At 39.8% G+C, this 144,179-nt stretch overlaps 2 protein-coding genes, 1 long non-coding RNA gene and 2 pseudogenes across 4 annotated transcripts; 4 read left to right on the forward strand and 1 right to left on the reverse strand.

Moving 5' to 3' along the window:
• Positions 1-23,138: 23,138 nt before the first annotated feature.
• Positions 23,139-36,579, reverse strand: LOC122043933 (annotated as a pseudogene).
• A 5,046-nt stretch (positions 36,580-41,625) lies between these two features.
• On the forward strand, positions 41,626-42,668 carry LOC122042078. Its single transcript, XR_006129148.1, has 3 exons — positions 41,626-42,133; positions 42,261-42,396; positions 42,494-42,668. It is a non-coding gene; the product is annotated as an uncharacterized LOC122042078 (long non-coding RNA).
• Positions 42,669-46,058: 3,390 nt separating this feature from the next.
• Positions 46,059-58,664, forward strand: LOC122042076 (receptor-like serine/threonine-protein kinase SD1-7). 2 transcript variants are annotated; one of them, XM_042602013.1, is made up of 10 exons: positions 46,059-46,174; positions 53,022-53,237; positions 53,319-53,447; positions 55,612-56,782; positions 56,863-57,024; positions 57,171-57,289; positions 57,370-57,580; positions 57,681-57,921; positions 58,047-58,197; positions 58,284-58,664. In XM_042602013.1, the coding sequence occupies exons 4-10, from the start codon at positions 56,749-56,751 to the stop codon at positions 58,557-58,559; spliced, it is 1,194 nt and encodes a 397-aa protein (XP_042457947.1). In that variant the 5' UTR covers positions 46,059-46,174; positions 53,022-53,237; positions 53,319-53,447; positions 55,612-56,748; the 3' UTR covers positions 58,560-58,664. The 2 variants fall into 2 exon arrangements, with proteins under 2 accessions (XP_042457947.1, XP_042457948.1); XM_042602014.1 differs by having other exon boundaries at positions 53,328-53,447.
• On the forward strand, positions 55,638-56,615 carry LOC122043934 (S-locus-specific glycoprotein S13-like). The gene has a single exon (XM_042604492.1). The coding sequence runs from the start codon at positions 55,638-55,640 to the stop codon at positions 56,613-56,615; it is 978 nt and encodes a 325-aa protein (XP_042460426.1).
• A 39,718-nt stretch (positions 58,665-98,382) lies between the features above and the next one.
• LOC122042072 overlaps positions 98,383-144,179 on the forward strand; it is a 52,184-nt pseudogene continuing 6,387 nt past the window's right edge.

The following is a 144,179-nucleotide window of genomic DNA, read 5'->3' on the forward strand; positions in this document are numbered from 1 at the left end:
GTTGGGTTTCTGTCACCATCATGAGAGAAAAGGAAAGGCTTCTTCCCACGCCGCCGTCATCGCCTTCTCCTTCCTCACCGGCCAGCCACCACTCCCTCTATCTCTCTCTCTCACACACAACATGCTCTGCTTTATGGGGTCTCACCACCGCTAACAGAAGCAAGAGGGGGCTTCTTCTGTGTTTTGGTTCACCGCCACTACCAGGGAGAGGAGGCTACTTCCTCCACCTCCGGCGCCGGTCATATCCGACGCCGGCGGCTCTCTCTCTTTCCCTCTCCCTCCTTCCTTTTCCATGCTGGCAACCTCACGCACACCTCCATTTTGCTAGCCCCCTTCCTTCCTCTGGTCTTCTCGACACGGACGCCACTGGCCAGCCACGCTACTAGCCAATCTCAACTTTATCCAGCGCTCGAGGTGCTGCCTTCCCATTCTGGGTCGTCGATTTTTTGCCACAGCCGATTGCCGTCATCGTACGGTATCTTGCTGTCGATCTCGCTCCCTGCAGTTTATTATGTTCCGGCCTGCGAGTCGCGACTGTATTTCGGACTGTGTTCTTTGTATCTAGCCTTCATGTTGTTGTCCTATCTTGGCCTGTGTGCATGTGTCCTATCTCGACCTGTGTGCTGATGTCTTATCCCGACGTACATGTCGATGTCTTATCCCGACCTACGTGCCAAGGTCGCATTTGGTTTCGTGTCGCCGCTTTCGGCTTTGTGACGCGTCCGGCTCCGCTTCATTAGATCCAGCTCTTCATCCGGCTTATCTATCTATGCTTCCAGGTCACAACAACTCGAGCAGCGTCCCATCCTAGGGCACCCCCTAAGCCAGGCCTCGGGGTACCAGGGACCGGGGCAACCTGGTCGCTGGCTGCAGGTAGTGTTGACTAGAGCACTTTTGACGACTCGGTCAACAAAGAAGTCATCTCAGCATACCCTCCCCCCTCTGGGACGTCATGATTCGGCCAACATTCTATCCATCTCACCCGGCGGGCCATCTGACTCAGATTCCGGACAGGATTAGTTACAATCTGGCAAATCGCCAGAACAACAATAAAAGATTCCACCAACGCTCCCCGTCACCCAATTGCCGCCCCTATCAAGGGTCGAACGGATCACCCAGAAGAGACTGACGAGAGATCGAGTGACGCCAAAGACCACCCCCACCGCCGGTAGACTGAGCGCAACCTCCTACCCGGGTTAAGCCAAAGCTCCTGACCCAGCAGGAGGAGAATCACAATAGTGTTGCCCGGGGCGATATTGGCATGATTGTCGAGGGGTCCAACTGATGAAGACTCCAACTGAGCAAGAAAGTCACACGCTCGCCACTTGAAGATTCATTCGGTTGATTGATGTACAAAGCATGTGGTCGGCCTTGAAATCAACTTCGGGCCTAGAGACCTAGAGGGGGTGGAAGTCTCCCATGATGATGCTTTAATAATTATGGTTGTTATAGCTAATTATAACATTTATCGTACTTTCATTGACACATGCAGTTCAGTCAATATCATCTTTAAAAAAGTATTTGAGCAGCTGTAAATAGATCCGAGCAAGCTTCAACCCATGACGATGATGTGCGTAGATTATATATATTATTTTATATTATTTAACACACATCTTTCTGTATTCATTGCCTGTGATTTATGCTTTTGCACCCTTTATTATCATATTTCAGCATAATTACTACTTTATATCCAGAAATATTCTCGGTGTCTATTTTTATTTTTCAAGAACATTTTGGAGCGGTAAAGGATTCAGGATAACCAGAAGGAAACAACATGGAGAAAACTTTGAACTAGCCATATCTTCCCCCATAGTTAGGGATGCGAAGGAGTGGAGTGCCCAAGTCAAGGAGTGCCAGCAACAACCATTTTAGAAGTAAATTGGACCTAGCCATGCCATAAGGCACGACCAAGAGAAGCTCCAGGAGTTGGCCATGCCAAATGGCACTGCCAAGGAACAAGAAAGGATACGGGTCATGCCAAATGGCATGGCCAGGAAGTAGACCCAGCATAAGTGAAGAACTGGCCGTGCCAAAAAGCACGACCAAGTGTCTACCCGTGCTGACCTCCAGAGAAGAAATGTACTAAGCCATGCCTTCATGGTCATGCTTCCAAAAGTTGGAAAACTACAGGTTTGAAGAATAGGTCATGCCAAAAAGCACGGCCAAGAAGGAGAAACAAAGTAGCCTCTGCTCTAGCCGTGCCTCAAGGCACGACCTAGGAACCGGATAGATCTTTGGTCGTGCCAAATGGCAAAGCCAAGTTAATTTGTCCAGAGCCAATTTGGCTCTGGCCATGCCAAATGGCACGACCAGACGCCCAAGGGGTGGCTTGGCCGTGTCTCTAAACAAAGCCACCCCGTGCCTCATCTCTATAAGAGGGGCACTTCATCCCCTTGTTGAAGAGAGAGAATCCAAGGAGAGAAGGGACCATTTAGGTCAAATCCTTGCACTCGGAGGCGTCATCTGGGCGATCTGAGGTCGTCCTGCTACTCCATCCTCATCGATACTCCAAGATCGGCATCCAAGGGCTTCACTCGACATCAAGGATAAGTTTTTCCTTCTCTTCCTTAGGGTTCTTGAAATTCTTATGTATTTGAGTCCTTAGATTATAGATTTTCCAATTATGGAGTAGATTTCTATTATTCTAGGACATAGGAAGTAATTTTAATGTGTGGATGTCGTAAATTCTATTAAATTGCCAATTTCCTTATTTGATGATGCTTGTTTGACACTTGTTCTGTTTGATGAAATGCTAGTACGTAGGCTTCTCTTATGATTATGGATTTATCTATCTAGATTGCATTTCTGTATGCATAGATCTCATTTCTGAGTTAGATACATTGGTGTGTGTCTAAATCTGGGACTAGAAATGAACTTGAATTTTCATTAGGTAGATGCATAAATTGTTGTCCCTTTTGAGTGTACGCTCCGATATAGCTCAGCATGACCTTAGGATACTTGTTTAACATTGAGTATCTAAGGTAACTATCCTTCTATATGGAGTATAACCTCCTAATGGAGAACAATTCTATATATAGATAAGCCTATCACTTGTTCTGTTTGATGAAATGCTAGCAAGTAGGCTTCTCTTATGATTATGGATTTATCTATCTAGATTGCATTTCTATATGTATAGTGTTAGGATCGATGTACTCGTGGCTAGAGAGGGGGGGTGTGAATAGCCGACCCCAAATCTTCGTTTCTTTCTACAAGTTGACGTTAGCGCAGCAGAAAATAAAACAAAGAAACAAAGACAAGAAGATCAAACCTCAACACGCAGCGATGTAACGAGGTTCGGAGATAAACTCTTACTCCTCGACGTGTCCGTAAGGTGGACGAAGCCTACCAATCCGTCGGTGGATGAGTCCCCGGAGAACCGGCTAATAAATACTCCTTGTGGGTGGAGAAACCTCGCCACAATAGCTTGCAACAGCAATATGGAAATACAAAGAAGAGCAAGAACAAAATACACAATGAATGTACAAATACTCGCTTGCCTTCTCGTCGACTAAAGTCCCGGATGAAGCACCAACTTCACGGACGAATGCCAACAAGCAACTCAGTCGAAGAAGCTCACACGAAGCTTCGGAGCTCAGCAAAGCTCAAGAGCACAGTTCAGAGCAGGAAGAAAAAGGAAGAAGTATCGCTGTAGAAACCCTCGATCCTTTTATAACCTCTGATATCCTGAGCCAACCTGCGAACCTGCAAGCAAAAAGGCCATAACACAGACGCCCGAAATAGCCTAGCCGTTGAGTCACAACGGCTAGGCTCGACCGATCAGCTGATCCTTCCCGAGCCTGTTGACTCCTTCGGATCGGTCTCCAGCCTGACGGTCCCCGGACCGATCAGCTGTTCCTTCCCGAGCTGTTGCCTCCTCTCGATCGACCTTCCGATCGGTCTCCGGATCGATCGATAACACTGAAGCTCATCAGGTTACCGATCGGCCACCGCATCGATCACTCAGATCGGATAGGTCACGACGATCCGTGTTTAGAGCTCCAGCCCTAAACCCTAAATGGTCCTGAGAACGAGCTACCGAGCCCTCTCTTGACCTAGTCCGGAGAACGAGCTACCGAGCCCTCTCCGACTTCGTCCGGTCCAGAGAACGAGCTACCGAGCCCTCTCTGACCACAGTCCGGAGAACGAGCTACCAAACCCTCTCCGACTTTTCGTGCCATCTCCGTGCCAAGTCTCCATACTTGGACTTTTCCCGTGCCAAGCTCCCTGCTTAGACTTTTCACCAGATGTCTGGTCAACCTTGACCCATCTGGATTTCCCTTGCCTGGTTTCACTCACCAGGACTTTCCAACTGCCTGGCTTCACTCACCAGGACTTTCACAACTGCCTGGCTTCACTCACCAGGACTTTCCCCAACTGCCTGGCTTCACTCACCAGGACTTTCACTTTCACCTAGCTTCACTCACTAGGATTTTCACCTGGCTTCACTCACCAGAATTTCTCGACTGCCTGGCTTCACTCACCAGGACTTTCCGAACTGCCTGTCTTCACTCACCAGGACTTTCCGAACTACCTGGTTTCACTCACCAGGACTTTTCGAACTGCCTGGCTTCACTCACCAGGACTTTCCGATCTGCCTAGTTTCACTCACTAGGACTTTCCGAACTGCCTGGTTTCACTCACCAGGACTTTCTGAACTGCCTGGTTTCACTCACCAGGACTTTCTGAACTGCCTAACATTCCAGTTAGGACTTCCCAGTCAAGTATCCGGTCAACCTTGACCTACTTGACTCTTCTTCATCCAACCTGATCAGACCCTGATCAGTATCTCTCCGCATGGACAACTGCACCTGCATTGTCCATGTCTACATGTCTTTTTGTATTGTCAAACATCGAAACCATGACCAAGGTTTACGCTTGGTCAACTAGGTCAACCTTGACCTACTGGAAATTGCACCAACAATCTCCACCTTTTTGATGTTTGACAATACCTTTAAGTTAGGCTAATCTAATAGCCTCAACTTTTTTCATGCCACTAGGTAATGAAACATAAGTTACAACCTTACATTCTCCTTCTAAGAAGGCAACCTCCTTCTTAGATAATGAAGGCCTAACTTAAACCCTTCATTCTCCCCCTATTGGCACACATCAACAAACTCTACCCCTGAAGAGCAAGTTATCGTTGTTCACAACTTCACTCGTTGTGATCAACAAACTCTCCCACTAACTCCAATGTTCTTCCTCGAACATTCTCTAGACATTCTCCATTCTCCCCCTTTTTGACACACTTCAAAAGGAGTAAATCAAGGTCAAGAGTTTCTTCCTAATGAAAGTCTCATACCTTTCATTGAAACCCTTAATTTCCCCCTTGATACTAAATTCAACAATCAACTTAGTGATAATCTCATATCACTTAAGTCTTTTAGGAGTAACCTAAAAGTCAACTCCCCTTGACTAATAGGTAAAATTTCCCCTAAAGGTCAACTCCCCCTTGACTAATAGGTAAAACTCCCCCTAAAAGTCAACTCCCCCTTGATCATTGCACCAACAATGTCTTGGAGAGTGTCAACCCTTTAGAAATCCAAAACACCAACTTCATTGCTGAAATTTCAGAAATTTCAGACAGCACAGTCGAAACTGGCACGCCCTGATCGGTCACAGTGACCGATCCAGGCTCCCCTGGACCGATCAGAAACCCTTCTGATCGGTCCACAAACCTGATAAAGGTCTGATAAGTTCTGATTTCTCTCCACGAAATTCAGAAACCTCTAGAAAATTACAGAAAATTTCAAAAATTGTGAAATTTTGAGGATACATTCCTCATAATATATACTATCATGGAAAAATAGTTTTCTATGAAAATATCTTCCATTTTTCAATCTTGATACAAAGTTCAAAAGACTTTGAAATATCTCAAAGTTAAGTCATCTTTGTATCAACTTGTTCAATGATGAAGGCTATTACTAGAAAAGTTTCATCAAGGTTTTTCAAATCAATTTTGAAATGATTTTAAACCCTTTAATTTAGGACCACAATCTTAGGGCTAAATATACATAACTTGTACACAAGCTTTCCCTATGATCCCCAATTTAGAATTAGGCTCATCTAGGTACAAGAACTATGCACATTGATCCTAACTCATCATCCTAATATCTCACACACATCTAAGGTGTATCAAACACATTCAAGTCAATTTTGATGTGAGATATGGGTTTAGGTCATCTTAGGCTAGGTTCTCATGCATTTTCTAAAACAACAACTTGATCTCCATATCAAATTGTGTTGTTTATCCTTAAATCAAATTAATTGATTTTAAATGCAAAAGATGATGACATGGCATATAATGATATCATAAGTAAAAACATGTGTCAATGTCATGATGTCATGTCATAAAGTATGAAACTTAAATAAGGCATGACCTTTCACTAACCTAAGCATTATCATGACATTTTAAATGATCATAAAATAAATATGATGTCATGACATGGCATATGGCAAACAATATATGGCAAATAACATGTAAAGGTATAGGAAATACCTAATTCTAGCCTTAGTTGTCATTTTTGATAATTTTGATCATTTTGCCATAGGTTCTATATTTCTAAGAGTAATAGACCTAAAATCATATACCAAGGATGTTTAGATCACTATGTGCCAATTAAACTGACCTAAGAGAACTCCTCAAATGTAGTTGGCACATTCTAATCACCTTAGGAATAATTCTTAATTTCAATTTTAAGGCTTGATCACACCTTGAAAATTCCTAAAATGCCACCTTTTGCCATGATTAGGTTAACTACCTATTCAAGTAAGGTTGGCACACCCTAACTCATCTAGCGTGATGAAATCACGCTCCTAGGAACCCAATACCTATTGGAGCTCATTGGGTTCACTAAGTATTCACTAGGGATGACTTCCCTAGCAACCCTTCTAATGACCCTCCTAGGCTTTGAAGCCTTGGTCATTTGGGACTCATCACGATCAACTCTAGGGGTGACTCCCCTTGTGACCTTGGTGATGGTCTTCCTAGCCCTAGATTTTGTTCCATAATCGAATGGAACCTTTCTTGTCCTTGGACTTGGGTTTTTGACCCTTAGACCCTAGAGTTGACTTCTCTAAATTTTTAAGGGTCTTTTCTAAAGTGTCAAGTCTTGACCTCAAGACTTGATTCTCCTTTTCTAATACCTCAAGTTTTAATTTGTCATTGTTCTTTGAGGTACTCCTAGGCATATGTCTAGTAGTTTTGGGATTCCTATCTAGGTTTCCCTTAACCTTAGATGAGTTAATCCTATGGTTGACATTTCTAGAGTTGTCCTTATTCAAGCTAACATGTTTAGCACCTAAGCACATATATTGATTCCTATAATTAACATGCTTATCATTCTTGACAATAGCAATAAGGCTACTAGCATGCATCCTACTAGAATTGCAAGAATGTGCCTTAGAAATTACCTTAGGGTTTGCCCTAGCTCCCCCTATACATGTGCTCGATCTCTTGTCCTTGTGAGGTTGCCTCCCCCTCGGACATTGGCTCCTATAGTGTCCCCTTCGCTTGCATTGGAAGCACACCACGTGCTCCTTGCCCTTGCGTGTTGGGACTCCGGCTTCCTTGACCTTTGGCGCCGGTTGAGTCTTTCTAACCCTCTTTGGACATTTACTCTTGTAATGTCCATATTCCCTACACTCAAAGCACATTATGTGTAATTTGCTAGAAACTAAATGGCTTGAGTTACCTAGAGTTGAGGATGGATAAACGCTCTCTCCTTCATCCCTTCCGGAGGTAGAAGCTTCTTCTTCTTGCTCCGAACTTGAAGAAGAACTCTTCTCCTCTTCTTCTTTAGATGTTGAGTGGCCCTCAACTTCTAAATCCATTCCTCCATGAAGTGAGCTACTTGGCTCACTTGACTCCTCTTCATGACTTGAAGTGGAGTTCTCCTCATGGAACTTTACCAAGTTGCTCCACAACTCCTTGGCATCATTATATCCACCTATCCTACACAAAACATCATTAGGTAAAGAAAATTCAAAAATTATTAATACCTCATCGTTGACTAGGGATTGGTGGATTTGATCCTTCGTCCACTTTTTCTTCTCGATAGGTTTTCCTTCTTCATCCATTGGAGGAGCGAAACCTACTTGGACACAACTCCAATTCTCAAGATTAGTCATAAGAAAATATTTCATTCTTACCTTCCAAAACGCGAAGTCGTCGCGATCGTAGAAGGGCGGGATCGTGACGTCTTCTCCAAACCGATCCATTCTCTAGCTTGTGCTCCCCCGGGTGTTGATCCAACGAAGAGCGACCTTGCTCTGATACCACTTGTTAGGATCGATGTACTCGTGGCTAGAGAGGGGGGGTGTGAATAGCCGACCCCAAATCTTCGTTTCTTTCTACAAGTTGACGTTAGCGCAGCGGAAAATAAAACAAAGAAACAAAGACAAGAAGATCAAACCTCAACACGCAGCGATGTAACGAGGTTCAGAGATAAACTCCTACTCCTCGACGTGTCCGTAAGGTGGACGAAGCCTACCAATCCGTCGGTGGATGAGTCCCCGGAGAACCGGCTAATAAATACTCCTTGTGGGTGGAGAAACCTCGCCACAATAGCTTGCAACAGCAATATGGAAATACAAAGAAGAGCAAGAACAAAATAGACAATGAATGTACAAATACTCGCTTGCCTTCTTGTCGACTGAAGTCCCGGATGAAGCACCAACTTCACGGACGAATGCCAACAAGCAACTCAGTCGAAGAAGCTCACACGAAGCTTCGGAGCTCAGCAAAGCTCAAGAGCATAGCTTTCAGAAGAACAGCAGCTCAGTTCAGAGCAGGAAGAAAAAGGAAGAAGTATCGCTGTAGAAACCCTCGATCCTTTTATAACCTCTGATATCCTGAGCCAACCTGCGAACCTGCAAGCAAAAAGGCCAGAACACAGACGCCCGAAATAGCCTAGCCGTTGAGTCACAACGGCTAGGCCTGGACCGATCAGGCTCCACCCTGATCGGTCCAGAGCCTATCTGATCGGTCATGGGGATCGATCAGACCCTAGCCTGATCGGTCCCCAGACTGATCAGCTGTTCCTTCCCGAGCCTGTTGCCTCCCTCTGATCGACCTTTTGATCGGTCTCCAGACCGATCAGATAACACACAGAATCTCACTGTGTGGTTACTGATCGGTCACCAGACCGATCACTCATATCGCTGGATAGGTCACCAGACCGATCCAGGTTTAGAGCTCCAGCCCTAAACCCTAAATGGTCCTGAGAACGAGCTACCAAGCCCTCTCTTGACCTAGTCCGGAGAACGAGCTACCGAGCCCTCTCCGACTTTTCGTGCCATCTCCGTGCCAAGTCTCCATACTTGGACTTTTCCCGTGCCAAGCTCCCTGCTTAGACTTTTCACCAGATGTCTGGTCAACCTTGACCCATCTGGATTTTCCTTGCCTGGTTTCACTCACCAGGACTTTCCAACTGCCTGGCTTCACTCACCAGGACTTTCACAACTGCCTGGCTTCACTCACCAGGACTTTCCCCAACTGTCTGGCTTCACTCACCAGGACTTTCACTTTCACCTAGCTTCACTCACTAGGATTTTCACCTGACTTCACTCACCAGGACTTTCCGAACTGCCTGGCTTCACTCACCAGGACTTTCCGAACTGCTTGGCTTCACTCACCAGGACTTTCCGAACTGCCTGGTTTCACTCACCAGGACTTTCCGAACTGTCTTACATTCCAGTTAGGACTTCCCAGTCAAGTATCCGGTCAACCTTGACCTACTTGACTCTTCTTCATCCAACCTGATCAGACCCTGATCAGTATCTCTCCGCATGGACAACTGCACCTGCATTGTCCATGTCTACATGTCTTTCTGTATTGTCAAATATCGAAACCATGACCAAGGTTTACGCTTGGTCAACTAGGTCAACCTTGACCTACTGGAAATTGCACCAACATATAGATCTCATTTCTGAGTTAGATACATTGGTGTGTGTCTAAATCTGGGACTGGATATAAACTTGAATTTTCATTGGGTAGATGCATAAATTGTTATCCCTTTTGAGTGTACGCTCCGATATATCTCGGCATGGCCTTAGGATACTTGTTTAACGTTGAGTATCTAAGGTAACTATCCTACTATATGGAGCTTAACCTCCTATGAGACAACAATTTTATGTACGGATAAGTCTATTACTTAACCTAATGGACTTCCCTAATCATATGCTACACAAGTGACCTACGTAATCTAGAGGTATACACCCGGGGAGGCCTTGTGATAGGAGGTACTCTACTGAAAATCTGGACTCTCTAGGTTACTTCTTCAGTTGATGGTATACTTGGTTACTGGCAGGGAAAGTACTCCGATTCACCGTTGTGGGGTGGTATTTGGTAGTAGTAGTTTAGACTGTACTACAAATAGACAAGTGGAGAATTAGGAAAAGGTATATTCATAGCACAACATTCACCATTACAATGAACCTCTCGACCTAGAACATCTTCTGAACTAAGGACTTCCTCAGTTATCTTTTTCTTTTTACTTTTATTTTCATATCTTAGTTGAAAATCCAAAATAAATAATTATCGATGTTGTCTAGCTAAATTCAACATGGAAAACCAATTACTATTTAATCCTCAGTCCTGGTGGGATTGACTTAGAAATTTTATTACTTGACGATGACCGTGTGCTTGCGGTGGTAACACACATCAGGTGACTCTTTTGTATGGATTTACGGGCAATGAGGTCCAGTCGATCAACCAAATAAAGTTGGCATATCCCTAGGGGATGAGCCCCTAATGAGGATGCACCGATCGAATTTCAAAGTCGTAGACACACCCTCGGCCTACAATGTCATTTTGAGTCGGCCGACCCTAAATGAATTTAGGGTAGTTGTCTTAACCTTCTGTCAGAAAATAAAATTCCCTATGGATGATCGGATGGGGGAAGTCAAGGGGGGGGTCTGCTAGTAGCACGCAAGTGCTACATAAAAATCATCAAGATCGAGGCCAACTTCACCCAAAAGATACAACGGATAGAAGTCCACACTATCCGAGAGGCACCACCCACCCTGGTCTATGAAGAGAAAGAGGAGGTTCAGATTCGACCAGGCTAGTCGAAAACCACTACCCAAGTAGCGGCCGACCTACCTCTAGAGCTTAAAGAAGGGCTTGTTGCATGTTTAACATGTAACAATGTTGTTTTTACTTGAGAGCCCAAAGAGATCACGAGCGTCTCTCCCACAGTCATGGAGCACGTACTCCATGTCTTCCCTGAAGCCCAGCCAGTCAAACAGAGAAAAAGAGACTTTAGGGCAGATCAGAATAAAATCATTCGAGCAGAAGTGTGTTGGAGCAATCCCAATGGTCCATGCAACCATGTGTTTTGATGTTTAGGCAAAGGATTTAAGTTAGTTTCACCCTTGTATGTGTATGTGAGTGTACAGGTTTGTAGGATACACATATGACTCAGCTTGATGGCTTCAGGTCCGGTGAAGGATGGAGCATCCGAGGGACCGTGGACAAGGCAGCAAGGATAAGGACCGAGGGAAGCAACTTCGAGACATACACGAAGGATGACATTGGGGACGAGTCATGGGCTTGAATGCATCCGAGAGACGAGAGTCAAAGGAAGTAGGCTTGAAGGCAAGAGGTCATGGCTGCAATGAAGAGTCAAGTGAGTCATAAGGGTGAGGGTCCGAGTGCTGAGAGATTGTACTCGGGTACTAGTCAACTGATGGAAATAGCAGCCTACTGGTACAGTAGACTGGTCAGTCGACTGGGAGAGAACAGAATGCTTCTATTCACTCGACTAGTGTGGAGCAGTTAACTAGTACTTTAACCAGTCGACTGGTATCGAGTCGTTGGATTGTAACGGTCGAATCTCCACAGAGGGCAGTTGATTGTCACTTTCACCAGTCGACTGATAGGAGGGATTTTCCAATTCGTGGCCTATATAACTAAGCCGTGGGAGCTTGGTTAAGATTGAGGAAATAGAGGTGGTTAACGCCTATTAGTAGTCTACCTATACCCTAGCATCTCAAGTGTTCTTGTGAGAGTTGTGGTAAGATTTCATCACCCACAAGGAGCTACGTGAGCTAGCCGGAGTTTGTCGGCGAGTTATCCACTGATTGGGAGCTGCTTGCTCCTACTCCACAGCGTGTCCTTGAGGTGGACGAACCCTTGATTCTTCGGTGGATCAGTCCCCGACAATCTCCGGCTAGAGCTTTCTCCTTCTCGGTGGAGCAAACCTCTCATAAAGGATCTCTTCCACTTTACAAGATGAAGTTTAGGTTTTGGGAGGAAGAGAGTAGACTTGGAAGCTTTGGGCAAAGACTAGAAGTTATTCAACAAGGATGAGTAACCTCCTTCATGCCCCAAAGCTTCCTATAAATAAGAGGAGAGAGTTGATCATTAATAGTCGCCATTTTACATGTCACTAGGCGCTTCAAATTAATAAAGATAGGGAACCAAAGTACTCAAGAAAAGAGATGTAGTAACGAGTCCCAAGTCGTATTTTTCCAAGGGTAACTAGTGAATGCGTGTGAATTCTAATATTGATTCAAATTGAATTTCCATCAACAAGGTAAATTAAGCTCTTCCATTTGATTCACATTGCAAATTGAATTCTTCTACAATCAAAAAAATAAGATCAAAGAAGGTTCATTCTCATCTAAACATGATGCACTCTCTTTTCATCAAATAAGTATCAATTAAATTTGGATTCTAATACACCATTAAATAAAACAACTCAATTTCCATATTTTCTATTCTCAATCACAGTAACAAGAAAAGTAAAAGGTTCGAACAAACTTGTAGATACCTAAATATCATCCAATTCACAATTTCAATATAATTCAACAATTAAACTCAAAAGCTCATTCTCAACAACAATGAACAGAGGTAAACAATTAAAATATCAAATTAAGCATCCAACATTTAAACAAGATCATAGTCATAAAGATTCATTGTATAGAGCACGGAATTGCTAACTAAATAACAAAAATCTACAAACTAACAGTAAACAGTATTGCAAACTCAAAACAGAACATAGATCAATTACAAAGGTTCAACAAGGTCGGGGTTGCAAGCAAGAAATCAAAATTGGAATTACAATAACTCAAACAAAAATTAAATTGCAATGTAAGGATTCAGATCTGAGCAAGTTTAATGAAAAAGAAAACTAAATTGTAAGAAAAGTAAATCGTTCACAACTCAAATCCATGCTTCAGCTTCTTCACTCTGCCAGAAAGCAGAGTCACCTCTGAGAACACCCTTCGGGCAATCACTGGTGAAGATCCAAGCTCCCAGCTAGTGCAGCCTTTCGATCACAGCTTCTGGGAACGCCCTTCAAGCTCACGGACTGGCTGACACTCTCATTGCACGAAGAACAATAGCTCAATTCTAAAAATTTGCATCACTCGATCGATTGATCAGTTCAAGTCGAGTACAGCAGATGAAATGGAAGTTGTAATGGAATCGGAAGCTTCTGGGAACGTCCTTCGAGCTCCGTTGGCTGATGGAGATCTCAGATCTTGGGGAACGCCCTTTGTCTGGATTGCGGACGAAAATCAGAAATCAAACTCACGTACTTAGGAACGCCCTCTGCCGTTCTCTGATCTCGGACGACGAACGCCAACAACTTAGGAATCACCGGCGATGAAGAAAACTTACTCACGGATTTGGAAACGCAACGAGAGCTGCAGGAACGAAGATGAACAATGGATTTGTCATGAGAAACTTCGAGCTCGAAGGGCACTGTAGCTTCTCGAGCCCTTTTAAATCAACCTCAAATCTGATTAACGACTGAGAATGCTCTGATCTCATCTAACGGTTCAAACTTCTCAAATCAGGATCAAAAGCTCTAGATCTTGATCGATCGCTATGATGTAGTTCCTCTTAACTTGGATGGACCAGATCCTCGACGGATGGCTCAGATCTCTCTAATATTTAATGAACGGTCCAAATCACTCCAAGGTTTGATCAACTTGTTTAGCCCTAGATTTGAGCCCAAATGTGGTATGAATTGATCAGGTCCATGACCCTTTTGATGCCTAAAAAAAAAATATATCAACTATTAGCATTAAATACCATGATTAAAGGCTAGTTTGCAATTAAGTCCAAGATCAAATGTAATTTGTGAAATGTAAAGTAAATATGAGTTTATGCTATGAAAAGATCATTAAAAATATGCATTATGAATCAAGATAATGTAGCAAAATCATGGTTATCAATCATCATATCAACTTAACCCCGACATCAGTCGACTGGTCCATGCACCAATTAACTGATGTAGACGTTAGACACAACCAATGGCTCTCTGCAGAAGTCATCTTCTGATATTCCAGTCGACTGGTCATGGGACCAGTCGACTGGTCCCCTTAGCCGACGAGCACAGAAGCATTCTGTGCTTTCTGTGAAATTGGATCAGTCGACTGGTCCTATGACCAGTCGACTGGTCCATTACATTCTCACACACTGATCCTTTCCGGAGTCATCTTTGAAGTCCTCTTCCTCGGCCTTTGTCCCTCAGATGCACCCGAGCCCGCAGCTCCTCTCCATTCCATCCTTCACGTTGCCTTAACGTCCACTTCCCTCGGCTTCACTCCATTGCTCCTCGTCCGACGGTCCCTCGGATGTCTTCCACACCATCCTTCACCGACTCAAGGATTTGAGCCCTTGGATGAGCTTTCCAATCTTGGCCACACCAAGTTCCTCATGTGTTTCACCAAGTCCTGCAAGACTCAAACACATATCAAACACATATGAAAGCCTAACTTAAACTCTTTGACACACACATCAAAACTATGATCATATCGATCAAACTTGGGTCAATTGCACCAACAATCTCCTCCTTTTTGATGTGTGACTATATGTTTAAGTTAGACATAAATAATAACTTTGAAAATTACAAGCAATATGTAAACATGAGGCATAAAACCAAACTCCCCCTAAACGTATGCTCTCTTCCTTAATTTTCAAGTTTTGCACACAAGTATGGTAATAAAGGTTTCTAACTCTTTGACACCATCAAAAAGATTGTACCAGACAATCATACACTATATGACATCAAGTGTGATCAAATTTTGACCAAAAATTTGATTTCAGAAAACAACAGTATGCTGGAAAGCTGGTACCAATCGACTGGTACATTTTGAAACCGAATTTTCAACCTTTTGCAATCAACTTCAGAAATGTATAAAAAATTCTAGAAAATTCAAAAAATCATGAAACTTTGACAACATATTTCTTGAAATGTCTTTTAACTAGGAAAAATATTCATAAAAAGTCAAAGTATTTTTGAAATTTTGACCAAATCTCAAAAATCACAAAACATGCAATTTATGTATCAATTTTAACCCCAGTTTTACAATCATATGTTTCAAAATAACTATTCACTGTAAATAAAACATAGAGTTGTTTTCAAAATATTTGAAATGTCCAACTCTTATCTATGGGCAAGATGCTCATTAATTAAACATTTGCTTTCCCCATAATTGGTCTATGATTACTCAAAAATTTGATATATTTCATAACTTATCAAAATGTCATAAGCATAAGTGAATTATAAGTATCATCCTATCATCTCACATTTATTTTTGGAAAATAATGCAAGTCATTGTGAGATGAGATAAAAGCAACCTCGACTTAGCCCTCTTGATCATGAATCTCTTTCAAGGCTAAGTGCTCCCCCTTAAGGTCTCAAGTCAACCAAAAAAATTGGAATTTATTACTATCATGGTTGACTTGATCCAAAATCCTCTAACCCTTGAGGATTAATTTTGATACCCAATAGAAGTTCTTCTTAATTGGGTTTACCAAATACTCCTTACGAATCCATTTCCTATCTATAATCTTTGTCTTGGGTTGCCCCCTAGCAATTAGACAATGATAGACTTTTTCATTGTTGGATTCCTTATACCCTAAACTCTTTTTGTGAAACTTCCCCTTTGGCTCCCAATTATCATGTTTAGGGTTTTGGAGCCAATTTCAAATTTTCTAAGAGCTTCGCTAAGGTATTCTACCTCTTCCCTTAGTTTCCTATTTTCCTCTTCTAGACATGAAACATTTGAACTTGAAGAAAAAGAAACATGCATATCATCTTCCATAATAGGCATGGATTCTAATTTTTCTTTAAGCATGCAAATATCATTTTTCAAATATTTGTTCTTTCTTTTTGCCTTAAACAAATCATCATTTGTACTTGAAATAATTTTAATTAAAACATGGGGAGAAAGATTATGTACCTCACTTACCGAGAAGTCCAAATCCGATGTTTGACCTCCCCCTTCACTTGAGCTCCCTTCTTCATCTTCACTTAAGATCCTTCCATCTTCTTGTTCGGATGAGGTGGAGGCTACATCATCAATTCCTATTAGAGCAAAATGGGGCACATGATGCTTTTCTTCCTCTGATGATGATGGATCATCCCATGTTGCTTTTAGATTGTGAGTCTTCTTCCCCTTTTCTTTTGTCTTCTTCTCCTCCTTCTTCTTTCCTTCCTTCTTCTTCTTCAAGAGGACAATCATCTTTTATGTGTCCTCTTTGGCAATTATAGCAAATGATCTTCCTTATCCTACTTTTGCTTCTTGAACTTTTCCTAGCATGGGATTTGTTAGATGAAAATTTTTTAAATGCTCTTCTCATTTTTCTTACCATATACACCTCTTGGTCGTTATCCATTGAGGCACTTGATTCTTCGGAGTCGGAGGATGGTGGGGATGAAGACTTCTTTTTCTTACCCTTTCCCTTGTTTGCCACAAGGGCTACTCCTCTTGATCTATGGACTTCTCCATCTAGCTCTTCAACTCTAGTTTCGTGGAGCTCCATTGTTGACAAGAATTCATCTAAAGAAGATTTCTCTAGATCTTTTGAAATGTAGAATGAATCTACAATTGAGCTCCATGTTGAGGTTCTTGGGAAAGCATTGATGACTTTCATTATGATATCTTAGTTTGTAAGTGTCTCACCTATACTTGTTAGTCCATTTAAAATTTTCTTAATTCTAGAATGTAAAATTGATACCTTTTCTCCTTTTTCAAGCTTGATATTTGTGAGTTGAGTTCGAAGGAGGTCTCTTCTTGCTAATTTCGCTTCCGATGTCCCTTCATGAAGCTCCACTAGCTTTTTCCCACAAGTCTTTGGCGCTTGTGTAGTTTCCAATCCTAGTCACCTCTTGTTGAGGAAGAACACTTAGGAGGTGATGTATTGCTCTTGAGTTTGCTACATGCTCTTCCCTTTGCTTCTTGCTCCACCTTACTTTTTTCAATTAACTTATTGTCTTAGTCCCTAAGCATCTCAAAACAATTTTATATAATTAGCATTATATTGAAATCGGTTTCGAAGAATACCTCCATCTTCTTCTTCCACCAAGAGAAGTCTCCTTCAATTTTGGGTGGATGAATGCTTGAGCCGGCAATTTTGATAAGTGCTCTTCTCGGCGATTAGTCCATTGAAGGGAGTCCTCTCTTTGATACCAGTTGAAGGGATCGGTGACTAGCTAAAAGGGGGGTTAGATAGCTAGGTCACCCCCAATTCCCTTTCTTCTCTACACGGTTAGTTTGCACAAGTAAAAATGAAACTAAAACAACGAAAGATCACAAACGCTAACACGATTCCTTTACGTGCTTCGGAGATTGCTTGCTTTTACTCCACGGCGTATCCTTGAGGTGGATGAACCCTTGATCCTTCTGTGGATCAGTGTCTGGCAATCTCCGGCTAGAGCTTTCTCCTTCTCGGTGGAGCAAACCTCTCACAAAGGATCTCTTCCACTTTACAAAATGAAGTTTAGGTTTTGGGAGGAAGAGAGTAAACTTAGAAGCTTTGGGCAAAGACTAGGGTTATTCGACAAGGATGAGTAACATCCTTCATACCCCAAAGCTTCCTATAAATAAGATGAGAGAGTTGATCATCATATCAACTCAACCCCGACATCAGTCGACTGGTCCATGCACCATTCAACTGATGTAGCCGTTAGACACAGCCAACGACTCTCTGCTGAAGCCATCTTCTGCCAAAAACCATATACCAGTCAACTGGTCATGGGACCAGTCGACTGGTCCCCTTAGCCGATGAGCACAGAAGCATTCTGTGCTTTCCGTGAAATTGGATCAGTCGACTGGTCCTATGACCAGTCGACTGGTCCATTATATTCTCACACACTCATCCTTTCCGGAGTCACCTTTGAAGTCCTCTTCCTTGGCCTTTGCCCCTCAGATGCACCCAAGCCCGCACCTCCTCTCCGTGTCATCCTTCACGTTGTCTTGAAGTCCACTTCCCTCGGCTCCACTCCATTGCTCCTCGTCCGACGGTCCCTCGGATGTCTTCCACACCATCCTTCACCGACTCAAGGATCTAAGCCCTTGGATGAGCTTTCCAATCTTGGTCGCACCAAGTTCCTCATGTGTTTCACCAAGTCTTGCAAGACTCAAACATATATTAAACACATATGAAAGTCTAACTTAAACTCTTTGACACACACATCAAAACCATGATCATACCGATCAAACTTGGGTCGATTGCACCAATAGTAGTGACTTATTTCAGATAGAAAGTGTGAGATAAGGAAGCGCAAACAAGCCTGAAGTTGATCTTTGAATAAGGCAACGTAGCCCAGGAATGAGGATGTATAGGTTTTTAGGGATCTCTAGGGCTAGACAGACCATCTCAACGTCGTAGCTATCGAAATCAAAGCGAGTGGATGTATATACCAAGGGGTAAAAATTTCTTGGGCCATGGATGAACAACGGAGAGATGTAGATGGATCAGAAGAAACACTTACTAGGAAGATCATGGGAATGGGAGTGTACTCAATAGAAATTGCCAGAGGAGAAAACTGAAGAGGGCAAGGCATGAATGAATTAGTTCTTGAGACGTTTAGGGCTTTTAACATGAGCCATGAGAGTTCTTTAAAGCCCGACTATCCGATCAAAACAAGCTTGATTGGTTACAACCATTAGATTGAAGAGGATGAATTGCCACTAGTCCGTACAAAATGGTTTGCATCAGCTATCACATCAGAGAATGAGGAGTTGGTGGAGCACGTGGTGCTTGACCATGAAACAACATTTATGATGGACAAGATTGTAGGATTGTAAACGTGCTAGAGAGGGGGGGTGAATAGCACGCGTTGCTTTTTCATTCATTTTGGAAAACTCAAAGTAAATGCAGCGGAATAAAGAATGATGAAAACAAGCAACGTAACAAGCTTTCTTTTACTTGGTTCAGAGCATGTGGTGACTCCTACTCCAAGGTCCGCGATCGTTGATCGCTTTCGGTGGGCAATCACTAATAGCTCGAATAACTATTACAAGTTTGAAGTACAACATCAGTATTATAAAGTTACTGACAATACAAAGATGAAGAAACATGATCGTCGATTGTCGGGACAGCTGAGCATTGTCGAGTCATTTCGGAGTAGCGCGCAGCTTAGAAGATCGTTCTGAATTTTATTGCCAGTATCGTTAAAGCAACTGGTCAAGCCTCCTTTTATAGCCAACCTAGACCTAACCCAGATCCACTGATCTCAGGATCAGGTTTGACTCATCACTGATCCGTCGACTGATCCCCTGGTTCGGCCGACCAATCCCACCTAGATCAGTCCCACTTCCCGTCCAGATTCTGCCGCTCGGATAAGCCTTCGTTCGATCGACCGATCCCACCATTCGGTCGACTAATCAACCGATGATCTCTACCCCGATCAACCCGGCTTGATCTAGTTGTCGCTTATCTTTGGTTCGATTGACTGAACCCGAGGTTCGATTGACCGATCCCTTGGTCGAACCCGGTCCACCCGCTAGAACTCAGATTTTGCTGTTTAGAGGTTCAGTCGACTGAACCCGAGGTTTGGTCGACCAATCTCAGTCAAATCTAACTCTGCATAGAGTGTTAGTCTCCTGCAAAATAGAGTTAACACATAGCAGATAATATGTAAATCAATAACTTTGACAGCCTTCGGACTGTCCGGTTCTAACTTCATATTTCCTCCAGAAACCCTATATCGAACCGACGCCTACTGTTCTCTTACCGGGGAATGCGTCCTCACCTACTCCTCTCAGGAGAGATTACCTATTGCCAGATAGGTCCTTCAGACCGACTAGACTTTCTGCCTAGGATTACCACCCCCTAAGACCTAGGGTTACCACCCCCAAGAACCTAGGGTTACCTCTCCCTAGGATTTTCCACCTACCTAATCGCAACTAGGACTTTCCATTACCTAGAGTTACCGCCCCCTAGGACTTAAGGTTGCCACCCCCAAAGATTTTCTACCTGCCTAACCTCAGTTAGGACTTTCCATCACCTAGGGTTACCGCCCTGTAGGACCTAGAGTTACCACCCCCTAGGGCTTTCCACCTGCCTAGAATCCACTAGGACTTTTGCCTAAGACAACTTAGGACTTTCCTGCAAGCTCAATCAATCTTGTTAGATCACAAGACAATTTAACTTTGGACCCTTTGACATAATCAAAACTCAGGTTCAATCATCTGGTGCTTCCTACACCAACAAAGACAACAAATTATTTTGTTGATGCGCTCTCACGCATATCACCGGTGCCTTACCTTACATATCAAGCGCGTGACATGCGTTTTTTCGAGAAAGATAATGTTAACGGTAATAGTGAGGGGTGATGACTAGAGTTGACAGTCATTCGGATGATCAAATGGTAGTAGGACTCGGGTTTAGTCAATCAGTCATGAACCTTCTTTAACTAGACTTAAAGTGGAGGCTTGTGATATGACGTATTGTGAGTGACCCCAAAAGTAATGTGGGGTCGATAGTCAAGATGATATAACAATCAAAGTCAAGGTGAGGTGTCAGCCAAAGTCAAGATGAGGTGGTAGTCAAAATTAGGGTGTACATAGCTGGTCAGCCCTAAAGCCAGTCGGTGTTGGTTAGTCCTAAGAAAATTGTACCGGTTCCACTATACAAAATTTTTTTTGTACAAGTGTCGAACCTTTCCTTAAATAGCCTATTGTGTTCTTTAGAAGTTAAATTAGGAATTGCAGACGGAACATAACATCATTGATTCCAAATTTAACTTATCTGTTCTTAATGGTTTAGATTTGAATCGCAAGCGGAACTTAACACTATTGATTCAAATCCACCTATGTTATTAATTCTATCAAATATTAATTTCCAAAATTTGCTTCCAGGACTGCATGGCGAGACACATGGCTTTCTTGGATATGGGAGCAACCACCACCACCTAGACAAAGCCTTTTAAGGAAAGCTAATATTTAATTTCCTTAAATAACTCTAGGTTAACCAAAAAGAACAATCGAATCACAACTTCGAAAAAATAAAATAAAAGAAACACAACTTCGAAAAAAATCTGAAAACTCTAGAATCATATGCCTCTTATGTTTGGTATTTCTAAAAATAACTATACAAAGAAAACTAGTATGATGCGGAAAACAATTACTAGTTATATCTTTCTTTGTAAGCAAATAACGTCTTGATCTTCTACCGTATTCCTCTTCTAACCTCAGACGTTGTGTGGGCAACGATCTTCCGAGATGAGAACCACCAAGCACCTTCTTCTTCCTTCTAGGTTTCGGCCACCAAGAGCTCCTCCAAAGATGAAGAGGTTCGGCCACCACCAAGCTCCACGGGATGCTAGAAATATCACCTCCTTTTCTCTCCATCTTCTGCAAGCAAGATCCGGCCACCACAAGGACTCCAAGGATGAGATGGGGTTCGGCCATAAGATGGAGAAGAGAGAAAGGGGAGGGGCCGGCCACACCCAAGGAGAAAAAGAGAGGAGAAAAATAATAGAGTTGTTCTCCATGAAGGCACCTCTACCCCTTCTTTTATAATCCTTGGTCTTGGCAAATAAGGAAATTTTAATAAAAACTTCCTTAATTCTTTTGCCATGAAAAGAAAAATGTATTTAATTAAAAACAATTTTCTCTTCTCAATTTGTAATGGCCGGCCACTTTTAAAAAACAAAACAAGGAGAGTTTTAATTAACACAAGAATTAAAACTTCATAATTTGTTTCCGAAAATTTATAAAAAATTTCTCCAATAATTTTTCCTTCATGGTGGATTATAAAAAGGAAATTTTATAAATTAAAACTTTCTTTTAAACATGTGGATAAAAAGAAAGTTATCTCTAAAAATTAAAATCTCTTTCAATTTTCAAATAAGGAAAGATATCAAATCTTTTCTTAATCTTTTGTAGAAACTTATAAAAGAGAATATTTAATTTTTAAACTCTCTTTTAAATCATGAATATGGTTAAAAAAAGAAAGTTTCTTTAAAATTAAAATCCACCTTTCAATCTACAAATAAGGAAAGATTTCAAATCTTTTCTTAATCTTTTGTAGAACGTTATAAAAGGAAAGATTTAAATTTTAAACTCTCTTTTAAAACCATGGAATCCACATAAGAAAAAATTTATAAATAAAATATTTTTTAATATGATGTGGCCGACCACCTAAGCTTGGGCTCCAAGCAATTGGTCGGCCACCTTAAGGCTCAACCTTTAGGCTTGGTCGACCCTAAGCTTAAGCTTCAAGCTTGGCTCGGCCAGCCCCTATAGGTTGGGTAAGAAGGTGTGTATGTGGTGTGTATAAATCTCTATATACAAGAGGCTACAATAGGGACCGAGAGGAGGAATTGGTTTTGATCTCCCGATGAAATTAAGCTTCCTGTGTTCGCCCCGAACACACAACTTAATTCCATCAATAATAATTCATTCCACTAAAGAATTCACTACAACAAAAACCCTCATAGACATCGGTTTTCCACCGATGTCTATTATATTTTCGACCGATGTCTATAAAGGCGATATAAAAGGTCTGCCATTTTAGACATCGGGTTAAAACCGGTGTAGTATCACTTAACGACATCGGTTTTTGAATCAGTTATAAACCGATGTAGTATCACTTAACGACATTGTTTCATCAACGGTGAAAACCGATGTAATATAAATATACCTTGACAACTACTCATGTTGGTTGTTTTTTCCCTTGACATTTTAAATTTGCAGAGCTCAAACACCCATTCCTTATCAATTACACGTTACACTCAAAACTTATCTTGTACACAAAATCACCAAAGAAATTATAGCGACGGAACTGCAATAAGAAAAAAGATTGTTATTATACATGGCTCATAATAATTGTTAACCTCGGTTTGTCTCGACAAGGAAAGAATAACTACCACAAAAACACTATTAGTGAGCAACTTTCAATCAACTTTACATGTTGAAATATCTAAGAGCTTTACAAATTTTGATGGCCAGTTTATAAACCCAGCTTCTTGTTCAAAAGAGTAGGTCCAACAGCTGAACCACCAGGAACCTCAGTTCACAGGAGGGGAATTAGTATACCATATTTGGGATGATTTCTATATCCAGGCTAGAGAACCTCGATCATTTGCCACTTGAGGTCTGCCTCGGGTAGGCGTGGCTGGTCTGTTGGCATTAATTTCCTGAGGAGATAAACAATTTTGTTTCCAAGTCATAAAGAATGCAGATAAATGCAACAATAAAGTGCAAACATCAAAAGAGTTAATGCAGCAATACTTGCATCCATGTATCCTCAATATGACGTTCCGGTGATGTTTCAGGAGAATGGAAGGCAGGAGGTAAGGGATGAATTAGCTTTGGGACAACCACAAGATCTCGTCCCAAAACCAAAATTGCCCCCGTGTTATTTGTTGTTCCTGGATATATGGATTGAAAGAAAATTAGGAGAATTAATAGACAAACAATAGACTGAGCAAAGCTATGGATCCTCACCACAATAGTTAGTTGCAGAGAAAAGAGTGATTAAATGACCCTGAGCAAATCGTTCAAAACCATCCATGACACACTCATGTGCCCTTACTATCAACTGGAGGTCATTATTATTGCAGAACTCAATAACTAACTCGGTCAGGTTATCACATCAAAAGATCAAAAATTTGAAACCATTGTATAGGAATTGAGTAGAAAATTGTCCGAGCCAAACATATAATCACTCACCCCAAAAGTAACCAAGCCAGGCCCCCTGACATTTGGTCTTAACCCCTCAACACTGTCGTTCTCTGTTGGATCAGACCTGGATGAATAAGTGTAAAATACCGGAAATAGGCGAATTATGAATAAGGGAATTTTCCGAAATTTTTGGACATTTTTCGAGAATTTTACGGAGCTCGTATGGACGAGTTAACGGGGATGATAACGGGGCCGGAGAAAGCCTATTTAGGCTACCCATTTAAGCGAGGGAAAGTTTATTTCTTAAATTCCTTTTTCTTTTCTTTTTCTTTTTATTTTCTTTCCTCGCCGTTTCCCTCATTCCCTGCCGAAGCTTTTGCCCGAGTCTTCTTTCCCCGCGTGGTCGTGCCCTAACCGGCGTCACGGCGGTTTTTTCCCCCTTCGGTACAAAAGCCGAGCGATTTTCCTCCTTCTCTTCTCCTTCCCGAGCCGAGACCCCCCCCTTTTTACTTCCTCCTCGCCGAGCGACGGCGATTTCTTCCTCTGCCGAGGCTGTGTTATTGCCGTCCACTGCGGAACCACACCCGACGGCGCCGACACCCCAGGAGCTCTACTCTAGCGCCGGCCCACCGCCGGTGCCCTAGCCTCAGTCGCGACACCCATCTCTTCAGCGACATCCGAGCACAGCCGACCATCGCTGGAGATTTCTTGCTTACGTGCCCTAGTCTCCAGCCGATGATTTTCATCTTCTTCTTTTCTGCACCCGAGCCTTTGTCTTTGCACAAGAAACTGTGCCCTAGCCAAATTTCGGGGTAAGTGATATACCAAATTGTAGTTGGGTTTGATATCTATGTTTGATCTTGATCCTCTTCTTGGTTCTGTTTCTAGCCACGGTTGGGAGTTGTGAGGGAGAGGGAAACTGTGTTGTGAAGAATTCTGGCCAGCAACACTAATCCAGTAGGGAAGTCAGCGATATACAAGGGTAAGTGTATGGCAGAAGTGGTGGATTAAAAGATTAAATTGTTGTTTGCGTTTTAGGGTTAATTGTGTTGTTGATCAGCCATTTCCATCTTGTGCCAGCCTACCTAGTTGTCAACAGCAACACTCCCTGTGACTGTGGATTAAGAAACAACAGGCTGTGAGTTTGAGGTAAGAATTAGGATTTTTGGACTTCGTTGTAGAGGATTTCTAGTTGTGTTAGCATTATATGTTAATTTGGATTCATGTGTAGGTTTCAATTGAAACTGAATAGTGGAAGGGTTAAGGTTAAATAAAACTAACCCTAGTTAACTTGAGTTATATTTTTTATTAGGGTTTTACCCAAATTTTAGGGTTAGAGGTTGTATTTAGCTATTTATGTGAAATGTAGCTAAATAAAAAGATTTATTGTTTGACACAGGACTTTGACGCGAGACGAGTATCTCGGAATCAGACTTGGACCTTTCTATTATCGGAGGCGGGTACTTTTGACTTATTGTCTTTGATATGCTTAGTAATGAAAATAATATGTTGCATTAATTGTGTTTCCTATTTGTTTCGATTAATCACTGCCCAATACATGTTACCTGTTTGATTGATTGTTTGTTTGCATCTCGTATTGATCTTGTACATGATCTATCATGCTCATGGGTAGTGATATAACCATGTTTCACATGTTCAGGACCTAGGTTTGATACTTTATTGATCAGTATATCTTGATATGATTTATTCACTATGGTGCCCATTGTTGTATGCCCAGAGGTTGGTTTAGTATATTACCATGTTTAGTGACATGCACCATTTGTATGATCGCATGCTGTGCGATAGATTGCTTCATTATTGTCGAGCACTTTGCCAGTTTTCATCACTGTTCGGTGCTCCGTTGTGACGCTCATGGGTAGCGTGACACAGCGTGGTAGCACGTCAGTTTGACTCTTCCGGTGCTCTGTTGATCCGCTCAGGGGTAGTGTGACGCAGCGTGTAGCACGTTAGAGATTCCTCCCCGTCATAGTGTACCGGGAGATGAGAGCATTGCGCTCCCCCATTTATGATTTGGGGTAAGAAGGATAGTGTACTCCGACGTCCACTCAATCTCTCATCGAGTAGTGTTGCTGAGTGCGTCGTCATAACCCTACCCACTTGGTCCCACTTATGTTGTGAGTTGGTTTCCGGGGTGACCATGACATTGGCATCATATGCATGATGCATTTATTGTTTGTGATTGTGATTGTTGCATTTATATGCGATATTGTTTGGATACCTATGTTTGACATGCATGGGTCTTCTATACCTTTGGTCTGTTGTCCTTATACTCGTGTCTGGTTAGTCTGATTCTCTCTGTCTTCTTGGTTTGCATTTACCTTTATTTTTATTAGGAGGTATGCATGATTAGTGCTAGGTGTTATTTCTTTACTTTGCATATCAATTGTACTCTGAGTGTTGGACTCACCCGCCTCCATTGTTGTTATTTTCGGGTTGATGCTGTCGAGAGGAGTTCCAGTCGCTACCCACTGCACGTAGTGCTAGATCTCTGCAACCTCGATGGTTTATATATCGTTTAGTTTTGTTTTGCATTTATTGATTATGTGTGGACTTGGTTTGTTTGGATACTTGGTTGTTGTATGGATTTTGTGATGATGATGGATTTTTATTCGATGTGTTTTTTTACTACGTGCCTAGAGGTAAGAAAAATCGGTTTTGAGCTTTACGAGTGTAGTTGAGTAGGGTGGTTTTTGAGTCAGAGTATTACTACTTTGTTTGATTATATATAACTGCGTGGTGATGTTTTATTTTGTTGTTATTATTCCAGCCGCCTGTGGCTGAGGTATTTGTGAGATGTAGAAAAATTTCAGATTGTCCACCGTACAGGGGAGATGCTGCCGAAATTTTCTCGAACAGGGACTCCTTTGGGGCGTGACAATTTAGTGGCATCAGAGCACAGGTTTTACGATCTTTTGTTTCGTATTTTGGATTTTCGGGATTTATCTGATACCAATTTATTTAGTATCAGAGCGGTTTATGATACCTGCTTTTGGTGTTCTGTAGATTTATTGGATACCTGTTGTTGGTATTCTGGATATTTGGGTTAGCCAGGTTTGCGAGTCAAACTGGGCATTATCGGATTTTCGATATGGTTATGTTTCGGATTTCTGTTTCGGATTTATTTGGATTTCCGGCGATACGTACGTTCGGAATTTTGAGGTTAAATTGGGGACTGGACAGCGACGGAACATCTCCAGACGGCAATTAGGTATGTTGTTATTTTATGTTTGTTATATTGGTATTGATATTTGTAATTTAATTTAACAGATATGAGAAGATCTACTCGTATTGCTGTGAGACGTTGTGCTGGACGACCACGTGCGAGGACCACGGGATCTCTGGATATACCAGAGATGCCCATTGTTAGTGAGCCCCGTCGATCGATGGCGGACTCAGATCTGAGCATCGGGCTCTCAACCCGATAGCTCTGAGAGATACCTACTTTGGCCACACCGACGGTATCCACTCCTCACCGTATTTACTACCATCAGTGTACCCTTGGCGTGCATCGACATTTGCTCAGGCGACCTCGGCGTACTCGGCACCACCGCCACGGACCTCACGGTGTACCCGACACCAGTGCTTTGTGCCCCGTGCCTCTGATGGCAGTGCACCATATCCGGTACCATTACCTACCCTCCAACCGCCACCACTTTTGTTCCCCAGGCAGTACCACCGACGGCTTATGCTCTGGTATATACAGCAGACCGGGAGTTCCTCCTCCGGTTTATTCCGTGGTACCACCTAGTATCGGCTCGGTGTTTCCGATTCTGCAGTAGTCCCGACCACCGATATTGTCATTGCCGAGCTAGGATTCCGACCTGGTGAGTCGATGAAGACTCGTTTCACTCTTTTCCGCGGAGATCTCGATCAGTATGGCTCTGTCATGGATAGAGACTATGGAGCGACTTTCTTCTATATGGCTTGCTCAGAGTGGGAGAAAGCTGGCTGCTTACCATTTACGGGATGAAGCTAATGCATGTGGGTTACTCAGCATTGGTGAGCGCAACGTCACATGGACCAGGTTCGAGAGGCTTTTGAGAGCCATTTCTTTCCACCGTCCTATCGGATGGCTCACGAGTTTTATGAGTCCGAGAATAATCGCTCGATGACCGAGTATATCAATTCCTCCGGTTGGCTCGGTTTTGTCCGAGTTAGTTGCGGAGGACGTAACTCGCATGATGCAGTTTATACAGGATTGGATGGTTATCTGCATATACGACTTTTTTGGATTAGGGATTACATCTTACTCGATGCATTGAATCGAGCTTTGATGATAGAGTTAGCTCGGCAGACAGATATCCGGATAGGAAAAGAAAGCATGCGGGTCGACATCGAGGTGTCCAGTGAACACGCGGGACGATCGAGTAGTCGCGACGATCGGTCGAGTTCTTCCGGGTTTCTCGTAGGCCTCGAAGTCGGGACGATCTTCCTCGGGGCGTTCCGGTCTCCTCGGCGAGATCGGAAGCAGTCCACCGATGATATCTGAGTTTCGATGTGGTTCGAGACCACATCACTTGACACTCTGGAGCAGTCGGTTGCTTTATTGCAACCGCCTGGCACAGCCGAGATTGTCGGTGAAGGCTCGGCACACCGGCGAGGGGGCGAAGGGCAGTCTAGTTAGTTAGTGTCTCGACGAGGAGGGCGGAGGTTCACACCCTCACAGCGTCAGCGGCAGCAGCGGCATTTGGCATGCTTGGACGAGTACTCGGTGCTTCCATAGCACCCCGCAGTTCTATTCGGACCTTATTATCCGACTCGGGCGTGCAGACTCGGTCCCACCGATGTCGCCCCCATCCTCTCGGTCTTATCGCACATAGTCGCGGCGCCTCGATGGCGAGCTTACGCGATCGCGGCCGGCGTACCTCCTCCTCCTCCGCCGAGGCGGGCGAGTTCATGCGATTACCGGGGAGGATGCGCAATGGCCGACGGATCCGTTTTCCACAGTATGATTTCCATTTATGCATTTTCGCTGATATTTTGATTGATACTGGTAGTTCGCACTCTTTTATATCCGTACCTTTATGCGGGAGATTGGTAGATTACCCACTTGCAGACCCCAGCATTTGACTCGTCCGGTGATACTTTAGAAGTCACCGGAGATCGAGGTTGCCCGTTAGACTTTGGCAACATGATACTTACAGTAGATCTTCTAGTATTGGAGATGGTCGAGTTTGATGTCATACTTGGCATGGATTGGCGTCAGTTTATCATGCTACCGTTGATTGCCGACGAGGGTGGTCACCTTCCGACCTCGAACCAACCCTCATGGAGTTTCACCGTCAGAGGCGACGGTATCTCGATTATTTCGGCGATTCGCAGGTGACTTGTCTCACTACGTCATGGTTTCTGTTATCGTTGATCGATCGAGGACGGTAGTAGTTCGCAGACTCTCGAGGTTCTGTAGTCGGAGTACCGGATGTATTTCGGAGGAGCTGCGGTTTGCCTCCCGGAAGGCAAGTGGAGTTCGCTATTGAGCTGATGAACCGCGCTGACATCGAAAGCTCCGTATCGTATGGCACCAAAAGAGTTGAACGAGCTGAAGGTTCAACTCCAGGAGCTTTTAGACAGGGGATTTATTCGCCCTAGTGTTTCACCATGGGGTTCTCCAGTTCTGTTTGTCAAGAAAAAGGATGGTACTATGAGGTTGTGTATTGACTACAGGCAGCTGAATGCAGTGACCATCAGAAATAAATATCCATTACCACGGATCGAGGATTTGTTTGATCAGCTCAGAGGTACATCAGTGTATTCTAAGATTGATCTGCGATCCGGATATCATCAGTTGAGAGTCAGAGATTCTGATGTCCAGAAGACAGCTTTCCGTACCAGATACGGTCATTATGAGTTTTTGGTAATGCCATTTGGGCTTACCAATGCTCCAGCGGTGTTTATGGATTTGATGAACCGCATCTTTCTGGAGTATCTGGATCAGTTTGTTATCGTTTTCATTGATGACATATTGGTCTACTCTCGTTCCGAGGAGGAGCATGCACAGCATCTTCGCACAGTCTTGGAGATTCTTGACGACATCACCAGTCTGTGAAGTTGACAAGTGTGCATTCGCTATCCTCGGTTGGTTTTACGGGACACGTGGTTTCTATTTCAGTTGATCCTCGAAGATCGAGGCATCACCGGTTGGGAGCAGCCGAAGTCGATTCAGGAGATCCCAGTTTTTGGGATTGGCGGATATTACCGACGTTTTGTCGAGGGTTTTTCACGTATTACTATGCCGCTGCCTTACCGGAAAGGCGTGAAGTTCATGTGGTCAGGATTGCGAGACCAGCTTTCGGGAGCTGAGCGGAGATTAGTGTCGGCTCCGATTTTGGTTTTACCTACGGAGATGACGGTTTTGTACTCTACACCGAAGCGTTTGGGCGCTGTTTTGATGCAGCACGCCAGAGTAGTCTCTTATGCTTCTCGTCGGTGAAGGAGCATGAGAAGAACTACCGATTCATGACTTGGAGTTAGCCGCCATCATCTTTGCTCTGAAGCTTTGGCGTCATCATTTATATGGTATCACATTTGAGATTCTCACGATCATAAGAGTCTCAAATACATTTTCACTCCGAAGGAGCTTAATCTCCGACGGAGGAGATGGATGGAGTTCTGAAGGACTACGATTGTACCATTAGCTACCACGGGAAAAGCTAATGTGGTTGCCGATCTTTCGAGAAGTCGAGAGGACTTTAGCTTGCCACGGTTTGATTCTGGTTGATTGAGTTTTTGAGTTAGACACGGAGGCGAGGACCGAGCAAGGTATTCTTGTTACCATGGTTGCTCGATCGTCGATCGGACGAGGATCCGTGAGGCCCAGTGGTGATCGGCATTGCGTTCATTAGCGATCGGATAGCTTCCGGGCAGCGGACCGAGTTCACACGAGACGAGGAGGTGTTATATACTTAGGCGATTATGCGTACCTCGGTCTCATCCGGTCTTACAGGGAAGCTCATCACTCTCGATTTACGATCCATCCATCCAGCGGGACCCGTATGTATCGAGACTTGAGGCGTTCCCTCTTGGTGGAGCAGCATGAAGAAAGACATCAGCGGTTCGTAGCTAGATGTCTTGCATCGGGTGAAGGTGAACACGAGACTGCGGGACTACTTGTGATTCCTATTCCTGAGTGGAAGTGGGATCACATTACCATGGACTTTGTGGTAGGGTTGCTGAGGACACGACGAGGTCATGACGCGATTTGGGTAATCGTTGATCGATTAACCAAATCAGCGCACTTCTTAGCGATCCGGAGGACTGATTCCTTGAATCGATTGGCAGATCTGTATTACCAGGAGATCATCAGACTACATGGTGTTCCGTTGAGTATCATTTCGGATAGAGATCCACGATTTACGTCTCGGTTCTGGCAGAGTCTGTAGCAGGCCTTGGGTACACAACTCCGTTTCAGTACAGCTTTCCATCCACAAACAGATGGACAGTCAGAGCAGACCATTCAGACGTTAGAGGACCTGCTGAGATCATGTGTTATGGATTTCGGAGGCAGCTGGGAGGACCATCTGCCGTTGGTAGAGTTTGCCTACAACAATAGCTTTCATTCGGCTATCCAGATGGCTCCGTTTGAGGCGTTGTACGGTAGACCTTGTCGGACACCCGTCCTCTGGGATGAGGTTGGAGAGGCCCAGCTGTTGGGACCTCATAGAGTTCAGCAGGATGCAGAGTTGGTCCGTACTATCAGACGGAGGATGTCAGAGGCGCAAGACCGCCAGAAGAGTTACGCTGATCGGAGACGTAGACCACTAGAGTTCTCTGTGGGCGACCATGTATTTTTGCGAGTTTCACCCACGAAAGGGGTGAAGAGATTTGGCCTCAGAGGTAAGCTAGCTCCGCGGTACATTGGCCCTTTCGAGATATTGGAGAGGATCGGAGCAGTAGCTTACCGGCTGGCACTACCACCGTCCCTGTCAGGCGTGCACGATGTATTTCACGTATCGATGCTGAGGAGATACGTGCCCGACCCGACACATGTGCTGGCAGATATTCCAGTTCCAGTTCAGCCTGACATTACATATGAGGAGGTTCCGGTACGGATACTCGACCGGAAAGAGCGTCAGTTGCGGAACAAGACTATCCGGCTGGTTAAAGTCGGATGGCAGCATCATTCAGACGAGGAGGCTACTTGGGAGCTCGAGGACACTATCCGAGCTTGATATCCCCATCTTTTCACTTGAGTTATGTGATTTAGTTTACCGTTCAGCATTTATACTTTATATCTGTTGTTAGTACTTGCTGATGGTAGATAACGAAATTTGGGGACCAAATTTTTATTAGTGGGGGAGAATGTAAAATACCGGAAATAGGCGAATTATGAATAAGGGAATTTTTCGGAATTTTTGGACATTTTTCGAGAATTTTACGGAGCTCGTATGGACGAGTTAACGGGGATGATAACGGGGCCGGAGAAAGCCTATTTAGGCTACCCATTTAAGCGAGGGAAAGTTTATTTCTTAAATTCCTTTTTCTTTTCTTTTTCTTTTTATTTTCTTTCCTCGTCGTTTCCCTCATTCCCTGCCGAAGCTTTTGCCCGAGTCTTCTTTCCCCGCGTGGCCGTGCCCTAACCGGCGTCGAAGCAGTTTTTTCACCCTTCGGTACAAAAGCCGAGCGATTTTCCTCCTTCTCTTCTCCTTCCCGAGCCGAGACCCCCCCCCCCTTTTTACTTCCTCCTCGCCGAGCGACGGCGATTTCTTCCTCTGCCGAGGCTGTGTTGTTGCCGTCCACTGCGGAACCACACCCGACGGCGCCGACACCCCAGGGGCTCTACTCTAGCGCCGGCCCGCCGCCGGTGCCCTAGCCTCAGTCGCGACACCCATCTCTTCAGCGACATCCGAGCACAGCCGACCATCGCTGGAGATTTCTTGCTTACGTGCCCTAGTCTCCAGCCGATGATTTTCATCTTCTTCTTTTCTGCACCCGAGCCTTTGTCTTTGCACAAGAAACTGTGCCCTAGCCAAATTTCGGAGGTAAGTGATATACCAAATTGTAGTTGGGTTTGATATCTATGTTTGATCTTGATCCTCTTCTTGGTTCTGTTTCTAGCCATGGTTGGGAGTTGTGAGGGAGAGGGAAACTGTGTTGTGAAGAATTCTGGCTAGCAACACTGATCCAGTAGGGAAGTCAGCGATATACAAGGGTAAGTGTATGGCAGAAGTGGTGGATTAAAAGATTAAATTGTTGTTTGCGTTTTAGGGTTAATTGTGTTGTTGATCAGCCATTTCCATCTTGTGCCAGCCTACCTAGTTGTCAACAGCAACACTCCCTGTGACTGTGGATCAAGAAACAACAGGCTGTGAGTTTGAGGTAAGAATTAGGATTTTTGGACTTCGTTGTAGAGGATTTCTAGTTGTGTTAGCATTATATGTTAATTTGGATTCATGTGTAGGTTTCAATTGAAACTGAATAGTGGAAGGGTTAAGGTTAAATAAAACTAACCCTAGTTAACTTGAGTTATATTTTTGATTAGGGTTTTACCCAAATTTTAGGGTTAGAGGTTGTATTTAGCTATTTATGTGAAATGTAGCTAAATAAAAAGATTTATTGTTTGACACAGGACTTTGACGCGAGACGAGTATCTCGGATTCAGACTTGGACCTTTCTATTATCGGAGGCCGGTACTTTTGACTTATTGTCTTTGATATGCTTAGTAATGAAAATAATATGTTGCATTAATTGTGTTTCCTATTTGTTTCGGTTAATCACTGCCCAATACATGTTACCTGTTTGATTGATTGTTTGTTTGCATCTCGTATTGATCTTGTACCTGATCTATCATGCTCATGGGTAGTGATATAACCATGTTTCACATGTTCAGGACCTAGGTTTGATACTTTATTGATCAATATATCTTGATATGATTTATTCACTATGGTGCCCATTGTTGTATGCCCAGAGGTTGATTTAGTATATTACCATGTTTAGTGACATGCACCATTTGCATGATCGCATGCTGTGCGATAGATTGCTCCATTATTGTCGAGCACTTTGCCAGTTTTCATCACTGTTCGGTGCTCCGTTGTGACGCTCATGGGTAGTGTGACACAGCGTGGTAGCACGTCAGTTTGACTCTTCCGGTGCTCCGTTGATCCGCTCAGGGGTAGTGTGACGCAGCGTGTAGCACGTTAGAGATTCCTCCCCGTCATAGTGTACCGGGAGATGAGAGCATTGCGCTCCCCCATTTATGATTTGGGGTAAGAGTACGTATGTACTCCGACAGCATCCCGTCCACTCGATCACTCATCAGGAGTAGTGTTGCTGAGTGCACGGTCGTCACAGCCCTACCCACTTGGTCCCACTTATGTTGTGAGTTGGCTGACTGGCGTCAGGGGTGACCATGACATTGGCATCATATGCATGATGCATTTATTGTTTGTGATTGTGATTGTTGCATTTATATGCTGCATATTGTTTGGATACCTATGTTTGACATGCATACAGGTCTTCTATACCTTTCGGACTGTTTGTCCTTATACTCAGGTCCTGGTTAGTACAGATTCTCTCCTATCTTCTTCGGTTTGCATTTACCTTTATTTTTATCAGGAGACTGTACGCATGATTAGTGGTAGGTGTTATTTCTTTACTTTGCATATCAATTGTACCTGCTGAGTGTTGGACTCACCCCGCCTCCATTGTTGTTATTTTCAGGTTGATGCTGTCGGGAGGGAGTTCCAGTCACTAGTCCCCACAGCACGTAGTGCTAGATCTCTGCAGACCTCGATGGTTTATATATCGTTTAGTTTTGTTTTGCATTTATTGATTATGTGTGGACTTGGTTTGTTTGGATACTTGGTTGTTGTATGGATTTTTGTGATGATGATGGATTTTTATTCGATGTGTTTTTTTTACTACGGGCCTGCCGGGACGGCAGAAGAGGTTTTGAGCTTTACGAGTGTAGTTGAGTAGGGTGGTTTTTGAGTCAGAGTATTACTACTTTGTTTGATTATATATAACTGCGTGGTGATGTTTTATTTTGTTGTTATTATTCCAGCCGCCTGTGGCTGAGGTATTTGTGAGATGTAGAAAAGTTTCAGATTGTCCACCGTACAGGGGAGATGCTGCCGAAATTTTCTCGGACAGGGACTCCTCTGGGGCGTGACAATAAGAAACATGAAATAGTTATTCACAAAAATATGGTATTTCTTTTTAGTTATTTATTTGTATGACCATAGCAGATCCATAAGAACTATTGCGCCAGTTTCCATTGTGATAGGTCGTTGAACGTTTTCGATCTGCTCTACATGATTTATGGAATGACCAATACCACCATGCATGCAGATAACTTTCTTCTCCATTAAAGCAGCTAAAGGCAACCAATTAAACAATCTGTTAATACGGTGTCATGCCCAGATTCCGTCTTGTTCTCCCTGTTTCCAAACAATAAACAATAATATGGAACATATTTTTTTCTTGATAAACTAAATAATGACAGCAAATAGAAATTAGTGGTACCATTCTCTCGATGCACTCGATACGAAACCCAAATAAAGCATTAATGTCTGTTGCCTCATGGTTTCCATGAATTAAATGTATATTATGTGGATATTCAATCTGTAACATTGATTCAGAAAATTTTGAAAAGTTTAAAGATAAAACATATTTGTAAACATAAACTTGTACAAGAAGAGTGCAAAGTAATACCTTCAAGAATTCTTTGATCCTAAATATTTTCATAAAAATATTTGCTTGGATAAGACTGATCACATTGACAAGCTTGAGGGAAAAGTAATACCTTCAATGCAAGGAGAAGAGTAATAGTTTCCAGGCTATGTTGCCCACGATCAACGTAATCACCCAAAAAGAGATAATCAATATAAGTGGAAGTGGCAAAAACATAAGACAGTGTCACAAGCAGATAAAGGAAAATATGAACTAAAATTAACACTACAGATTTAAAAAAAGATGCACCCAAGTGTGTAGCCAAAACTGTATATCAGCATCTATTTTCATGCTGCAATATATGCAAATAGGACAAAGCAAACTTAAACCTAGGATCTGAATAACTGAAGTCATAAGAGTACAAGTGCAAACCAAAATAATACAGGTCAAAAAAAGCTGCACATTATCATCTGGGAAAAACTTGCAGTCAGTAACTGCTTTCACACTGCAACATAAGCAATAGATCAAAGCAAACTTAAGTCTAGCGTTTAAATATCTGGTGTTAAGAGCGTAAGGGAAGGATATAGATAAGAATTCTATGCTAACTGAAACATGAAGAAAACCTGGTGGAAATCATGGAGGAAACATGGTAGAAATCTAGTCATGCTTGATAATATTAGTGAAAGTTGAAAGTGCTTACGAAATGTCCCCTGCCGTTGAAGGAGCACCATACTCATCAAACAAGCGCATGAGATCCCCAAACTGACCATGTAAATCACCAAAGATTTTGACAGGAGCTTTAATTTGTAGAACAGTTGGCTCACTAGTGAATATTCTTTCAGCACTATCACAAAGCTCAGAGATCTCATTACAATCTAAGAAGAACTGCTTGCGTACAGGGGGTTTCCAACCACGTGGTTTCAGAAGATGAGCAACAACCTGTAAATTGAACACATTAGGCTATCATCAATAGAAGATTTACTTTACACGCATAATCAACAAGACATTATAGATATTAGATACATTGTTCTTGTTCTTGCTCTTGTATGAAGTATCTATTTGGTTAGCAATATGAACCATGTTCTAAAGTACTGATAAGTGCTGGTACTAGCAAATATTCTCTGCACTGCTTAACTTTGAGAATTCAAACCTAATCTATAATAGCTATGTCTGTATTAAACTGTGCATTAGCCTATGTGAAAGGTTTGATACTCCCTTTCCTGATAAGTAGTGGCTTGACAGTTCACAGACACCAGAATCAGTCATTATATACTTATTTAATATCATGAATCAAAAATGAAAGCATAAAACAGAAAACAATTATTTGTTATTTGTTATTGAACTGTCTAGTTAACTAGATATGCTTAGAAAGCTGCACTCTACCTTGTATTAGATAATCACTAAAAAAGTTGACAAGGAAAGTTACGTGAGAGGTGAAGGATTGAGCATCTGTAGCATATCTCGTACTGAATCAGAATTACAAAAAAATAATAAGAAGAAAGATCTTGGTGCCTTACAGCAACAAGGGAAGTTGAAAATTGATGGCAAAGCAATGGTATAGAATCCCTCACCTTTCAGCTTCTCAAAGAGCCATTTAGCCTTCTCCTCCACTGTGTTTGAAAAAGCGCTGATGAAGTCAAGATCAGATCATCATAAGACATCAATCGAGAAAAGATCGGATTAAAAAGGTAAACGCAGGCATGCATGCGATTTCTCCCTTGTATGAATCAGAAAAGGGCAAAACCAGACTGTAAAAGACTCAAGCATCACGGTTGTGTGGCGAACGTCAGAAATATGATCCACGAGATGACCTAAAAAAATCCCTTGGATTGGGATAGGGAACATCCTGGATCTCAACACGCACACTACTCTTCCTCTGCTCAAGATCGACATTTGGGTGAAAATGCTTTCTTTTACACCGCTTCTTCCATGAGATCAAAGAAACCGATAGGGCTCACAGAGAAAATCTGAGAAAATACAAAAAAAAGGAATGGTTCTGCTTACAGAAAGGTCATCGCTCATGGAGGAAATCTCTGCTTTTGGCTTAAAAATGACCGGAATGCGAAGAAGGCCTCCTCTTCTCGAGTTGGAGGAGATGCGGTGTGGTTGGACGGAGAAGCAAGGGCGTCGTGTCTTGATCCTGATCGAGAGAGGAAGGGGCGTCGATCTAGGAAGGGGAAGAGGGAGATGAGGCTGAGAGAGATGGTCGGACGACCAGCGGCTAGGAGGAAAGTCGTGGTGGTGTCGCGACGGTATACAGTGGACGGCGCGATATAGGTTTAGGTTTGCAGGGAAGAGTGAAGTGTTGCAAATTTTGGCTAAGTATTGGTGGGAAAATTAAATTATTTTATTTATCATAGACACCAGGTTTTAAAAACCATTGTTAAAATCGATATCTATTAACGAAAAAAAGGCGCTCATAGACATCGGCTAATAAACCGATGTCTATGAGCGAAAATCTGCGCTCATAGACACCGATTTTTGTAAAAACCGGTGTAAAATACTCAAAGACATCGGTTTTTGCTTAAAACTATTATTGTTCCACCGATGTCTATGAGGATTTTTATTGTAGTGATTATTATTGAATTACCGCACCAATCCCAAATTACATTTTGGCTCCTTCTTATTATGAGTGTGTTAGTCTCCCTGTGTTTAAGATAATGAATGCCCACTAATTAAATGAGTTACTGACAACTCACTTAATTAATATCTTAGTCCAAGAGTAGTACCACTCAACCTTATCGTCATGTTGGACAAAGTCCACTTGTAGGGTTTAACATGACAATCCTTATGAGCTTCTCTTGGGGTCATTCTCAACCTAGATTACTAGGACACAGTTTCCTTCTATAATCAACAACACACACTATAAGAAAATTATTTCCCAACTTATCGGGCTTATTGATTTATCGAGCTAAATCTCACCCATTGATAAATCAAAGAAATAAATATCAAATATATGTGCTTGTTATTATATTAGGATTAAGAACACACACTTCCATAATAACTGAGGTCTTTGTTCCTTTATAAAGTCAGTATAAAAAGAAACAGCTTCTAATGGTCCTACTCAATACACTCTAAGTGTACTAGTGTAATTATATAGTTAAGATAAACTAATACCTAATTACACTACGACCTTCCAATGGTTTGTTCCTTTCCATCTTGGTCGTGAACTACTGTTTATAATTTATAAGGTACTGATAACATGATCCTCTGTGTGTGACTCCACACACCATGTTATCTACAATATAAATTAATTGAACAACTACATTTATCATAAATGTAGACATTTGACCAATGTGATTCTTATTTCTAGATAAATGTTTATACCAAAAGCTAGGCTTTTAGTATACACTCTAACAGTCGGACCATTGGGGCTCAGCTCCCCAATTCTTGGGCACGGCTCCCAACATATAGCCAGTCGGCCCTAGAGTCGGTCGGACCTTCGGGGTTCATCTCCCCACTCTTCATGGGCAAGGCTCCCAGCATACAGTCGGTCAGCCCCAAAGTTGGTCGGACCTTCGGGACTCAGCTCTCCACTTTTCATAGGCAAGACTCCAAACATATAATCGGTCGGTCCCATAGCCAACCAGACCTTCTAGGCTCAGCTCCCCACGTCATAGACAAGGCTCTCAGCATATAGCCAGTCAGCCCAGAGCCAGTCGGACATACGGGGCTCAACTCCCCACTTCTCAGGGAGCAAGACTCCTAGTATACAATCGGTTTGCCTAGAGCTGGTCAAACTTATGGGTCTCAGCTCCTTACTCTTTATGGACAAGGCTCCCAGCATACAGTTAGTTAGCCCCAGGGCCAGTCGGATTCTCTTCAGGAGATAACAGTGTCAGAGAATTACAAGAACTTATCATAGGATAACAATTACTCACTAGTGAATATTCTGCTATCTTAACATATACACGCAACAAAACCTTCATCTGAGAGTGGTCGTGCATCCTCCTTTACCTAACATATTCTAACACTAGACATTTTTTGACGCATCATTATTGCAGAGGTTATGAGAGGTTGTATAAAAAAGGGGATCCTCTTCGTTGGCCAGATACGCTCACGCTCACACGCGCACATACGCACACACATCTATACTACTGTTCTACCATTCATCTTCTTCTCCATTTTGCTACAGTTCTGACTTAAGTATCTACGCAGAGACCCTCTCCCTGGTTCTCACTCTAACGTTCATGTTTGCTCTCTCTGTGGGGTGCGCAAAGAGGATTGCTTGACACCATCTTCTTCAAGTTCAGAATCTTTTCACAGTCAGCAACAGAGCTACCTACCTAGCGCACCATCTTCCCTAATTTCAAATAGGATTAAGCATTGTTCATCTTCTTCATTTTGATCGTCGAAAATCTGACTTAAGCGTCGAAGTGGAAGACTTGAGCCTCGGAGTGGAAGGTCGGGACACCCCTGGTCATCCCTCTAATGCTCTATTTCCCTTCTCCTGTCTTATAGTAGCCTTGCTAGCACTGTTGATCGAAGACTTTATTACATCTTTAGCTTTTTGCTCCAGATTTTTTCTTAGAGGTCCAATGATTCAGTCAAACAAGAAAACAACTCACTTCCTCTTCTGGTTCAGGACAACTTAATCAGAATTCTAGCCAAACTCACCGATAGTTAAGCTTTACCAATTTTGGACAAGATTACCCGAGTAATTTGAAAACGTCTGAATAATTTGGTAGTAAAGTTTTAAACATTGGTAAATCTCTAAGGGGCCGTTTAGTTAAATGATGGGAATGATTATGGGTATGAGTTTGATAATAGGGTGGAATGAGAATAGAAATGAAAATGAAACCCATCAAGTTATATGGATTTGGTTGATTTCCATAAATCTAGTAATCATTCCCAAAATGTCATTCTCAAACTCATAATCTAAACATTATTTTTTACTATCATTCTATTTCCTCATTTTTCAAATCCATTAATCAAACACCCTTAAATGTGATTAATTATATTGACGTGGATGTGTCGGAATGGTCATCGGGCATGACTAGAAAATAGAAATCACGTCGGCTGTGCCTGGCAGGTTCGAATCCTTCGTTCATGGTTTTTTTAATTTTTCGTTTATTTTTGTGTAACTGTATTTTTTTTCTTCAATAATTCAAGTATTTGGGTTTCGGTCCAACTTAGTCAACATGAATCATTCTGCCCTATAACCGACACCGGTAACATTTTTTTTCTTTTTGTGTGTAACTAGATTTATTTTAATAATTCATTTGGACCTTTGGTAGCCATCAGTTAAATTGTTCATTTTTTTTCCATTTGTTTTTGTGCAACTTGATGTTTTTTAAAATAATTCAACTATTCAAGCTTTTGATCCCATTAGTCTTCAAAGTGGATGGTCGCCCAAATATCGGTGCCGTTCACGCTTTTTTTTTTCCATTTGTTTTGTGCAATTGCATGTTTTTTTTTTAAATAATTAAAGTATTAGGGTCTTAGGTCTAGTATTAAAGTGGACTGTCCAATTCTACAATATATTCAAAAGTACAACAACTAACGTTCTAGATTTTGTCCATTTGAAAAAATTGGATGCCTTTTCTTGAATGAACAGCGGTACATATTTGGCAACTGATTACACAACAATTTCTAATTGAGGACATTTCAATATGCTAAAAAAATTAACTGATATTTGGTACATTTTCTATTTTTCTTCGACATTGTTTTCTTTCCAAATAACTGTTCATTATTTCCCAAAATATTACGTGATGCTTTCCTGGATCAATCGGTAGCAGGTCACGAATTAAGTCGGCTCATGCACACGGAGCGCACGGATTTTGTTGTGATTGGCTGGCGGGAGCTGCGCGCCACGTCTCTGGTCAACCGGGCGATATCCGACAGATTCGTATTTTCTAATTTCGCAAATAAATAAAAAAGACATAATATTAAGACTACGGGAATTTTTTAATTTGGTCCATGTTGATTTTTATAATTTTCACAGCAATATTAATGTATATGATTTTAGATTTACATATTTTGAAAATTTTGGGAAGTAGTGAATATTAGATAAATCTGGGAGCAAGATGAAATTTGTCTAAAAGACGTAGGAGGAATCCTGTTCCGAAAAAAGCCAGAAAGTAGCATTCATTAACTGCGCCTTCGCTCGCTACTCTCTCCGCGATCTCCCCTTTCGAACTGGTTTCCAATCCCGCCGCCAAGGGCGAGGCTTCGGAGCCTCTACGACGACATAGACGGCTCCCCCGGAGACGACTCCCGCTTCCGCCGCAGCGACGGCCGCAAATGGCACTGCACAAGGGCGCCATGGAGTACAACTACATCCAGAACAGGACAACATCGAAAAGAACAAGGCCTCAGCCCGGAAATCCAACCGAAGTGTTGCGGCGCCTCCGTCGAGGAAGCGCGCTAAGCAGGCGGAACGCTCGGCGGAGTCAATTGCCCTCGAGCGGCGGGTGAAGCGGGAGGAGGAGAGTGGGGAGGGGGAGGCCGGGACCACGAGAGTTCCTCCCAGTGGATTGATGACCATCGCGACAGAGCCTCCCGTTGGCGGCTGTCGTGACGAGGGCAGGGCGGCTCAGTAGATCGGAAGGTAGGGTTTGAGGAGGGCCGCTTGTTCACCAGGCGGTGTATTCGGTCCAAGATCGCGGAGCCGATTCCCGTTGCGGCAATAAAGGTTTGACCTTTTTGGTTAATCTCCCTTCTAATTTTGTAAGCCCATTCTCTACTATGTGTATTGTGTTCCTGGCGGGCTCTCACATTTTCCTGCTCTTCCTTTCTTCTTCGGTTTTGTTGGATTTTAGAAAATACCTGGTGTAAGGGGTTCGGTAATGGGAGGGAAGAGGGTCGCCACAGTTGTAAGGAGAAGAACGTTGTGAACATGGTCCGGTGTTTGAGCTGTAGGAAGAGGTTCTTTTGCTCTTGTTGCATAGAGAAAAGGTATTTTCCTCGTTTACTTGCTTGTGTGTATTCTTGAATTCTAGATTAGCTAATGTGCATCCAATGCCTTTCCATTTTGTTGTTTTCCTTTGTGTAGCAAAAGTTCTTCTTTGATAACATTTTATATGGGCATAGTAGTTCAATGAGCTTTAAATCTGAGGAAATATTGGTGGGAACACCCTTTCCTTTTTGTTTCCTAATCCAATTCAATATAAGAAAATGGAAGACTTCAGGATGATCTGGCACAACACTCTTCAGCTACAAGCAAAACGCATGCTATCCCTGCTTCTTATGTTGGGTACTTACAGGAGCTTTTGCTTTGACGTGGTTGAACGTGTTAAAGGCTTGTAATCCGTGTTGTTATTGACTCAAGGTTTTGGTCTGGATAGCGGTGAGAATCAAATAATTGGCTCGTCTTAGTGCACATGGCAATTGGGAGATTGTGCAGGAACTGAAAGGGAATACTTTGAACTTTCAAAAGATAATCATTAATCAATCACAACATTTTGAAAAAGCTTCTTTCCATTGAAACTACATCAGTCAATAGTAGAATAAGTGCATCTTACAATCCATTACCTATTGTGTGTTTTATAAATAAAAACAAATTCCCTAACTTAAATACATTTCTTATTGGCATAAAATCTTGTGAATTTTCAAAAGTTAACCGATCATAACATTTACAAAGGCAAAACCTTCTTTCATCGACTCTGCATCAGTCTATTGCAAAATGTAAGACAAGCTGTTAACTATTCTGTCTTTAGTAAACTAAAAGGTGTGAAAAAATTGCAATGTATTGGTGGTACCTGTAAACTGATAAAATAATAGATTCTAAGAGAATAGCAGAGCTGTTTGATCTTTATTCCAGAATGTTTATGGTACCAATGTTCTATTCTTTGCATATGTAGCATCTGTAATTGTATTGCCCCTTTCACCTACATGCTAATGACAAAAAAAAATATATTTCTCAAAATTTGGCTTTTACTTATCTGTAAAATGAGTTTCTTTCCTGTTGATTATTATTCAGAGGATCATAAGAAATCCTCATTTCTTTCCTGTTGATTATTATTCAGAGGATCATAAGAAATCCAAAGAGATTCGGTCACTGAGCTATAAAACTGATATCATTGTATACAAATTATGACTCTTTCTTAAAGGATTTTTGAAGTTGAGTATGCTTAGCAGGGGAGGATATTTGAAGTTGAGTATGCTTCGCAAGGGAGAATATACTATGTATAACCCAATACAGATATAATAAAATCACAAATTCACATATTAGCTTTTCAGAATTATGTTTAGAGTCAATATGGTATACTGATATCAAACATGCTTAGTTGACTAATTTCTTACAGCCTACTCATAGAGCACGAATTGAATCCACATTGGAGGCCATTATATTTGTATAGTGTACTTGATTACTTATTATTATTAAACTTTTGGTCATTAGTGGTAAGAATGAGAAGTTCTAATTCAAATGGATCATCACTATGGAGGCTTTCTTAGACGCACTTCATTTAAAATTTTCAGTGGAACTTCTTAGATCAACTTTGCTTTCTCGCAGGATGAGTCCAACTTAATGTTTGGTTTGCATTAATCTTGTGTCTTAATGAGGCTTGTTCTATAACTTAGTCTTGACTAGGTGTGATATTAGTGAATTACTTTGGTATATAGATAAGAGTTGTGTTGTGGGTTTGAGAAGCTTGCCTAAGAGATCCATTGTGGTTTAGCTAGATCATTGTTCTTCTTATTTTGATAAACAGGTAAGAGAATGCAGTCACTTTTTGTTCAAGTTCTATGCCTGTGAGTAGTCATACTGAAAGTAAAATAATTTGTCTGATAGTGTAAATATCGTGACAAGTCATATCCTTTGTATAGTCAATCAGCTTAGCTTGTTAAATTTAAGGTAAAGTTACCATAGATGTTAATATCATCCGGGAAAACTAATCATCCTGTTTAGTAAAAAAATAGTCATTAATATCCACTTGTTTCATGACCTCACTAAAAGGGAGAAAATTAATAATTTTTAAACTTATATTAAATTATTGTAAAATCTAAATTTTGTTTGTAATTTAAATTTATAAATCAATATAAAAAAAAGTAGAATTTGTAAATTTTATAAGAAGTTAACTCAAAAATAATATAGAAAAAAGTTCGAACGTGTACTATTTGAATTTATAAATTTGATCTTTTGAAACTTTGGGTTTGACTTGTCCTTCTCAAACATTGAAAGCTAGGCTCAACCTCAGTCTTCTCAACCACATTCTTCTCAACCACGTTGAAAGCTCCTTCCTCAACCATATTGAAAGTTATCTTGTTTCACGAAGTCCATATATATGCCTGATACCATGTCATCATAATTATTGTATTGCTTAATTAACCCATCACTAATGAGTCATTAAGGTCAGATATTGTCAGTCACTGTCTAATAAAACATTGAAAGCTAGGCTCAACCACATTCTTCTCAACCATGCACGTTGAAAGCTCCTTTCTCAACCATATTGAAAGTTATCTTGTTTAACGAAGTCCATATATATGCCTGATACCATGTCATCATTATTATTGTATTGCTTAATTAACTTATCACTAATGAGTCATTAAGGTCAGATATTGTCATTCACTGTCTAATAAAACATTGAAAGCTAGGCTCAAGCACGTTGAAAGCTCCTTTCTCAACCAGATTGAAAGTTATCTTGTTTCACGAAGTCCATATACATGCCTGATACCATGTCATCATAATTATTGCATTGCTTAATTAACTCATCACTAATGAGTCGTTAAGGTCAGATATTGTCATATACTGTCTAATAAATCTTTATTTAATCGTAAGCCCATCATTAATCATTAGCCAAATGAAAATTTAGAACTTCCTGGTGCTTGAAAAGACTGGACTGCTTTGTTTCCCACTTCTACCGATCTGATGATTGATTATTTCAAATTAATATTTTTTTAATCCAGGCATTCAATTATTCAAACCGATTAATACGGAAGGTGGTCGATTTGACCTCAGAAAAATTTTCTATCAACTATTTAGGTAAATCGGGAAGTAGTAATAGAGGTTCATCCAAACTGACAACATTATTAGGTTCACTTCTCACTAGAGGGAAAATATCTTGACTCGGGACCAAATTAACTTGTTAATTGTGTATCGAGTGGTACACCGAGATTAATTTGCTTGATAATCCTAGACTCAGATCTTGTTTCAATTAGTCATTTAAGATTTGATATATATCTCGGATCTTAGTTTCTAAAAATAAAAACAAAAGGAAAATATTGAACTTTAGATTTACTAAATAATAATAATAATAATAATAATAATAAACCAGGTCGAGCGTAACAGATGTTTTTTTTTATATTTTATCGTTTTCAATCATTCAACCAAACAACTTGATTTAAAGGAATTAAATTACTTAAACAGTAAGAGAAATAGTAGAAAATAATATAAAGTTTTGGAACATAAGCTATCACTTCCCATATAAAATAAATGAACTTAATTAACTGAAAGAGATGTACGGTGATTCCCTGTTGTTTCGTTTTATATTGTGTTGACAAATCGTGGAAGTAGCATGCCAATCTACAGCCCTTTGACGTATTCCAAATCAGTTGACTAGAGACTTCCGGCTGTATCATCATCATGTTAAATGTTATATCTTAGCTTGCAGCAACGCAAGCACAACGCAAATCCCCTAAAGTTCTATGGCGCGGGTGCAGCTCTTTCTCCTACAATTCCTGGAAATAGTGCTAGCAGAGACGTTCTTTCTACTTGGCCGATCCGCATCATCTGGTATGTTTAAGAAAGAAATCTTAGTCCAGAATTAAATTAAATTATAAAACCGTAGGATTTTTGTCCATGTTATTTTTTTATTTGGCATCGTCAAAGCCATAGGATCTATGGAAAGTTTACCATAAAGCAATACTCTAATATCCATTTCAAAACCAATCTAATGAATAAAAATTTCAGGCTTATTAGAAGACACATGACAACTGAACCGTAAATATTTTTTGCCCAATGAAATATGTGTACTTCATCGATTTGGAAACCTGATAGATCGTTCTGTTTAATAGGAGAAATTGTAGCACAATTTGATATAATGACGGGAAATAGCTCACTTGTCCGTGGGGCCGGCATTAGGGGGGCTGCTAAGGTAGCGGATCTACCTTGGAAATAGCTCACTTGTCCGTGGGGCCGGCACTAGGGGGCCGCTAAGGTAGTGGATCTACCTTGGAAATAGCTCACTTGTCAATAACCAGACATTGATCTCCACCAGGAGCGTGCTCCAACTCGGTTTCTTCAGTCCAGTTAATAATTTGGGACTGCATACATAGGAATTTGGTACTACAATCACCCTCCAAGAGAAAACAGAACTCAATTCTGCATGCTTGCAGCTTTTAGACTCAGGAAACCTGGTGCTGACTGCTAGCAACTCTAACATGTGGATATGTTCTCTAAAAATTTTGATGGTTCATTTCCTTCTATCGTATAGTAGATCGCATTTGCCTCTTTGATGGTTAATTATTACACTTCACGCGCTCTGAAGCAAAAGCGGCCGACGCGGGCATCCATGCCTAGCGGCACAGCCCATGTCAGGCTTCCACCTCCTTACCTATTTAAGCTCCTTATGCCAATTTTGAAGGGGGTCCGATCTGAAAACCATCTGAGGGTTTCCATGAGGCTTGGAGAGGAGATCCAGGGAAGAACCATGTCATCTGTGCGAAAGAGGAAGGACAAGAGCATCAAAGAAGTGGAATCTTCCAGCTTAAGTTTCTCTCTTTTTATCTATATTGCTGAAATTATAATCTGATTTTTGGATTATAATCATGGTTAGGGATTGTGACCCCATATTTATGGGTAAACTCTAGATTCTAGGATTAGGAGTAGTTTCTCACTATCTCTTTTTATCTAAATACGTTTGAATGTTCTTATTCCATAATATGTGTTTGTGTTCCAAATCTACTATGTTATCATGATATCGATGCCAAAAATACAATTGTTTCATACGAGAGATTCGGAGATGAACTGAAAGGAGAATCCTGCTAGGTCCAAAAGTAATTTAGATATCTCCATAATGACATAATATTGTCCACTTTGGGTCTAAGCCCTCGTGATTTTATTTTTGGACTCTATCCAAAAGACCTTATATCAATAGAGATATCTTTCTCTTATAAGTTTATGATTCTTTCCATGTGTTTTCAATGTGGGATTTTGTTTGCAAGCATTGCAATCCAACAATCTCCCCTTCAAACGAAGGATCATCCCCTCAAGTCTATCCACTTGATGTCATTTAATTCTTAACCCACCAGAACTTTCCTACCCCTTAGTCCAACTAACTTATTGGGACTTCCTTGCCCCTCGGTCCACCCAACATACTAAGACTTCCTTGCCCCTCAGTCCAACCGACTTACTAGGTTTTCCTTACTTAGCCACAACTAGGACTTCTCTGTCTGGTGTCTAGTCATCTTGATCCAGACATGGGAGCCTCCACTTCCTTCATTAGAGGTCAATATTCCACATATATGACGCTCTTGTGCACAAATGGCGGTTAGTCCTTTGGCAGTTCGAGCTCTGATACGAATTGTTAGGTCCAAAATGAATTTAGATATCTCCACAATAACATAATATTGTTCACTTTGGACCAAGTTCTCATGTTTTTATTTTTGGGCTCTACCCAAAAGGTTTCATATTAATGGAGATATCTTTCCCTTATAAGTTTATGATCCTTTCTATATGTTTTCAATGTGGAACTTTGTTTGAACCATTGCAACCGAATAAATCCGACCCTCCAACCTTTAGAAAATCGAGACGCAGGGAGTCGATTACGAAAGTATATCGGTAAGCCACGAGGAATCTTAGATTGTCATAGAACTTAATGGATTAGTCTTAATTCATTGTCACATAGTAATAGAATGACATTTAGAAGCCATGGGGTCTCGTGACAGGGCCTTGCTTAGGTTATGTTCCCTACTTGGTTCACTCCGAAAGTAGTCGATCATTGATATTAATACGTTCGTGTAATTCTAAAAGTTTACACTGTTTACATAAGATAGTCTACCTACACAAATGAACATTGAGGATAGAGATTCAAACTTAGATCAAGTGTTTACCCACATAGAAGTGAAACTGAAGTCCTAGAATCACTTTCTCTCTGTTGTTATTATTTTTCTACTGCGTTATTATTGATTGAGAGAGTCCTTTCTTGTTGGACCACTACTGCTTTATTATCTTACTGATCTAGCTGATATTCTCTCTCTTTTCTATTTCCATTTTAGCCGTTGTTATTTGAGTTGCGACACACTCATTTTCTGCTTTGGTCTAAACTATTAAATTTGTTTAGTAAGGTAGTATTCAATTATCGGTTCTTGTGGATTCGATCTTTATTACTTGATGACACAACTGTGCACTTACGGTTTGTCCACACCAGCTTCGTTTTCCACCAACAGACTAGCATTGAACTTTAGCCTTGCCAAGATCTCGGTCATATCCAAATACACCCGCTCCCGCTTGTAGTGGGACAATGTTTGCTAAGTCGGTAGATCATCTCGTTGGACAGTCAGCCAAGTATATAGGCGAGGGGGCTTGATGAATATAAAACGACTCTTCCACCCCTTGCGTGAGGATTGATATTTGCCAAGGAAATTACACCCAGGCTGAGCCGCAAAGTAAAAGACTTCGAGCTTTGTCTATCGAGGATAAAAGAGATAGTGAAATACAGTGGAGTCAAGCGAGACTTGGTAAAGTTGAAAGATGATGACTGCACTACATATCAAGCAGTAAGAGTTGGGGGTGAACGGGGACAAAGGGATTTGAAAATAGGTGAAAAGTTCTTGAAGGAACGGAGGAATGGGAAACCTTAAACCACTTGATAGTTGGCCTTGGAAATAGATGATGTAACATAGGGGCAGCTCATGTGGTCAGTACTCCGACATTGATTTTCTGATCTTATCATTAGATGGGATATCGTAGGATATCCGAAGTTGCGCTTCTATGCCTCATGTATATGTAATCCGCATCGGTCCAAAGGGTTGTTGGAATCCATAAGAGAAAATGGAAGAACACAAAGAGAAGCAGAAGGATTAAAAACGAAGATGAAAGGGGTGATGAGCTTACTATATCGTCGGAAGAGAGAAGACAGAGAAGAAGGCATGGGCTCAGAAAGATATGAATGAAGACATTGTCACTTTTCTATGACTTGATATACTTTGGCAGCAACACAGTAAAGTTACCACAATGGCCTCCTGTTGTGTACAATCCACAAGTATACAATTATCGTCAATTAATAAAAAGATACCGAATCCACATGAACTGTAAAGTCAAGTACTAATTGAGTAAGTAAAACAAATTATCTAGAGAATCGATGGTTGTTTGAGTCTGAGAGAGTTAGAAAGACGAAGATAGAGTTAAGAGAAGGTTGAGAGAAAGTCTATAGTAATCAAATGGTCAAGAGCAAGGAAATAGTTGAAGGAGAAATCTAGATTGGGAAAACGATCCTAGGATTTTGGTTTTACCATGATAATCGTTGACATCCTAATTATTATTTACTTTCCTATTTCTATGTATATTCACATGTAGGTGGACCTATCCAGGAATATCAATATAGACTTTCGGAATTATATCGATATGCCTACTCAAATATATGCATACTTTTGAGGCGACATTGCTAATTTGACCATTTTCTCATCAAGGTCCTTGTCATGTGAACCCCACAGTCCCTAGTTTCCCTCCTTTACTTTGTGACTCCAAATTCGGATAAACCCATTATGTTTTGTGATAGCCCCTGTTAGGTCATCATTCCCTTATGGCATAGCGATCTATTTTTAAGGCATCATTGCTAGTATGGCTGCTTTCCAAAAAGGGCTCTCCCATCACTGAATCCCCACGATCCCCTTGGTTATCTCCTTTACTTTGTGACACCGACTCTCTACGTCTTAGACATTTATAGATCAGATATTTAGGTTCATCTTTCTGTCCTTCTCCTCATCCCATGAGATTATGAATGTAAAGGTTATTGTCACAATAGTGTATGCATAATAAAGTCAGACCATGAAATAAACATGTCATTCAATAGAAAACTATACAAATACTTGCATTGAAATTAGAAGTCAACAATTAAATCAGGTTACTCCTTAATCCTAGAATCAAGAAGAACTACTCCATGGAGATGGAGTTACAATCCAAAGACATCAAAGACAATAATCTACAACTCAAAACTAGAAATAAAGAGAAGAGAAGGCTTAGCGGAATGGATGTTGGCCTTTGGAAGGAACTTTAAGCTTCAATTAGTGGACGGATCATCATGGTAGCTCTTGGACGACTACTCTAGGATTACCCTAGAATAGGAAAAGTTAGGAGACTTCTTGGGCCTTTTATAGCCTTTCCAACGTCAAAAAATGGTGGGAAAACACCTAACCATCAGTGTTGATTCATCGCAGCACGGCTATGTCTGACTAGTGCAGTGTCAAAAGGCACAACATGCTTACATCCTATTCTGCGACAAAAGGCATGGATGTACCTAAGAGGGATGACCGTGTCTGGAGAGTTGTTCTTCTCAACGGAGAAAGGCACGGCCATGCAGAGGTGTGGCCATGTCTTGCCGGCTGTTCTTTATGGTGGAGAAAGGCATGGTCATGCCTATGAGACACGACCGTGTCTGGCGACTACTCGTTGCAGCCGCTCATTCTGTAGTGAAAGGGACGATCGTGCCTAGAAGGCACCCCAAGTCAAATGCTCGAGACATCATTTCACTCCTTTCTTCGATTAATTTTAACCAAAGGAAAACGCCTGTGTCATGGAACACGGGCAAAGTGTGTTCCTTGCTTTAGCTTCTTGTTCCAAGGCCTAAATCTCCAATTTTTTTTTATTAGAAAATGTGTCCTATCAATAAAAACAAACAAAAAACCGTTCTGCAAACTAAAAAAGTAAAACAAACAAAAATGAAGAATGCAAAATATGTTCATGAAATGTTATAGAATGCATGCTAAATAATGCTAAAAACACATAAGAAACACATGCGTCACCTCACCGAGTCGATCCATCTCTCACACACGCAGTTGGGAGGTGCACCTTACCAACAACTAAAGCATTAAGACATTTAGTGATCACTTTTTTTTTTTTGGGAATAATTCAGGTGCCCGAATTTTGCCCGATTAATTTTAAGAACTGATTGTTCCCTAACTTTGCCCGAATTTTGAATAATATAAATGGGCACAATTAACTGAAAAGAGATTGACAGTGATTCCGTATTGTTTCGTTCCATTAGTTTTCTATTCAGTGTTGACAAATTGTTGAAGTAATGTGCCTTTCTGAAGACTCCAAATTAATTGCATACATTAATTCAGTCCTTTGCAGCCTTCCAAACAGAGACAAGTCCATTGACTAAAGACTTCTTTCTCTACCGTCAAATTCTAAAGCTGTTAAATGCTATAACTTACCTTGCAACAACTCTGTACAACGAATACAGCAGTAAGTTGCAGGTGCAATCAAAGCAAATCCTCAAGTTGCAGTAAGCAGCTGTAACTTTGTTCTACAGTTCTGAAAGTAGTGCTTGCAATAAAACCGTTCTGTCCTTGCTCAGTGCTCATCTTATATTTTTAAACTTATATTATATTATTGTAAAATCTAAATTTTATTTTTGCAATTTAAATTTATATATCAATATAAAAAGGTATGATTTTCCAAAAATAATATTAACTAAAAGAAAAAAGTTTAAACGTTCTCAAATGAAAACTATCTTGTTTGGCTGCAGCCATGTATATGCCTGACTCCATGTCATCATAATTATTACATTGCTTAATTAACTCACTACTAATAAGTCATTAGGTATCATTCTTGTTGCCACCATGAGATTTAGGGTTCGAATCTCGACATAACCAAGGTAAATATCTCTCTTATGTGTTAATTACTATTCCCAAGGCTAGTAGTCATCTGTGATTTACCTCCTCCGTGTTAGTCCCGAGACGGATTGGCGAAGGAGTTGGGGACGAACGTATTCATCTTTTACCACCATTAGGTATTGTCATTCTCGGACTAGTTAGTCTTATTTAGTTTTAAGTTCATCTTTAATCATTAGCCAAATGAAGATTTTAATCTTCTTAGACCTTGGAGGAGATTGAACTATTCTGCTGTCCACTTCTAGTATAACCCGTCTGATGATTGATGATCATAGATTATCCTGTTGGTTTTATTTCGAATAGTATAAAAATACATCAGCTTGATAATCCTAGTCTCAGGTCTTGTTTCAATTAATGATTTAAAATTTGATATATAAATACTGGACCTTAACTTCCATGAACAAAAAGACAATATTACCCCTTATCTTATTATAACAAAATTGGCATTCTCTAACCAATTGGACACTCGTGAGAATAATAATAATTATAGCATTGTAGCTGGCATATAACGTAGTAAATTCTTATATTTTATATTTTTCTTTTGTTTTCAATTATTCAAATAAATCTACCAAACAACTTTATTTAATGGAATTAAATTCCTTTTACAGTTAAAGAAATAGTAGGAAATAATATGAAGTTTTGGAACAAAAATGTTGTTTTTGCATATAAATGGACTTAATTAACTGAAAGAGATATGCGGTGATTCCGTGTTGCTGAGCTTTCGTTCTATTATTTTTCTATTCTAGCGTTGACAAATTGTCCCAATGCTCCGTGGCCGTCTTCCAAACAGTGACAAATCCACTGACTAGAGTCTCTTGCTCTATCATCATCTTCTGTGTTGCAAATGGTGGAATTAGTACTATGCCAATTTGCAGCCACACACTCCTTTGAAGTATTCCAAACAGAGACAAATCAGTTGACTAGGGACTTCCTGCTCTATCATCGTCTTCTAATTTCTAAAGGTGTTTTTTTTTTTTTTGTCTTCTAAAGGTGTTAAATGTTATAACATAGCTTGCAGCAATTCTGCGTAAAGAACAGAACAGTAATTGCAGGTACAGACAACGCAAATCCTTAAACTGCCATGGGGCGGATGCAGCTCTTTCTTCTACATATACAGTTCCTGGAAATATTACTAGTAGAGACATTCTTTCTACTTGGCCAATCCTCATCTGGTATGTTTTTGAAAGAAGAAGTTTTAGTCCAGAATTAAATTAAATTATAAAACCGCAGGATTTTTGTCCATTTTTTTATCTGTTTATTTATTTATTTGGCATCGTCAAAGCATCAGGCACTATGAATAAGTTTACCATAAAGCAATACTTTAATGTCCTTCATTTCACCTCGTGAATAAAGATTTTAAGCTTACGGAAGGCACATGACAACTGAAGCTTAGAGTTATTAGGGCATCTTCAATTATTGGAGTTCTAAATGATTTTTTTTTTTAAGATCTCAATATACCACATCAATAATATGAAAGTTTATTAAAATATTTTTAATCGTTAAAGTTCTAAATGAGTTTTTTTTATAATTCAATTCATAGCATGAGTTGTATACGTATCTTCATGCATATTACATCAAATTCAAGACAAAAGAGCATGTTTATGTTTTCACTAATGCTCTTAAAGTACAAACCTCAAACCTCACCTATATAATAGTTCAAGACTTTTTATTCAACCTTTTAAATTTTAAAAATTTCTCATAAATCTTGCATTAGAAATGCCCTTAATTGTGTCTTATTGTAGGAGTGATGACACTCCTAGAAGGGGAATAAATAGTTTCAAACTTTCATCATTCATTGATTGTCGTGCTTGCCTACAAAAGAGTTATACGTAGTAGAAAATACAAATCAAATACACAATAAAATAAGCACAAGAAATAAATTATTTTTATGTGGTTCGAAATCTTGGATATATTTATTTTACAGTGTAGTCCTAGCGATACTCTATTAACTTTCTCCTTGTCATCGAAGGCAAAGAAACATATGTCCTTCTACCAATAATACAAACAAAAATAAAGAGTAGATAGAAAGTATAAATAATACAAATAATGCAATGTTTTATGATAATGAATCTTTGTTTGGATCGTTGTTAGTTGCTTAAGATTTGTCTCATGGACATGGCAACACTTCCTCTTACAAGTTTTTAAGAATTAGCATTGAAATCCTCCACAAAACCCTTCCTTTATAGTTTTTAGGCTGGGATTGATTTTTGCCTAATAATTTATTGCTAGAATTCATCAGTCGATTGATTAGTTGAATTCGAATGTTATATTTGTAGAATAGTTCTTTTCAACTCAGCTTTGTGTTAATCAATAGACTATTATTGTATTAATCGAATTTCCAACTCAACCTAGAATCATTCTGTTCATTACAATAGTATCAACATTCAACTGTTATTACTCATCAATTCAATTGATCTAAGTTTCAAATAATATGTTTGCTATAACAGTACCATCAATTGAGTGTTTATATGTCGATTAATAAAACACATCAATCGACTTATAAAATTGTATCAGTCCTCAAATAATCAACAACAAACTTCTTTAAACCTCAAATTTGGGGTTTAAAGGTTAATTAGTGGATTGATACCTCTGTTTCAACTTTACCATAGTTAAATTCTTGTCTTGCCTAATATCAAGTTGATCCCAACTTTGCCTAATATTCAATCAATTCATTGTCGGGACTTCACTTATCTAACATTTAGTCGACCTTGTCCTGTCGGGACTTTGTTGTTGCCTAAAATCCAACCAACCTTTCTCGTCTTGTATATAACATCTAATCAACATTAACTTGTCATGACTTCTCTCATTGTAAAATGTTCAATCAACCATGATCCACTTAGACTTCATGTATCGTGTCAACTCACTTTCACTTCTCTTTTGTCAATTCCTTATTGAACTTTTGATTACCTAATATTCGATCAATCTTGATTTACTTGGATTTTCAACTCCCTATTAGACTTTTGATTATCAAGTGTTCAGTCAGCTGTGATCCATTTGAACTTCTCCATTGTCAAGTATCCAATCAACCTTAATCTAATTGACTTCACACACAACCAATAAAATCAATCTTAATCAACCTGATTCAAGATTGATTGCATCGATAAATATCTTCCTTTCAACAAACTCTCCTATTACTTGGCATATTGCTCTCGTCAAAAAATATATTAATTAAACATCGAAACTAAATTCAAACTAACTCGAAGTTGATAAATCGAGCTTGGTATCAATTTAGATCCGAAATATATTGCACCAACATCGTTAAAATAATATTTTTTGCCCAATGAAATAAGTGTACTTCATCGATTTGGAAACCTGATAGATCGTCCTGTTTAATAGGAGAACTTGTAGCACAATTTGATATAATGACGGGGAATAGCTCACTTATCAATAACCAAACATTGATCTCGGCGGGGAGCATGTTCCAACTCGGCTTCTTCAGTCCAGTTAATAATTCTGGGACTGCATACATAGGAATTTGGTACTACAATCACCCACCAAGAGAAAACAAAGTAGTATGGGTCGCCAATAGGGACAAGTCTGTCGACGCATCCATGGCATCGTTAAACCTGACTTCCGACGGAAATCTAATTTTATTTGAGGAAGGAACAGAGGTTTGGTCGACGGGAACATCTGCAGAACTCAATTCTGCACGCTTGCAGCTTTTAGACTCTGGAAACCTCGCGCTAACTGCAGGCAACTCTAACAGAACTGTATGGCAGAGCTTCGACCATGCGTGTGACACTATTCTCCCTGGCATGAAGCTAGGATTCGACTTCCGGACCAACACTCCGTGGCAGTTCGTGTCATGGATGAGTGCCACGGACCCTTCCCCGGGCAAGTACATCGTCAAGATGGAGACATATAAGGTTCCGGACTTTTTGATACTGAGTGTGAATGGATCTGCCAAACTCGGCCGCACTGGGCCATGGAATGGGCAATGGTTAGTCGACCTTCCAATGCTTAGGAACGTCCTAAACTTGATATACGTGTCCAACCAGAATGAGACCTACTACATCACTGAATATCAGATTCGATCTCCAGTGTTAGTGCGGATGCTACTGGACGCCAACGGAAAGAGATACCTTTTGATTTTTGACGGGCGAGAGTGGAATTCTTTCTTGTCACTTCCCAGAGACGACTGCGACAACTACAATAGTTGTGGCAACAACAGTGTTTGCACCAAGGGCTACTACTCGATCTCCTGTCGTTGCTTGGAAGGGTTTGTGGAAATCGGAAGTGTCGTCGGGTGCAAGAGGAAGGAACCCTTTTGTTGCTCATCGATCCAGTTTCGGAAGGAGCCGAGCGTGAAGGTGCCCGACACTGAGAACGCAACCTCATGAGGCAAGATTAGTCTGGAAGCGTGCAATAAATTGTGCTTGGATGATTGCTCCTGCGTCGCTTATGCGGTGATCAATGGGCCTTATGGCTGCATAACTTGGCGTGGTGACCTGTTGGATCTCAGAAGTTTTCCCGATGGAGGAGACGATTTGTACATTTCGGCTTCAAGGTAGTCGAGTTATGCATGCATGAAATTGGATAATCAGAGTACCATTTATTATATATTTTCATTCGTTTTCTTTCCTGTAGAATCATCAACGTCCAATCGGAAGGAGCTCATGTTGGCGATAGTAGTCATTCTGGTGTTGCTGGGAATTTTTTTGCTGTGTTTTGTAGGTGTACTCGTCCGAAGGTTGAGAAACAGAGCATCAACATGCAGATTGCAATTGCGGTTTCCAAACGTGGAGAAAGGTCTTGGACTATGTTTCATATACTGATACTGCTAGTTTTCAAAGTTACTTCCGATTTAAAAAGGATCGAGTCAAATTTATTTAGATTAATCACTCAATTCTCAACTTTCTAAAATATATATATTCATAGTGTGATCCTTGTGCCAGGTTCGATCAGCGCATTGGATGTACTTCCTTCATATGATTTGCATACTATAAAAATTGCAACAAATGATTTTTCCAAAGAAAACAAACTTGGGGAAGGGGGATTTGGTGCTGTTTACAAGGTAAGAAGACTTTCAGTATCAGAAAAATAAATATAGTCTTTCAAACCTGTAAAATTGAAGGAAATGATAAATTTTGTCAGGGTCAATTGGATGATGGACAGGAGATCGCTGTCAAAAAATTATCAAGATACTCCGCACAAGGTCCAAACGAGTTCCTGAATGAACTCTCCGTGATAGCCAAGTTACAACATACAAACTTGGTGCGTCTTCTAGGCTACTGCATTGAAGGAGATGAGCGAATTATGATACTTGAATACATGGAAAATAAGAGCCTTGATGCCTTTATTTATGGTCAGCATATTTTCTCACGTTTCTTAATTTTATTACCTTCACAAATGGTTAAAAACTAATCACAACACAATTATCTGAACCTGTAAATCTGTTTCTCTAGATAAAGCTAAAAGTTCATTATTAAATTGGCAAAGACGTTTCGATATTATAATTGGAATCGCTCGAGGACTTCTATACTTGCATCAAGACTCTAGATTAAAAGTCATTCATCGTGATCTTAAGCCAAGTAATATTCTCCTTGACAAGGATATGAATCCAAAGATTTCAGATTTTGGCATTGCAAGGATATTTAAAGGAGATAATGCTCTTGAAGATGCAACAACGAGACCAGTCGGAACCTTGTAAGTCTTTTAGATTGAGTTCATTTGATTTGATTAAATATATAAGGAAAGATTGGGTGAAAAAGTAACAAAGAAATATTAAGTTATCTCATTTTTTTCTCACCCTATCCTTTTATTTTTTGTAGTGGTTACATGGCACCTGAGTACTTATCACATGGAGTTTTTTCATTCAAGTCAGATGTGTTTAGCTTCGGTGTCATAGTACTCGAAATTATAAGTGGAAAGAAGAATAGAATATTCAGTCAAACTGACACAAATTTAAATTTTTTAGGATATGTAAGTATTAATTTCAATATAAATAGTCTTTCGTCTATACGTCATATTATCTAACATTTTAAAGTATGTTTCCTACAACATTGCAGGTGAATAAACTTTGGAAGGAAGGAAGATCTTTAGAGATTGTTGATGATACATTAAATCAATCATATCCAACCGAAGAAGTTCTACGTTGTATCCAAATGAGTCTTCTATGTGTACAAGATAATAGTAACAACAGGCCAACAATGATAAAAGTGATGGCGATGTTAACAAGTGAGGACCAACCCTTTAGTCCGGTTGTGCAATCTGCTATAACATCAACTAGCAGTGAAGGTGGTTCCACTACCAACGAAATGAGCTTCACACTTGTAGGTCGATGAAATATGTATTTAGTTCTTATCTTATCAATATTTGGCATCATCCAAGTCCTGGATCACTATGTAAAATTTACTATAAAGCAATACTGAAATGACTAAGTTGCTATATATACATAATGAGAGAAAAAAGTAACTATTAACATTTCACCTTGGACAAACCGTCATCAATACAGAAATAATATAAGATGATATTGAATTAAAATTACAGAATGAGAAAACATCAAAATTATAAAAGAAAAGATAACTGAAAATGCTGGCCAATCATTAATATTCAAGATATTCTCTGTGATCGTGATGATTTCTGTAGAAGTTGATTTTTATGAACTTTGATATGACAAAAGTATAATCAATAAGAATCAAAGGAACTCATTTCACCTCATCAGCCTGTCACACAGTGAGACTCATTTCTTCTATAGTTAAATCTCCTTCACTGATAGTTGAGGTTGATGTCATTACAGGTTGCTTTAGCTGGGTTAGAAGTTGATTCTCACTTGCCAACATTATCATCACCTCTACCATCGTTGGCATATCTTCAGTTGCCCTGCACACATAAAAGAGCTATTTGGATGCACTGTAGGATTCCTATTGTTGGGTATAAGCAATCTAAAGAATCACCAAGAATTTTCAAAGATCTACCTTCCTTCCAAAGTTTATATGCCTACAATCAAATAAAAACTAAAATTTGAGCTCTAAGAAATATCTGTATACATAAAGGTTTATATATTTTGAAACTATGCTTACATGTGCTAAAAGATTTAAATTTGTATTTGTTTGACTGAAGACTCTATTCCTCTTACCACTTAAAATTTCTAGTACTATTACACTGAAGTTAAAGACATCCGACTTAAATGAAAAGTATACATCTGCTAAGACTCAGGTGTCATATATCTACTGCAATTAAGAACTTAAATGTTTCACTATTTTAATTTATATAGTAGTAATAGTATGATCTTGATTTCAACTTACAATGTTCCAATTGTCATGTAGTTGCATTCTCAAGCATTTCATCCACTTCAACTATTCTTGCAATGTCGAAATCTGAATCTTTGGACGCATGTCCTTGTCGAGGAGGATATTGTTTGGCTTAAGGTTACCATGAATGACTCTTAAGATGGAGCCTTGATGCAAGTATAGAAGGCCTCTCGCAATCCCCATTATGATCCAATTTAGCAATTAGCTTTTGATTTTATCTGGATCAAGTTATGAATAGTTTTTCATAGCATTATCGAACAATATATAAGAATTAATATAAGCAAACCTACTAACCAAAAAGGAAAGCATCTAAGCTCTTATTTTCCATGTATTCCAAGATAATAAGCCGCCCATCTCTTTCAATGTAGGAGCCCAACAGACGAACAAGGTTTCTATGTTGTAACTTGGCAATAAGTGAGAGCTCATTATGGAACTCATTTGGGCCCTGTGACAAGTATGTGGCCATTTCTTGACGGAAATCTTTGATCCATCTTGCAATTGACCCTGATGAAACACGATATTATTTCTAACTTTATAGATTTGAAAGATCTTTGGTGATTCCAAAAGCTTTTACCTTGTAAACTACACCAAATCCACCTTCTCGAAGTTTGTTCTCGTTGGAAAAATCATTGGTCGCCAATTTTATTGTATGCAAATCATAGGAAGACTGCGACCCCAATGTTTTGGCCGAACCTGGAACAAAGATCGTAACAGTAATTAGTAGAAAACAATGAACAATCAAGAACAGAGCAAACAAATATAGTCACATGCGAAGCAGTGATGAAGGGAAGAACGAACTAGCTAATTCCTCGGTTATTATGTGAAGCTGAGTGTTCAGAGTCGATCATGATCAATCTTAGCTCTCATGCACCATCATAAGCACTATGATCAATCAAGAACAGAGCAAATAAAGATAGTCACATGCAAAGCAGTGAAGGGAAGAATGAACTAGCTAATTCCTCGGTTATTATGTGAAGCTGAGTGTTCAGAGTCGATCATGTTCAATCTTGGCTCTCATGCACCATCATAAGCACTATGATCAACACCTTTAAGGCCTCGGGGCATAGCCGAGTTGGTTATCATATGACAAGTTTGTAAAATTAAGCAATAGTTGAATCTCAACGAAGACAGAAAAATTACCCCCTCATTTGATAGTTAGTTTTGGTTTCTTGATTTACTTCCTCCCAATGGTATGGGACAATCATGGGGGGCCACCAGGGTGACGGATTTTACCTTTTGCATAAATGATCAACGCCTTTGAGTGGGAGAACAAACACCATTATCGACACTATTTTCTCGCAAACAAAAGATAGTCACACACAAAGGATATTCATTAACAAGACTGAAGAAACCAAGATGAAACACACCTCTCGATATCAAGGTCTAATCGCTCATAAGTGAGATGTTTGGTAGTGTTCTGGCCAAATACCATGGATGGTCAAGCCTCCAGTTAATGAATGGGTTGACGTGCTCTTCGGGGGTCTTCTACTAAGAGGATAAATGAATCTAAGGGACACTCGAAAAGAGGGTTAGACTAGCCCAGGTACGCATCCCGGGGCACTCTGACACTAAAGTTAGAATTTGAGTGAGGTGGTATGTCGAATAGAGAAGGAGAAGAAAGGTAAAACCTCATGGAGTTGAAGAGAAATTGGACCCCCTTTGTCATTGCCTTTGTGAGTGTCTATATAGTTGTCAGGAGAGCATCTTCATATAGAAAAAAACATCATCATAGTGTAGGATCGAAAAGCACTAGAGGGGGGTGAATAGCATGTGTTTCTTTTTCACAATTTTTTGGAAACTTGAGAAATAACAGCGGAAAAGGAAAATGAAATCAATATTAACACTGTTTCTTTTTTACTTGGTTCACAACTTATGCTGCTAGTCAAAGGTCTGCTATCGTTGATCGCTTTCGTTGGGCAATCCACTATCAATTCATCAAGTACAAGACATGGGGTGTTGCCACATGAGGTCTTGGGGTCGAAACTCGGCGTGACCGAGCATGACCTCCCCCATGTCTTGGTCATTTGCACTAATGGCTAGTAGCCACCCGTGATTTACCTCCTCCGTGTTGGCCTAGGGACGGGTTGGCGAGGGCGCCGGGGGCAAGCGAATCGCCTTTTGCCACATCAAGTACAAGAAATCCAATTCCAATAAGGAAATAGCACAAATTAAATATACAGACAACTTCAAGCAAAGTGTAGACTTAGACATTGTTGTTAGAGCTGTGTTACAGTGTCATAGTCAAATTCCAGTGCAGCACAAACAATGTTTGAACTTAGAAGATTATATTTTGAGCTCCTACTAGAAGGTGTCTTTTATAGCTCATTCCAAGCGTCTAGACTAGCTTCAGGCGCCTCCACTAAGGCCTATCCAATCCACCTTCATCGCTGAGTTATCCAACTTTCGACGTATGGACCACTCCCAAGCACCTGAATTGCTGACATGGCTGCACCAGAGCAAAGCAAATTGGATAGGCCTCAATCGAAGCGCCCGGTGGTAGTCCAAGCGCTCGAAAATGCCTATAAAAGGAGCTTCTAACAACAGCCATAAACATCAATTTTCTACTCTCTTCATTGATTGTCCAACTGCCTTGACTTCGTACAAACTACTATGCTACTATCATGCAACTACTCTACTTCATCCAACCGTTGCTGGCAGACCAACACTAACACACGAGCACTTCTACTTTGACATTATCGTGTTGGGCAACGATTTAATTTAAAATCATTTACTTTATCGCTAAGGAAATGTAGGGTTGTTACACTCTTATTCTTCTCTTTGTACTAGATTACTTTATCGAGAGTTTACTGGTAGAGAATATTAGTGGATTGTCTGTTGGTGCAACCTTAGGTCAAGGTTGACCTGGTTGACCTGACTCGAGTTGACCTGACTCGAGTTGTATTTTGATATTTGACTTAGGAAGATTGTCGGTGCAACCTTAGGTCAAGGTTGACCTAGTTGAGTTGCATGTTGATGTTTGACAAAAAGAGAGTTCTATTCTTGATGTTTGACAAGAATAGATGTTTGGGAGATGGTTGGTGCAACCGTAGGTCAAGGTTGACCTGGTTGACCTGATTCGGGAAAAAGTCCAAGTATGGAGACTTGGCAACGGAAAAGTCCAAGCAGGAAGCTTGGCACCGGAAAAGTCCAAGTATGGAGACTTGGCACTGGGAAAGTCCAAACAGGGAGTTTGGCACGGGAAAAGTCCTGGTGAGTGAAGCCAGGCAGTCGGGAAATCCTGGTGAGTGAAGCCAGGTGAAAATCCTAGTGAGTGAAGCTAGGTGAAAGTGAAAGTCCTGGTGAGTGAAGCCAGGCAGCGGGAAAAGTCCTGGTGAGTGAAGCCAGGCAGTGGTGGAAATCCTGGTGAGTGAAGCCAGGTGAAAACCCTAGTGAGTGAAGCTATGTAAAAGTCCTGGTGAGTGAAGCCAGGCAGTGAGAAAGTCCTAACTGGGATGTTAGGCAGTGTGGAAAGTCCTGGTGAGTGAAGCCGGGCAAGGGAAAGTCCAGCTGGATTAGGCAATTGGGAAGTCTGGTGAGTGAAGCCGGGCAAGGAAAATCCAGATGGATCAAGGGTGATCGGACATCTGGTGTTGAGAAGGTCAAGTAGGTCAAGGGTGACCGGATACTTGACACGGAGAGAAAAGTCTAAGTGGGTCAAAGGGATTGACCGGACACTTAGCGGGAATCCTAGCAGGTCAAGGGAGTGACCGGATGCTAGGCGTAATGTACCAACAGTCAAGATTGACCGGATGTTGGTTTGGACTTGGTTGGGCGAAAACCATGAGTGGATCGATCCGGAGATCGATCCGGATATCTTGAAATATTCTGATCGGTGCGGTGATCGATCGAACATCGAGTATATCAGTGTTAACCGATCGATCCGGTGACCGATCGTGAGTCGATCGTTGAGGCGCAGAGGGCTGATCGGTCCGGGACCGATCGGACTCCTGATCGGTCCCGGACCGATCAGAGGTTCGATCGGTCCATGGACCGATCGGGATGGAACAAGCGAAGTTCTTTCCGATCGGTCCGCATCGATCAGATGTTCTGATCGGTCCACGCATCGATCAGGTTCTAACTGCGACGCAGCGGCTAGTTTCTTCATTGTTTGTTTCTTCTTCGCGGTATAAAGGGGTCGAGGGCTGCACTCACTCCTTCCTTCTTCCTTCTCTTCTGCTGAAGATTTGTGGGCTGCGATAAGAGCTCTGTTGAGTTCCTTCCGAAAGCTTCGCGTGAGCTGCTGTTAGGGTTTTTGAAGCTGCTGCTTCATCCGGACTCCAGTCGACAAGAAAGCAAGTTTGGTAGAGTGCTTGTGTATTCTTACTGTATTTCTTGCTTATTCTTTGTTCTTGTACTCCTTATTGCTGTTGCAAAGATTGTGGTGAGGTTTCTCCACCCAGAAGGAGTATATTGTATTAGCCGGTTCTCCGGGGACTCATCCACCGACGGATTGACTGGACTCGTCCACCTTACGGACACGCCGAGGAGTAGGAGCCCTAATCTCCGAACCTCGTTACATCCTTGTGTTAAGGTTTGGTTTTCTTCTCCTTAGTTTCTTCCTTGTATTTCCGCTGCGACTAACCCTAACTGTAGGAAGAACGCGAGAATTTGGGGCGGCTATTCACACCCCCCTCTCTAGCCGAGTACGAAGGATCCTAACATTGTCATCGATAGGTCCAAGAGATTTGGATCTTAGAGTAAGAGTCGCTGAAAGTTCCAAACCAAGTAAAATGACCGTGTCATTGTTTTTGATTTTCCATCTCTATATTTATTGTTTTCTTCCGCTACACACTTGCACTAGTTTTTAAAGTTCAAAAAAGACAAGATTTTTTTAAATCACGTGATTCACCCTACCCCTCTCACATGCATATGATCCTACAACATCAAGCATAGTCTGAGTTAGAGTATCCTACTAAATCAAAGGTCCTTGTTCTAGAGTATTAAATTCCTATATTTAGTATGCCTTTAATATACCTAAATATCCTTTTGTAATTGTTAAGTGTAATTCTTTTGCACAAAATTAGTACCTAGCACACATACCAACTGTAAATATAATATCAGGTTGACTTGCAATTAAGTATAACAAGCTATTTATTTCACTCTTATAATATTTTAAGTCTATTTATTTTCCTTTTGAATCATTATCAATTTTTACATTTATTGTCATTGGAGTATTAATTTCTTTAGAATTTTTCATTTCAATTTTTTTAATTAATTACTTAGCATATTTGTTTTGAAAGTCATAATTATCTTCTTTAGTTTGTTTCATTTGTAAGCATAAGAAGAAGGTTAGTTCACCTATTAGACTCATTTTCCATTAATATAATAAATTCTTTTAGGAAATTTATGTTGGTTGACCCAAAGATTATATCATTTAAGATATCCTTTTCTAGGATTTTAACAAATAGAGATGAGTCAATTTGCCCTTGGTTAAACCCTATAGATATTAAGTATGTTGACAACTTTTAATACCAAACCCTAGGTAATTGTTTTAGTCCATATAAAGCTTTTTTAGTTTAAGGACATAGTTTGGGTGGTCAAGATTCTCAAATTCGGATATTTGGCTTAACCTCTTCTTTAATGAACCCATTAAGAAATACGGACTTTATATACATTTGATATAGTTTTATGTGCTGGATAGGCTAGAAGCATCCTAGCCCGTGAATAAGTTATGTCCATAATAACTTTTGTTAGTTTGTAATTCTGTGTTAGAAGCATCCAGCATCCTAGACATGTTATTGATACCGAAGTATACTTAACCTTCTGCAACTGTTATACTGAAACTGAAAGGTACTGTGAATTTTCAAATGATAACCAATCATCACAGTTTCCCAAACAAAAGCTTCTTTTCTAACATCAGCCAATGGCAGAATGTGTGGGTCTTAAATGCTTTACCTAATTTACCTAGCCTAAATGGTTTTTCCATTGGCAAACCGATGCTGTTATCCTGATTACTGCTTGTAGGCTAATATCTAAGCCTCTGGCAATTGGGAGATTGTGCAGGAACTGAAAGGGAATACTTTGAACTTTCAAAAGATAATCATTAATCAATCACAACAGTTTGAAAAAGCTTCTTTCCATTGATACTACATCAGTCAATAGTAGAATAAGTGCATCTTACAATCCATTACCTATTAACCTAAATACATTTCTCATTGGCATAAAACTTGTGAATTTTCAAAAGTTAACCAATAATAGCATTTACAAAGGCAAAACCTTCTTTCATTGACTCTGCATCAGTCTATAGCAAAATGCCTTACAAGCTGTTAACTATTCTGTCTTTAGTAAATTAAAAGGTGTGAAGAAATTACTTTGTATTGGCGGTACCTGTAAACAGATAAAATAATGGATTCTAAGAGAATAGCAGGGCTGTTTGATCTTTATTCCAATGCTTATGGTATCAATGTTCTATTCTTTGCATATGTAGCATTTGTAATTATATTGCCCCTTTCACCTAGATGCTAATGACAAATAAAATATATTTATCAAAATTTGGCTTTACTTATCTGTAAAATGACTTTCTTTCCTATTGATTATTATTCAAAGGATCATAAGAAATCAAAAGAGATTCTGTCACTGAACTATAAAACTGATATCATTGTATACAAACTATGACTCTTTCTTAAAGGATTTTTGAAGTTGAGTATGCTTAGCAGGGGAGGATATTTGAAGTTGAGTATGCTTAGTAAGGGAGAATATACTATGTATAACCCAATACAGATATAATAAAATCACAAATTCACATATTAGGTTTTCAGAATTATGTTTAGAGGCAATAAGGTTTACTGATATCAAACATGCTTAGTTGACTAATTTCTTACAGCCTACACATAGAGCACGAATTGAATCCACATTGGAGGCCATTATATTTGTATAGTGTACTTGATTACTTATTATTATTAAACTTTTGGTCATTAGTGGTGGGAATGAGAAGTTCTAATTCAAATGGATTATCACTATGGAGGCTTTCTTAGATGCACTTCATTTAAAATTTTCAGTGGAACTTCTTAGTTCAACTTTGCTTTCTCGCAGGATGAGTCCAACTTAATGTTTGGTTTGCATTAATCTTGTGTCTTAATGAGGCTTTTTCTATAACTTAGTCTTGACTAGGTGTGATATTAGTGAATTACTTTGGTCTTATAGATAAGAGTTTTGTTGTGGGTTTGAGAAGCTTGCCTAAGAGATCCATTGTGGTTTAGCTAGATCGTTGTTCTTCTTAGTTTGATAAACAAGTAAAGAGAATGTAGTCAATCTTTTGTTCAAGTTCTATGTCTGTGAGTAGTCATACTGAAAGTGAAATAATTTGTCTAATAGTGTAAATATAGTGACAAGTGATATCCTCTGTATAGTCGTCAGCTTAGCTTGTTAAATTTAAGGTAAAGTTACCAAAGATGTTAAAATCATTAAATGCTCCTTGAGCCTTTCCATTCTTATTGTATTCCCATCCAAGGAGTGTTTTCATCTTGATACTCTAATTATCATAGTTACTAGTGTTGAGCACCGGAACTTGCAAGGAACCATACCTCCATCCGCCATTTCTCTTATGTAGAAACTAACCGAGCTCTTTGATACCACTTTGTTGGAATGAAAAGCTTGTGGAAGAGGAAATTGCACTTGGATGGAAGAGGGAACAAGAGAACTTGAACTTGTATTGAAATCTTGGCTTGGTTATAAAATGAGAGTAGGGAACCAAACGTTCGTGAGCAAATTTGGTGTTCGACTGGTAAAAGCTTGTTTATATTAATTCAATATATACAAGATCAATTAAATAAAAAAACTTAAACAAGTCATTAAACTAGACAAGCAAGCTTGAAAACAGCTCGTTAATGTTTGTAAACAATGTTTGTAAACAATGTTCGTGAATATTCACGAACCATGTTCATGAATAAAACTTTTATCAACAAATAAGTAAACTCAATAGCTAATCAAATAAGTAAAAGTTTCAAACAATCAAACAAGCTTGACTTGAGAGCTCGATAACATCTAAACGAATCAAGCTTAAGCCAAACTTGAACCAAGCTCAAGCTCATAAAAAATAAACCAAGTCAAGCTTGAACAATCATTTCAATGACTTAGTTCATTTTTTGCTCAGCTTGGCTTGGTTAACTTATCAAATAAGTTTGAACACCCCAAAACTTGGTTCAGCTTAGCTTGTTTACAACCTTAAATGAGAGTTCACCCCTATTTATACTAGTTGCACCTCCTAACCAATGGTTAATATTCTGCCAACACATCTTCAATCTAATGGCTTAAATACTATCTAGAACTCTCTAAATTATTCTACTATAATCCACTAGTATAGATAATTTTCCATAACATTCTAGAATAAGCTACTCTAGTTATTCTATATCATTGGTTTATTTGTTTGCATTTTAGCCCAGTAGCCCAAAATCAAGTTTATTTTTCAACATCCTTGCTATGGTTTGGTATCTGTTTGGTGTTGTATGGTTCTGATGGGGTAGCAAGCTGTTTACTTTGAAAAGTGGTCTGTCCCTGTTTCCTCAACGATATTTGCATTGATGTAGATGACTACTGAAGCTGACATGTGTCCTGAAATTGTTTCTGAACATGTGTTTGCTGTTTAAGTTGAGTCTGGCCCTGTTGCTTGCAAGATTCAGTATTAATAAACTATTTGTTTTGATTAGTGGTCTTCCCCTGGTTCTTCAAAGTATCTTGTAAGGATGCAATTGGTGTAGTGGGATAAAGCTGACCTGTGTCCCGAATTTGCATCTGAAGTTGCAGATGCTGTTGTATCTGAAACTTGCACTGTAGCGTGCCAGTTTCAGAAATTGTTTGCAGTGAGAGCTTGGGGTTTTGACACAAGCTGGCATTCTGATTAGTCATAGTAAACCTATGCGAGTCTAGCTTTGCCATCTTGCCCATGTGTTGAGCTTTTAATTCCTCAATTGACAATTGCTTGGATTGCAGGCCTTGTAATGCAGTTTGCTTATTTTTCTCTGCAATGCCAATTGTATTATCAGCACCTGTGCTTACAGTCTTCCCTTTTTGTTTGGAACGTTGGTGGCCCCTCCCTGTCCGTGCCTCTTTCCAGAATTGTTCTTGATCAGGTGTGCTATTCCCATGAGCTGACATTATGATATCTGTTTGAAGTGCAGTGAGAGAGTTAATTTCCTGACCTTGAGTGTGTCTTACTTGTTGATTAACTGCATCCATCAGAGTTCTTGAAACACTCTTAGGAGCTTGCATATTGTTCAATTGCTGTGAGGGACAGTGCGTGCCCCTAAGTGCCCACATAAGGTACATGGTTTCAATGAATTCTCGAAGCTCAATTCAAGTTGTAGTTCTTGCTTGTTAGGAAAGATGGCTGGCACACTTGTTGGTAGGGCTTTGGTGATTTCCACTTCCACTAGGACTCGAGCATAACTAATACGTTCCTTATTTTCCGTGGCCCTGTCAGTGTATAAAGGATTTTCAATTCTGGATACCACTTTGCTCAAACTAGACACTATTCAACAATTCAATGGCAGTCCATAGATTTGTAGCCACAGGGGAATTTGACTTTGAGCCTTAGGCTGAAAGCTTCATGTGTCAATTGCCCTGGGGTCGAGATTCCTGTCCTGTCTCCTTCACAAATTGCTTCTCCGGATTGATTGTCTCCCTTGCCACTTGAGTGCACTTGTCCTATCAATTGTCGTGGCGTTGGTTGAGGGCAGCGGCCCTATATTTTCCGTGCTTCTAACTGGCCACAGTGAGAGTGGCTTCCACTGCCGCCGGTCATTGCCAGAGCTCCGTTGACCTGCCATCCTTTCATGTGACAAAAGATAAAATCGTTCGTCCCAGTGCTCCCACCGTACTCGACCCCAAGCCATTATGAAGGAGATAAATCACGACAGCCGAGAGGACAAGTGGTGGTGGGATGAATTACACAGGGTCCGGAGATTTATACTCCGACAGTCCTATGATTCAACCCAACGACTTCATGTGACAAGTATATCATCATTTATCATTTCGGATGACCCGTGAGGTCGACCTGCCATCCTCCAAGAGTTTAGGGATGAAGCTTAAACGGGTTACAGGCCTATTGTGGGTTCGGGCACATCAACACAGATCGGAAACGCATTGAATTCAAATTTCAACCACCTACTCCCCTCAATAGTTGTGCATCCACGTCTGCAAGCCCCTCTCTTCCGATTGGACCCTAAAGAGTCACACTGCCATGTCACGGTCTTCGTCTTCCCGTTCACAGCTCAGCTTGAGGCAACACTGTAAACTTTGAGTGGTTTCCGGCGCCGCCTGATCTCACCTCCGTTGTGCTCAGTCTCTGGATGGCTACACTTACAATGAAGTCTAGCGTCCATGCTTGCAATTTTATGGCTTCCAGTGAACGCACTATCCCCAACGAGCTTCCTCTGCTGCAATAGTGAAAACAGGGGAGCAACCGAGTAATTTTGACGAGTTAGAATTCTCTCAACCTACAACATGACACGGCTCCTCCCTCCGACCAGCTGCTGCAACCAATTGGTTGTCGAGAAAATAAATTGGACTATAAACAAGTAAATAAATTACTTGTATCATATTCACACTACAAAGACACTACAACACTTTTGAGGATCACTCACAATTTTAGAGAGAAAAAGAAAAGGAAGATGAAGAACAACTTTCAACTTGAAGACTCTATACTTTTATTTTTCATTGGATGATAAAACAAGAATGCAGGGGAAGTATTTATAGTACTCACCATATAAGATACATAATTGGTCAGTAAACTAAATTTTATCTACCAAGAAATTCTATCTCTATCCATTGGATGAGAAAAATACTCTCAACCATACATTTTAATTCTTATCAATTAAATTCTATCTATTGAATGAGAGAAATACTCTCAACCACACATTCTAATTTCTATCTGTTAAATCTTATCCATTGAATGAGAAAGAATACTCCCATCAATATTTTTATTTTTATCCGTTAACGAGTTGGTATTGATCTTCAACACTCCCCCTCAATACCAACCCTTTGTACTATGCTGAGTTGATAACGAAACATCTTAAATTTGTTGTCGTTTAATCCTTTTGTGAACACGTCCGCAACTTGATTATCTGTACTAATTTGTCTCATCTCAATTTCTCCTTGCAGAACTTTTTCTCTAATAAAATGATAATGAACTTCAACATGCTTGGTTCTTGCATGAAAGATTGGATTTTCTGCCAAACGAATTGCTGATTGATTGTCACAATATATTGGAACTGCATAATCTGCTGGTTGATGTAGATTATGTTAGAGTGTATACTAAAAGCCTAACTTTTGGTATAAACATTTATCTAGAAATAAGAATCACATTGGTCAAATGTCAACATTTGTGATAAATGTAGTTGTTCAATTAATTTATATTGTAGATAACATAGTGTGTGGTGTCACACACAGAGGATCATGTTATCAGTACCTTATAAATTATAAACAGTAGCTCACGACCAAGATGGAAAGGAACAAACCATTTGAAGGTCGTAGTGTAATTAGGTATTAGTTTATCTTAACTATATAATTACACTAGTACACTTAGAGTGTATTGAGTAGGACCATTAGAGGTCGTTTCTTTTATACTGACTTTATAAAGAAACAAAGACCTCAGTTATTATGGAAGTGTGTGCTCTTAATCCTAATATAATAACAAGCACATATATTTGATATTTATTTCTTTAATTTGTCAATGAGTGAGATTTAGTTCGATGAATCAATAAGCTCGATAAGTTGGAAATGATATCACTTATAGTGTGTGTTGTTTATCATAGAAGGAAACTGTGTCCTAGAGATACTAGGTTGAGAATGTCCTCAAGAGGAGCTCAAAAGGATTGTCATGTTAAACCCTGCAGGTGGACTTAGTCCGACATGACGATGAAGTTGAGTGGTACTACTCTTGGAGCTAGATATTAATTAAGTGAGTTGTCAGTAACTTACTTAATTAGTGGACATTTGTTATCTTAAACACAGGGAGACTAACACACTCATAATAAGAAGGAGCCCAAAAATGTAATTTGGGATCGGTGCGGTAGTTCAATAATAATTCTCTAGTGGAATGAATTATTATTGATAAAATTAAGTTGTGTGTTCGGGGCGAACACGGGATGCTTAATTTTATCGGGAGACCAAAACCAATTCCTCCTCTCAGTCCCTATCGTAGCCTCTTAATTATAGAGTACTATACCCACCTATACCCACCTTCTTACCCATCCTATAGGGGTTGGCTAAGCTAGCTTGGAGACCAAGCTAGGGCCGGCCATGTTTTTGTTCATGGGTGAATTCATGTGGCCGTCCCTATTAACTCAAAAGGAATTTTAAAAAAAAATTTTTATTTTTAAAATTTTTCTCATGTGGATAGCATGATTTAAAAGAGAGTTTAAAATTTAAATCTTTCCTTTTATAAGATTCTACAAAAGATTAAGAGAAGAGTTAAGTCTCTTTCCTTATTTGTAGATTAAAAGGTTGATTTTAATTTTGGTAAAAACTTTCCTTTTAATCATGTTCATGATTTAAAAGAGAGTTTAAAAATTAAATATCTCTTTTATAAAGCTTCTACAAGGATTAAGAAAAGATTAGATATCTTTCCTTATTTGTAGATTGGAAGAGATTTTAATTTTTAAAGATAACATTTTTTTTATCCACATGTTTAAAAGAAATATTTTAATTTATAAAATTTCCTTTTTATTGACCATCATGAAGGGAAAATTATTAGAGAAATTTTTTATAAAATTTCCGGAAACAAATTAGGAAAGTTTTAATTCTTGATTGAATTAAATTTCCCTTGCTTGGTTTAAAGTGGCCGGCCACATTGTTAATGAGAAAAAAATTATTTTTAATTAAATAAATTTTCCTTATCAATGGCAAAAGAATTAAGGAAATTTTTATTTAAATTTCCTTATTTGCTAAGGCCAAGGATTATAAAAGAGAGGGTAGAGGTGCCTTCATGGCTAACAACTCTATTATTTTTCCTCTCTTTTTTTCTTCCTTGGTGTAGCCGGCCATCCTCTCCTCCTTTCTTCTCTTTGATGGCCGAACCTCATCCTTCTTGTGGAGACTCATATGGTGGCCGGAACAAGTTTAGAGAAGAAGAAGAAGAAGGAGAGAAAGAAAGCTTTGCTTCTAGCATCCCTTGGAACATGGTGGTGGTGGCCAAACCTCTTCATCCTAGAAGAAGTTTGGATGGCCGAAACTTGCAAGGAAGAAGAAGGTGCTTGGTGGTTCTCATCTCGGAAGATCGTTGCCCACACAACGTCCGAGGTTAGAAGAGGAATACGGTAGAAGATCAAGAGGTTTTTCTAAAAGGTATAACTAGTAATTTTTCTTTCCGCATCATACTAGTTATTTTTAGAAATAATACTAAATACAAGAAGCATACGATTCTAGAGTTTCGAATTTGTTTTCGATATAGTGTTCTTTTGTTTTTCTTTTCCTTGTGATTTGATTGTTCTTTTCGGTTAACCTAAAGTTATTTTAGGAAATTAAATATTAACTTTCTATAAAAGGTTTTCTCTAGTCGGTGGTGGTTGCTCCCATATCCAAGAAGGACATGTGCCTCGCCACGTCAGTACTGGGAACCGATTATGGAAATTAATATTTAATGGAATTAATAACTTAAGGTGACTTGGGTCGAACGTGTTAAGTTCCGCAGGAGATCCAAGTCAAAACCTAAAAGAACAAATAGATTAAGTTTTGGATAAAACGTGTTAAGTTCCGCAGGCGATCCAAAATTTAATTTAAAAGAACACATGGTAGCTAGGAAAAGGTTCAGACCTTTGTACAAAATTTTTGTACAGTGGAACCTCTAGGCTTTCCGAGTAGCAACCAACAGATTATTCATTAGTTGTATTATCCATGTGCTCTCTTGAGCTGCCATTGATGCTGCTCGATACTCAGTTTCAGTAGTTGACAATGATACAGTTGGTTGTCTCTTGTTGCACCATGAGATTGTTCCAGAACCAAGCTTGAATACATAACCAGTTGTTGATCTTCTTGTGTCACAATCTCCTGCATAGTCAGCATCGCGATAGCCAACTAACTTGCAGTCTTCATTTCTTTTGTACAAAAGGCCATAATCAGTTGTGCTCTTTACATATCTTAATATTCATCGAGCTGCTTCCAAATGAGGCTTCTTTGGATTTTGCATCTACCGACTTATCACACTGACTGCATAAGAAATATCAGGTCGAGTTAAGGTTAAGTGGATGAGACTGCCTACCAATTATTGATACATAGTTGCATCTTCTAAACTTTTCCCTTCATGTGCACATATTCTGATATTTGGCTCCATGGGTGTCGAAATCGGCTTGCATTCGAGCATTACAAACTTTTTCAACAAGTCTTTGAAATATTTTTGTTGACAAAGAAATATTCCATTTTGTGTGCAATCAATCTCTAAACCAAGAAAGTGCTTAAGTTGCCCAAGTTCCTTCATTTGAAAGCGAACTGATAAATTCTCCTTTGTTTGAAGAATTTCTTCTTTGTCATCGTCTGTTATGACTAGGTCATCCACATATACTAACACGATAGCTAATTTTCCTTTATTTGTTTTGATAAATAAGCTGGAATCTGCAGATGTTACTAAATAACCACTTTGAGTTAGAAATTTAGCAATTTTATCATACCACGCCCTAGGTGCTTGTTTCAATCTGTAGAGTGCTTTTCGTAGCTTGCACACATATTCAGGATGATGTTGGTTCTGAAAACCTATTGGTTGGATCATATAAATTTCCCGATCCAATTCTCCATGAAGAAAAGCATTCTTCACATCCATCTGCCATAGATTCCAGTCTTTGTTGGCTGCAAGTGCAAGAAGGATTCGTACAGTTGTAAGTTTTGCCACTGGACTAAATGTTTCATCATAGTCTAGTCCATACTATTGAGAGAAACCACGAGCTACCAATCGTGCCTTGTACCTCTCGATTGACCCATCTGGACAACGCTTTATTTTGAAAACCCACTGGCAAGAAATGGGTTTCACATCTCTTGGTTTTGGTATGAGATCCCAAGTTTGATTTTGCTGCAGTGCATCAATCTCTTCTTTCATAGGTATCACCCACTCATGACTTTGCGACGCTTCTTCAAATGTCTCAGGCTTTGTTGCTTCTTCAACTATGGCTGCATTGGCATATTTTGGATTTGGCCTTCGTGTTCTGTTTGACCTTCGGAGTTGAGATTGTGGAGTTGATTCTTCCATTTCACTAGGTCTCTCTTCTTCATTTGGTTGTTGATATATGCCGGTTTGCCAAGGACTCTGAGCCACTCCTTGTTCAATATCATTGTCATTTGGATCTCTTGATTCATCTGAACTTGGTTGAAGTTGAACAATATACTCTCCCATCTTTTGTTGCAATTTGTCTTCGAGGTCTTTAGAATCTGACAACACCTCCTTAACGGGATTCCACCAAGAAGATGCTTCATCAAACACTACATTTCGTGAAGTGTAACATCTTCCACTTGTTGGATCGCAACATTTCCACCCCTTTCTTTGGCTATCATATCCCACAAAGATACATCTAATAGCTTTCTTATCGAACTTGGTTCATAAGTGATCAGAAACAAATACATAACATACGCAACCAAATACTCGAAGGTAGCTAACTGTAGGTTTTATGTTCCATAATTTCTCAAAAGGTGAAATGAATTCTAACCTTGGTTGAGGAAGTTTGTTAATGACAAAAGATGCAGTCCTCATTGCTTCAGCCCAAAATCGTCCAGGTACATTCTTGTCGTGCAACATACTCCGACAAACTTCTGCAAGATGTCGGTTCTTTCTTTCTACTACACCATTCTGCTATGGTGTGTTGGCACATGTGTACTGATGGTATATTCGACTTTCTCTTAAGTATTGGGAGAACTCTCTTGAGTTATATTCTCCCCCGTTGTCTGTGCGTAGACAACAGATCTTTGTTCCCAATTCTCCTTCGACTGACTGTTTGAACTCTTTAAACTTGGAAAATGTATCAGATTTTTCTTTCATAAATAAGATCCAGACATACCTTGAGAAGTCATCAATGAATGTCACCATGTACCGCATACCGTCGATTGACGGTTGCTTAACGGGTCCGAATACATCAGAGTGGACTAACTCTAATGGTTCCTTTACTTTAAAGTTTGACTCTTGATATGGTAATTGGTGTGCTTTACCATATTGACATCCCGCGCATACCATGTATGTTCGTATGTTTAGTTGAGGAAACCCCTTAAGCATTGACTTCTTCATCATCATGTTTAACTTGGAATAGTTAACATGACCTAATCTTATATGTCATATGTCTGATGTTTCACTTTTCCTTGTCTTGTCTATATATGCAGACTCTGCTGACATCACGTAGACCGACTCCAGTCGTTGCCCCTCCATTATCGGTGTTTCTGATATTTTGATATTTTGATATTTTGATATACCTTTATATCTTCAGGACCAAATAGAACATAGTGACCTGATGATGTTAGTTGAGACACAGATAATAAATTTTTATTCATTCTTGGGACATGATAGACATCTTGAAGTGATACCTGATTAGAGTTATATCGGGGTGTAATTATTGTCTTACCAATGTGAGCTATTGGTAACCTTGAGTTGTTGGTTGTCATCACCATACGTGCTCCCTTATATTCGAACAAGTTTTGTAGCTTTTCTTTATCACCTGTCATGTGATTTGAGCAGCCTGAATCTACGATCCAATCATTTTTGTAGTTAATCTTGTCTGACATTGTTGTAAAAGCTACTTCATTTTCCTCTGCAGCGAACAAGGCTTCAGCATCCCAGTCACCTTCGCTATTCTCCTTAGGATTGGAGGTAGCAGTATTACTTTGAACAAACTTTTTCTTGGCCTAGCAATCTTTTGCCATGTGGCCCACCTTCCCACAATTGTAACACTTGCCAATAAACTTTCTGTTATTGGCATGATTCTGTGGGGCTCTTCTTGGATGATGACCTTCATTGCCTTGATAATTCTTTACTTTGTCACCATCCTTTTTAGATCCATCACCAGCATGTCATTTGAAGCTGCCCTTACTTTTATTGGTGTAGAGCGCTTCCTCCTCACCCTTTAGCGAGATTTCTCCCATTTGCTTAGCCATAGCTTCTTGGCCTGCAAGTAAATTTTCAAACTCAAGAAGTGATGATTGTGTTGGCCATCCTTGTATAGCAGCAACAAATCCTCGATATTCTGGTTTCAAACCATGGATAATTATTCTCTTTATCCTGGTTTCCCCAATAGGAGCTTCTGGATCTAATTCTGAAATTTTGTGACATATCGACTTTACCTTGTGGAAAGTATTGGGCAATCGTTTTGTCACGTTGCCCTGTTGCTAGTAGCTCATTCTTCAGGAGTTGCAATCTTGCATCATTCTTCTTTGAAAAGAGTGTAGCAAAGGTATCCCATACTTCCTTTGGTGTTTTGGCATCTCGGATGTGCTCCAACATTTCTTCTTCAATTGTGATTTTTAAAGCAAACATTGCTTTACCTGCTTTGATCTTCCATTTTCGCAAGATGTCATTAGCATCTTCTGCTGGTTGCATGACTTCACTACCACCAACAACCTCCCAAAGATTCTGACTTTGTAGGTAGGACTCCATACATGTTGTCCACGTGCTATAGTTTTTGTTGTTGAGTTTCTTGACTCCTACTATTTGAAGGTCGCCCATCGTGTCGGAAAGATTTTGATTATACCAAACAAGTTTGATGAACAACCTTGTACAATATAAACCCCCTCACGATTCAAGATAACTCCACCAAGAACAATCCCTGATCGTTCAGCTCTGATACCAATTGTCGAGAAAACAAATTGGACTATAAACAAGTAAATAAATTACTTGTATTATATTAACATTACAAAAACACTACAATACTTTTGAGGATCACTCACAATTTTAGAGAGGAAAAGAAAAGGAAGATGAAGAACAACTTTCAACTTGAAGACTCTATAGTTTTTGTCACGCCCCAGAGGAGTCACTGTCCGAGAAAATTTCGGCAGCATCTCCCCTATACGGTGGACAATCTGAAACTTTTCTACATCCTCATATACCTCAGCCACAGTCGGCTGGAATAATAGCAGAAATAAAATACAATCACAGACATTCCACGCAGTTTATATAACAAGTAAACAGAACAATAATACTCTGACTCGAAATCAACCCTACTCAACTACACTTGTAAAGCTCAAATCCGATTTTTCCTACTCCACTACACTCATAAAACACAAATCCAACAAACTCACCTCTTCTGCCGTCCAGGCAGGCATGTACTAAAACTTATCGAATAAAAATCCATCAACAAGGAAAATCCATACAATATCCAGGTATCAAACAAAACCAAGTGTAAACATGGTCAAATAAGAAGCAAAACAAAACCAAAAGATCCATAAGTCTTCGGGGTCTTCAGGGGACCAGCAACAAGAACTCTCTCCTGACAGCATCATCCTGAAATATAACAACAATGGAGGCGGGGTGAGTCCAACACTCAGCAGGTACAATTGATATGCAAAGTAAGGAAATAACACCTAGCACTAATCATGAGTACAGTCTCCTGATAAAATAAAGGTAAATGCAAACCGAAGTAAAACAGGAGAGAAACTGTACTAACCAGGACCTGGGTATCAGGACAAACAATCCGAGTGGTATAGAAATCCTGTATGCATGTCAAACATAGGTATCCAAACAATATGCAGCATATAAATGCAGCAAACACAAACACAAGCAATAAATGCATCATGCATATGATGGCAATGTCATGGTCACCCCTGACGGCAATCAGCCAACTCACAACAAAAGTAGGACCGAGTGGGTAGGGCTGTGACGACCGTGCACTCTGCATCACTACTCCTGATGAAACATGTTTAGCGGTGTTATCTACCAGCACCTGGTGTGTAGATACAGGAGCCACTGATCATGTCTACAATTCCTTGCATGGGTTCCAGGAAACCCGACGACTATCTGAAGGAGAGATTACTGTCTACATGGGCAATGCTACTAAGGTGGCAGCTGTTGCAGTGGGAGACGTCTACTTATCTTTTAGTAGAAATAAAAATTTGGTTTTAAGAAATTGTCTTTATGTACCCAGTTTTAGAAAGAATTTAATTTTAGTTTCTAAACTGTTTTTAGATGGATATTCAGTTTCCTTTAGTAACGATGTAGTTATTAAGAGAAATAAAGTGATTATCTGTTCTGGTACATTAGTTGGCAATTTATATATTTTAAATCCAATTTCTCCCACAAAGCAAAACATGGAAATTTATAACTCATCTTCTAACTCAAATAAGAGAAAAGAACCTTCAGAAATGAATCAAGCATATCTTTGGCATCTAAGGCTTGGTCATATTAACTTAAGTAGGATTCAGAGGCTAATAGCCGATGGACTTTTGGGTTCATTAGAGTTGGAAAATTTTCCAACTTGTGAATCTTGCTTGGAAGGTAAAATGACCAAGAGGTCGTTCAAGACCAAGGGGTATAGAGCCAAAGAAGTGTTAGAATTGGTTCATTCTGATTTGTGTGGTCCTATGTCTGTCCAGGCAAGAGGTGGTTTTGAATATTTTGTCTCTTTTATAGATGATTATTCAAGATACGGATACATTTACCTAATGCGCCGCAAGTCCGAGTGCTTTGATAAGTTCAAAGAATACAAGGCTGATGTGGAGAAATGACTAGGTAAAAGTATCAAGACACTACGATCTGATCGTGGTGGCGAATACCTCTTAGGAGAGTTTAGGAATTACTTATCAGAGGCCAGAATTCAATCCCAATTGTTTGCACCTGGAACACCCCAACAGAATGGTGTAGCAGAACGAAGGAATATGACTCTTATGGAGATGGTTAGATCAATGATGAGTTATTCAGAATTACCAAATTCGTTTTGGGGATATGCTCTGGAAACAGCAATATACGTTCTGAACTTAGTACCTTCTAAATCAGTTTCTTCTACTCCCACAGAATTGTGGAATGGGCGAAACCGATATGGAGTAGTCCAGCACATGTGCTGAAACCAGATGCTGATAAGTTAGAATCTCGTACAGAAGTTAGAGTGTTTGCGGGATATCCCAAAGGAACGAAAGGAGGTTTATTTTATAGTCCTAAAGACCAGAAGGTCATTGTTAGCACCAATGCCCAGTTTTTAGAAGAAGACTATATAATGGATCACAAGCCCAGTAGTAAAGTTGTTTTAGAAAAACTAAGAGAGGACACGTCTACTTTAGTACCAACAGTACAAGATGAAGTACCACAAGAAACTGCAACACGTGTCACACATGATACACAACCACAAACAATGTCTCGTCATAGTGGGAGGGTTGTAAGGCAGCCTGAGAGATTCATGTTTTTGGGAGAGTCTTCGGACTTGATCCCGGGTAAACATGAACCTGATCCCCGGACATATGACGAAGCACTCCAAGATATAGATGCAGCATCTTGGCAAAAGGCGATGAATTCTGAAATAGAGTCTATGTACTCTAATAAGGTCTGGGAGCTTGTAGAACCATCTGATGGTGTAAAAGCCGTTGGATGCAAGTGGATCTACAAAAGGAAAAGAGGGACAGACGGGAAGGTAGAAACCTTCAAAGCTAGGCTTGTTGCGAAAGGGTACACTCAGAAAGAGGGAATCGATTATGAGGAAACCTTTTCACCGGTAGCCATGCTTAAGTCTATCCGGATACTCTTATCCATTGCTGCTCATATGGATTATGAGATTTGGCAAATGGATGTCAAGACAGCTTTCCTTAATGGAAGTCTTGAAGAGAACATCCATATGAAGCAACCAGAAGGGTTCATTGAAAAAGGCAAAGAGCATCTAGTGTGCAAGCTCAATCGGTCCATTTATGCACTGAAGCAAGCTTCAAGATCTTGGAACATCCGGTTTAATGAAGTAATCCAGTCATATGGATTTATTCAAAGTCCGGATGAGTCTTGTGTATATAAGAAGTGTAACGAAAACGTGGTGGTATTTCTTGTACTATACGTAGATGATATTTTGTTAATTGGCAACAATGTCAAGGTATTATCAGACGTAAGGGTATGGTTGTCCAAACAATTTGATATGAAGGACTTAGGAGAGTGTGCACACATTCTTGGGATCAAAGTAATAAGGGATCGCAAGAAAAGAATATTGTGTCTGTCCCAAGCTTCATATATAGATATAATCCTTGCTCGTTTTAGCATGCAGGATTCCAAGAAAGGTTTCTTACCTTTTAGGCATAGAATAGCTCTATCTAAAGAGATGTCTCCTAAGACATCAAAGGAGATAGAAGACATGAAAGCAGTTCCTTATGCCTCGGCTGTAGGAAGCCTTATGTATGCAATGCTATGTACGAGACCTAATATTTGTTTTGTCGTGGGCATGGTTAGCAGATATCAGAGTAACCCTGGACAAGGACATTGGACTACGGTAAAGCATATATTAAAGTACATGAGAAGGACTAGAGACTATATGCTAGTTTACCAAGCAGACAATTTGCTCCTTGTGGGTTACACGGATTCAGATTTCTAATCAGATAGGGACAACAGTAAGTCTACATCAGGCTATGTGTTTACTTTAGGAGGTGGAGCCATTTCATGGAGGAGTGTTAAGCAGAAATGCGTTTCGGACTCAACCATGGAAGCTGAGTATGTAGCAGCCTCTGAGACAGCTAAAGAAGCAGTATGACTCAGGAACTTTCTAATGGACTTAGATGTGATTCTTGGTTTGCCCAAAATCATCACAATTTATTGTGATAATAATGGTGCAGTTGCAAACTCGAAGGAACCACGAGCTCATAAGGCAAGTAAACATATAGAGCGCAAGTACCACCTGATACGAGATATCGTGAAGCGAGGAGAAGTTGTCATCGCCAAGATTGCATCAGCGGATAACCTGGCAGATCCTTTCACTAAGGCCCTTCCGGCGAAAGCTTTCGATCAGCATGTGGAGGGAATGGGAATAAGATGTATGGTAGAAGATATGACAGCTTAGTCATTAGTATAAGTGGGAGATTGTTGGAGTGTATACTGAAAGCCTAAGCTTTTGTAAACATTTAGGTTAAATAAAGAATCACATTTGGTCAATTTATCTACATTTGTTTGTAGTTGTTCAATTAATTTATATTGTAGATAACATAGTATGTGGTGTCACATATAGAAGATGATGTTATCAGTACCTTATAAATTATAAACAGTAGCTCACGACCAAAATGGAAAGGAACAACCCATTGGAAGGTCGTAGTGTAATTAGGAATTAGTTTATTTTGACTATATAATTACACTAGTACACTTAGAGTGTATTGAGTAGGACCATTTGAGGTTGTTTCTTTTATACTGACTTTATAAAGGAACAAATATCTCAGTTATTATGGAAGTGTGTGCTCTTAATCCTAATATAATAACAAGCACATATATTTGATATTTATTTCTTTAATTTATCAATGGGTGAGATTTAGTTCGATGAATCAATAAACCGGATAAGTTGGGAAATGATATCACTTATAGTGTGTGTTGTTGATTATAGAAGGAAACTGTGTCCTAGAGATATTAGGTTGATAATGTCCCCAAGAGGAGCTCATAAGGATTGTCATGTTAAACCCTGCAGGTGGACTTAGTCCGACATGACGATAAGGTTGAGTGGTACTACTCTTGGACTAAGATATTAATTAAATGAGTTGTCAGTAACTCACTTAATTAGTGGACATTCGATATCTTAAACACAGAGAGACTAACACACTCATAATAAGAAGGAGCCCAAAAATGTAATTTGGGATTAGTGCGGTAGTTCAATAATAGTTCTCTAGTGGAATGAATTATTATTGATAAAATTAAGTTGTGTGTTCGGGGCGAACACGGGATGCTTAATTTTATCGGGAGACCAAAACCAATTCCTCCTCTCGGTCCCTATCGTAGCCTCTTATTTATAGAGTACTATACCCACCTATACCCACCTAAAGGGGGCCGGCCAAGCTAGCTTGGAATCAAGCTAGGGCCGACCTAAGCATGGTTTAAGGTGGCCGGCCCTAGCTTGAACCCAAGCTAGAGGGGGCTGGCCATATTAAATTTAAAAGAATTTTAATTTTAATTTTTATTATGTGGAAAATATAATTTATTAAAGAGAATTAAAATTAAAATATCTCTCTTGTAAAGGATCTACAAAAGATTAAAAAAAGATATTAGATCTCTTTCCTTATTTGTAGATTGGTGAGATATTTTATTTTCTCTTTAAAAATTATTCACATGTTGAAAAATTAAAATTATAGAAATTTCTTTTTATCAACCATGAAGAGAGTTTTTAAGAGAAATTTTATTTTTAAAATTTCCGGAAACAAATTAGGAAGTTTTAATTTGTTGATTAAAACTTGTCTAATTTATTCCTCCATGATGTGGCCGGCCATTATAGTTTAATTGGGAAATTTTATTTTATTTTTCTCAATTAAATCATGTCAAGGAAATTAAGAAAATTTTATTGTAATTAAATTTCCTAATTTACCAAGGCTAAGGAATATAAAAGAAGGGGTGGGGTGCCTTCATTGGAGACAACCTCTATTATTTCTCTCCCTCTTTTCCTTGGTGTTGTGGCCGGCCATCATCCTCTCCCTCTCTTCCTCTTGTGGTGGCCGAATCCTTCATCTCCCTTGGAGTTCTTGTGGTGGCCGGATACTACTTAGAGAAGAAGAAGAAGAAGGAGAAAAAGCTTGCATCTCTTGGAACTTGGTTGGTGTTTTGTTCTTCATCCTTGGTAAAGCTTCCTTATTGTGGCCGAACCTAGCTAGGAGGAGAAGAAGGTGGTTAGTGTTTTCTCATCTTGGAAGATTGTTGCTCACACAACGTCCGAGGTTAGAAGAGGAATACGGTAGAAGATCAAGAGGTCTTTCTAGAAGGTATAACTAGTAATTTTTCCTTTCCGCATCATACTAGTTATTTATGGAAATAATACCAAATACAAGAGGCTTATGATTCTAGTATTTCGAATATGTTTTTCGATGTTGTGTTCTTTTGTTTTATTTATCCTTGTGATTTAATTGTTCTTTTCGGTTAACCTAAAGTTATTTTAGGAAATTAAATATTAGCTTTCCATAAAAGGTTTTGTCTAGTCGGTGGTGGTTGCTCCCATATCCAAGAAGGTTGTGTGTCTCGCCACGTCAGTACTGGGAACCAATTATGGAAATTAATATTTAATGAAATTAATAACTTAAGGTGATTTGGGTCGAACGTGTTAAGTTCCGCAGGAGACCCAAGTCAAAACCTAAAAGAACGAATAGATTAAGTTTTGGATCAAACGTGTTAAGTTCCGCAGGCGATCCAAAATTTAATTTAAAAGAACACATGGTAGCTAGGAAAAGGTTCAGACCTTTGTACAAAATTTTTGTACAGTGGAACCTCTAGGTTTTCCGAGTAGCAACCAACAACCATAAGATCCTCGACAACAAGTTAGGAATCTGATCACCAACGACATAAATCACCAAAGAATAGATCCTCCAGTGTGAGAGCAACGCTCCATCACACGAAATACCATATATGTGGGAGCAATGCTCTACCACAATAAATCCTCAATATGTGTCTACAATATATATAAGGGAGCAATTCTCCACTACAAGAAATCCACAATATATGGGAGCAACGCTACACCAAAAATAGTCCATACAAACATAAGTGCCCAAAGCACCCTACTATCTAGCCAGAGACTGCATGAGGTTGCTCTACCACAGACAATCCATAAGTGACCAAGACATCTAACTATCCAACTAGAGTCTGTACAAGATCACTTTACTACATATCACTGTGGTCAGCCAAAGGTGTAACAACCTAGTAAGTAAATCAAATCCATTTTCAACTCTCTCTCAACATCGTAGTGGATCACTCACTAGTAGAAGAAATAGTTGACAAGGTGTATAATCAAAGACATAAAGATAAACACTCAACCTAGGTAGAATCATCATGAGACTACCAATAATGAACCTGACACACGTGCACACACAACATATATATGATCAACATAATCCTCCAATTATGATACACCAAACACACACACAAATCAGGTATATTCAGTATGATACCTCCAACAACACATACCGAACACGTGTGCAAAATCAACATAGGTAAAATCAACAATACACCTCAAACAACACTCACATGACATATATACACTTATGCCAAGAGTATAATCAACATATACTTCCAATAGAGCATACTAAACCCAGGTGCACTCAAAATCAAACATAATCAAAAAAAAAAACCTCAGATACCACACCAAACTCATATGTACATATCACAACACCGATGTAATCAACAAGATACTTCCAATTAAGACACTCAAACACATGCGCACATACTACAACACAGATTAAATCGACAAGATACATCAAGAAAAATACTTAAACTCATGTGCACATCCCACAACATAAATTAAATCGACAAGATACTTTCAATAATACAATCAAATACATACACCGAACTACATAGCTATGATCCACAAGGAACCTATAACCCATAACAGAACATGTATACCTATACTACTTGCAAATTGACAGTTTACCACAGGACTCCTACAACACATAACAATCATAATATACATGCAACATAGACATGCATAATCAGCATACTAGCTCAATCAAAGAGACCAACCCTATGCTACCAACACTCATGGGTTACGGGTATACCTAAACAAAATCATGCATAGGTATCAAGCAGGAATACATCAATCATAGACACCCCAAAATAAAGCAGCCTAATCAACTGTTCTGCAAGCATTTTGTTATCTCGGTCCTGGGGTCTATCGACTCTAAATCAGATAGGTAAATTTTAAAGCAGAACTGCACAACTATCCTCAAATTTATTACTATAGACATTTTGCTTCATGGGGTCGTCGACTGGGCTGCATAACAAAATTAACCAGTTTCATGCTGTAGAAGGGTTGGTGACAATATCAGCCATGTTATCACAGACAGCAGTGCAGTACGATGCACCAGTAAGAAATCTTGGCAAATTATCCTACACTTACCATGTTTTGAAACAAAAAAAAAACATCGAGGCTACTATCAGCACCCATTTCCCAGAAAATGAGAATCCTTCTATTAAAGAACTAGAGCCAGTTTAAAATCTCATCCCAACTAACATTGACTGAAATGAAGAGGTACCAGATAAAGGTCGTTTAAGAGCATTGGAAAATGCTCTAGAAGAGAGTGGTAGAGCAACTGTCAGATACCAGTGAAGGTTAGCACATATGAACAAGAACCAGGGATTAACATTTCTAAGGATCCTTTTGAATTTGTTAAGTCAAATTAAAGTAAAATAAATTTAGAAGTGTATAAGAAAAATGAGAAAATAATATAGGTTAAACAGAAAGAAAAAAAAGAAGCAGAAGCTTGCTAAATGGGGCTTCTCTTTTAGCAAAGGAACTATGCTGAAGGGACTTGTAAAAATGCTTGTGTCAACCATAAGGCATGGCACAAATAGTGTGTCTGCATACAATTAAGTACTTAAGTATTAATTGCTAAGGTCGAAGTAATGCACTTTAGCTTGCATCGGACGTTCAGGGTAGCACCAATCCTAGTGAACATTAGTGTCATCTATAAAAGTCAGTTTCCTAATGATTCTTCTTTAAGAAACATCTACAGCTTCAAGTAGCTAAATCAAATTTTCTATTGTTGATGGTAAAATTTCAACAAATTCTTGCCATAATGATCCGAGAGAGAGATCCTACAGTCCCTGGTGGTAGTAGCATGCTTACACTCAGATGAGGTAAACAAAGAACAGATGTGCTACCTTTGACAGAAGACACCCCTTCAGACACCAACCCAAATAATAGATCATCAGACAACCACATAACATTTACTCTCATATATCATTAGAAATCAACATATCACAATATCAGATCTCACAATATCTCTCAACCTCAAACCATTCTCAACAATGATCAAACATGATAACTCCCCAATGACCAATTTTTATCGTATCGGGTACCCTATTATCCAAAAGATATGAGTATAAAAACTCTACTGACTAAGTCAATAGAAATATATAGGTATCATCCATTACCCAGCTAACAATAGCAGAGGCTGGTATGTGCCTCCAACTCCTACTAGTAGTAACAGAAACTAAAACTACTGATGGTATGATATGAAAAATCAGTCCTTGATCTCTATTAAGGTCAACCATGCTCAATCGCTAACCTGTCACATATAATATGTGTTACAACAACCAGACAGGTACTAAAGATAAAGTGCTAATGCATGTCATAACTATCATAAAATAAACATCATACCTATATGCCGTCTGGAGATGTTCCGTCGTTGTCCAGTCCCCAAATTAACCTCAAAATTTCAAATGAGAAAATCACCGAAAATCCATATAAATCCGAAACGGAAGTCCGAAACATAACCATAACAGAAATCCGTACAAACCGAAATAGATATCCCAAAAATCTAGATCACCAAAAGCAGATATCATAACCCGCTCTGATACCAATAAATTGGTATCAGATAAATCTCAAAAATTCAACACATCAAAATCAAACAAGTATCGTCAAACTTTGGCGCTCTGATACCATATCAATTGGTATCAGGTTATCCCAAATATCCAAAATACGAAAACAAAGATCGTAAAATTTAAGCTCTGATACCACTAAATTGTCACGCCCCAGAGGAGTCACTGTCCGAGAAAATTTCGACAGCATCTCCCCTGTACGGTGGACAATCTGAAACTTTTCTACATCCTCATATACCTCAGCCACAGTCGGCTGGAATAATAGCAGAAATAAAATACAATCACAGACATTCCACGCAGTTTATATAACAAGTAAATAGAACAATAATACTCTGACTCGAAATCAACCCTACTCAACTACACTCGTAAAGCTCAAATCTGATTTTTCCTACTCCACTACACTCATAAAACACAAATCCAACAAACTCACCTCTTCTGCTATCCAGGCAGGCATGTAGTAAAACTTATCGAATAAAAATCCATCAACAAGGACAATCCATACAATATCCAGGTATCAAACAAAACCAAGTGTAAACATGGTCAAATAAGAAGCAAAACAAAACCAAAAGATCCATAAGTCTTCGGGGTCTTCAGGGGACCAGCAACTAGAACTCTCTCCTGACAGCATCATCCTGAAATATAACAACAATGGAGGCGGGGTGAGTCCAACACTCAGCAGGTACAATTGATATGCAAAGTAAGGAAATAACACCTAGCAGTAATCATGAGTACAGTCTCCTGATAAAATAAAGGTAAATGCAAATCGAAGTAAAACAGGAGAGAAATTGTACTAACCAGGACCTGGGTATCAGGACAAACAGTCCGAGTGGTATAGAAATCTTGTATGCATGTCAAACATAGGTATCCAAACAATATGCAACATATAAATGCAGCAAACACAAACACAAGCAATAAATGCATCATGCATATGATGCCAATGTCATGGTTACCCCTGACGCCAGTCAGCCAACTCACAACAAAAGTAGGACCGAGTGGGTAGGGCTGTGACGACCGTGCACTCTGCATCACTACTCCTGATGAGTGACAGAGAGGACGAGATGCTGTCGGAGTACACACATACTCCTACCCCAAATCATAAATGGGGGAGCGCAATGCTCTCATCTCCCGGTACACTATGACGGGGAGGGATCTCTAACGTGCTACACGCTGAGCGGACCAACGGAGCACCGGAAGAGCAAACTGACGTGTTACCACGCTGCATCACGCTACCCATGAGCGTCACAACGGAGCACCGAACAATGATGAAACTGGCGATGTGCTCGACAATAATGGAGCAATCTATCACACAGCATGCAATCAGGCGAATGGTGCATGACACTAAGCATGGTAATATACTGAACCAAATCTATGGACATATAATGATGTGCACCATAGTGAACAAATCATTTCAAAGTACACTGATCAAATAAGGTATCAAACCTAGGTCCTGAACATGGTGAAACATGGTTATATCACTACCCCTATGAGCATGTGTAATCAGGTACATAACAACACGAAATGCAAAACAAACAATCAATCAAGCAGGTAACAGGTAATCGGGTAGTGATTAACCGAAACAAATGAGGAACATAATTAATGCAACTTGTTAATTTCACTACTATGCATATCAAAGACAATAAGTCAAAAGTACCTGCCTCCAAGAGGAAAAGGTCCAGTCCGACAAATCGAGATACTCGTCTCGCGTCAAAGTCCTGCGGTATCAAACAAAATGTCTAGTTTAGCTAATTCTATAATACAACAATTAGCCAAACTAGATTCTAATCCAACTAATCAATTAGAATTAACTTCGTTAACCTTAACCCTTAATTAGGGCAAAAACTCTAATTTCAAAACACATAAACCTAATTCATCAACATGCATAACCATCTAGAAATCAAATCAAACCATGACCTACGACTAAAAATCAATTTCCCTAATCGAAGTATGATCACTAACTAACCAAGTACACAGATTCCAACCTTTAAAGAAACCTGTTACACATCCATATTAACTCAACATCTAGATTAAACTAACCTTAACAGCTTCCTCCTTTAATCCCCTCAACTGAACCAAAATTAGCCGCAGCAGATTGAAAACCCTATTCTGCCATATAAACCAAATCCAAACACTTATCAATTCCTCCACAACAAAATCTGAGAACAGAACCACAACCTAATTCCAATCAAAGTTAGGGTACAGAGCCTACAATATGTGATGGATCGAACCTGTGGCCGGTGACAGTGCAAGGGCACGGCTTCGGCAGAGCTCGGCTAGGGCACAGCGTCGGTAGGGCTCGGCTAGGGCACGGCGTCGGCAGGGCTCGGCTAGGGCACGGTGTCGGCAGTGCTCCGTGCGTCGACAGTGCTTGAACAGGGAGGAAGAGGAAGAAGACTTCGGTCGGCGGTGGCTCGTTGGACCAGAGAAGGGGGAAAGGAATTCGAGAGGCGACGACGGCGATTGTTGCGGCGTAAGTTAGGGCAAGGAGAGGGCGATGTGGTGGCGGCAGAGAAGAGGAGAAGAGGAGAAGGCTTCGGGTGTGCGGCTCGGGAGGAAGAAATAGAAGGAGGAGGAACTGTCGTGGCCGGCGGTTAGGGCTCGGAATCGGCGTCGGGCGCTCGGGGGAGGAAGAAACGACGAGGGGCTCGGGCACGGGGTTTTTCAGCGAGGCAGAGAGAAAAAAAACAAATAAAGAAAATTAAAGAAAAAGGAAATGTAAATATAAACATTTCCTCACTTAAATGGGGTAGCCTAAACAGGCTTTTCTGGGCTCCATTTTTATCCCCGTTAACTTGTCCATACGAGCTCCGAAAAATTCCCGAAAAATTTCCAAAAATTCCGAAAAATTCCCTTATTAATATTCGTCTATTTTCGATATTTTACAGTTTTATTTTTCGTTGGATGATAAAACAAGAATGCAGGGGGAGTATTTATAGTACTCACCATACAAGATACATAGTTGATCAGAAAACTAAATTCTATCTACCAAGAAATTCTATCTCTATCCATTGGATGAGAGAAATACTCTCAACCATACATTTTAATTCTTATTAATTAAATTCTATCTGTTGAATGAGAGAAATACTCTCAACCACACATTCTAATTTCTATCTGTTAAATCTTATCCATTGAATGAGAAAGAATATTCTGATCTATATTTTTATTTTTATCCGTTAACGAGTTGATATTGATCTTCAACATTGGTGGCTTCCAATTTGGTTGGTTCGGGCATAAATTGTCTCTGGTGTGTCTGCATTGTTGTGTATTTCTTGAAACTAGTGTTTCTGATACTGCCTCTATTCCGTTGATTTTCCGGCACTGGCCAGCAGTGCTAGGACTTCACACTCTGCACTGGGATTAGCCCTGACCAGATGAAGACTCATGTTTTAGGTTTTGCTCCTCCTCCGGCACTCCACTAAAATTCGCTATCACCGTCGAGCCCGACTTCCCCAACATCGGCTGCTTCCAAGTAAGCTACAACATCGTCCACTCAAAGAATCTTCCTATGATCTCATGCTCCAATTAGTTGCCTTAACCCTCAGTTTTGTTGACGTGCATTGCCTTCTCAAGTGAGGAGGGTGAGCGACGCTCTCTAAATGACCATCATTCAGGTGAGTCAGGCAACCTTCCTGGGATAAAGAGGAACTCCGACGAGCTTGCTTGGGGCGCCGATGACGATCAGATGTGGTTGGTCAACATGCCTACTGTTCAGAGAACCCTAACTCTAAACTCACCATGAGAGGAGTATCTCAGTTCCTACAGAGAAACTCCGAGTGGTTCGACAAAGGATAAGCTTTTGCTCTAACTCCAGGACGTCGGTCACAATCCGAGTGGTTGGATTCAGTTGCTCGGATTTTATTGGTACTTCTTCTTACCCCTCAGCCAGCCGAGAGATGGATATGTCTTGGACAGTCTAAGTTTCGGCTCCTCCTATTCTTCGAGTCTTGTGTAAGTCAGACCGTACTATCTCTCCATATTACTTCCTAGAGCATCTACAATAGCATGAGATATTTCTCTCAAATATTAATGGTCCACACTTCCACATCACTTTTCAAATATTTTACTATTCAAATATCTCAACTTTTACAATGAAATATTTCACTATCCGAATATTTATGGGTCTCATCAATCAAATATCTCACTCTAAAATATCCTCAACTTCACAATCAAACGTTTAAGTTTTCGAACGTTTAATCTTTCGAACGTTATTTTTCGAATGTTAACGTTTGATTTATTTTTAATTGTTTAATATTCTGAATTTAATTAAATTTAAAAAAATAAAAAAAAAATCAAAAAGTCACGACACCCACCATTTTTATGGGGCCCACCATATTTAATTAAAATTAAAAAACTATAAATAGTGGCAACCCATCGAAATAGTGGGTCCCACCAGAGGAAATCACCGGGCAAACATTTGTGCCCGATGATTTCCATTCATCCCTCAAATATCCCCCACAATTGGGGGGGGGATATTTGAAGAAATATCCCTCATTGGAAATGCTCTACGAGTATCCACAATAGCATGAGATATTTTTTCCAAATATTTGTGGTCCCCACTTCCACATCACTCTTCAAATATCCTACTATTCAACTATCTCAGCTTTCACAATGAAATATCTCACCATCCAAATATTTATGGGTCCCACCAATCAAATATCTCACTCTCAAATATCCTCAACTTCACAATCAAATATCTCACCAATCAAATATTTATGGGTCCATGACTATTTTATTAACTTACATATAATTTTACATTTAAATAAAATTAATATATATTTTTAATATATTTCGTCTATCATTTATTCATAAATACATTTTAGACAATTATTCAATATAATTATTTTAATATTAATATTTTATTTAAATGAAAACAATACAACATCGGGCATACACATTTTTTTAAAAAAACTACAACATAGTTCAAATATTTCACAAAATCATAAGTGAATAACTAAATATTTCATATATAATAAATTAGTTATTTACTCATCACACTGGCATGTTTTCCAGAGGTGTTCAACCAAATCATGGTGAAGCTGATGATGCACCTGAGTATCACGTAACTCGGAATTTCTTCGAATGTATTCAGCAAATTCACTTATTGAGCCATGATTCGCTGTGATTGTATTTTGTTCTTCGCGATCCCAAATCGATATTGCATGACCTTCGTCCTTCACAATCATGTTGTGTAAAATAATGCACGTATACATGATGTCTTTGCATTTGTCCATAAACCAATGTCGCCCTGGACCTCTTACAATTGCCCAATGAGCTTGGAATATCCCAAATGCCCGCTCGACATCTTTTCTTGCAACCTCTTATCTTTCCATAAATTTCATTCTTTTCAAATCAGGAAAAACTCTTGATGAAAGTGGCTCATTCCGGATATATATCATCTGTTAGGTAGTACCCTTTTGTATATTGTGTATCGTTCACAATAAAATTAACTTTCGGTGCATTTCCTTTCAAGACGTCATTAAAAATAGGTGATTTATTAAACACATTGATGTCATTGCGAGATCTAGCAACTCTAAAAAATGCATGTCATATCCACAAATCAACAGATGCGACTGCCTCAAGCACAATTATTGGATAGCCATGATCGCCTCGTGTGTACTGACAACTCACTTAATTAATATCTAGCTCCAAGAGTAGTACCACTCAACTTCATTGTCATGTCGGACTAAGTCCACCTGCAGATTTTAACATGACAATCCTTATGAGGTCCTCTTGGGGGCATTCTCAACCTAGATAACTAGAACACAGATTCCTTCTATAATCAACAATACACACTATAAGTAATATCATTTCTCAACTTATCGGGTTTATTGACTTATCGAGTTAAATCTCACTCATTCATAAGTCAAAGAAATAAATACTAAATATATGTATTTATTATTATATTAGGATTAAGAGCACACACTTCCATAACAACTAAGGTGTAGTTCTTTTATAAAGTCAGTACAAAAAGAACTTACCTAAAATGATCATATTCAATACACTTGGAGTGTATCAGTGTAATTTATTAGTTAAGATAAACTAATACTTAATTACACTACGACTACTTCAATGGCTTGTTCCTTTCCATCTTAGTCGCGAGCAACTGTTTATAATTTATAAAGAACCGACAACATGATCTTCTGAGTATGACACCACACACCATGTTGTCTACTATAAATTATTTGAACAAATTACATTTAACAAATAAATGTATATATTGACCACTGTGATTCTTTATTTCTAAATAAATGTTTATACAAAAGCTACGCTTTTAGTATACACTCTAACAATTGCATGCATGTCAACGACAAATTCTCCCTTGTGGTCGAGAGAGTCGTTGACCAGAGTCGCACGCTCGGCCACTCATGAGTAGTGGTAGCTGGAGCAGATGCTTGTCCTGTCATGCCCCCACTCGCTCACTCATAGGTAGTGATTGCTGGAGTTATGAGCAACAGGGACCCCGCCGCAGACGTAGCTAGTTAGCTACTATGCAATTGTCCCCTCGGCCACTTGAGAATAGTGGTAGCTAGAGTGGTGTGTAGTTTGTCACTGACCCGACCTCTCGACCATACAGGGGTCATGATGCAGAGAGGTGGGCGGAAGTGATCATCCGTGCATACGTTGTTTTTATTATACTTGCTTAAGCTGCTGCTGCTTACTTATGTTGCTATGACTTATTTATACTGTTGTTACATACTTATGCTATTGGTTGCTCATTTATGTTATTGTTGCTTACGCTTGCTTATATGCTTACCTCTGCGGGGATATATATATATATATATATATATATATATATATATATATATATATATATATATATATATATATATATATATACGCTGACCTATTTGTTTGGTAATATGTATAGACCTCACGTACTACCCTTGTAGTTATTAGCGGTATAGTAGCAGATCTACACTACTCCTGACCTTTATTACTAGCATAGGAAATGGTTCTAGGTATGAACGTTTATTAAGTTATCATGGTAGTATCTGCTATCTTTTCTTTATGAGACGGTATCCCTTTTGACATTCTCTATTTATTTAGTATGTTCATGCACTATATGTCTATTACCTGCTGAGTCCTTGTACTCACCACCTCGAAAAACTGGTATTCTTTCACCAAGTAACAGGTAGAAGGTTTTGATAGTTGCTTGGAGATCCTTACTGTCGGTCCTACGTCACATCAGAGAACGATTTATCTGATTTTATTTACCGTTGCGTTTGTGCTTTGGATTTATGAACTTGGTATTGTAATAACTCGACAGGACTGTTTGGTGGTTTCTTGTATTTGGTTTGGTGATGTAGTTATGTCAAGCCAAGCTGGCTCGCAGATGGTTGCTTTGCGCTTTACGTTGTTTACTTTATTGACTTCCGCTGTGTTTTCCGTACAGCCGTGTGGGTTGCCTACTATTCAACTATGTGGTTGTGCTATTTTGTGCCAGTCGTGTGGGTTGTGCTTATAAACTGTGTGGTTGTGGTTAGCTGTGTGGGTTGTTGCTATTTGTTGTTGTTTGTGGTTAGCCTTGGTGGCAATGTATTCTACTTTCATTTGTCTCTGCTATAGGGGAGGTGCTGTCCAATTTTCGTCGGACAACCTTACCCTCGTGGGTGGTATGCAGACTTGGTGGGTCAAGAGACTAGTCAACTAATAACAAATTGGTAAGTAAAGGTAAGTCATCGGAGGAGATTGACTAAGTGAGGGCGCGTCCGGGTTGAGGGACAATACGCGTCGATCTAGGTTAAGTCCAGTTTGGATCCCTAATATGAGACCTTCACTAGTTCTTGGTCATGGGAGGGCAGGAAGTAATTACTACTTCTTATTATCACTGTACTAACTTTGTTTTGCACGTTAGATGTTTTAGTTTTGGACTAACACAACTTGCAGAGCAAAATGAGTAAAAAGTTTTCGGATGAACAGTACCCGAAGACGTCTTTAAGCATTGGAAGACACCTTTGACTGTTCATGGAAGGCGCCTTCCAAGGGATAAATTTTGGACCCCGTCGAAGATAAGGCGCAGCGAAGTCGGGATCAAATTTGCCGCATTGAAGGCATTTTCAATGGCTATAGAATACGCCTTCCATGCCATTTATAAGGCAGTCTCAACCAAGCTTCAAGATACAACTGAAATACAAGCTTCTACGCATCTGATTGAGGCTTCGACTGCTCCGGCTTCCTGCGACAACTCTACTACAACGCTGCTACGCTCATCTACTGCTAAGAAGCTTACCAAAACACCGAGCTTGAGCTGACCCTCTTCTGAAAAGTATTTGGTCATTTTGATTCTTTGCATCTAATTACTGCAAAAGAATAAGCACAATGTGTTGTACTTGTACTAAAATTCTTTGTACTCGATTCCATCTTCCAGAAATACCGGAAGAGATATTTTAATGAATTATCCATCGATAGGTTCATGAGACTTGAGTCTTATAGCAAAAGTCGCTGAAGACTCTGAACCAAATAAAATCGACTGTATTTTCATGTGTTTTTAATTTCTTAAATTCTACTTCGTATACTTTTGTTTTAATAGGTAAAAATAAATTTTCAAAAATCACCCGGCTCACCCCCTTCCCCCGGCTCACCTCCTCCCCCGGCTCATGACCTACTTCAAGTTCGCTTTGACTAGAGTCTATCTCCCTTCTCTTTATTTTATAACTCAGCTTGATTTTCGATCGACATGGTGCTGTCACGTGCAGGTTACCTCTTTCCGCCACATCACATTGAATTCTACGAGTTCCATTAACAATTTTCACCTTTTCAACAGCTTTAAGTTGGATTGTAAACCACGGAATCAAAGTCTGTCAAAAGGCATTTGGAAGTAAGGCTGTAAACGATCTAGCTAAGCTAAGCTAAACATTTAGAAATAAGGCTGTAAACGATCTAAGCTAAGCTAAGTTAAACAGAAAGAAGTTCGAGTTTGGTTTTGATTTGTTATTCTTAAGCTCGAGTTTGATTCGAGTTCGATTCGAATTTTAATTATTAAGCTCGAGCTCAACTCGTAATAAAATTCAATAGCTCGAGTTCGGCTCAAGGTTGATTTGAAAAAAGTTTGTTTAAAAATTAAACGAACTTAATTCGAGCCTATTTAAGATAATTAACTATAATAATTAATAATATATTATTATATTTATTATTTTGTGATATTTAATTATATATAATAAGGTAAATGAATTTTTTAACGAACATGTTCGTGAGCCTCTCAACAAATACGTTCATGAACCTCTAAACGAACATGTTCACGAGCTCACGAATCAAATACTATTAACTTCGAACTCGGCTTGATAATATTTTTGAGCTCGAAATCAGGCTGAAATTCGGCTTGTTAATTTAATCGAACGAACTCGAATAAATTTTTTTTCAAACCGAGACCCGAATAATTCATGAGCAACTTGGCTCATTTATATTCTTATTTGAAAGGGGTCGAGCTGTGGATTGTGGAAGACGGGCATGGCCAAGCTAAAGAAGTTAAGCATGGCCGAGCTGAAGAAATCGAGCGTGACTAAGTTAAAAGAGTCGGATCTTCCTTGAGCTTGCCTCAGCATAATAGGGTGTGTCTTGACCTATCACGTTGGTACCTCAGTGCGATCCGTTTTGACCTACTTCAGGTTCGTTTTGATCAGAGTCGACGTCCCTTTCTCCTTAGCTTACAACTCAATTTAACTTTTGACCGATCTGGTGGTGCCACATGTAGGTTACCTATTTCAGCCCATCACAACGAATTCTACCAGTTCCATCGACAATTCTCTCATTTTCAACAGCTTCAACCTGGATAGTAACCACGGAGTCAAAGTCAACTGCTCGGTCTATTTTTACGTCGCTATTTTGGCCACGAAGAAAATTAGATTGAAGTAATTATGCCATGTTGACTAAATATACTTGTATGCTTTATTTGATTAATTATCACGTGATGAGATCTAAGACAGGTGTTTTTACGGTAATATGATTCAGTATCAAACCTAATTAATAAAATTAAATTGGGAATCGGATCTATTTTTTTTAAAAATTAATAAATTTAATTAGGTTCATTGACTATCTTTAAAAATAATCAGTTTAGTCTTATAAAATTTTTCTATCGACCACTAAGATAAATCATAAAGTGTGCACTACGAGCAACCTAAGAATCCAGCATCTTTTAGTTATATGATTCATTTAGAGAATAAATTTTTATAAATATATCATAGCCGAGGATCGGATCGTGAATATTTGAGTCACAATTTAAATATTCTACCGTGATACTATAATTCTGGAGAAGATATCCAATCTACGGTAAATTCGATCCTACCTGTATAGGCATTGCCCTAACCTCTCACAATGAGATGGTGGGGCCCACACTTAAGTAGTGGGTCCCACCACCTCATTGTGAGAGGTTGGGGCAGTGCCTGTACAGGTAGGATGAAATTTACCCCAATCTACCCATTTATATGCATGCATGACACCATGTCATAATTATTGCATTACCTAATTAACTCACCACTAATGAGTCATTAGGTTAGGTATTATCATTCACAGTCTAATAAGTACTCTTTATGAAGTCTTAAGCCAATCATTAATCATTAGACAAATGAAGATTACGATCTTCATAGAGCTTGGAGAGATTGAATTCTTCTGTTGTCCACTTTTAATATAACCTATTTGATGATTGATGATCTTAGAAATTTTTTTATACCAAGTATCTGGTCTTTCGGGTTGATTAATTATGGAAATGATCATCCTAAGTTTCTCCATCATCAACGATAAAATTAAAAGTACTCATAATAGAAGGTTCAGTAGCTCAACATCCTAAATTTATCATTGGAGACAAATATCCTACAATACGTCATATATAAGAATTAAACTATGAGTGTTTGAGATACTGCATGAACGCCCTTCTGTTGGATCATAACCAGGGGCATGTATATTATCTTTTTTTATTGACCGTCCTAAATTATCTTGTTGATTAAGTGTTGAGTGGTATAAATAGATTAGTTTGTTTGGTTATTCTAAACCCAGATCTTATTCAATTAGTGATTTAAAGTTTATATATAAATACTGGAATTTAATTTTTAAAAATAAAAAGAAAATACTAAACTTTAGATTTAATAATAATAATAATAATAATAATAATAATAATAATAATAATAAAGCACATGTTTCTTATATTTTATCTTTTCCTTTCTTTTCAACCATTCAAACAAATTTACCAAACAACTTGATTTACAGGAATTAAATTACTATTACAGTAAAAGAAATAGTAGAAAATAATATAAAGTTTTGGAACATAAAGATCTGTTTTTGCATATTTCTTACTATCATAGCTCATATAATATAAATAGACGTAATTAACTAAAGAGATGATTCCATGGTGTTTCTTTCTATTAATTTTCTATTCAGTGTCGACAAATGGTGGTAGTGTGCCAAAATGCAGTCCCACTTTCCTTAAAGTTTTCCAAACAGAGACAAATCAGTTGACTAGAGTCTTCCTGCCCTAAACTCTATCATCATCTTCTTAAGTTGTTAAATGTTATAACTTAGCCTGCAGCAACTCGGCGCAAAGAACACAACAAAAAATTGCAGGGGCAGACAACGCAAATCGTTAGAATTCCATGGGGCAGATGCAGCTCTTTCTTCTACACTTTCTGGAAATAGTAGTAGCAGAGACATTCTTTCTACTTGGCGGATCTTCCCCTGGTATGTTATGAAAGAAATCTTAATTCAGAATTATATTAAATTATAGAATCGGAGGATTTTGATAAGATCTTTTAACTGATCTATTCAAATAAAATCTTCAGAATTGTATGAATCGGATAAGATCCTTTTGGATCTATTTAAATAAACCTTTAAGTTTTATTTCATTTTCTAAGATAAATTTATTTTTCTATTAGATAAGTTAGACTTTTCTCTTTAAAAATAATCCTATGTGTCTATCTAAGGAGATATTATGTAACTTTTGGAAGACAGGTAATTTCTTTTGGTTAATCAATTCAACTTGATTATTGGAGATTGATTCCTCTCAAAATGATCATCCTATCTCCTTTTTTTTTTTATTTTTATTTTTTATTTTATGTGATAGGACCCAAGTTCCTATCAACTTGGTGTCATAAGCCGCATTCAGCTTCACCATCGCCCTATAACATCAAGCATCAATCCTTCAACATCTAAAGCGCACATCCATTAACAAGTGCATGATCTTAACCTGCCTTCAAGAGAAGAAAATCCACTCCAACATGACGATCGAAGGATCTCAACCTAATGCCAAATGAGCTCTAGAATTTGAATCTAAGCATGATCACAAGGTTAAGAACTCCTTAATCAATTTGGTTCCTCTTGTTATGAGAATATTGATGGAGAGTCGGTCAAAATCTGACAGACTACAACCGTATTGGAGTACCAAGGATGATTTGAGCATCTCTCCAACCGAACTCATGATTGATCAGAAAAGCAATTATTGGGCACTTTTATTGAGGGGTGTCACCTTTATATACAATAAGAAATAAAAATGAATCGACCATGTACCATGAAGGATGTCTTATCCTTTGCACGAGTACAAAAGAGAAGATCAATGAGGATGGAAACAAGGTAATTTGTGAACACACATCTCATTATTCAACATCCTATAGATTGACAAAAGAAGAGATCAATGAATAAATGACAAAAGGATTATGCTTGTATCGTGATGAAAAGTGGCACTGTTGTCATCAATGCAAGCAAAAGAGGATATTTATGATTGAACAAATAGAGAACTTTGAGGAAGAAGATGATTTTGATGAAGGCGAAGATGAAACACAAGAAAACATAGACTAAATACAAGATGACTATATGACAATATCAATTCATGCCTTAGAAGGACTATAAATTCCACAAACGACAAAGGTAAAAGGATTCATTAAAAAAAACCAATGATGATACTTATAGACTCAGGAAGCACCAATAATTTTCTAGACAACATTGGGAAGAAGACTTAAACAAAAAGTAGAGCAAGCATCTACATTTGATGTCAAGGTGGAGAATGGAAGATCACTTATAAGTCTAGGAAAGTGTGACGGTATTAAAATTTTCTTACCGAATTATGAAGTAACTACGTATCTGTTTCTTCTACCCCTAGATGGATGTGATGTCATAGTTGGAGCATAATGGTTGAGAATATTAGGAGACAATATAGAATTTCTCTCAGCTAACAAGGCACTTCCAAGATCAAGGAAAAGAAATTTGCATCAGAGGCAAGAGACAAAATTCTATCACATTAATCAGTAGTCATCTGATAGAGAGATTATTAAAGAAAGACTGCTCTATATTTCTCATGCAACTCTCCATCAAGAAGGAACCTAAAGGTAATCACATAGTCCTCAAGAATTAGAGACACTTCTTTCAAAATTTTTTATGATATTTGTTGAGCCAAAGGGGCATCCTCCACTATATTCACATGATCATCATATACCTCTAAATCCGAAGAGTGCACCAGCAAATGTTCGGCCTTATCACTACCCTCACATATAGAAGGAGGAAATTGAGAAGATTGTACAAGAGATGTTTCAAGTTGATATCGTTATCTCTGTTAGTGCAATCAACCTTTAGGGTTTCGATGTTTGACAATGTACCCAATTATGGTTAGGTTGACTAAGGGTTAATCCAAATAGGACTTGATGTTTGAAAGAAAGAAGTCTAGTCAGGACTAGATGACTAGCAAGGGTAAGTCTTAACCGAAGGTTAGCCAATGGGAAGTCCTGGTGAGTGAAGTCAGACCCTAGTGAGTGCGGTAGAGAAGTCTTGGAGGAGTAAACTCCAAACATGTGCGCGTCGACCAACCAACAATTTCTTAATACCGCTAACATTGTTTTACCTTATTGTTTTATATCTATTATGCTAACTCAGTCTTGCAAGTAAATCTTAGTAGATCAAATTGATCAGACACTAATCGGGACTAGAGAGAGTCCAACCAGGTCTAAAGGATCAAATGTTTGGCATGTAAGGTCAAGTAAGTAACTAGAGGAGAGTGATCTAGTGAGAAATAGTCCCAGTGGGACTGTAAGTGTTGATCCAGTTTAAGTGTTTTTTGGAAGCCTAAACTAGGACCATGACTAGATTCTAGTCTTGATAAAACAGTATTTAATTAATAATGCTATTATATATTATGCTAACTCTATTTTATAGGTTACACATTATTTTTGGACTAACATATTTTTATAGACTTCAAAAGAAAAAATCTTCCTTGGATGAATACTATCGGAGGCACCTCAAAGGTGCTCGGAGGTGCCTCAGAGTAGCGCATAGAGGTGCCCTGGATCCATCAAAGGTGCCTTCTTGGAGATAGAGTTTGCATTGCGGACAGATGCCCTGGAGTGCGCTAGAGGCGCCCCGAATGAGTGCTTGGAGGTGTCTTGGAGTGCTTGGAGGCACCCTCGCACAGATAGAAACTGAAGCTCGCAGAGTTAATCGAGTCCAAAGCTTACAAGATTAGTTTTGAGATTGGAGGCACCTCGAATGCGGTTGGAGGTGCCCTCAACGCTCAATAAAAGAGTTGTTCGGCCAGTATAAGAGGTACAACTCATACAGAAGCTCTTAAGACTATTCTACGACCACTCACTACTACCACATTCAAGCTTCAATGACGCAAGAATGACACAACGCCACTACATGCTCAAACAAGCCTAGACTTTGGTAACGTGTAGTTATTGCATAATTTTTCTATCACTTTTTCCCTGCATATTAAATTCTGAGATTGGTAGTTTTGTTACCAACCTAATTTTTGTAAAGAAGCGATTTGATAGTGAATTACCCATCAGAAAGGTCCAAAGGACCTAGGTCTTGGAGTATAAGTCGTCGAAAACTCTGAACCAAGTAAAAAACCAACCTTGTGTTCTTTCGCTTATTTTTATTGTTTATATTTTCTGCTGCACTTTATTTTAAAAAGAAAAGAAAAGGTTTTAAAAGACACGTGATTTACCTTCCCCCTTCGCCGTCACGTGCCTCGATCCTACAATCCCAAGTGTAAGTTCATATTCCTCACCAGTGCTGCTTGTGTGAAAGAGATGAAAGTTGGCAAATGTGTGTGGATTCGTGTATTCAATAAAATTATAGTGAAAGACAAGTATTTCATCCCTATCTTTGATGAATTAAGATGTGTCTCATTCTTCTCAAAGTTGGATCTTCACTTAGGCTTCCATCAGATAAGAATTCATCAGTCAGATATTCCAAAAATAGCTTTTGGACCAATAATGGACATTTTGAATTTTTAGTCATGCCTTTTAGCTTAACTAATGCACCTTCTACATTTCAAAGTTTGATGAACAATATCTCCAAGCCTTACCTTAGTATGTTTGTATTAATTTTCTTTGATGGCATTCTTATTTATAGTTCATCATTCTAAGATCATTTGTATCACATTTATAAAATACTTACTCTTTTGCATGAGCATTCTCTTTTTGTGAAAAAATCTAAGTGCAGCTTTGGGACAACTCAGGTGAAATACCTTGGTCATATTGTAAGCTAAAAAAGAGTAGTTGTTAATCCCTCAAATGTACAAGTTATGAAGGAGTGGCTCATCCCAAATAATATTAAGGCATTACGTTGGTTTTTAGGTCTCACGGGTTATTATCGTAAATTTGTAAAAGAAAATTATGGAAAGATTAGTGCTCCACTAACAACTTTTATTAAAGAAAGATGCATTTAGATGGTGTTCTGAAGTAAAAAAAAAAGGCATTCTAGAATTTAAAAGAAGTTATGATGACAACACCAGTTCTTGCTCTACCTAATTTCAATAATCAATTTGTAATTGAAGTTTATGCATCCGGAGTTGGAATCAAAGCAGTTCTTATACAAGAAATATGACCAGTAGCTTTTACACGCAAGACACTATCTCCTCTACATCAACAAATGTCTATTTGTAACAAAGAAATGTTGATTACCATACATACCTTATAAAATGGAGACCCTATCTTCTTAGCCAACGCTTTCAAATATGAATTGACAATAAGAGCCTTAAGTTCATCTAGGAACAATGTATCTATAATATAGATCAACAGAAATTGATCAAGAGGCTCTTGGGATATGATTATGAAATCATTTACAAGAAAGGAAAGGAAAGTATAGTAGTTGATGCATTATCTTTCCTTCCTAACTAAATGGAGTTCACTGCTATATCTTTAGTAACTTGCAAGAACTTTGACAATATAAAAAGAGAGCTAAAGGAAAATTCATCAACATAATCTCTCATTCAGTGCATACTAGAAAATTCATCACTATAACCTCGCTATTCTTGGAATTAAGAAATTTTACAATATAAAGACAGAATCTTCCTTCCAACAAACTTAGTCGAAAAGAGAGTAATATTGGAGGAATTCTATTCTTCACCAATTCAGGGAATTCTTGCTTCCTACTCATGTATAAACGGATTTCAAGAGTTTTCTATTGAAAAGGAATGAAAAAATATATCAAAAACTTTGTTGCTAAATGTGATGTATGTAAAAAAAAAAAAATAAAGGAGAAAATGTACCCAGACTAGGCCTTCTTCAACCCCTCCCCATACTCGAACAAATATGGACAGATATTTCCATAGATTTTATAGATGGGTTACCAATTTCATAAGGACAAACCACTATCATGGTGATCGTTGATCGCTTCACAAAATATGCTTATTTTTGTTCGTTATCACATCCTTATATAGCTACCCATATTGACCAAGTATTTGTTGATCATATAATCAAACTACTTGGGCTACCAAGATCTATTGTCATTGATAGAGCTCCAGTATTTATAAGTAAATTTTAGAAAAAATTATTTCAATTACATGACACTAAACTTAATTTTAGCACATCCTACCACCCACTGTTAGATGGGTAAACAAAGGTGGTTAATCGATATTTAGAGAATTATTTATGACCCTTAACTGATGAAAGACTAAAGGAGTGGGTTGTTGGCTTCCGTGGGCAGAATGGTAGTACAATATGACCTACCACTCAGCTATTAAGATTACCCCATTTGAAGCAATTTATGGATATGTACCACCCTTGATCAGCTCATACACACATGGATCAATAGATGTGCATCAAGTCGATTAAATCCTACGCACAAGGGACCAAATATTGCAACTTTTGAAAAGCAACTTATGCAATGCAAAGCAAAAATGAAGCAATTAGTCAACAAATATCGTTCAAAAAGAGAATTTGCAATAGAAAATTGGATGTTTCTAAGACTTCAACCATATAAATAGGTTTCAATTCGTCCTTCAACCTCTATGAAGTTACCACCAAAATTGTATGACCCTTATAAGGTAATAGAGCCTATTGGACCTATTGTTTATCACCTAGAGCTTCTACAAGATTATAAAATACACCATATATTTCATATGTCTTGTTTAAAGAAGAAATTAGGTGATCTTGTCTGAAAGTTGATGAGATGGATGTTGTGGATGTTGCGCTCCCGCTGACCTCCTGTGGACTTTGCTCCGAACTGCAACACAAGAAGTGTCAGTGTTGATCCAGGGAAGGGGTCCTCGGTGATGACCCTCCGACGCTCAAGCCAGTCTCCGACAAATAAGAAGAAGTAAGTAGCGGAGCAACAAGAAGACTGTAGCGCCACAATAAATATTGCATACCTCCGTCGATGCTTTGACCCCCTTTTATATAGAGCTTCGGCAGCGCACGTGCACACTTCCCAAGGTAAGCATGCATCTCAAAGCTTTCCCTGAAAAGATGTGTTAGTAAAGTATCCCTGACATAGTACCTTAACAGGTCGAGCATATCTTTGAAGTGACAATGGAAGCTTCCGCCGTACAATCCTCTGTCTAACCATGCCACCTGCTAGCGGCACTAGCTCCCAAAAGGATGTTGAAAGATAGCTTGTTGTGCCTTCTGCTTGGTCAAGTGGAATCCGATCGGTTGGAATTTCGTCGTCCGTGTGTTGTCCGCTGTCGGACCGAGTGGGATAGCCGCTTGGCCGGAAGTCCACTGTCCAAGTGTTGTCTGTTGCAGATGTTGGTTAATCCTAGGAAAACGTTCTGTTTCCACTGTACAAAAATTTTTGTACAAGTGTCGAACCTTTCCTTAAATAACCTATTGTGTTCTTTAGAAGTTAAATCAGGAATCGCAGACGGAACTTAATATCATTGATTCCAAATTTAACTTATATGTTCTTAATGGTTTAGATTTGAATCGCAAGCGGAACTTAATACTATTGATTCAAATCTACCTAAATTATTAATTCCATAAATATTAATTTCCAAAATTGGCTTCCAGGACTGCATGGCGAGACACATGGCCTTCTTGGATATGGGAGCAACCACCACCGCCTAGGCAAAGCCTTTTAAGGAAAGCTAATATTTATTTCCTTAAATAACTTTAGGTTAACCAAAAAGAACAATCGAATCACAAATTCGAAAAAGAAGAAAACACAAAATCAAAAAATAAATTCGATAAACTAGATCTAATTGCCTCTTGTATTTAGAATTCATACAAAGAAAAATAACTAGTATGATACGGAAGAAAACTACTAGTTATACATTCTCTATGTAAGCTAATGACCTCAAGATCTTCTACCGTATTCCTTGCCTCGCCTTGGACGTCGTGTGGACGACGATCCTCCAAGATGAACACCACCCAAAAGCTTCCTCCTTCTTCTTCTAAAATTCGGCCACCACCACCACCAAGGAGAAGAGAGCAAAGGGAGAGGAAGAAGGCAGAGGGTCGGCCACCAAGAGATCACCCAAGCAAAAGAATAAGAGTTGTGTTTCATGAAGCCCCCTCACCCCTTCTTTTATATTACTTGCCCAAGGTAAATAAGGAAAAACTTTTTACAAAAAATAAAATCATCTAAGAGTTTTTCCTTTTCCCTTTTTATTTTTCCTTTTCTTTCCTCTTGATTGAATCAATTACCAATCAATGGTTGAGATCAATCCTATTTGGTTTAGGATTGGGATTGGCCGACCCCTTGCTTGGACACCAAGCAAGGTGGTCGGCCACCATATTTAGGAAAGAAAAATAATAATTTTTATAAAATTTTACAAGAAGAAAACTCTTATAAAATTTTATAAGCTCTCTTTCCTAAAGTAAGAGTTAAAAAAGGAAAGTTCTAAAAATTAAAACCATGTTTTAAAATTTAAAACTTCTCTTATAAGATTTCCTTTTTTAACATGGTGATAGAAAATTTAAATTTTAAAACTTCTTTTCCCTTTTTTTCTTAAACCATGAGGATGGTTAAAAAAAGGAAAGTTTTAAAATCTTTTAAACTCTCTATTTAAACATGTGGCCTAATTCAAATAAGGAAAGTTTTAAAAATTAAAATCTCTCTTTTAAAACTTATAGTTTTCTACAAAGAGAAGATTTTAAAAATTCAAAACAACCCTCCTATTTGAATTAATGTTGGCCGACCCTTACAAGCTTGGTCACCAAGCTATAGGGTCGACCCCTATAAGAGGATGTGGTCGGCCATTGCTTGGTCACCAAGCAATGGTCCGACCCTCTTCTTGGACACCAAGAAGAGCCTTACATTTGGATAGACTTGAGGCTATAATGAGGTTACGACAGGGACCTAGAGGAGAAATTGGTTTTGTCCTTCTGATAAGCTTGAATATCCCGTGTTCGCCCCGAACACACAACTCAAGTTCATCGATAATAACTCATTCCACTAGAGAGTTATTACCGCACTACCGCACCAATCCCAAATTACATTATGGGCTCCTTCTTATCATGAGTGTGTTAGTCTCCTTGTGTTTAAGATTACGAATGCCACTAATTAAGTAAGCTACTGACAACTCACATAATTAATATCTAGCACCAAGAGTAGTACCACTCAACTTTATTGTCATGTCGGACTAGGTCCACCTGCAGGGTTTAACATGGCAATCCTTATGAGCTCCTCTTGGGGACATTCTCAACCTAGATAACTAGGACACAGATTCCTTCTATAATCAACAACACACACTATAAGTAATATCATTTCCCAACTTAACGAGCATATTGATTTATCGAGCTAAACCTTACCCTTTGATAAATCAAAGAAATAAATATTAATATATGTGCTTGTTATTATATTAGGATTAAGAGTGCACACTTCCATAATAACTAAGGTTTAGTTCTTTTACTAAGTCAGTACAAAAAGAACTTACCTAAATGATCCTACTCAATACACTTAAAGTGTATTAGTGTAATTTATTAGTCAAGATAAACTAATACTTAATTACACTACGACTATTCTGATGGTTTGTTCATTTCCATCTTAGTCGCGAGCAACTGTTTATAATTTATAGAGAACTGATAACATGATCTTCTGAGTGTGACACCACACTCTATGTTGTCTACTATACAAATTAATTGAACAATAACATTTAACAAATAAATGCAGATATTGACCAATGTGATTCTTTTATTTTAACAAATAAATGTTTACAAAAGCTAGGCTTTTAGTATACACTCTAACAATCTCCCACTTATACTAAAAGACTAAGCTGCCATATCTGTTGCCTTACATCTGATTCCCATCCCCACCACATGTCGATCAAAAGCTTTCGCTAGAAGGGCCTTTGTGAAAGGATCTGCTAGGTTATCTTCTGATGCAATCTTGACGACGACAACTTCTCCTCGCTTGACGATGTCTCGTATCAGGTGGTACTTACGCTCTATATGTTTACTTGCCTTATGAGCTCGTGGTTCCTTCGAGTTTGCAACTGCACCGCTATTATCACAATAAATTGTGATGATCTTGGGCAAACCAGGAATCACATCTAAGTCCATTAGAAAGTTCCTGAGCCATACAGCTTCTTTGGCTGCCTCAGAGGCTGCCATATACTCAGCTTCCATGGTTGAGTCCGAGACGCATTTCTACTTAACACTCCTCCATGCAATGACTCCACCTCCTAGAGTAAACACATAGCCTGATGTTGACTTACTATTGTCCCTATCTGATTGAAAGTCCGAATCCGTGTAACCCACAAGGAGCAACTCGTCTGCTTGGTAAACTAGCATATAATCTCTAGTCTCTCAGATACTTCAATATATGCTTTACCGCAGTCCAATGTCCTTGTCTAGGGTTACTTTGATATCTGCTGACCATGCCCACGGAAAAACAAATATCAGGTCTCGTACACAACATTGCATACATAAGGCTTCCACCGGCTGAAGCATAAGGAACTACCTTCATTTCCTCCATCTCCTTTGATGTTTTCGGAGACATCTCTTTAGATAAGGCTACTCCATGCCTAAAAGGTAAGAAACCTTTCTTGGAGTTCTGCATGCTAAAACGAGTAAGGACCATATCTATATATGAAGCTTGGGATAGACACAACATTCTTTTCTTGTGATCCCTTATAACTTTGATCCCAAGAATGTGTGCACATTCTCCTAAGTCCTTCATATCAAATTATTTGGACAACCATACCCTTACGTCCGATAATACCTTGACATTATTGCCAATTAACAAAATATCATCTACGTATAATACAAGAAATACCATTACGTTTCCGTTACACTTCTTGTATACACAAGACCCATCCGGACACTAGATAAATTCATATGACTGGATTACTTCGTTAAACCGGATGTTCCAAGATCTTGAAGCTTGCTTCAATCCGTAAATGAACCGATTAAGCTTACACACTAGATGCTCTTTGTCTTTTTCAATGAACCCTTCTAGTTGCTTCATATGGATGTTTTCTTCAAGACTTCCGTTAAGAAAAGCTATCTTGACATCCATTTGCCAAATCTCATAATCCATATGAGCAGCAATGGATAAGAGTATCCGGATAGACTTAAGCATGACTACCGGCGAAAAAGTCTCCTCATAGTCGATTCCCTCTTTCTAAGTATACCCTTTCGCAACAAGCCTTGCTTTGAAGGTTTCTACCTTCCCATCTGTCCCTCTTTTCCTTTTGTAGATCCACTTGCATCCAACGGCTTTTACACTATCAGGTGGTTCTACAAGATCCCAGACCTTATTAGAGTACATAGACTCTATTTCAGAATTCATTGTCTTTTGTCAAGATACTGCATCTATATCTTAGAGTGTTTCATCATATGTCCGGGGATCAGGTTCATGTTTACCCGGGATCAAGTCTGAAGACTCTCCCAAAAACATGAATCTCTCAGGTTACCTTACAACCCTCCCAGTACGACGAGGCACCGGCTGTGGTTGTGTATCATGTGCAACACGTGTTGCAGTCTCTTGTGGTACTTCATCTTGTACCGTTGGTACTAAAGTAGACGTGTCCTCTCTAATTTCTTCTAGAACTATTTCACTCATGGGCTTATGGTTCATTACATAATCTTCTTCTAAAAATCGAGCATTGGTGCTAACAATGATCTTCTGATTTTTAGGATTATAAAACAAACCACCTTTCGTTCCCTTAGGATATCCCACAAACAGACAAACTTCTGTACGTGATTCCAACTTGTCAGTATCTCCCTTCAGCACATGTGCTGGACTACCCCATATCTGGATATGATTCAAACAAGGCTTACGCCCATTCCATAATTCTATGGGAGTAGAAGGAACTATTTTAGAAGGTACCATATTCAGAATGTACACTGCCGTTTCTAAAGCATATCCCCAAAATGAATTTGGTAATTCTGAATAACTCATCATCGATCTAACCATTTCCATAAGAGTCCTATTCCTTCGTTCTGCCACACCATTTTGCTGGGGTGTACCAGGTGCAGTCAATTGGGATTGAATCCCGACTTCTGATAAGTAATTCCTAAACTCTCCAAAGAGGTATTCGCCACCACGGTCAGACCGTAGTGTCTTGATACTTTTACCAAGACGTTTCTCCATATCAACCCTATATTCTTTGAACTTGTCAAAGCATTCAGACTTGCGGCGCATTAGGTAAATGTATTCGTATCTTGAATAATCGTCTATAAAGGAGACGAAGTATTCATAACCACCTCTTGCCTGGATAGACATAGGACCACACAAATCAGAATGGACCAATTCTAATGCATCTTTGGCTCTATACCCCTTGGCCTTAAAAGGTCTCATGGTCATTTTACCTTCCAAGCAGGATTCACATGTTGAAAAGTTTTCCAACTCTAATGAACCCAATAGTCCATCGGTTACAAGCCTTTGAATCCTACTTAAGTTAATATGTCCAAGCCTTAGATGCCAAAGATATGTTTGGTTCATTTCCGAAGGTTCTTTTCTCTTATTAGAGTTAGAAGATGTGTTATTAATTTCCATATTTTGCTTTGTGGGAGAAATTGGATTTAAAGTGTATAAATTGCCAACCAATGCACAAGAACAGATAATCACCTTATTTCTCTTTATAACGACATTGTTACTAAAGGAAACTGAATATCCATCCATATACAGTTTAGAAACTGAAATTAAATTCTTTCTAAAACTGGGTACATAAAGACAATTTCTTAAAATCAAATTTCTATTCCTATCAAAAGATAAGTAGACGTCTCCCACTGCAACAGCCGCCACCTTAGTAGCATTGCCCATGTAGACGGTTATCTCTCCATCAAATAGTCGTCGGGTTTCCTGGAACCCTGCAATGAATTGCAGACATAATTAGTGGCTCCTGTATCTACACACCATGTACTGGTAGATAACACCGCTAAATATGTTTCAACTACTAGAGTATGAGATATACCTTTATTGTTCTGATTCCTACGAGGACAGTCCGCCTTCCAATGTCCAGACTGCTTGTAGATGAAGCACTTGCCCTTCGGCTTCTTCATTCCAGCTTTCTGTCCTGTACTCTGAGGTTTATTCACCTTGTTTGCTGAAAAGATCTGTTTCTTCTTCTTCTTGCCTTTCGACTTAGAAGTAGAACCATTTTCAGCATAGTGAGTCTGAGAACTGTGACGAAATATTCCTTCTGCTGCCTGTAGTTCTGTCAGAAGTTCCGCCAACGTATACTCTCTTTTGTTCATGTTATAGTTCAGGCGGAACTGCTCAAAACTTCTGGGTAGCGTTTGGAGAATTATATCGACCTGGGTTTCCCCATCGATTTCTCCTCCAAGGACTTGTATTTCATTCAGATAAGCCATCATTTTGAGGATATGATCCCTTACGGGTGTCCCCTCAGACATGGTGACTGTCATTAACTTCCTCATTGCCTCTTGCCTAGCAGTCCGACTCTGGTGCCCAAAGAGTTCTTTGAGATTATTCATTATATCATAAGTTGTTAGTAAATCTTGATGCTGATGTTGCAATAAATTTGACATTGATGCCAAAATGTAACACCGCGCCATCTCATCAGCTTTTACCCATTTCTTATGATACTCAATCTCCTCTGGGGTAGAGTCACCGTCAGGTGCATCAGGGCAAGCCTCAGTCAGTACAAACTTATAGCTTTTAGCAGTAAGAACTATGTCCAGGTTTCTTTTCCAATCAATATAGTTGGGACTAGTAAGTTTGTTCTCTTTCAATATAATGGCTAATGGGTTGAATGTCATCCTAAGAATCACAAAAATAAACTTTGGTCAAGACGCTAAATTTAGAATAATATTGATTCCTCAAACAATACTATTTTAAATTAACCAACACCTCAAATTACCGTGAATATTGCATGCCACGTTAGTGTAGAGGTATACAAATTCATCATTTGTAAGAGGAGGGCGTAACCCATTAATTTTATTATCCTGTCATCCTAACTTTATGACAAATAAAATTAATAGTTGGTTTCACTTTGGTCACACAAGACAATAGCAGTGACTCCGTTGGGAAGGATACTATTGAATGCATCTAAGTGTATACCATTACTTGATACTAAGTCCATTAAATAGGATTGTGCCCCTTCAGTTGGAGAAGATCACACGCTCCTAAATAATTTCCTATAACCATCCATAAAAGAAAGTTTGATCTAGTGATCCGCAACAAACCCATCCGTTGTGGAGGGAGGCACTCAGAGCCAACATGCAGGCTTGTTGCATCACTTACAAACCAGTAATGGAGACTATGGGATTTATTAAAATCTCTCTCCCACTTAGTTATTTAAAATTGAGGATTTTTAACCTATCCTAGCATACATCACATGCATATAAACATCACAGTAAATAAAAGCAATAAGTTTGGAAACTAATTTTCCAACTATTATGACTTTTTCCATCACTGTCTTCAGTATGCGCCAACCCTAGCTGCTGCCATCTTTAACCACCGCCATCGGGTCGAGTTGTCTCATCCTTCTTGCTTCTTATTCCGCTGTGCCTCTGGTGCTCCAAAAGTACCACACCTCTCAAGAATCCGATCCGCGACAAAAATAGAATTTTATATATATCAATCCTTTATTCCACGAGGGAATGTGCATGTATTCTAGATCGAATAAAAAATAAAATTCTAAAAATAATACAGCTCCTGTTGTATTTTATACATACAATCATGCACACAAATAATGCCCTTGACATGTCCAAGGGTCCAATCACACACAATATCAATAAGCCATAATAGTTGGAGCCTGCAACCAAAGAGTTAGCATATCCTACTACTATCCTGCCTAAATTATGTATGACATGTGCATAACCTATTTGAATTCTAAAAATACGCAGAGGCAAACCCTAGCTCTGATACCAATTGTTGGTTAATCCTAGGAAAACGTTCCGGTTCCACTGTACAAAAATTTTTGTACAAGTGTCGAACCTTTCCTTAAATAACCTATTGTGTTCTTTAGAAGTTAAATCAGGAATCGCAGACGGAACTTAACATCATTGATTCCAAATTTAACTTATCTGTTCTTAATGGTTTAGATTTGAATCGCAAGCGGAACTTAACACTATTGATTCAAATCTACCTAAATTATTAATTCCATAAATATTAATTTCTAAAATTGGCTTCCAGGACTGCATGGCGAGGCACATGACCTTCTTGGATATGGGAGCAACACCACCGCCTACGCAAAGCCTTTTAAGGAAAGCTAATATTTATTTCCTTAAATAACTTTAGGTTAACCAAAAAGAACAATCGAATCACAAATTCGAAAAAGAAGAAAACACAAAATCAAAAAATAAATTCGATAAACTAGATCTAATTGCCTCTTGTATTTAGAATTCATACAAAGAAAAATAACTAGTATGATACGGAAGAAAACTACTAGTTATACATTCTCTTTGTAAGCTAATGACCTCAAGATCTTCTGCCATATTCCTTGCCTCGCCTTGGACGTCGTGTGGACGACGATCCTCCAAGATGAACACCACCCAAAAGCTTCCTCCTTCTTCTTCTAAAATTCGGCCACCACCACCACCAAGGAGAAGAGAGCAAAGGGAGAGGAAGAAGGCAGAGGGTCGGCCACCAAGAGATCACCCAAGCAAAAGAATAAGAGTTGTGTTTCATGAAGCCCCCTCACCCCTTCTTTTATATTACTTGCCCAAGGTAAATAAGGAAAAACTTTTTACAAAAAATAAAATCATCCAAGAGTTTTTCCTTTTCCCTTTTTATTTTTCCTTTTCTTTCCTCTTGATTGAATCAATTACCAATCAATGGTTGAGATCAATCCTATTTGGTTTAGGATTGGGATTGGTCGACCCCTTGCTTGGACACCAAGCAAGGTGGTCGGCCACCATATTTAGGAAAGAAAAATAATAATTTTTATAAAATTTTACAAGAAGAAAACTATTATAAAATTTTACAAGCTATTATAAAACTAGGGCCAAGACCAAGTGGATGAGCCATGTAGGTGGCCGGCCAAAGCTTGGGTCCCAAGCTTAGGTGGCCGGCCACTAGAATATTTAAAAGGATTTTTATTAAAATTATTTCTTATGTGGATATCATGATTTTAAAAGAGAGTTTAAAAAATTAAAAATTTCCTTTTATAGCTTTCTACAAAAGATTAAGAGAAGAGATTAATCTCTTTCCTTATTTGTAGTTTAAAAGGATGGTTTTAATTTTTGGTAAAAACTTTCCTTATTTGTAAATCATCTACATGTTTAAAAGAGAGTTTAAAATTTGAAATCTTTCCTTATTTGTTGATTAAAGGAGGATTTTAAATTTTAAGAAAACTTTCCTTTTTAACCATGTTCATGATTTAAAAGAAAGTTTAAAAATTAATAATTCTCTTTTATTAGTTTCTACAAAAGATTGAGAAAAGATTTGATATCTTTCCTTATTTGTAGATTAAAAGAGATTTTAATTTTTAGAGATGACTTTCTTTTTATCCACATATTTAAAAGAAAGATTTTAATTTATTAAATTTCCTTTTTATAAACCAATCATGAAGGGATTAAATTATTGGAGAAATTTTATAAATTTCTGGAGACAAATTAGGAAGTTTTAATTAATTAAAACTCTCCTTGTTTGTAGCTTTGGTGTGGCCAGCCAAATAAAATTGAGAAAGAAAATTGTTTTTAATTAAATAATTTTTCCTTTTCAATGGAAAAAGAATTAAGAAAATTTTTATTAAATTTTCCTTATTCGCCAGGATCAAGGATTATAAAAGAGGGGGTAGAGGAGGCTTCAAAGCGAACGACTCTATTCTATTTCTCTCCCTCTTTCTTCCTTGGTGGTGTGGCCGGCCCTATTTCTCTCCTGTCCTCTTGTTGGCCGAAACTTACCTCTTGGTGGAGCTTTTGTTAGTGGCCGGATCAAGGAAGGAGAAGAAGGAGAGAAAGCAAGCCTCGTTTCTAGCATCCCTTGGAGCATGGTGGTGGTGGCCGAACCTCTTCATCCTAGAAGATGTTTTGATGGCCGAAACTTGCAAGGAAGAAGAAGGTGATTTGTGGTTTCTCATCTCGGAAGATCGTTGCCCACACAACGTCCGAGGTTAGAAGAGGAATACGGTAGAAGATCAAGAGGTTTTTCTAAAAGGTATAACTAGTATTTTTCTTTCCGCATCATTCTAGTAATTTTTGGAAATAATACTAAATACAAGAGGCATACGATTCTAGAGTTTCGAATTTGTTTTCGATATAGTGTTCTTTTGTTTTTCTTGTCCTTGTGATTTGATTGTTCTTTTCGGTTAACCTAAAGTTATTTTAGGAAATTAAATATTAGCTTTCTATAAAAGGTTTTGTCTAGTCGGTGGTGGTTGCTCCCATATCCAAGAAGGCCATGTGCCTCGCCATGTCAGTACTGGGAACCAATTATGGAAATTAATATTTAATGGAGTTAATAACTTAAGGTGACTTGGGTCGAACGTGTTAAGTTCCGCAGGAGATCCAAGTCAAAACCTAAAAAAACAAATAGATTAAGTTTTGGATCAAACGTGTTAAGTTTCGCAGGCGATCCAAAATTTAATTTAAAAGAACACATGGTAGCTAGGAAAAGGTTCAGACCTTTGTATAAAAATTTTGTACAGTGGAACCTCTAGGTTTTCCGAGTAGCAACCAACAATTGGTATCAGAGCTAGGGTTTTTCCTCTGTGTATTTGGTATTAGTTTAATTATGCACATGTCATACATAATTTAGGCAGGATAATAGTAGGATGTGCTAACTTTGTGGATGCAGGATCCAACTATTATGGCTTATAGTTTTATGTGTGTGATTGGACCCTTGGACATGTCAAGGGCATTTATATGTGTGTGCATGATTGTATTATAAAATACAGCAGGAGCTGTATTTAGTTTTATTAGGATTTTATTTTTGATCTAGATACATGTACATTCCTTTTATGGAATATAGGATCAAAATTGTAAAATTCTATTTATGTCGCGGATCGAATCTTGCAAAGCGTAGAACCTTCTAAGGACCAGAGGCGCAGCGGAACAAGGAGTAAGATGGATGCGACAGCTAGACCCGGTGGCGGTGGCCAAATATGGCAGCAGCTTGGGATGACAACACACGGAGGACAACTAGAGATAAAAGCCATAATAGTTGAAAATTAGATTTTCTATTTATTGCTTTTATATTGTGATGTGTGTGCATGTTAGTTTACAAGTTTAGTAGGCTAGCATAGTTAAAATTCCTCATTAATAAATAACTAAGTGGGAGAGAGATTTTTTAAGTAAATCCCATGGTCTCCATTACTGGTTTGTAAGTGATGCAAACAAGCTTGCGCGTTGGCTCTGAGTGCCTTCCTCCATAACGGATGAGCTAGTTTGCAGATCACTAGAACAGACTTCCATTTTTGGACGACTATAGGAAGTTAATTAAGAGCGTGTGATCTTCCCCAACGGAAGGGGCATAATCTTATTAATGGACTTAGTGTCAAGTAATGGTATACACTTAGACACATCTAATAGTATCCTCCCCATCGGAGTCACTGTTATTATTTGTGTGACCAAATGAAACCAACTATTAATTTGTCATAAAACTAGGTTGACAAGATAATAAAATTAAAGGGTTAAAACCCCTCTTACAAATGATTGATTTTATATACGTCCACACTAACGTGGCATACAAAATTAACGGTGTTTGAGATAATTTTATTTGTCATAAAGTTACGTTGACAAGATAGTTAATGGGTAAAACCCTCCTCTTACAAATGTTGATTTTGTATACGTCCACACTAACGTGGCATGCAAAATTTACGGTGTTTTGAGGTGTTGGTAAATTTAAATAATATTGTTAGAGGAATCAATATTATTTTAAATTTAGAAGTCTTGACCAAATATTTGATTAAGATAGACCAACTATTAATTTTATTCGTCATAAAGTAAGGTTGACGAGATAATAAAATTAAATGATAAAATTTCCTCTTTGAATTTGTATACGTCCACACTAACGTGGCATACAAAATTCATGGAGATTTTTAAGGAGTTGGTCTTAACCAAATATTTTTGTGATTCTTAGGATGATGATCAATCCCTAGCTGATATACTTTAGGATAGACTTAGTGGTCCCAATTATAATTGATTGGAAATAGGATTTGGACATTAAGGTAGACTTTCTTCTTAGAACTAAGAACAATTTAGGTGTATTTAATTCATTAGTTGAAACATGTCTAGTGGTGTTATCTACCAGAACCTGGAGTGTAGATACAAGATGCCATTAATCATGTCTGCAATTCATTGCAGGGTTCCAGGAAACCCGACAACTAAATGAAAGGTAAATCACCGTCCACATGGGCACTACTGTAAAAGTGGTAGCTGTTGCAGTGGGAGATGTTTATCCTTTGATAAGAATAAAATATGGATTTTAAGTAATTGTCTTTACGTACCAAGTTTAGAAAGAACCTGATTTCAGTTTCTAAACTATTATAGATATTGTGTCTATTTTGATAACAAAGTTGTTATCAAGAAAAATAGGGAAGTTATCTATTCTGGTATGATGGTTGACAATTTATAATCCAATAACTCCCACGATGCAACAAATGGAAATTAGTAACACATCTTCTAACTTTAAGAGAAAGTAACCTTCGGAAATGAACCAATTATATCTTTGGCATCTAAGGCTAGGTTATATTAACTTGAGTATGATTCATTGGTAGCTGATGAACTTTTGGGTTCATTAGTAGTGGAAATCTTTCCAACCTGCGAGTCTTACTTGGAAGGAAAAATAACCAAGAAGCTTTCAAGTCTAAGGGGTATGGAGTCAAAGATATGTTGAAATTGGTTCATTCTGATTTGTGTGATCCTATGACTAACCAAGCAAGAGGTTGTTTCAAATATTTCATCTATTTTATAGACAACTATTTGATATATGGATACATTTACTTGATGTGCCACAAGTCTAAGTGCTTTGATTAGTTCAAAGAGTATGAGGCTGATGTGGAGAAATGTCAAGGTAAAAGTATCAAGACACTACGGTGAGATCGTAGTGGCAAGTACCTCTTGGGAGAATTTAGGAGTCACTTATCAGAAGTAGGGATTCAATCCCAACTAACTGCACCTGGTACACCCCTACAGAATGGTGTAGAAAAAGGAAGGTATAGGACTCTTATGGAAATAAGTAGATTGATGATGAGTTATTTGGAAAATTACCAAATTCATTTTAAGGATATACTCTGGAAACGGAAGTGAACATAGTACCTTCCAAAGTCGAACTCTCTACTCATATAGAATTGCTGAATAGGTGTAAGCCTATTTTGAAGCATATTCGGATTCGGGTAGTCCAACACATATGCTGAAGAGAGACAATGATAAGTTGGACAGAATTCACTTGTTTGTGGGTTATCCTAGAGAAATGAAAGTAGGTTTATAGTCTTAAAATCAAGGTTATTGTTAGCATCAATGACCGATTTTTAGAAAAGGACTATGTAATAAACCTCATGCCCATAAGAAAATTTGTTCTTAAGGAAATAATAAAAACATGTCTAATCTAGTACCAACTGCAAGATGAGATACCACAAGGAAACGCAACACGTATCACAAATGATACACAATTGCGAAAGTGCCTCATCGTAGTGGGAGGATTGTTAGGCAACCTAAAAGATTTATGTTTTGGGAGAGTTTTGGACTCGATCCTGGAGGACATGAACCTGATCTCCGGATATGATGAAAGCACTCCAAGATAAAGATGCAATATCTTGGCAAAGAGTAATGAATAATGAATTAGAATATATGTATTCTAATAAAATCTGGAAGCTTATAGAACCACCAAATGGTATAAAAGCCTTTGGGTGTAAAAAGGTCTATATTAGGAAAAGAGGGATAGACAGGAAGGTAGAAACTTTCAAAGCAAGGCTAGATGAAAAAGGAAACTTTTTCACTGGTAGCCATGCTTAAGTATATCCGGATTCTTTTATCTATTTGGCAAGTGGATGTCAAGACAGCATTCCTTAATGGAAGTTTTGAAGAAAACATCCATATAAAGCAACCAGAAGGGTTCATTGCAAAGGGCTAAGAGCATCTTGTGTGTAAGCTCAATCAGTCTATGGACTGAGGCAAAGCTTCAAGGTCTTGGAACATCCGGTTTATCAAAGTAATCCAGATCTATGGATTTAGTAACCGGATAAGTCTTGTGTATACAAAAGATGTGATGGAAACGTGGTGGTATTTCTTGTACTATACTTAGATAATATTTTTGGTAGTTGGAGACAATATCAAAATGTTGTCAGAAGTAAGGGTATGGTTGTCCAAACAATTCGATATAAAGGACTTGGGAGAATGTATATATTCTTGAGATCAAAGTAATAAGGGATCGCAAGAAAAGAATATTTTACTTATCCCAAGCTTCATACATCGAAAAAATCCTTGCTCGTTTTAAGCATACAAAACTCCAAGAAAGGTTTCTTACCTTTTCAGGATGGAGTAACTTTATCTAAAGATATGTCTCTGTAGACATCAAAGGAGATAAAGGAAATAAAGGCAGTTCTTTATGCTACGGCTGTTGAAAGCCTAATGTATGCTATGCACGAGATCAGAAATCTGTTTTGCCAAGGGCATAGTTAGCAGATATCAAAGTAACCCTGGACAAGGACAGTGGACTGCAGTAAAGCATATATTGTAGTACCTTAGAGGCACTAGAGATTATATGCTAGCTTACAAGGCGATTAATTTAGTCATGGGTTACACGGATTTTGACTTCCAATCGGATAGGGACAATAATAAGTCAACCTCGGGGTTTTGTGTTTACTTTAGGAGGTAAAGTCATAACTATGGAAGAGTGATAAGCATAGGTGTTTTTCTGGACTCCACCATAGAAGCTTAGTATATGGCAAGCCTCTGAGGTAGCCATAAAAGCTGAATGACTCAATAACCTCAAGATAGACTTAGATATGATTTCTGGTTTGTCCAAAAATTATTACAATTTATTGGTGCAGTAGCAAACTCGAAGAAACCATAAGTCTATAAGGCAAGTAAATACAATAGAGCGCAAGTACCACCCAATACGAGGAATCGTATAAACGAGGAGAAGTTGTTGCCGCCTAGATTGTATCAGGTGATGACCTATAGATCCTTTCACTAAGGTCCTTAAGGCAAGAGCTTTTGATGGGCATGTTGAAAGGATGGGAATCAGATGTATGGTAGCAGATATAGCAGCTTAGTCTTTTAGTATAAGTGGGAGATTGTTAGAATGTATACTAAAAGCCTAGCTTTTGGTATAAACATTTATCTAGAAATAAGAATCACATTGGTCAAATGTCTATATTTATGATAAATGTAGTTGTTCAATTAATTTATATTGTAGATAACATGGTGTGTGGTGTCACACACAGAGGATCATGTTATCAGTACCTTATAAATTATAAACAGTAGCTCACGACCATAATGGAAAGGAACAAACCATTGGAAGGTCGTAGTGTAATTAGGTATTAGTTTATCTTAACTATATAATTACACTAGTACACTTAGAGTGTATTGAGTAGGACCATTAGAGGTCGTTTCTTTTATCCGACTTTATAAAGAAACAAAGACCTCGATTATTATGGAAGTGTGTGCTCTTAATCCTAATATAATAACAAGCACATATATTTGATATTTATTTCTTTAATTTATCAATGGGTGAGATTTAGTTCGATGAATCAATAAGCCCGATAAGTTGGGAAATGATATCACTTATAGTGTGTGTTGTTGATTATAGAAGGAAACTGTGTCCTAGTGATCTAGGTTGAGAATGTCCCCAAGAGGAGCTCATAAGGATTGTCATGTTAAACCCTGCAGGTGGACTTAGTCCGACATGACAATGAAGTTGAGTGGTACTACTCTTGGAGCTAGATATTAATTAAGTGAGTTGTCAGTAACTTACTTAATTAGTGGACATTTGTTATCTTAAACACAGGGAGACTAACACACTCATAATAAGAAGGAGCCCAAAATGTAATTTGGGATTGGTGCGATAGTTCAATAATAGTTCTTTAGTGGAATGAATTATTATTGATGAAATTAAGTTGTGTGTTCGGGGCGAACACGGGATGCTTAATTTCATCGGGAGACCAAAACCAATTCCTCCTCTCGGTCCCTATCGTAGCCTCTTGTATATAGAGATTTATACCCACCACATACCCACCTTCTTACCCATCCAATGGGGCCAGCCAAGCTAGCTTGGAACCCAAGCTAGGGCCGGCCAAGACCAAGTGGATGAGCCAAGTTGGTGGTCGGCCAAAGCTTGGGTCCCAAGCTTAGGTGGCCGACCACTAGAATATTAAAAAGGATTTTTATTAAAATTATTTCTTATGTGGATATCATGATTTTAAAGAGAGTTTAAAAATTTCCTTTTATAGCTTTCTACAAAAGATTAAGAGAAGAGATTAATCTCTTTCCTTATTTGTAGTTTAAAAGGATGGTTTTAATTTTTGGTAAAAACTTTCCTTATTTGTAAATCATCTACATGTTTAAAAGAGAGTTTAAAATTTGAAATCTTTCCTTATTTGTTGATTAAAGGAGGATTTTAAATTTTAAGAAAACTTTCCTTTTTAACCATGTTCATGATTTAAAAGAAAGTTTAAAAATTAATAATTCTCTTTTATTAGTTTCTACAAAAGATTGAGAAAAGATTTGATATCTTTCCTTATTTGTAGATTAAAAGAGATTTTAATTTTTAGAGATGACTTTCTTTTTATCCACATGTTTAAAAGAAAGATTTTAATTTATTAAATTTCCTTTTTATAAACCAATCATGAAGGGATTAAATTATTGGAGAAATTTTATAAATTTCTGGAGACAAATTAGGAAGTTTTAATTAATTAAAACTCTCCTTGTTTGTAGCTTTGGTGTGGCCGGCCAAATAAAATTGAGAAAGAAAATTGTTTTTAATTAAATAATTTTTCCTTTTCAATGGAAAAAGAATTAAGAAAATTTTTATTAAATTTTCCTTATTCGCCAGGATCAAGGATTATAAAAGAGGGGGTAGAGGAGGCTTCAAAGCGAACGACTTTTTCTCCCTCTTTCTTCCTTGGTGGTGTGGCCGGCCCTATTTCTCTCCTCTCCTCTTGTTGGCCGAAACTTACCTCTTGGTGGAGCTTTTGTTAGTGGCCGGATCAAGGAAGGAGAAGAAGGAGAGAAAGCAAGCCTCGTTTCTAGCATCCCTTGGAGCATGGTGGTGGTGGCCGAACCTCTTCATCCTAGAAGATGTTTTGATGGCCGAAACTTGCAAGGAAGAAGAAGGTGATTTGTGGTTTCTCATCTCGGAAGATCGTTGCCCACACAACGTCCGAGGTTAGAAGAGGAATACGGTAGAAGATCAAGAGGTTTTTCTAAAAGGTATAACTAGTATTTTTCTTTCCGCATCATTCTAGTAATTTTTGGAAATAATACTAAATACAAGAGGCATACGATTCTAGAGTTTCGAATTTGTTTTCGATATAGTGTTCTTTTGTTTTTCTTGTCCTTGTGATTTGATTGTTCTTTTCGGTTAACCTAAAGTTATTTTAGGAAATTAAATATTAGCTTTCTATAAAAGGTTTTGTCTAGTCGGTGGTGGTTGCTCCCATATCCAAGAAGGCCATGTGCCTCGCCATGTCAGTACTGGGAACCAATTATGGAAATTAATATTTAATGGAGTTAATAACTTAAGGTGACTTGGGTCGAACGTGTTAAGTTCCGCAGGAGATCCAAGTCAAAACCTAAAAAAACAAATAGATTAAGTTTTGGATCAAACGTGTTAAGTTTCGCAGGCGATCCAAAATTTAATTTAAAAGAACACATGGTAGCTAGGAAAAGGTTCAGACCTTTGTACAAAATTTTTGTACAGTGGAACCTCTAGGTTTTCCGAGTAGCAACCAACATGAATATCCCATGTTCACCCCGAACACACAACTCAAGTTCATCGATAATAACTCATTCCACTAGAGAGTTATTACCGCACTACCGCACCAATCCCAAATTACATTATGGACTCCTTCTTATCATGAGTGTGTTAGTCTCCTTTTGTTTAAGATTACGAATGCCCACTAATTGAGTAAGTTACTGACAACTCACTTAATTAATATCTAGCACCAAGAGTAGTACCACTCAACTTCATTGTCATGTCGGACTAGGTCCACCTGCAGGGTTTAACATGTCAATCCTTATGAGCTCCTCTTGGGGACATTCTCAACCTAGATAACTAGGACAAAGATTCCTTCTATAATCAACAACACACACTATAAGTAATATCATTTCCCAACTTATCGGGCATATTGATTTATCGAGCTAAACCTCACCCTTTGATAAATCAAAGAAATAAATATTAAATATATGTGCTTGTTATTATATTAGGATTAAGAGCGCACACTTCCATAATAACTAAAGTTTAGTTCTTTTACTAAGTCAGTACAAAAAGAACTTACCTAAATGATCCTACTCAATACACTTAAAGTGTATTAGTGTAATTTATTAGTCAAGATAAACTAATACTTAATTACACTACGACTATTCTGATGGTTTGTTCCTTTCCATCTTAGTCGCGAGCAACTGTTTATAATTTATAGAGAACTGACAACATGATCTTCTGAGTGTGACACCACACTCCATGTTGTCTACTATACAAATTAATTGAACAATAACATTTAACAAATAAATACAGATATTGACCAATGTGATTCTTTTATTTTAACAAATAAATATTTACAAAAGCTAGGCTTTTAGTATACACTCTAATAGTAGAGCCTAGCGGGATAGCCACTCGGCCATAAGTCCACTGTCTGCTTGCTCTGTTGCTAAGGTCAAGTCTGCTGCTAGGCCGAGTGGAGAAGCCGCTCGGCCGAAGTTGAACTCTGTCGATGTCATGCCTCGTTGTATGACCGAGCGGGGTACCCTCTCGGCTTAGCTTCTACACATCGTTCTCCCTTGAGCGTCGGGTGTTTGAATGCTCCCCGTGTCGAGGGCGACGGTGGATCAGATCCTTCTCCCCGATCGGGGCATGCTTCGCCCGATCAGCCAATGCCCTATACGTGTTGACCACCTTGACTTTGACCTCCTTTGACCTCCACTGTGGCAGTAGGGTAGGGTCCCTCATCATCACTGCATCACAAGCTTCCCCCTCAAGTCTAGTCAATAGAGGTTGTAGTCCGACTGACTGGACAATTGTCCGAGTAGGTTTTCTCTTGATCGACCTTCGACACTGTGTGGTTGCCGATCGGGATAAGACCGGCCCTCACTGATCGGCCTGTTGAAGCTAATCGTTCGGGCATAGTTATGCCCCCTTGATCTGATCAACATGACGAATGTCTGGACTCGTAAAAATTTGCCTTGGGCAGTCTCGAGCGAGCGCGAGCTAGGCTGACATCATCTAGATTTCTTGAAAATGATGCAAATCCCCACTTATTAAGGTTGAACACATTCCCACGCCTTCATTAATTGCCAGCCCATGGCGATGCGCCACGTGTCATGCCTGATGCCATCGCACGCCTCATGTGACAAGCATGATGTGACGTTTGGCGGTTTAAATTCGACGAAGAGATCTTGGCCTAGGTTTTCGCAACCTAGATCGGACGGCTTTGGTCGGCCGAGCCTGAAGCTTATAAGCCCGCCACGTCGCTTCCTTCGCAGTCTCCCTCGTGTCCTTCTGGTGACCATCTCTCTACTTCTGTGCAATCCATTCTCCGACGATCCTCCATGCTTCTTCTCCTGCGACCTCTCCCCAATAAGCTTTCTCCCCATCATATTCCATCTTGAAGCTTTTCGACCTTTTTGTATTCCGGTGATACTCCAGTAGCTTTTCTTCCTCTTCGATCGCATTTCTTCCCCTCAACCTCCTTTTCAATTTTTGCTTTCACAATGGCAAGTTCTTCGTAGTCGTCTGCCTCTGTCCCTGGACCCTGGTACACATCCATGGATTCTAGGTTCGATGGAGGCGACACCGAGAGCTTGAGAGATGTATTCAAAATTCATTCTGATCATCAGATCATTTTGCCTTCTCCGTCTGATCGGCCCAATTCTCCACCAATTAGTTGTATCTATTTCTTTCGGGATCAGTTTATCGCCGGTCTGCGATTTCCACTCCATCCCTTCATTTTCGCAGTTTGTAAATATTTTCATATTTCCCTTACTCAACTTGTGTCGAACTTTTTTCGACTGTTGTGCGACATCGTTGTTTTGTTTCGTCTGCACGATATTCTTTTTACCCCCCAGATCTTTCATTATTTTTATTACCCTAAACTGTCCGATCTGGGGACTTTCCTCTTCCAGTCTTGCGTTGGTTTAGTATTCTTCGACAAGATATCAACTTCCAACAAGCACTGGATAGAATACTTTTACTGTTGGAGCAATCCCAATGGTCCGTGCAACCATGTGTTTTGGTGTTTGGGCAAAGGGTTTAAGTTAGGTTCACCCTTGTATTTGATATGTGTACTTGAGTTATGCAGGACTGCAGGATACATATGTGACTCAGGTTGATGGCTTCGGGTCCGGTGAAGGATGGAGCATCTGAGGGACCGTGGACAAGGCAACGAAGACAAGGGTCGAGGGAAGCGACTTCGAGGCATACGCAAAGGATGTCATTGGGGACGAGCCGCGGGCTTGTATGCATCCGAGGGACGAGAGCCAAAGAGGAAGTAGGCTTGAAGGCAAAAGGTCAAGGTTGCGAAGGAAGCGTCAAATGAGTCGTAAGGGTGAGGGTCCGAGTGCTGTGAGAGAATGTACTCGATACTAGTCAACTACAGTCGACTGGGAGCGAATAGAATGCTTCTGTTCGCTCAACCAGTGTGGAGCAGTCGACTGCTAGTTTTAGTAGTCGACTGGTATTGAGCCGTTAGGAAGTAATGGTCAAATTTCTACAGAGGGTAATCGACTGCATGTTTTGGCAGTCAACTGGTAGGCGGGGTTTCCAACCCGCGACCTATATAACCAAGGCTTAGAAGCTTGGTTATCTCTGACGAAATTAGACTTGGTTAAAGTCTAATTAGTAGTCTTTTGTGCTCAAGTGATCTTTGTGTTCCAAGAGGTCTTGGTTGGAGTTGTGGTGAGGTTTTTCCACCCACAAGGAGGTTGAGCTAGTCGGAGTTTGCCGGGGACTAATCCACTGACGGATTGAGGGATCATCCACCTTACGGACACGCTATGGAGTAGGAGCAAGTTATCTCCGAACCACATAAACGAGCGTGTTAGCAGTTTGCTTTCTTGTTCTTTCCTTTAGTCTTTAGCTTGTTTGTTTTATTTGTATTATTCCGCTGCATAAGCTAACATAGTGTAGGAAGCAATCGATTTGGGGGTGCCGTCTATCAAACCCCCTTTAAGCCGACCACCGATCCCTTACAAGTGGTATCAGAGCGAGGTCGCTCTCCATTGGACTAACCGCCAAGGAAACAAAGATGACTGACTTAATTGAATAGCCAAAGCTTGAAGGTAGAGGCTTATGGGACATCACATATTGGATGATGAAGATGGAGGTCTTCTTCGACACGGATTGGGACACTATGATGGTGGTCAAAAAGCCGTTCGAAGTCCCGAAGGACAAGAAAGGGAAGAAGCTCCGACCACGACATTGGACAGAGGAGCAAACCTCACAGTCAAAGGTAAACGACAAGGTAATATCTATATTAATTGATATTTTGCCTAATGACGTGATGAGCTGTGTAGGTAAATACGAGAATGCCCACGATTTGTGGAACAAGATAAAGAAGGTTCGATGGGAAGAATCTATGCCTACACAAGAAGAAGAAGAGCCCAAGGAGATGGGCTTAATGACTCAAGATGAGGAGGAGCAACCGGAAGGTGACGAGCACCCAACTTCTGAGGAGGAGAAGGATGAAGAAAGGTCATCCACAAGTGTGGATGAGGAAGATGAGGTAGCATCTATATCCTCAAGAATTGAAGAAAATTCTAAGACAAGTGAAGAATAAGAAGAGGTCTTGGAAGTAGTCAACCTAGCAAGCACCTCCACCGAAGTGAAGTCGAAGGACCATATAATATGCTTTGGGTGCAATGAAAAGGGACACTACAAGAGTAGATGTCCTATGGGTAAGAAAAAGGTAAATCCTAAACCCACTCAAGTTAATTTAGATACTAATTTGGGGTGTAGGAATGATGGTGCCAAGAAGAAGAAGGAGAAGAAGCACATTAGATGCTTCACTTGTGGTGAAATAGGGCACTACCACACCAAATGCCCAAGGAATAGAGAGTTCAAGAAGTTGGCGCATTTGAGGATGTGGGAAAAGAAGTGGAGGAAGAATGGAGGCTCATGTCAAGGGGGGGCTCCAAAGGTAAAGGGTACGGTAAACCCTAATTTAAATTTGAAGTCAAATTTAAATTCCTCCATGCATGCTAGAAATAATTCTTATTATTTACCCATGTAAAATTTTGGTTTCAAATATCATGATAGGAATAAGGTAATTGTAGATCATAACTCTAAGATATCTATTCATGATAAATCTAGAAATGGTAGACCTAAGGAGACCCAAGGCATTAATCCCAAGAAGGGGAGACATAAGGGTAGGTCTAGGAATATCCAATGTGATAAGTCAATTCTAGGGTTAAGAACCTAAAAAGGGAAAATCAAGCTTTGAAGGCAAAGCTTGATAAATTGGAGAAAACCCTAGAAAGATTTAATGTTGGATCTAAGGGTTTAGGTATGGTGTTGGGTAGTCAAAGACCCAACAATGATAGATCGGGTTTGAGATACCGATCTTGTGTCTCCAAGGCTAAGGGAAAGTCTTATGCTAGGGTTGCATATGACTATAGCAAGGAGAAGCCAATAAATGGCAAGGGAAAGTCATTTAAAGGTAAGAAGAAGTTAACCAAGGACAAGGTGTCCAAAGTTAAGAAAGTTAGGTTTGTAGACCAAGTGTCACCGGAAGTGCACCAATATGGCCTAGCTATTGTGGATGAGTCACCTAGGGAGGTGGCTAAGACTAAGGGCTCTAGGGGGAGTTCTAAGAGTCAAGTTGGGACCCATGGCCAATGGATCTCAAGTGGGTTTTACTTGGGAGTCTAGGTTGGGTCATGGAATGTGCCAAGTGGTTTGAAGACGGACTTGAGTTTCAAACCTAGGATTTTGACACAATTGGTATATGTTTCATGCAAGAAATATGACAAGTGGGGGCATATAGTATGAAAATTGATTTTGGATGTATAGATGTCATACAAACCAATGCTAGGGATGCATTATGGGTTAATATGGGCAAATACATCAAGAGGAAGCCAAAACTAGGACTTTAAGTCAAGGTTTAATTGAACCATTTAGCTAGTTTTGGATTTTGTGTCAATCTTGGGATTGGTGATAGATACATTTTGGATGTATTTTTCGCAAGTAGACATGGGTAAAACAAACCTCTCCACAAAATTTGGAGATTTTTGGATGTCTGTGAAATATTTGGTGTATTTTTGAATTTGGGTCAAAAATGTTGAAAAGGGCCGAAACAATATGTCGGACGATTGGTACAGTTACCAGTCGACTAGTAATAGTGAAAATCGAACACAAAATGGTTTTGTGTGTTGTTTCGATGAGGCCAGTCGACTGGGGCAGTCAACTGATATCAGCCTGATTCTATTTTCAGCTTTGGTTTGGGACCGCGTCAGCTCATATATGTATATGAAATCCATGGGGACGAATACACGAGTTTAGGGTCAATTTGGATGACAAATTTTCAACAATTGGGATATTGTTTGAAAGCTTTTTGGATGTTAGGCAAAGGGGGAGAAGTAAGATATAGTTGGGAAAACTTGAAAATGCCTTTGCGTAGGGGGAGCCTTGGGATAGGTTCTTAAAAAGCCTTGTGGGAAAATCCTAGCTCAATGGGGAGCATAGGTGTAGGGGGAGCCTTGTGATAGGTTCTTAAAAAAGTCCTGTGGGAAAATCCTAGCTCAATGGGGAGCATAGGTGTAGGGGGACCCTTGTGATAGGTTCTTAAAAAGCCTTGTGGGAAAATCCTAGCTCAATAGGGAGCATAGGTGTAGGGGGAGCCTTGGGATAGATTCCTATGCATGGTGCATTGATTCGACATTGTAAGTCCAAGTGTGTAGCCTTGGTATCATAAGTTCATTCGGCGGTGTAAGTCCAAGTGTGTAGGCTTGGCAACGTAAGTCCATTGTTTTTAGCATATTGTTTTGCTATTATGTTTTCCCTAACTTAAACATATTGCCAAACATCAAAAAAGGGGAGATTGTTGGAGCAATCCCAATGGTCCGTGCGACCATGTGTTTTGGTATTTGAGCAAAGGGTTTAAGTTAGGTTCACCCTTGTATTTGATATGTGTACTTGAGTTGTGTAGGACTACAGGATACACATGTGACTCAGATTGATAGTTTCGGGTCCGGTGAAGGATGGAGCATCCGAGGGACCGTGGACAAGGCAGCGAGGACAAGGGTCGAGGGAAGCGACTTCGAGGCATACGCGAAGGATGACATTGGGGGCGAGCCGCGGACTTGTATGCATCCAAAGGGACGAGAGCCAAAGAGGAAGTAGGCTTGAAGGCAAAAGGTCAAGGCTGTGAAGGAAGCATCAAATGAGTAGTAAGGGTGAGAGTCCGAGTGCTGTGAGAGAATGTACTCGGTACTAGTCGACTGCATATTTCATCAGTCGATTGGTGCAGTCGACTGAGAGCGAACAGAATGTTTCTGTTCGCTCAACCAGTGTGGAGCAGTCGACTGCTAGTTTTAGTAGTCGACTGGTATCGAGCCGTTGGGATGTAACGGTCAAATTTCCACAGAGGGCAGTCGACTGCATGTTTTGGCAGTCGACTGGTAGGCGGGGTTTCTAATCTGCGACCTATATAACCAAAACTTGGAAGCTTAGTTATCTCTGACGAAATTAGACTTGGTTAAAGTCTAATTAGTAGTCTTTTGTGCTCAAGTGATCTTTGTGTGTCAAGAGGTCTTGGTTGGAGTTGTGGTGAGGTTTCTCCACCCACAAGGAGGTTGAGCTAGCCGGAATTTTCCAGGGACTAATCCACCAACGGATTGAGAGATCGTCCACCTTACAGACACGCCGTGGAATAGGAGCAAGTTATCTCCGAACCATGTAAACGAACGTGTTAGCGATTTGCTTTCTTGTTCTTTCCTTTAGTCTTTAACTTGTTTGTTTTATTTGTATTATTCCGCTGCGCAAGCTAACATAGTATTGGAAGCAATCGATTTGGGGGTACCCTTTATCCAACCCCCTTTAAGCCGACGACCGTTCCTTTACATTTACTTCATGCACCTTCTCGAGCGGCCAGACTTTCTGATCCACTGGTAGCTACAAGAGCCGATCAGACTACCTGAACGCAGTTTCGATGTTGGCCAGTCAGAAGTATGACATTCATAAGTTGTTGCTGGAGGGTGTCCTGTATATCTTCGGCCTAAGTTCGATCTACACCCGGCTGCCGACCAGCCTAGGTATGAAGCTTCTTTAATTTTTCCTTTGATGCTAACTGATTTCTCTTTCTCTTTTGCAGCCGAAGTCATGATGTGAGCACGGCTGACCGGCAGGGCGAAGCTCAAGGACATCGCGATCAATGTGGCAGCTGTTGAAGAACTGAGAGTCACGGCCTGTAGCCGGTCGACTCACATGAAGAGCCCCAGGATGAGGGCGATGGGATGCCCATCTTGGTGAGCGGAGGCGAGGCCAGCCATGCACTGTGCGGAGAAGCAGCCGTGGGCTCACAGCCTCCACTCGAGCGGCGTCCGATCCTCTCGGTTGAGGAGCCATCGAGCTCGGCCTCCTCCGATGTACCACTGAACTGGCGCAAGAGGCATGATGTGCGTAAATATTATGATCATTTATGCATGTTTTAACGCACATTCACTTTATTTATACGTATATATTCTTTACATGATCGTCTCTTTTATCATGTACTCATCATAAATATACTTTTGTTCGGATATCTGCTCTTTGTTTGGTTTTGTGTTGACAGGGACAACTTTCGGAGTAAAAACAGCGATTGTCAACGCACCGGAACGAGGCAAAGAACACGGTCGTGCAACCTCACACGACCGTGTGGCCAAACAAAAGAAGAGCAGTGCAACTCTTGCACGGTCGTGCGGCCAAACTGAGACGGATCCTAGCATGGTCGTGCAAACTTGCACTCCCGTGCCCCCTACGACAGCAGCCAAGCAATGCATGGGCGTGTAATCCTGCAGGGTCGTGTCCCAGGAGCAGAGCCCCAGATCTACACGGGCGTGCCAATTGGCACGGCCGTGCAGCATTGCCAGAGGCAAAAGAAGGCACGGTCGTGCCACATCTACACAGCCGTGCAGTGCGGCCAGAGGCAAAAGAAGGCATGATCGTGTCACATCCGCATGGTCGTACCGCCGCAGCCGTGCCCTAGCCTATAAAAGGGTTCTAACCCTTCTCCTCATGGGGGGAAGCGAGCCGTCAAAGGGAGAATCACCTTGGTGTCGTTCCACACCGTCCAGGACCTCCGTCCAGCGATCCTTCATCACCACATCAACTCCAGAAGCAAAGGATTAGATCCGAAGATCACTCATCGTTGTTGGATACGCATCCTTTCTCTTTCTCGATTCTTGTTTGAGAATTGTATGCTTAATTACATTATGTCTTCGGGTTTTTCTCCGGTGTCTATAGAGTAGATTACTTGTTCTAGGATTAGGGAGTAGTTATGGATTTGTTTTGATGTAAGACTCACATTTATACTTTTATTCATTGGATGATTTCGTTTGCTTTATTTTAACTACTATGCATGAGACTTGTTGCGTATTAATTGATTGTGCAGGGATTGCTAACCTCGTAGAGAGAGTATCTTAGATCATATACCCGATGGGCCCTAGTGACAGGGGTAACCCGTTCACGGACATCCAGGGTACTTCTTTGAAAGGAGAGACAACTTCTCCACAAGGAAGCAAGAGACCAAACCAAACTCTTATTTCTATCCTTAATGACACTAATTAGAGTTGCATTCTTGTGATCTACCAAGGCGCCCTAGTGACAGGGGTTAACTGTGACAAAATTTCACAGAGATCTTCTCTATTTAGTGCTTATGGATGGTTGCTTTAGCTTCAGGCGAATGCATGTTGATGGACAATGAGTAAAGGATAGAATGTGATACATCAATACCACCACAATGAAACCGAACTCCTAGAACTCTTCATAAACCAAGTAATTACTCTCTCTTCACTAGTTCTCGTTTTCACTTCCCAATCTCTTTCCTTTAGATAACTTACAACTATCAGTAGTTTAGCTAATCATAAGTGAACCATTGCTAGTGCTTATAACCAGTCCTCGTGGGATCGATAATCTTTATTACTGACGATGAATTCGTGCACTTGCGGAATCATAACAAGTTTTTGGCGCCGTTGTCGGGGGTTGCGTCTATAACATTAGCAAAAATCATATTAGATTAGACTAGACTTTGTTTTCTTCCTTTATCTTTCCTTTATCTTTCCTTTTTCTAATATTTTGTATTTTAGAGATAAATAATTTTATTTTTATTTTTCTTTATTTTTTGTAATTTTATTAAAACGTAAAAAAAGTATTATTATTCCAACTCTTTTCTTTACTTTATTCCATATCTTGTTTTTACATGCGAAGAGCTAATCTTTCAGAACAACTTCTACTGTTCGATCCAGAGATTGATAGGACTTTCTTGAGGAGAAGAAACTTACAAAAAACATTTCAAGCTGCACAAGCATCTTCAGAAATGACTGACAAACTGTTGAAGGATTACGCATCACCTTATACACGAGGGGTTCGATCTAGCATCACTCGACCTCCAATTGAAGCTAACAATTTTGAAATCAAGCCTACAGTAATCCACATGGTTCAGCAAAATCAATTTGGAGGAGGACTGCACGATGATCCAAACCATCACTTAGAGCTTTTCTATGAGATTTGGTGTACTATAAAAGTGAGCGGGGTCCCACCAGAATCAGTACGGTTACTTCTTTTTGGATTCTCCCTGAGAGACAGAGCCAAACAGTAGCTAAATTCTCTTCCAGCAAACAGCATAACGTCTTGGGAGCAGTGTGAGCATAAATTTCTGGACAAATTTTACCCGCCAAGCAAAACTGCCCACATGAGGAATTTGATCGCAAATTTCAAATAGATAGAATCAAAATCATTATTTGAAGCCTAGGACATGTTCAAAAGTATGTTGAGACAGTGCCCCCATCATGGCCTTGAGAAATGGCTAGTTCTATACACATTCTACAATGGAATCAACTATCACACGAATGTATCCCTCGATTCTGCAGTAGGAGGAGCATTAATGAACAAGAGCCTTGATGAAGCTGAAGAGATCATAGAGAATGTGGCACAGAACCACCATTAGTGGGCAACCGAAAGATCTAGTGGTTCTTTCTCAGAGAATCCAATAAAGGCGTCAGGAAAATTCGACGTAGATGTAGTTACACTCATGTCTACAAAGCTAGACGCTCTGACCAAGAAGCTTGAGGCAATGGGAAATAACACGGCCAATGCAATAGTATGTGTTTGCGAAACTTGAGGATTTACGGATCACACTCAAGATACTTGCCCCCTAGCGCCAATACAAACATAGATAAACCAACTTGAGCAATGTGATGAGATAGTCAGTTACAACCAAAAGCAAAACAATCTGTACTCTAACACATACAACCCTAGATGGAGGAACCACCTAAATTTTTCGTACTGGAATAATCAGGACCAAGGACCAGCAAAACAAAGCTATCAACCTGGGCAACAGAGCTACTCATTTGGATAACAGACTTATCAACAACAGCAACCTTCACAATTGTCCAGAATCGAAAAGATGCTTGAAGAAGCTCTCTTAGAGCAAAAAGAGATGAAGAATGAGATCAAGCAATTAACTCAAAGACTGGAAAATTCTGAAAAATATCAAAGGATGCAAGATAGCCAGATAGCCCAATCTTTTTCAAGAGCACAAGGAACATTTCAGGAAAGCCCGATATAAATCCGGTGGAACACTAGAACCGCATCGAGCTGAGGAGCGGACGAACTTTGGGAGACTCCCAAATCACTACTCAGAAAGGACTTGCCTCAGAGGAAGAGCCCTCTTCCCTAGTGCCTAATCAGATCCAGAACAGGGATAGAGAGGAGATCACCAAGAAAGTTGAAGGAACTCTTCAAACTCCCCCCACAAAGTTAGACAATTCCTTTCCCTCATAAACTGATAACATCCCAAAAGGATGAAGAGTTCAACCGATTCTTGAAGAAGATTAAGGAAATTTGCATAGAGGTACCACTGATAGATGCACTACACCAAATGCCGAAGTTCACAAAATTTTTAAAGGGTATTTTATCTAACAGGAGGCAAAAGGGCGACTTTGAGACCATAGCATTAACAGAAAATTGCAGTGCTCTACTTATGGCAAATATTCCACCGAAACTTCAGGATCCAGGGAGTTTTTTCATACCTTGTAAAATTGGTTCTGAACTCATATAGAAAGCTTTCTGCGACTTGGGAGCCAGCGTTAGCCTACTTCCGTACTCATTATGTAAGAAGCTAGGACTCCAGAACATTAAACTGACTACTATAACATTACAATTAGCTGACCATTCAAGTAGATACCCAATGGGAATAGTGGAAGACGTGCTAGTAGAAGTAGGCGGATGAACCATTCTCATAGATTTCATTATCATAGATATGGAGGAGGATCCCAAGATACCAATCATCCTTGGGAGACCATTCCTTGCCACCGTCGGAGCCCTCATTGATGTGAAAAGTCACAAGTTATCCTTAGAAATCAGCAAAGAAAGGTTAGAATTTGATTTTTCTGATTCTTCTAACTGCGTCTCCTCTTCTCAGGGAAATTCTAGTAAGATGAACATACACAAAGTTGAGGAATGCAGTTCCCAAGAGAGGTCCCCTCCAGCGAGTAATAAGAAGTATATTTGTCCTGCACGAGCGAAACTAAAGGTGCAAATTGGAGCATTAACCCTAGGAGGAAAGCTGTGCTTCCATGGGTTTAGTCCACACTAACTAAAACGGGATTGAGCTAAAGACCTAAAACAAGCGCTTCTTGGGAGGCAACCCAAGGGTTTTTCATTTTAGTTCATCATTCCGTTTATCATTTTATTTCTCTAGTAAAGTTCAAGTCGAGCACTTTTATTATTTCTTTATTTTTAAATATTCATTTTCAGGATGTTCATAGCCTCCACGAGCTGGCCGTAAGCGTTTCATGGGCGTCGAGGCGTCAGAGGAACCAAAATGACGAAAGGCGTGTCACCGTGCACTTAAGGGAGTCGGTCGTGTGACCCCACACGGTCGTGCGAAGCTGACAGAGGGGCAAAGACCATTGGCCTTGCAACCTTGCACGGTCGTGTGGCCTGTACAAAGAGGAAGAAGACAGAAGCTGTGCCAATTGGCACAACCGTGCAAGAAGACCAGTGGAGAAGGAGACACAGGCTGCGCCAATTGGCACGGTCGTGCGATCAAGGCAGAGAGGAAGAAGGTATGGGTCGTGCCAACCGGCACGGTCGTACGACTTTGGCCGAGGGGAGAATAGAGTGGGTCGTGCCAATTGGCACGACCGTGTAGAATCATGAAGAGGAGGGTGTGCAACCCTACACGACCCAGCCCAAAATCTCTCCTTATTAGGTCACAGGTGTGCGAAGGCTTGCACGCCCGTGCCGCCACCATCACCCCTTCCTCATACCTCCTTTCTTGTCCTTTCTTCCTCCAACTTCCCAAGGTGCTACCACCCCTTCCCCACGTTCATCTCACTCAAATCTACCTTTCTCGTCATCCGTGATGTCGAACTTCATCGAAGGGAGCTCTCATCAAAGGAAAGGAAAAGAATTGTTGGTTGTCTCAAACGAGGAGAATGCATGCTTCAAAGGTATATCGAACAACTTCGGCATTACTTTCTCTAATGACGAACAATTGCATCGTTATCATTCTTTATCTAAACGTTCCATTTTGAGCACTAGGTTTATGGACCGAGAAACCTTAGAAGTATTGGGGTTTGGGAATGATATTGATTGGTTGATTGATAGAATAGGTTGGACTAACGTAATGATCCATGAAATACCCAACTTATCCTCGTATCATCTTGGAAATTTTAAGCTCCATCACTGTTGATAATGTTCAAGGAGGAGGAAAATTAAAATTTTATTTATTTAATGATGACTATAAATGGAGTCTTGAAGATTTTAATATATGATATGATTTACCTAGGGATGGAGCTTATATAATCCTACTTGTTTTTGAAAATTCAAACTTATGGGAGCAAATTGGTGGACACTATTGCTTTAATCCACATGTTTCTAATGGTAGTAGTATCATTAACCTAATTTTTCGATATGTCCATATGATGATGAGGAACACGATATTTGGAAGGGGTGGTAAAGAAGGAATTGTAAGACTTTCAGACTTATATTATTTATGGGCAATGGTAGAAAATGTGTCTATTAATTCAGGATATTTCTTTTTGAAGCACTTGGTAAAATTAGGGAAAATTTTCTCCCCTACCCCCCTTATTTTAGGTGGATTGCTTACTCATATTGCAGTAGTATTAGGCTATGATCCGAGTGGTCTTGAAATGATTGAAGATGTTTATCGAATGGATTTAAATTTTTATTTAACCACACGTTTGATTCGCCGAGAGGAATATGGGTATAGTCTTGTGATTAAGGATAGTTTTCCTCTTAGATTGCCCAACCTGGCTTTGACCACGATCTATGTTAAGGAGAATTAGCGTTTGACTTTAGCAAAGCAACCGATTAACCCACCTCCAACCTCCCTTCCTAGAAATATGCCTTCGGTTAGTCGAGATATTTTGTGATTCGATTTCCAAGAATTTCGCCCTATCATTGAGTCTCTTCATCATGACTTAGAACAAAATAATGAACTGTTCACTAGAAACATTTGCATGAAGGATGAGCAGTTTAAGTGTTTGCAGGAGTGTTTTAAGAGTGAGAGAGAGTTAAGCACACGAATGCTTGAATTTATGGAGGCTCATAGAAAGAGAATGGTTTGGAATGAAGATTTTAGGTGGTATATGAGGAACTTTCAGAGTAATATTGATGAGTTGTTCGCATATCATAAACAGGTAAGGGACCTGAGATGGGTAGTTGAGACTTATCCTGAGCTTCTAGATCTCCTCGACCTTCAGCCTCATCGACCATTTTGATTTCATCGGGACGATGAAAAGTCTAAGTCTGGGGGGTGTTGTGTCTGCACAACCTGAGTCGAGTCGAGTTTTTCTTTTCTTTATGCATATTTTATTAGTCTGCTTTGTTTATTCATATTTTATTAGTTTCATATTTCTATTTGCATCTCATTTTTACTTTCCTATATATATATATATATATATATATATATATATATATATATATATATATAAGGGTTTTGAGGCATATTTGAGAACATCAAACCTTCTACTTTTTCTGCTACTTGTCTGATAGCAAAATGACTAGCATTTTCTTAGTTCATGTGTTGTCAAGATAGTGTTAGTATGTTTGGTGTATCTCCTTTCTTTATCTTTAGTAGTATGAAATAAGCTAAATATTGTATGGAGTTTGGTATAAGTCTTGGTCTAACCTTAAGGATTTTATTTTCATTACAGTTAAGTACTTAAGCTTGAATAGTAGAAATTTTTTGAAATAGTTATGATTCATCCAAATTGTTTAGTACTTTGTTCCCATGGTGATTTCTTATTTACATTTTGGTTACTGGATGACCTCGGATCATGGAAGCTCATTTGGAAAAATCTAAATTCCAACATATGCATCTCGCATTTGTGATTAGTGCTACACCAAGCACCAAAAAAAAATTGAATAAGGGATAAAAAACAGTTGTCGTGAGTGGAAACTAACAATTCACTCCTTTAAGACCGAGTTAGGTTACTAGGGAAATGAATGTTATGTTTCTCTTGATTCCGAGTAGTAACCTTTGAGACCTTGTGTAAATTAAGGAAAATGATCAAAGTGTGTGGCAGATAAGTGTCTATCACCGGGAACATTAGGAACTCAATTGTATGACGACTTAACTAAGACAGAGAATTGAAACTTGAAGAGTTTGAATTACTTATTGCACCGAGCACAAAGAACTTATGATTATGTCATACTTAGGTTACTCCACAATCGTGCTTATCAATGAAACTAGTTGATAGAGTTAGGCGAATGCACTAGGGATTATGAAACACTGCAAGAACTCATGAACATAGTTTGCAGCGTTTTGCTTGAGGGCAAGCAAAGGTTCAAGTCTGGAGGTGTGATGTGCTTAAATATTATGATCATTTATACATGTTTTAACGCACATTCACTTGCTTTATACATATATATTCTTTGCATAATCGTCTCTTTTATCATGTACTCATTATAAATACTCTTGTGTTCAGATATCTGCTCTTTGTTTGGTTTTGTATTGATAGAGACAACTTTCAAAGCAAAAACAGTGATTGTCGATGCACTAGAACGAGGCAGAGAACATAACCGTGCAACCTCGCACGACCATGTGGCTAAACAGAGAAGAGCAGTGCACGGCCGTGCAACTCTTGCACGACCGTGCAACTCTTGCACGACCGTGCGGCTAAACTGAGACGGATCATTGCATGGTCGTGCAAACTTGCATGGATGTGCCCCCCATGATAGCAGCCAAGCAATGCATGGTCGTGCAATCCTGCAAGGCCATGTCCCAAAAGCAGAGCCCCAAATCTACACAGTCGTGCCAATTGGCATGGTCGTGCAGCACGGCCAGAGGCAAAAGAAGGCACGGTCGTGCCATATCTGCACGGCCGTGCAGCGCGGCCAGAGGCAAAATAAGGCATGGTCGTGCCACATCCGTACGGTCGTGTCGCCGCAGCCGTGCCCTAGCCTATAAAAGAGTTCTAACCCTTCTCCTCGCCAGGGGAAGTGAGCCGTCAAAGGGAGAATCACCTTGGTGTCATTCCACATCGTACAGGACCTCTATCCAGCTATCCTTCATCACCACATCAACTCCAGAAGCAAAGGATTGGATCCGAAGATCACTTGTCGTCATTGGATAAGCGTCCTTTCTCTTTCTCTCTTCTTGTTTGAGAATTATATGCTTAATTACATTATGTCTTCGGTTTTTCTCCAGCGTCTATGGAGTAGATTCCTTGTTCTAGGATTAGGAAGTAGTTGTGGATTAGTTTTAATGTAAGACTCACATTTATGCCTTTATTCATTGGATGATTTCGCTTGCTTTATTTCAACTACTATGCATGAGACTTGTTGTGTATTAATTGATTGTGTAGGGATTGCTAACCTCGTAGAGAGAGTATCTTAGATCATATACCCGATGGGCCCTAGTGACAGGGGTAACCCGTTCACGGACATCTAGGGTACTTTCTTGAAAGGAGAGACAACTTCTCCACAAGGAAGCAAGAGACCAAACCAAGCTCTTATTTCTATCCTTAATGACACCAATTAGAGTTGCGTTCTTGTGATCTACCTAGGCGTCCTAGTGATAGGGGTTAACTATAACGGGATTTCACAGGGATCTTCTCTATTTAGTGCTTAAGGATGGTTGCTTTAGCTTTCGGCGAATGCATGTTGATGGACAATGAGTAAAGGATAGAATGTGATACATCAATACCACCACAATGAAACCAACTCCTAGAACTCTTCATAAACCAAGTAATTACTCTCTCTTCACTAGTTCTCGTTTTCACTTCCCAATCTCTTTCCTTTAGATAACTTACAACTATCGGTAGTTTAGCTAATCCTAAGTGAACCGTTGCTAGTGCTTATAACCATTCCTCGTGGGATCGATAATCTTTATTACTGACAATGAATCTGTGTACTTGCAGAATCGTAACAAGATGCCAAGCAAAGCCCTCATCGCGCTCTGCTACCTCAGGCTCACAGTCTGCCAAGTGGGTTGAAACTTCGACCCTAACTCTGATTCAAGAAATGGCGGGCTTTGTGTCGTCTGATTGGACGCCCTCCTTGGCTAATCTATCGTAGGAGACTCTCGCCGCTCCGTCAGTGGCCTTCATGCCACCACATTCGAAGCCCTCGAAGGTAAAAAAGGCCAGCATCCGTTTGGCATCTTCCTTCCGACTGTCCGGCCAAGCGACTTCGGCTTAATCGGCCCCAAGCGGCCAACGCCACATAACGGTGATCCCCCACTTGCCCATCGAAGAATATAGCGAGTTGAACGCCAGATCTCGAGGCCCCGAGCACCAGATCATCATCTAGGGGTCACTCGCTAAGATATGGGAGGGCGCCCGAGCTCATGCGGTGATGATGCCTTCGAGCGCGCTCGCGAATAGCCATACCCAGATGTCCACTGGGATAAGTGTTTCCTCTATTGTACCTTCTTATATTACCTACGATCAGCACTGACCTTCCCTTGCTCATCCGCAGTACTAGGTGGAGAGTCTGGCCATGTGCCACAGTCTCGCATTTTCGGAAGAGGATGTGAAGCAATTAAAGGCGTCGAGCGGCCAATCCTCCACCGCTCAGGAACATATAGACGTCGAGGTGGTCTGGCTTCAAACCGCTCTGGAGAAGAGCGATAAATTACTTGAGGTCGAATGGGCCAAGAGCGCCGGTTAGGCCACGATGCTAGAGCGACTCAATAAACAGGTCACTACTTTTGATAATAAGATCGAGTCGACCACTGTGTAGAAGAATCGAGCCATCGCTGGCCTTGACGAGAAGAACAAGGAGGCCCGGTCTCTCTCCCAAAACCTTAAGAAAGCTGAGGACTTCCTAGTCGCCGAGCGGCACAGTCAATCAGTTGAGGAAGTTGCTCTTCGAGGCCGGCTCGTTGATAAAGATAAGGAGTTGTCCACTGCAAAGGACGAACTGGAGGGCTCCCGAGCGGCCTTGAGGATTTATCAGGATGCTGGGGCGAGTAGGTTTGATACCATGAAGCAAGCTTATATCCATTCGAACGCATTCTACGATAAAGTCACCGACCAGACCCTTCGACTATTTGACTTGGCAATCGACGGGATGATCGATCAGCTCCGCGAGGGAGGTCACCTGCCGATCACTCTGACCAGCAATGTCATCTGCCGGGACAAGCTCACTGGCACGCTGCCCGACGATGTCTTGGACTATCTTGAGTGAGGCAGAGCCCTGTAAACTATAAAATCTTTGAAGTTTAAGTGCATGTTCGTCCGTTCGAACAAGCTTTACCTCTTTATTTTTCAACTTCTTGAGTATTACAAAAGTTCGTGGCCTCGTTTATGATTTTTCTATCAGCCGATCGACCCCTCTGGTATTCAGAATCCATGATTCCGCTATCTCCCACTCGACCCTAGGAGTATTTTAAAGAATAGCGTCGAATGGTCGCTATATTCTGAAGACTACGAGCTTTTGAGTAGCCCGGGTTCATGGTCAGCTATTCATCGACACTTACCCACTTATTGAGCTTTCGAAGACTGATCGAACCTGAACGGGGGAGACCAGGAAACCCGTGTGCTGGTCCGAGACCAGAGAAGACCACTCGACCCTGAACGGGGGAGGTTGAAATCCAAGGTGTTGGTTGAAGACGAGTAAAAATCGCTCTATCTCGAACGGAGGAGATAGATGCTCTGATAAGTTGGTCCATGACTAGTGAAAATCACTCGACCCCGAATGAGAGAGGTAAGGGAATTGGCCCCGACCGGTCAGTACGAGAGTTTCCAAACTCGGCCGATCGGCACGGGAGTACTGACTCAAGGGTTTATAGTCACCGCTCGACTGTTGATGAAGACCTGGGTTTTAGGTCGCCTCTCGGCCATTGTTGAAGAATATGCGAAGACTCGAGTTTAAGGTCGCCGCTCGACCGTTGATGTAGACCCGAGTTCAACGTCGTCGCTCGACGATTTGATGTAGACCCGCGTTTAACGTCGCTACTTGACAATTTGATGTAGACCCACATTTACCGTCACCGTTCAACCATCGATGGAGACAAGGGTTTAAGGTCGCCGCTCGACCGTTGGTGGAGACAAAAGTTTAACATCACCGCTCGATGATTTGATGTAGACCCGCATTTAACGTTACCGCTCGACGATCGGTGGAGATAAGGGTTTAACGTCGTCGCTTGACAATTGGTGGAGATAAGGGTTTAACGTTGTCTCTCAACGATTTGATGTAGACCCGTGTTTAATGTCACCGCTTGACGGTCGGTGGAGACAATGGTTTAACATCGCCACTCGACGATCGGTAGAGATAAGGGTTTAACGTCGTCGCTCGATGGTTTGATGTAGACTCAGGTTTAAGGTCGTCACTCAACCGTTGACATGATCTCGGGTTTAAGGCTACCGCTCGACCGTTGAGAAAGATGTACTTCACGAGGCCTTTTCTTTTTTATTCGATTTTGCCCTATACTCGAGAGATACAAGAAATACAGTACATAGTATTCACTCACGTACCTCTCATCCAGCCCTGTAGGGTTGAAGATGGTTCGCGCTCCATGGCCTCTCGGGCTGCCTTTCCTCTTCATCCTCCAAATAGTAGGCGCCCGAATGGAGCTTCTGCTTGACCTTGAACGGTCCTGCCCATGGTGCCTCGAGTTTGGTGACGTTACTGACCGACTTCACTTTCTTCCAGACGAAGTCGTCGACCTGGAAGGACCTCGGGATCACTCACTTGTTGTAGTTCTGCTTCATTTGTTGTCGGCCTGCCGATAGCCGAACTACTACTTTTACCCGCATTTCATCCACCAAGTCAAGCTTTATCAGCCTCCGTTCAGCATTCCCTTCGTCATAGAGCTGCACCCGATCAGATTCCACTCCGACATCCATGAGGACAATTGCTTCATTGTCATACACCAACTGGAATGGGGCTACGTCGGTCGCCTCCTTTGGAGTTGTGCGGAGAGCCCATAACACATTGGGGAGCTTGTCGACCCAGCTGCCTCCCATGTGGTCGAGACGAGCACATAAAACTCTGAGGATTTCCCGATTGACGACTTTGGCTTGCTCGTTGCCCTGAAGGTAGGCCACCGAGGTGAAGGCTTGTTGGATGTCATAGCCTTCACACCATTCTCTAAGCTCCTAGCCGGCGAACTGTCTTCCATTGTCGGATACGAGTCGGTGTGGGATTCCGAATCGACAAATAATATTTTGTCAAATAAATTTGATGACCATTTGCTCGGTGATTCTTGCGAGCGGCTCGGCTTCCACCCACTTAGAGAAGTAGTCGACCGTGGCGAGGAGAAATTTCTGCTGACCGGTCACCATTGGGAATGGTCTAACAATATCCATGCCCCATTGGTCGAACGAGCATGATACCGTGGATGCCTTCATTTCTTCGATCGGTCGGTGCGGCATGTTGTGATACTTATGGCAGGACAAGCAAGTGGCCACTTTCCAAGCGGCATCTTCTTGGAGGGTCGGCCAAAAATAACCGGCCAGGAGTATCTTTTGGGCTAATGCACGGCCGCCCGGATGACCTCCGCAAGAGCCTTAGTGCACCTCCTTCGGAATGTACTCGACGTCTTCCTCTCCGACACACTTGAGGAGGGGCCTGGAGAAGGCTCGCTTGTAAAGTTGGTCCCCCACCAAGGTGAATCGTCCGACCCTCTTCTTCAGCAAGCGAGCTTCTTCCGGATAGGCAAGTGCAGCTCCTGACCATAAGAACTCTGTCAAGGATGTTCTCCAGTCATTCGGGAAGGTTATTCCCTCCATCCGGTCGATGTACGCCACAAGTGAAACTTGCTCGATTGGCTGACCTATGACGAACGGCTTCAACGAACTGGCTAGTTTCACTAACTCATCCATCGCCTAGTTCTCCGATCGGGGGATCTTCTGTATAACGACCTCCTGGAAGTTGGTCTTTAGCTTCTCGAAAGCCTCTTCATAGAGCCTCAGCCGTCCGTTGCTTATCTCAAATGTCCCAGATAGTTGTTGGGCGACAAACTGAGAGTCCGAGTAGATGAGGACTTTGACTGCTCCCACGTGTCGAGTGATGTGCGTAGATCTTATGATCATTTATACATGTTTTGATGCACATTCACTTACTTTATTCATGTATATTTTGTGCATGTTCACCTCTCTTAGCATATATTTAGCATAAATACTCTTTTGTTTGGAGATCTACTCTTTCTAGATTTTCTTGTTGACAGAACGTGATTTGGAGCAGAAACAAAACTTAAGTGGAGTCTAGAGCTTCCAAGGTGTCGTGTCCAGGCCATGTGAAATTTCTACATTGCAGATTAAAACCAAAATGACCATAACTTTCTACTCAGTTAGAGTTTTGGGCTGTTCTTTATACCAAATTGTAGATAACTTCAAGATCTACAACTTTCATGAAGACCTAAACTCAATAATACCACATTAAGATGTACTAAAATGATCTACACGGCCTTGATACAATTCTACACGTCCAGAGCAGAAGGAAGGCACGACCGTGGCAATTCGTACGGCCGTGTGGTGTAACGAGAGCAGAAGGAAGGCACGACCGTGTCAATTCGCACGGCCGTGTGGTGTAACTAGTGCAGAAGGAAGGCACGATCGTGTCAATTCGTACGGTCGTGCGGTGTAACCAGTGCAGAAGGAAGGCACGGTCGTGCAGATCTCGCACGACCATGCCACTCAACCCAAAGGGAGGATGCAGTTGGCCGTGCGGATCTCGCACGGTCGTGGCACGGGTGGTGCGGCGCCCGTGCACTAGCTTATAAAAGGGTCAAAACCCCTATTTTTGGGATCATCTTTGGTTCAGGACTTCATTCCTCTCTTTGGGAAAGGGTTCTCCCTTTCGAGGGAAACCCTAGAGATTTATCCACCGCCATCCCTTAACGTTCTGTCCATCTCCAGAGCAAG

Source organism: Zingiber officinale, chromosome 2A (genome assembly GCF_018446385.1).
Source record: "Zingiber officinale cultivar Zhangliang chromosome 2A, Zo_v1.1, whole genome shotgun sequence".
Classification (NCBI taxonomy): Eukaryota; Viridiplantae; Streptophyta; class Magnoliopsida; order Zingiberales; family Zingiberaceae; genus Zingiber; species Zingiber officinale.

Excerpts from the sequence above, each read along its gene's own strand:
- LOC122043934 (XM_042604492.1), top strand. The coding sequence starts at position 55,638 with ATGACGGGGAATAGCTCACTTATCAATAACCAAACATTGATCTCGGCG.
- LOC122042076 (XM_042602013.1), top strand. The coding sequence starts at position 56,749 with ATGGAGGAGACGATTTGTACATTTCGGCTTCAAG. Across the intron at positions 56,783-56,862 it reads TTGTACATTTCGGCTTCAAG|AATCATCAACGTCCAATCGG; the intron begins GTAGTCGAGTTA and ends TCTTTCCTGTAG. Across the intron at positions 57,922-58,046 it reads ACGAGACCAGTCGGAACCTT|TGGTTACATGGCACCTGAGT; the intron begins GTAAGTCTTTTA and ends TATTTTTTGTAG.